This window comes from Enoplosus armatus, chromosome 13 (assembly GCF_043641665.1).
Source record: "Enoplosus armatus isolate fEnoArm2 chromosome 13, fEnoArm2.hap1, whole genome shotgun sequence".
Taxonomy (NCBI): Eukaryota; Metazoa; Chordata; class Actinopteri; order Centrarchiformes; family Enoplosidae; genus Enoplosus; species Enoplosus armatus.
In genome coordinates, this window is record NC_092192.1 from 12,292,667 (window position 1) to 12,430,041 (window position 137,375).

General features: G+C 41.5%; 9 protein-coding genes across 9 annotated transcripts; 5 read left to right on the top strand and 4 right to left on the bottom strand.

The window, feature by feature from the left end:
* Positions 1–15,199: 15,199 nt before the first annotated feature.
* Positions 15,200–22,391, bottom strand: LOC139295203 (lysosomal proton-coupled steroid conjugate and bile acid symporter SLC46A3). The gene is made up of 6 exons (XM_070917338.1): positions 22,309–22,391; positions 21,536–21,749; positions 19,635–20,517; positions 18,672–18,755; positions 18,281–18,437; positions 15,200–17,037 (listed from the first exon to the last, which is right to left on the bottom strand). The coding sequence occupies exons 2-6, from the start codon at positions 21,725–21,727 to the stop codon at positions 16,920–16,922; spliced, it is 1,434 nt and encodes a 477-aa protein (XP_070773439.1). The 5' UTR covers positions 21,728–21,749; positions 22,309–22,391; the 3' UTR covers positions 15,200–16,919.
* A 1,423-nt stretch (positions 22,392–23,814) lies between these two features.
* Positions 23,815–46,053, top strand: synj1 (synaptojanin 1). Its single transcript, XM_070917328.1, has 28 exons — positions 23,815–23,938; positions 24,170–24,256; positions 24,708–24,975; positions 25,240–25,465; positions 26,988–27,071; positions 29,683–29,744; positions 31,923–32,019; positions 32,182–32,357; positions 32,448–32,529; positions 32,624–32,776; positions 34,027–34,192; positions 34,579–34,602; positions 35,083–35,274; positions 35,804–35,888; positions 36,210–36,350; positions 36,441–36,633; positions 36,719–36,877; positions 37,007–37,163; positions 37,410–37,536; positions 37,746–37,958; positions 38,041–38,119; positions 38,260–38,425; positions 38,590–38,772; positions 39,357–39,485; positions 42,469–42,521; positions 42,607–42,796; positions 42,905–43,209; positions 44,815–46,053. The coding sequence occupies exons 1-28, from the start codon at positions 23,815–23,817 to the stop codon at positions 45,820–45,822; spliced, it is 4,929 nt and encodes a 1,642-aa protein (XP_070773429.1). The 3' UTR covers positions 45,823–46,053.
* Positions 46,054–49,021: 2,968 nt separating this feature from the next.
* cfap298 (cilia and flagella associated protein 298) lies at positions 49,022–51,653 on the top strand. The gene is made up of 8 exons (XM_070917471.1): positions 49,022–49,123; positions 49,380–49,538; positions 49,922–50,089; positions 50,251–50,318; positions 50,401–50,559; positions 50,745–50,876; positions 51,017–51,112; positions 51,193–51,653. Exons 2-8 carry the CDS (start codon positions 49,400–49,402, stop codon positions 51,301–51,303), a joined length of 873 nt encoding a protein of 290 aa, XP_070773572.1. The 5' UTR covers positions 49,022–49,123; positions 49,380–49,399; the 3' UTR covers positions 51,304–51,653.
* An 801-nt stretch (positions 51,654–52,454) lies between these two features.
* On the bottom strand, positions 52,455–58,334 carry eva1c (eva-1 homolog C (C. elegans)). The gene is made up of 8 exons (XM_070917705.1): positions 58,200–58,334; positions 57,175–57,368; positions 56,713–56,836; positions 56,382–56,534; positions 54,854–54,997; positions 54,119–54,196; positions 53,935–54,039; positions 52,455–53,847 (listed from the first exon to the last, which is right to left on the bottom strand). Exons 1-8 carry the CDS (start codon positions 58,312–58,314, stop codon positions 53,474–53,476), a joined length of 1,287 nt encoding a protein of 428 aa, XP_070773806.1. The 5' UTR covers positions 58,315–58,334; the 3' UTR covers positions 52,455–53,473.
* A 2,488-nt stretch (positions 58,335–60,822) lies between these two features.
* Positions 60,823–63,372, bottom strand: haus1 (HAUS augmin-like complex, subunit 1). Its single transcript, XM_070917972.1, has 9 exons — positions 63,352–63,372; positions 63,088–63,262; positions 62,730–62,865; positions 62,507–62,641; positions 62,245–62,368; positions 61,408–61,473; positions 61,233–61,304; positions 61,000–61,047; positions 60,823–60,911 (listed from the first exon to the last, which is right to left on the bottom strand). The coding sequence occupies exons 1-9, from the start codon at positions 63,370–63,372 to the stop codon at positions 60,867–60,869; spliced, it is 822 nt and encodes a 273-aa protein (XP_070774073.1). The 3' UTR covers positions 60,823–60,866.
* Positions 63,373–64,770: 1,398 nt separating this feature from the next.
* On the top strand, positions 64,771–70,656 carry mis18a (MIS18 kinetochore protein A). The gene is made up of 5 exons (XM_070917976.1): positions 64,771–65,005; positions 65,248–65,314; positions 66,247–66,369; positions 67,095–67,197; positions 69,857–70,656. Exons 1-5 carry the CDS (start codon positions 64,771–64,773, stop codon positions 69,920–69,922), a joined length of 594 nt encoding a protein of 197 aa, XP_070774077.1. The 3' UTR covers positions 69,923–70,656.
* A 6,496-nt stretch (positions 70,657–77,152) lies between these two features.
* hunk (hormonally up-regulated Neu-associated kinase) lies at positions 77,153–86,007 on the bottom strand. Its single transcript, XM_070918000.1, has 9 exons — positions 85,768–86,007; positions 82,753–83,045; positions 81,851–81,906; positions 81,303–81,438; positions 81,063–81,190; positions 79,469–79,595; positions 79,181–79,349; positions 78,767–78,929; positions 77,153–77,901 (listed from the first exon to the last, which is right to left on the bottom strand). The coding sequence occupies exons 1-9, from the start codon at positions 86,005–86,007 to the stop codon at positions 77,153–77,155; spliced, it is 2,061 nt and encodes a 686-aa protein (XP_070774101.1).
* A 2,194-nt stretch (positions 86,008–88,201) lies between these two features.
* On the top strand, positions 88,202–96,794 carry LOC139295230 (SR-related and CTD-associated factor 4-like). The gene is given in 20 exon segments (XM_070917372.1): positions 88,202–88,317; positions 89,814–89,897; positions 90,056–90,100; positions 90,200–90,361; positions 90,496–90,622; positions 90,815–90,951; positions 91,064–91,240; positions 91,364–91,449; positions 91,574–91,658; positions 91,905–92,081; positions 92,317–92,390; positions 92,544–92,734; positions 92,943–93,043; positions 93,233–93,346; positions 93,474–93,630; positions 93,793–93,920; positions 94,290–94,443; positions 95,228–95,383; positions 95,737–96,494; positions 96,496–96,794. Coding segments are annotated over 20 exon segments (3,141 nt in total). The 5' UTR covers positions 88,202–88,287; the 3' UTR covers positions 96,694–96,794.
* A 3,451-nt stretch (positions 96,795–100,245) lies between these two features.
* Positions 100,246–104,074, top strand: sod1 (superoxide dismutase 1, soluble). The gene is made up of 5 exons (XM_070918054.1): positions 100,246–100,375; positions 102,377–102,473; positions 102,648–102,717; positions 103,324–103,441; positions 103,676–104,074. Exons 1-5 carry the CDS (start codon positions 100,304–100,306, stop codon positions 103,781–103,783), a joined length of 465 nt encoding a protein of 154 aa, XP_070774155.1. The 5' UTR covers positions 100,246–100,303; the 3' UTR covers positions 103,784–104,074.
* The last annotated feature ends 33,301 nt before the right edge of the window (positions 104,075–137,375 follow it).

Consider the following 137,375-nt stretch of genomic DNA (forward strand, 5'->3'; position numbering starts at 1 on the left):
ATTTCTGAGCTCTGTAATCACCGTACGCAGGACTATTTTAGTGCAATCTGACTATGGATTAGACAGCAAATTGCCAGGGATAGTGAGCGTTTCCATAGAGAGGGTGGAAGTTGCTTGTAAGGAATAATAAACAGAGTTAGATTAAGATTAGACGTGACGGTCTGAAAGCGGTGGCAGCTGGAGGAGTGCGTGTTTTGTGTGTGAATCTATGATGTCCAAGCGTTTATTTAAAAGGAGAACAAGGAGGTTTTTATAGGGCACAGAAAGTTAGAAAGCTGAGAAAAAGACAAAACCTTTTTTTTTATTTCATCCTCACACTTAATTATCTCCATTTGTGCATGTCTAACTGATGACTTCTTCCTCATCCACTATTAATCAGCTGGGTGTAATGACAAGCTGACATAGCCATAAATGTTTATACTCCGTCAAGCTCACACATATGTGTTGGAGACCCACAAGCTTGTCCCAAGCCTTCCCAAAGTTGAATTCATTACAGAGATTGTGGTTACAACTGTCATGAAAGTCAGCTCAACCCAACAATTAGCTCCTTTAATGAATAAAAATATGAAAACCCTGTCAGACTCCCTCCAGTCTTAAACGCTCCATCATGTATTTATTAAATGTGACTCTCGTCGACTGGTTGACTGCTGAGAGATTGGCGTACATGTACAGTACGCTTCAGCCACATATGCACACACACACCACAAAAATATATAGATAGCACGTGGGCCATCTTTCAGAGAATCAGGAAAATAAACTATGAAAACATGCTTACACATACAAACAAAAAAACTCAGTGATGATTTGAACTGGAAACCTCTACATGCATTCCTCGACATTGCCACATCTTCTGTCAGTTGCTTCCTATCCACCACAGCAAAAAAATACAACCCTTCTTCCAACTTTAGCACAATATTTCAACGATAACAATTGAAGAAGACACACATCTTTTACTATTTTTGCATGGAATGTTTTCTTAAATTGGGATGAAATTCTTCTGCATGATGGATATATTAACTACGCTATTTTGCCCTCAACTTTATGTCAGAGCTCATTTATAAGACAAGGGATCCAGGGTGCTGTATGCAGATGGTATGTAAACCATGCCAAAGAGAAGGAATCTGCTCTGGCTCTATCATTGATAGCGGCGTAAATTATTGGAGGAATAGCATCACCGTGCAATGAATCATCTCAACAGCAACTGGGTCAGTGTTGAAAGATTAAGTTGCTCTCATGAGGTCATCCACAGAGTTGTTTTTATTACTGATCAGTTTCCAGAAAAAATCTAATACCAGGATTCACAAAAGAAACCTTTTTTTATGACATCAAATACAAAGTTCAGGTCTCTTTTAGTAACTTTTGGAATCAAAAATGGGACCTTTGACCTTTGAAAGCACCATTCACTGAAGACTAAACCCAAACTCTCCCTTTCCTCCTTCTGATTGGTCGTCAAATTCAAAACGTTATGTGTGTATTTTCACCACATACTATTGCTGAGCTATTAGCTTTATCACATTTCCCAGCAACCAGCTTGGCCTCTAATCACCTCTGAAATTTCCTGAACATCAGAGAGAGCTGGGGTGGGTTCAACAACAAAGACAGGAAGGAGTTTGAAAAATGGGGGAGGGGGGCTTTGATAGTTATGAGATTATTGTGCTATGCTAAGCACTCTCTCTATGAGTGTGTGTGAAGGAAAATATGGGTGCCATGTGAGGTTCTAGGTGTTAGAGGAAGCCCAACAGGCCTTCTCATTTGTGCACCATTACATCCACTGCTATAGGCGCACACTGAAACCACTTTGATGATTGTTCGGGCACCTCAAAGTACACGCAGGTGTTCAGTGACCATAAAAAAAAACTCTTGACACTGCACACAGGAGTTCTTGTTCATACTAATAGAATAATGCAATAATACTTCACTTTGAATTATATCAATGGGTTTGAACAATATGAAACACTTTCCAGAATGCTACAGATTCTCAAAGATTTACCAGGGATTCATGCTTTTTATTCAGTCACCGTGATGATTGCGGCCCAATAAAGATGGCAGGGGGCTGCGATTTTAACGAGACCCTTCATATGGCTTGTGGCTCCTCTTGTTCTCTCTTTCATTCTGTCCATCTGTCACACCGCTGAACATGCCAGCATTGTTCATTTCTGGCTAATGCTAAAGGTCTGTCGCCCTCTGATGTGGTGGTTCTCTGAGGGAGATTTTAACTGCGGTGCAGCGGGAGATTGAAGGGGGGGCAAGCAAGAAGATTTCAGATTGTACTTGATAGGAGGCAAGTGAACAGTGAGTCCAGAAATCCTTTAGGGATATTATCAAAAATGTATCAAAAAACAAAGTGTACTTTGTGTTTTCCTGCCTGTGCGCCTGAATTTTGTGTGTGCGTGTCAATGTTAATACATGGCAGTTTTTTTTGTATTTGGATACAGATTCTCATTTCTGCTGTATATCTATCTGTTATTGTGAGAGAGTCTAATTTGGAGCTGATTCTGTAGAGCAAATAACTCCCACCCCGAGGACACTGTGATCAGTCCCAGGCTACAGGGAAGATTCGGGTTGCCTCTGTGATTTTAATTTGCAGGTGGTTTTCATTTTAGTGACAGTATCATCTTCGGATTCTTGTCCTCTTTAGCTGTCTGGCCCCTGCACTCGGACCCACCCTCTTTTTCTATGTTACCTAACACTTGTGTCCCCACTTACCCTCTCCAAACTCCTGTTTTTTCTCTTCACTTTTCTCTCCCTAAGTCTCTGAGGCTGCACTAAAAGTGTTTAGCAGGCAGTCATGAGTCATTTCAAATAGAAATATTCAAGAGCTTTGTCATCCAATTAATGCCAAATGCAGCATTTTAACAAATCATTGTGAGGTTAATTTTTAAATGTTTTTATAATTACTGTAGACAGTCCTAGTGCAGCTGATACCAGTCTCCAGAGTTCATTTCAAATGTTGTGCCTTCAGGTCAAAATTCACTAGACCCCCTGGATTAGTTTAAGATTCATATCAAGAAAAGGGCTCAGCTCTCCCAGTGCAAACTGAGCAATAGTTTCTTACAGTGGCAGATGGGAAGATTTTAAAAGACCCTCAGCAAAATCTCTATGTTTGTCCAGTGTGTTTATCTTCTTCAGTAAAGCAAAGACGAAAACTGTCAACCACAAGAAATAAAGATGCACTTTGCGAAAGGAAGCAGTTTATGGAAAATGTGGTCATAATTTTAAGAGACACTTACAGTAAATGGCCACTGCTGTGGGATAGAAGCTGCAAATCATCTTGACTATGGCCCCATTTTGTTCACGATAATTACACAAAAATAAAAGGGAGAGAATGATGTTGACAATGATATATCTGTGTTTAAAAGTGCTATATGTGTCACCTGTAAGGCAGCCTTTCCAAGTGAGTTGGCCTGACATACTGAAACATGGGATTTAAAAGGAACAGTTCTGCAGCCCAACCCCAAAACACACGGACAAAGTCTTCTCATCCTTAGTCATTGATAAATCTGAGTTTAGCTTGCTTACCCTCAGCCTATTGTTGCGACATGGTGCTGTTTCATGTCTCCAAAAATGAACTCAAAAAAATATGAAGATTTAAAAGCAATGCTTCAAATTTGCATGATAACGTCTTTGGTAAATTGACACATGGAGAAATGAGTGTTGCATGTGGACAGACCCTCTCGTTTCTTCTCTCTCATATCATTTCCTTATTTTGTGCAGGGCCAAAAGGGGTCTGGAAAGGCTCATCCTCTGGATTCAAATTACAATCACTATATGGAGATAGCAGGACAATTGAATAAATATGATCAGAGAAAGCACAAGGTTTTGGTTTTGTTCCAACATATTGGAGTAAGCAAGAGAATTATTGGAGGATAGTCAAGGTGTGTTTGTCAGTGGATCAAGAACTTCTTATCTAAACAAAATCTCCACTTTCTGGTATCAAGGAGCATTTTCAGGCTGTGCTCTGCTTTTGCTTCTCAACTGATTAGAGACACATTTTATCTCCATCAAAACAGCAGAGAGAACCTTGAGGACATCTGACATTTAATAACACTGTCTCTTTTCTCATTTGTGTGTCACTGATACAAAGTTCAGAGTTTTCATTCAACTGTAATATTTAAGGCATGACACTGGCGGGACGTTTGTGAGCTGAAACGTTTGTGTTGCCAGGGGTTTCCAGCAAACACATCAGGATCAAAGTGGAACACTTAGCGGCTCCAGCTGCGTCCTCCCTCCTTTAACACCATCCTCATCCTTGGAGTGACATCAACAGGACATCCTATACCAACACTGCTGACTTCAGTAGACTTCAGCCTGCTGCACATACATATAATGTATGTGTGTGTTGTGGTCTGCTTTCCATTAAACTGCATCAAAGAAAGTGTTAGCTTTTTAAAGAGCTCTAAGCGCAGGCTGTAATTTACTAAATCTGTGTTTAGGATGTGTGCTTGGAGCCGGTGCAGTGCATGTGCTGGTTGGGTGCTTGGCACAAGCTTTTTTTTTTCTTAAAATACAGAGGGCAGTAGCAGACCTCATCAAAGCAGGACTACTGTTTAAAACTCTGCTTGCTAAACTTACTCTCCTGAGTATTTCAAAGGTCAAGTCCACTCACGAAACCTCCTCTATAAACACACCCAGTGATCCATACACACACAGCATGAACCAATGCACAGGGAAAATTTAAGCTAAAGACTGTAACAAATAGTAATTGGTTGAGGCATGTTTCAAATGGGTATGACAGAATAAAAACTCAAGTCAAAACAGCTCTGGAAAGTGGTTTTTTTTTTTGACAGATATTTTATTTACTCTGTAGTATTAAAGTTTTAAGATTTTGGGAAATTCGTTTGAAGAGAAGATCGATACCACTGTCATATATGTCCATTCAATATGAAATTAGAGCCAGGAGACGTTAGTTTAGCTTAGCTTAGCATAAGAGAAACAGGGAGAAACAATCAAACAAGATATAACATGTTAATCAGTGAGCTTTAGAGGTGCTGGTAGGCAGAGTTTTTCACCTTTGGACAGAGCTAAGCTAGCTGTTTCTTTTATGCTAAGCTAGCTAGCTAAATATGAGTGTGGTATCTCCTCGTCTAACTTTAGGCAAGAAAGCGAATAAGCACATCCACAATATGTGGAACAATGTGTTATATGTTAAAAAAAAACATTACTACATTACTGCATTACGACAGACGTTTAGCATTGATTAGTCAACGTTTGCTGAGCCCACTAAGAGAGGTTACCCAAGCACAGTCACTAAGTGGAAGGAAATATTTCAGCAGGGCTGTCGATGACATATTGCCCATAAATCACAGAGAACAATAGCATTGTGGCTCCTCTGTAGCTCTGGCTTGGAGACCAGAAGGTACTTGGCTCCAAAACTTTCATGGGTTTTCTTTTGTAAAGATTGTAAATGCTGATTTTAGGAAACTGTAACCATTGTGGAGCAGAGGGAATGGAAAAACCAATGGCATGAAATGCTTTTCTTTTCTATCCTGGTTTAACTGACCTTCCCTTCCCTTATGGAGAGTTTGGCACGATAAGGAGATCTAATGATTAAAAGTGCTGGTCAGTGTTTCACATGGAATGTGATAGAGCAGAAGTCATTTTTCTCTCTCTCTGTTTTCTCTTAAATGTACTGTAGGGCATTTCACTTCCCATCTCTATTTCCTGTTTTACTACAAAGCAACACTAGATATAAGGAGACCAGGCTGATAAAGGGATAATCAATAAGGTCAAATGAGGGTTAACCACTCCTCTCTGCATTACTGCTATAAATCGCAGTCAGCATCAGGTAAGCTGTATCACAAAAACTGCATCTGGTAGTGGTGAGATGATGGAGTCCACTGCCAGATAATTTGGGTCACATAAGTTCACTTTTTAAAATGGCAACACATGTAAAGTCTAAAACTGACAAGTAGCCAGCTTCTTTTCAGGCAAAACATTTCTCTGTAATTGGAGGAAACACCAAAGGATTTTTTTCAAACAATGACATTTAGTGCAAAATGTTAGATCCCATGCATTTATTAGGTTTTTTTTTTTAAGTTTAGTTTATGATTAAGGTCTCTTGGCTTTATCCACAGAGGTCATTTCCATTTTATCAGTGAGTACGGTGGAAGAAAAGGATTAAATTATCCTGCTTAAAGCATCTGGTTTCACCCCCTAGTGTGGCAGTTAGCATATAACAGCTGAAATCCAGGAAAAAAGTCTTGGCAGAGTTTGTACATTTCCAGGTGCAGGGAAGTTAAAAGCGCCCACAACTCTAATTTATTTTTCTCAAGTTGAGAAAGAAAAAAAAGATATTGTCTAAAATACAACTTTAAAGGCTATGAGAATGAGTGAGGGCCACTGCATAAAAAAAGAGTGTAAATGTGTTTGCATGCAAGCTTACATGCTTGTGTGAGTGTGTCCATGTTGGTTTGTGTGTGAGGCTGCATGTGTGTGTGTGTGTGTGTGTGTGTGTGTGTGTGTGTGTGTGTGTGTGTTTCTGTGGTCTTACAGAGTATTCTTGAAACCGTTGTCTGACCATACTTGGGTTGATTGGTATTTGACCAGTGGTTTCCTCTCAGTGAAACACTAGCTGTCATCTGTTTAGCTTGGCATCATCTAGACAAAACACTATATATACATCAAGCTGGAGCACCATTACAGCCTGAATGAAGTAGCGACTATGTGACTATGTATATCAGAGGAAGGAATAGCCAACATTATGGTGAATTGTTATGGCTGCAAATGATGTTTCAGGTTATCACAGGTTATTTTTAGCTTTACAACTACTTGGCCACATGTGAAAGGCTGTTGTTTGCAAAATCACAACTTTTCATATGTTCTGTTGTCATGTTGTCATGTCATCATTCCAACAGTGAAAGACAGACCTTCACCCGACACTTTTATACCTCCAAAAGGACTCACAATCCAAAGGACAAGGATGAATTTCATTGATTTTAAACATGGCCACACTCATTTTTGTCCTTCTCAGTAATGATATTTACTTCCAAGCTGACCATTTCCATGTTTGTTAATTAGTTAGTTAGTTTTCACATTTCTATTTGGAAAAAAAAACAAGATTTGGGATTTTATGAATAGCACACTTCTAACATGATCTTTGAATTTCATGAAATGAGCATACCCCATATGGCATTGAAGACTGAGAATAGTTACAGCAGTAATGTGTGAAGGGGCTGTGAAGGGTTAACTTATGATTACATTTCAGCAAGTAGAAAAACTTCGAGGCAGATTTTGATTAGGCAACTTTATTTAAGGTTAGGGTTAGGGTTACAGCTTTGTTTGGGCAAGTTAAACAATAAAAATAATTTGAAACAATTAGAAATTTGAGAGCCTTGGCTTTTGTTTTGGGTTAAATGATAAAACAGCTAGCTAAAATTGGCAAATGTATAATACATTCCCACGTCACTAACAACTTTGTACTTTTCACTGGACTTGTACAGTATTATCATTATTAGACAAAAACCCGTTATCTTGTCTTTCTTCCTTTATGTAACATTTTTACTCACTTATATTACATTTTAGTCATCACATTACATACAAATACAGAAGGTACACACATTCCCAGAAAATCAGGCTGCAAAGATTTCAAATATGCCAAAATAAGAGCTTGAACTGTGGAGCTGACAACCAATAAAGCTATCATGTCCACGTTTCTGGTTGTCTGCATATGCAGTCATGTATATGGGCACATGTGTTCTCTGTACTTCAAATGCATGTGTTCATGTTCATATGTGTTTGTGATACTGCTGATATCACTCACACGGCTGACATCAATCACTGGCAGACATGGGACAGATGTTCAGCAGTGTTCCACTAGACTCAAATAAGTCTTAACAGCTGGAAGAAGAGACCTCTGAAAAGAAGATAAGGGCAAATCAGCCCTCAGGATACAGTCTGTGTCCTGAGAGTTTCCCTGCTGGTAGGTAGAGTATCTCCCTCTGCAAATGCCTCTGCTACAAGGCTTTACACACTCCAGGAGGTTTCTGTCCTAGTCCCTCCCTACTGGAGATGACAGTGAGAACAAAGAAAGGCTCAAGGACGTTGCAGTAGTCTTACTCTGGCTGCAAGTTTTCCCTCCAAGAAATCTCTTGTTGTTGGAGAGGAGGAGAGGAGCGAGGGAAGAAGCCCATGGGACTGCATGGACAATAAATTTACCATAATATCCCTGTATCCCCTTCATCCCGACCCCGACCCTGAGTATAATCTACTGCTGTACCAAATGTGATGGAGACTTCCTCTGTCATGTTTGGGTTCAGGGCACTGGCTTGATAGACAAAATACAACCTATCTCAAATAACTGCCTTCATTAAAACTTGGTCCAGATGTATCATTTGACTACATTGTTGAGCATCGAGGGATTTGCTAATTCAGACAAATGAAAGCAAAACAATAATATTTAAAGGGTCAGTGACAGGGGGTTTCCAGGAACTTTCAACACAAAACTGAGCTTTTATGGTGGATACAGCACCCAGAAATGCTCTTAACATGCCTCTTATGAATTGCAAGGGGGGGGGGGGGGTGACTTAAGTTGTTTTCTTACTGTCAATAAATCCCATGAACAAAAAAACAAAATCAATAACTTGATACTGTACAACAAGTACTGTCTGTGTCGCCTCATTTGTTGTCCAAACACACATCGATGAGCCACAAGTTGTGTTCCCTCATTAGCATAAACATTTTTTACACCATTTTAGCTGATTTTGAGTCAGTCCCACACCGTCCTGCTGCAGGAAATACTCACTAGAGCACCAAATATATATTAATCCACCACTAAAAATAGTTCCTAACCAATGCACTATTCACTCCTGTTTGAGTAACATTTGCTAAAAACAACAATGCCCATCTGTTTTAGGAAATTTAAAAAATGAAAATAAGTATCTGTGACCACTTTAAAGTCTTCAGTAGCAACCAATGGGCTTGGGGCCGCAGACAGGGTAGGGAAGTCAGAATGTATTGAGAAACAGGCTTCACATTGATAGTTTAGACTTATCCTTTAATATAGGACCTTGCCATTTTTGATTTTAGATACTTATAATATGTGTTCAGAGACTGAATGTAGTGGGCAAATGTATTTCTGGATATCTGTAAGATAATAGTTTGATATATCCTTTGCTGCTTATACTGATTTTGAACTTTTTTGCAAGTAATTTCCAATCTAAGGCCATATTCAGAAACCTGAAGCTTGTGAGCGCTGTGGAAACCGTGCTAATGCAAAGTGAAATGAAAATGCCTATTAATAGACCAGTGAAAACCAGACGTAGCCAAGTGCAGGCTGTAAAAATGAGCTCATTGCAAAGAACAGAGGCATGGGTTGGGTCAGAGAAAATCTGATAAATACAGATGTGACTGTGTGCTCACACATCACTCCACAGCATGCCGGCTTACTGTTTTCCAGTGTGGCTAAACAGAAGGTTTACTGGCTCTGTGGTTCCTGTAATGTTAGAGGGAAACTGGAGAGCTTCTGATTTGACCAGAGATACCTCTCTTTATCAGTGTGTGTGCTTGTGTCTGTGTGTGATTAAGAGCACGCCCCAACCAAATGCAATTAGTGTGAAACCACTTAAGACACACGTTGCTGGTAATATACCCAAAGAGACAATAAAACCTTCACAAGGAAAATTGAGACCAGAGAAAAGAGACTGAAGACCAAAAGAAATAATAATGATGACGATTGCAAAGAAATCATGAGCATAATGATGACAATAACAGTGCCAGAAGGATCAGTGGTGCTCACTGTAATCCCTTCAAAGTACAGACACTGTATGTGGCCCATATATCACTGTTAGTCAAGCCTTCTTCATTCCATTCCTCTCTGATTATCAGGTCCTGACGTCTCCTCCAATCCGGGCGGCAAGCTGATTAGTCTGACGCACTGAAGCAGAACCAGGCGAACGGAGAGCAGTGTATTGATTGTCACAGTGACCTTTCCATTGCCACTGTTCTGGAGATGTGGGGGGTTGCCATTCTTTAAGCATGGCTGAAGACAGGAATGCCGCTCTGCACAAATGACACTCACTGCTTTCACACACTAAATTGTAATCATTGTGGTCTCAGAGGGGTGGCACCACCATACGACAACCTTCAGCTCAGTCCTCCTGAGTAGGGGTGGGATGATTATCAATATGAGTCACCATGTTCATAGAAAATAACTACCTGGTCATGAAAGAGAGCATGTCTTAATCCAGTAACACAAGCTTTAAAAATAGGTGTGTTGTGTTATTTCAGCAATGTAGTTAGTTTAATATTTATTTCATACCACCCCTAAAAGCTAGCCACTATGCTTTGATTTTATCTATTCCTGGCAATCAAACAAGCTGCAATAGAGTGAGCTCATCAATCAATAGTGGTTGTGCGTTGGGTTTAGCTGTATTTTATCCAAACCTAATTCAGCATTGAATCCACTTATCGAATCTGAATCATGTCAGATCCTTTACAATATCTATTTAGGTGTACTGGAGCTTTCAGTAATTTAAAGTTACAATTGTTATCAGTAATATTTATTTGAAAGCAAACATTCAAAGACATTACAAAATATTATGCTTATGCTGATAAAAAAGAGAAAAAAAGACAATATTTGATAAGAAATGTATGACACCGAGAGCTCAACAAATCCAAGTATTTTACCAACTTGGAAATGGGTATAAAATGAAGCCAGTGTGTGTGTGTGTGTGTGTGTGTGTGTGTGTGTGTGTGTGTGTGTGTGCGTGTGTAGTGTGATAGCACTTCAGAAGGCAATGAAGCAGCTGAATGAAGATACTGGCATTTGGCTGAGGCTGTGTTTGGGTGTCTGAGTGTACGTGGACGGGGGCAGGAGACACATACGGTAGATATGCAGGGTGGGGGAGGTGAAGATTTGTCTGTAAAACCACTTCTGGGTTAGGGTTAGGGAGTCTGAACCATGGTTGGTAGGATGTTTGAGATGGCAAAGGAGAAGGAGAGAAGAGGGTCTGCGGTAGAGGTGTGTGCCAACAGATCTATATTTGAAACAGATCATAAAATAAGCCAGTCAATTCTCTCAGTGAAGTAGTGGAGAGAAAATAAGGAGGATGTGGAGGACGGAGGTAGTAGGGCCAACAGGGGAATCGACATTATTGGCAGTTAAGACAGGGGAAAGACATCTGTGGAAGGAGCGGGTAACCGCATGAAGCCATGTGATCCAGATGGGACTGAAACAGGCAGGAAAATGTGTTGGAGAAGAGGAACAATGCAAAGGGATTGAGGGGAAAGTTGAAAATCCCAAAAGTGATGTGAAGATTGTCTCATGTACGACAAGTGAGTATAATAATAATAATAATAATAATAACAACCCCTTCATAGAAAAAGCACAGCAGGGAATTGCAGTAATTATGGGTCAAGGACAGAGCTCCTGGACCTCTGACAAAACATCCAGCTAAGTGCACACACAACACAAACACAAACATGCACGCAGACAGCATGTGGGGAGCATCGGATGATCAGAGGATCCGAAAAACACACTTAACCAACACACATCATGCATTGCATCCGCAGTGCATGGCAGGCCTGCCAGCAGGACAAAACCAACACAGCAGTGTGACCTTTGGGGTGGAAGAGAAATGAAAAGATGAACGACCTCCAGCTGATGGTTTAGATGACAATAGGGGAACTGACTCTCCTGGCTAAATGTCTTCTTCCAGTCCTGCAACTTTACATCCACAATCAAACGATGTACCTCAATTGAAACTGCTAACACCTCTGCTTTGTAGCTTTGTTAATCTATGATGCATACACACTTGCTTTACATACTTTGAAAGAGATGGTACAGTCTTAGTTGTGGTATTCCAAACATCAAACCAGCTTATTAAGAGCGCAGAGAAGCAGACATGCAACCATAAAGTTCATAACCTGCCTGGGAAAATGCAGTAAGTGTGGCAATAATACTCTGCACTTCCTCAGCTGTCAGGGAAGTGTTAAAGCTGCATGTGCTCCATTGAAGCTTCTCACTTGAAAACTCTGAGACAATGTATCTTGTGTTTCTGCTGCGTGTAAATACAACTGACGTCAAGAAAACAGGTCAGAAACAGCGTTTGTGATCAGCAAAATCTCTCTGGGGTTAATAAAGAGCAAGAAAGGAGATGATCTGCTTGCATATCAAAATCAGGAACCCACATTCATATTAACTGTCAGTCTCATAGTGAAGTTAATTCACTGTGCTATTGAGCCTGCATACTGTATGAAAACTGAGGATGAAGTGGATCCTGGTGTGATCAAATGATCCTCAAATGATGAAATCACTCCAGAGTGGGAAGCCCCTCTATTCCCCCCTCAGCTTCAGTCATGCAAACCACCTCAAATGGGTTTTTATATTACAGCGAATTATCTCCTCCCTGGGAGCAGAAGTTTAAGATAAAGAGAGGTCTGTTAGCAACTTACTGGATCAACATCAGAGATGGAGCTGTTGGTGATGTGATGTGGTGTGGTGCAGATGATCGTACTGCTGATTCAGCTAGTTTGGAAACCAGAAACCCAAGACCCTCGATCCCCTGCCTCCATGCTCAACCAAACTTCCCTTTAATCCTCAACGACCCCATGCACACCAGACACACACAAGCCACCACCACGACAGTTTCCCCCCTGAGCTCCTCACCCCTGGGAAAACCAACCCCTCGCTTGCAAACTCTCGTCACTGCTCACCACACCTCCATCTCTAATTTAACCTAAAACCTCACGTTTGGTGCCAAGCAAGCCCTGCCTCAGATGATCCCTCATGTGACCTCCAGCGCTGAGAAAGCTTGACTCAAACAGTGTCAACATTACCTTACAATCAAGCTGCAGTCACGGCTCTCAATATTTGAGGGTGGAAATCAAATAACTGCACATTATGATCAGACGTCATTTGGGTTTCCGTGAATGAAGCCAATTCAAACTGACTGCTTTTTCAAAAAGGGAAAAAAAGGAAATTGCACACACTTTCACTGGCATGTTTTTACTTCAGTAATGTTCAAAAGCAACAAGATTTTATTTCTCTGAAGTGCGAGGAGGTCTGCTTGATGTTTTCACACTGAACCAGCTTGGCTGAACCAGCTTAGTCCTCATCTTAAATGCCTTTTTACCTTTTTCACAGCTAGTGTCTGTCTGTCCCATTCTCATGGAGGTTTCCCATGCTCCTGTGTAAGTCACATCTCTCAACACAGTTAGGTTGGATAAAATCAATGTGCAGACGAAACATCCCAACAACAAACAGACCTAATTTAAAGCTGAGCTGATAATATACCCGTGATGCATCATGTGTGAGTCTAATCTGATTTTATGTGGCATATTATTGTGAGGGTATTGCATTACATCGCCGCCATCTCATTTATCTTTTGTGGTGGCAGACATTGGTTACATGCTTCTCTGTTTCCACACTAACCCAGTGGTCCAGTAACTAAGCATGCAATCTGATAGGATCCTTGCCAGGATTTCTGATATCCATTCATTATCCATAAGACACACACCGTTGGCATGCATACACACTTTCCTTGAATCTCACATCTCTCCCAGAGACAGGGCGAGTCTAAGAAAAATAGGTTTTACATGCATGCATGTACGCACAATCACGACCCTTCTCCGTAGAGGACAAAGACAGGAGGTGGGAAGTTCTGTACAGGAAAATCAAATACGATAACTTTTAGGTGTGAGACGACTGAGGAACAGTGTTAAGGAGCATGCATTGGTGGAAAAAAGGGCTGACCTTTTCTCCAGATTCCCTTTAATCAACAGGAATCATAATTTCATCAGCAACATAATTTCAGATATATTAATTGCACTTGGCAACTTATATTCTGCTCAAAAATGACATTTTTCTTGTATGAGAGACCATGACATTGTGTGGAGACAACTCTTAACTAGATATCAGACCATTAAATTAAACCATGGCTGCGCTGACAACATAATCAAGTTTGTTATGGTTAAACCAAGAGTCGTCAATAGTCCCTTTGTAGCGTTTAAAAAAACAGATGATCTAGAGAAGAATATATTTAATCATGTGCAATGAAAAGGAGTGTGTATAGAAGATTCAGTTACATTTGTTAGACAGCATAAAGGATAAAAAAAGACAGATCTTAACATCTTTCCTTTATTTCCACGTCTACAACAGCTGGTATTTTACGTAGGGCTTTATATGTCTATGTTGTTGGCTGATGATGTTGTAGGTGTAGCATGTCAGTGTGCCTGTCAGCCTGGACCAAGAGCGACACCTAGTGGTCAATATGCCACATGAACAAGTCTATTCCTAGCCTGCATGGGAATTTTAACCAGTTTACTCCTTCCCTTGGACACAGACTTATTAAAGCATGCTACTACTGTGACGCAGCACACAGACTTAAATCAGAGTTGAGCACTAAACACCCACAACTTCACAGAAAACCTAAGAAAATTAGCACAAATTGGTGTCCAATGGTTTCAGAATCAGAATCAGAATCAGAAATACTTTATTGATCCCCGGGGGGAAATTGTACAGTACCGGTGCTCCCATTCAAGAGTAGAAAGTGGCATATTTTAGAGCTAAAGGTATGTACAAAATAGAAAAATAAGAAATAGAAAATAAAAAATATACACATTTACATTATTTAAGTGAAAAATAAAGTAAAAATATATACAATAACAATGTATATGTATGTGTATATATATATGTATGTATTGCACTGTTGTGTATGACTTTATATGTATTGCACTGAAACATTTAAGAATAAATAATGAGGTAGTATATGAACAGGTGAAGTAGGTCCAGATTTCCAGTCTCTTCCTGAGTGTCTGACACTCAGAGGGAGGAGTTGAACAGTTTGATGGCCACAGGAACATATCTTGGAACATATAACAAAGCAGGATTTCCTTCACTGCATGAAAGCAATATATTTTGTCACTGCTGACAGGTGAATCTGTAGACAAAAATTAACCTTGCAACAGAATGGCCATGAAAACTGTAGTCTGATCATTAGACTGAACTGCCATTTTGTTTGAACCACTGAACAAATCAGATGTGGATGCAATGCAGAGGTCTAGAACCTGACTGAGAACACTTTTGTCTCACGACTGTGAACTTGATTGTGTCCCTGAATCCTCAAAGTCTGACTTGATGGATTTTACGCTCATTTGGATGGTTGACAAGTATTTAAGATTTATGTTGAACCTTAATAATAAAATTTGTTTTATTTGCTTAATTCAATTTCCAGATGGTGTTTATTTTTCTAAATGTGTACATTCCAAACCCAACATTAGACATGATAACAACATCCTTATTCACAGGATATCTAATTAGTAAGAAGGCTAAGGCAAGATAAAGGTCTCTCTGCAAAAACACCTGATTCTTGCAAGGGAGCGGCCAATACTTCATCACACTATCGCTGTTTGAGACACAGCACATGAATCTCCATTAGTGGTGGTTTTAGCAAGCGACAGGAAGACTTGTCCATACAAACATAAATGGAAGAGAGTCTTTCTCTGCTGTTCTTTAGGACAGTGTTAGAGGACCTCATTGGATTCTCATAGAAAACCATTTCATTTCTTTTATTTATTTTTCAATTGTGCTTACACAAAGACATAAACACACATATGAAGGAACAGGATAATAGATAAGAAAACAAACTGGCGAAAAACAAACAAATGACAAATCTAAACATTTGTCATTTTAATTGTTTGAGTATTTGCACTTTTGAGATAAACTCCAAAAGAAAAACAAAAAACAAAACACTAACTACATACCAGGGCTTCTATGATCTAACATTTGGAATTGAGTCACACAACAAAATTACACTCAGGAGTTTATCATCTGTGTGGTTACTAAAGTCGAAAATAAATCCATAACCCGCCCAAAAAAACAAAACCTTATGGTAAGGGTCAAATTCCCAGTGGTCGCTCCACCAAAATCCATACCATAAGTGTCATCCTGTATTAATTTAACAGTTGTGGCACAGTAAAAGGTACATACATAAAAATAACATATACCAGTCCCATTTGATAAACCACCCACAATTTCTTCATCAAAAAACTTTTGAATCCTTTAATGTTTAATTGTTGTTTTTGTCATTTTAACTTGATATGCTTTCCCTATCATACGGATATTGCTTAGGTCTCTTTCTTCTTTATCAAACATTAGATCACCAAACATTAAAGTTAGGGGACAACCATAAAAATGTATGTATGTGTGTTCAAAAGCACTGATCGGTTCCTTTTAAAAACCCCTTCCTCCCTCTGGGGGTCACTTGCTTCACGGTTTTGATTAGTTTGACATTCTTTATACTTTCACACGTATGCTACAATACTTGCTTATTGTTACATCACTTTATGTGGATTATAGTGAATAAAATGCATCTAAATTGTAGATTGGTTATGAAAGATACAAGCAACCTTATATAGTAAACAAGATTGTTTAATAGTTTTATATTGCATAAATTCATGTGTTGCATGAAATTTCCTCTTAGAAACAAGTGCTAGTGGAGGTCTTAACTAACATTGCACTAAAAAGGAGAGATAAAAGCTGGAACTCTAACTGTAAATATTGTTAAAATTGCAAATCATATCACAATGTAAAACACATTAATTCCTTTTGAATGTGTAAGTAATGTCACAGTCTGGCCAAGGTATAAATAATGTCTAAGAATGCTAACACACCTTTCTTAACTGAAGACCTGATGCACGTCACTTAACGTCCCTTCACTGAAATACTTTATATCCTATTTATGCTATGATTTTGACATGTATCTAATCCAACAATGTGCTTGTAAAAAAATGTCACTGTTTCAGAACATGTTTTCCTACAACTCCCTGTTGTAGGTTCAGTAGCATGAAACACCAAAGCAAAAGAGATGAATCTGTAACCTTAAGAGTCATTGAGGTACTTTTGGAAAAAGTATCTTGGAATTAAGTTTTAAAGGATTTAGGTTTTTTTAAAGTGCTGGTGAGGTTTTGGCAGTCTATGTGGCTCAGCTAAGAAGAGGGTTGTTTTCGTTCTGATCTTCAACAGGGTCGTCCTCCCCTGAGACGAAAGGCTCTGGCTTTTTGACCTCTTTGGCAACATCCACTCCTATCAGACCCACAACCCTGAAATGTGGAAAAACAGGCATAAGAGAGGCAGGAAACACGGGATACGTTACTGTGCAACTAAACTGTGCAACTAAACTGGGCAACTGTCTTCTCAGTTTCAACATAGCTTGTCTCTACACAGAGTTAGAGACATTTCCAACACATATTTTCACCTGTCAAAGTCACTGATGTTTCCAATGTTACAAATAGTCATAAACCCCAATTGGAACATGTAAACAAGAAATTACAACGTTCATTGTTTATTAAATGGGAAAGCGATCTTAAAAATGGCTGCAACACACAGGTCTCAATTGAGATTGCTGAACCAGTGGCTTTGTTTTTCTTTAACTACCCACTATGTAACAGAAGAAGCAGTGCATGTGACAGAGGTGGATTCACTCAAGGAGTTTTATGTTTCACACTGCACCTCCCCGACTGACTCAGCAGCCCTACTTTGTCAACTCAGTGTAACAAAACAAATGTAAGAACATGGTGTACCACAGGTAAGTATCCTTATATGGCCTTTCTTCAATTTCTATATAGCATCAATGTTGGTGGTGTATTAGTCAAATTACAAAGGAAAAAACATAACACATGTCAGAGATTTATATTATTATATGAGGAGGGAAACAGTTTGGTGAGGGAAGTTGGATGTTTTGAATGCAGGAATGAGGAACTGAATCTTCTTGTTTTCTGAGGGCCCAAATAAAGCAAAGCATTTCTAGCGAACAGTGACTCAGCAGAAAAAAGGCTTTTGTAATGCAACTCTATCCACAGAGTACAGCTCTTCACATGAAACATATCTACACAGCATGAAGTGCTCTGTCTTTATTGTAGACAGAACGAATAACTTTGGGTAGAATACTCTGTGAACACCTCATCAATGTTATATAACAAATTCTGGTTAAGTGAAAAAGTTCTGTCTCTACATGTCAGCTTGCACAGCACCAAGACAAACAGCAGGTTTCACTGACATCATAGATCATTAATGCAATCCTTTTAGCAGGACACTATTATTTTGTGAATGTCGGAGGGCCCTTTAATGCACGAGGAGAGTTTAAAGCTGTTATACGTTGATTTTTATGGCATACTAAAATGAATGGAGACCAATAGTACATGGAAAGTACAATAGGAAATGAGTTTGGAAATGTATGATTGTATGCTTCAATAATACTAGTTTCACTTTATAGTAAATCATGCAAAAGCGCTGGTTTGGTCCTTTAATGTTGTGTTATTTACATTGGCAACATGATGAACTTACCCTAGGACAAACAAAGGGATGACACAGAGTCCTGCAGACAACAGGAAGATGAAGCCGGGGTACCATGCCACTGTAGCAGCGTAGACACTGCTGAAGACGGCGCTCGATACATTGTTAGTTAAACTCTCCAGAAAGGAAAGACAGGCAAACAGGGCTCCTGCAAAAACACACAGCGGAGAGAAGAATAACAATTTTAAAGAAGTGACAGAGTGACTAACAGGACACAGCTCAGTTCCAAGACTGTTGTTTAGTCTAAGGAACAGAAAGCTCCAGCGTTTTGTTTTCAAGTGCATCATGAAGTTGCTGAGACAGGCAACTCCTCAATGGACTCTGACTCTACAAACACACAGACACGGTTCTGTGGCTCCTGTAAAGCCCTAAACCCACTCACCCTGCTCAGACTTTGAGATGATCTTTGACATCATGGAGCGCAGAACAGGGAAAGGCATGATAGACAGAAGCATTGGCACCCTCACTGTGGTAAACATATAAAAACAGACAGACATTATATTATCATCATCAGAATGCAGGAAATATCTTGTAACCACATCATAATAATTCATAATTAAAGCAACTTCATATTTCACAGTTGTTTAAGGTTAGAAAAATATGCAAAATATTTTACAACTGGCTTGGATTATGGCTATATGACAATTTAAATAAACAAAGCAGTGACAACATACCATAATTATATTGTTTTATCAGCTTACAATAATTCAATAACATACACAAGATACTGTAACTCTAGTAACTCTCTTTGTACACCTTGTAAAGGTAATAGGGAAGGTACTTTCTGTCAATCAGTAACCTCTGCAACTTGCCTGTAATGTGTATTGATGTTATTTTCAGTATTTTATTACTCTTCAGTGTGTTCTTTATATTTTTTATCTGCAGCTGAAATGTGTCTTATTTTTAATATGATGTGTCTTGTCTTTTGACATTTAGTTTAAATAAAACACTTTGAGCTGCATGTAATATATTAGAAAAGGGCTACATAAACAGAGATATTAACATTTTCTTACATATGTGATGGTTAGCAACACAGGCTTATTAGTTATTAAACAAGGCTACAAGGCTACAAATCCTGTGCATAATTTCACAACACAATTTACAATATCTGATATACAGTAGAAGGTGAAACTAATTGATAATTCTCAATCATCCTCATCAAACTATTCAATATGATTGAGCTTCTCTGAAAATAAGTGCAGGTTTGAATTCAGTTTCTGCATATACTTGACCTTGTAAACAGCTGATAGACAAGAATTTGGTGATTTTTTTCTCCACTAAACAAGACACTCAAAACACATACTGGTACATTAGTGGTTTAAGCAACTATGCAAGTTTTTCTCACCTATAAACATCAGGAAAGTAGTCTTAGTGAATGCCAGCAGGACCATGCCTGATATGACGGACAGGATCCCCATCAGGACAATGAGCAGCTGTGGCACACCACAGTACGTGAACGCTGACACTCCCACAAAACTGACCAGGAACACAGTGGTGGATAGTGCTGAGCCATAACCAATCAAAATCTCAGTCCAGCACAGTGGCTCATTGAGTTCATAGAGTGTCATCAAGGAGATCCCACCCACATAGGCAAAGGAGAAGCTGGTGAAAATGAGTATCAGGAGGACCAAGACAGTTTTACACCTGCGGCTGGCCCCTGTAAACATCTGGTAGACCCCATAGATCATCTGTTTCAAGGCTGAGCGCTGAGGAGACCCATCTAGACTAATGGCATCAGTGGGGGCCTTCTTCACAGTCTCTTCTAGGATGAAAACTGCATAGAGTAGGATCAAACACTGACACAACGCAGAGGTAACAAAAGGCCAGTTAAAGCCTGCAGCTCTCAGAAAGTAGCCTGTTGATATTGAAGCCACCCCAGACAACAGGCCAATCATCATGTCCACTCCGGCCATGCGCAGCGTCTTCTGGTGACCATCCTCACACAAGTCTGCTATGTAGGCGAAACACCCACCAAGAAATGTGCCCAAGCCACCAAACAGAGAACTGAGAAGAGAGGAGCCAATAAGCAAGTAAATATTGAGCTCAAAATAGGACACCGTCAGGAAGGTCAAAGTGTAGATCAACGTGCCAATCAGAGGCATGATGATTGTGATCTTGCGTCCTCCCCGGTCACTATAGGCCACAAGCATGAGAGTGACAACCAAAGAGGGGATTGTGGAGAAAAGCTCTGTGTAAAGGGAGAAGAGAGATGCCTGCCTCTGTACCTCCTGGAAACACAGAAAGAGAGACCATAGTTAAGTCTAAAGATCATGCATGGACTGACACTGGACTGTCTGCAGTCAACTGTAATAGCAGGCCTCAGAAGGCAAAATAACTACATTTGAGCTGGCAAGTATCCTACAACAACACAAGTTAACAGAGATAGTGTCTATCTAATGGCATGAAATCAACACAGAATGAAAGCACTTCGATTAGTACATTTTGCAAACATTTCATGCGAGGTTTTCTCATTCAGGGCCAAAAGGAACCAAGCTTTCAACAATGCAACAGGTGCAGGAGGGGCTATTTACAGACAAAAACAGGCTTTTCCAGATCAGTGCATTTGTTCTCACTTCCCTGATGTGTTTCATTCTTCCACTATAAATACATGATAAAAATAAAATGTTACTCATACTTTTTGCAGAAGAATATTTCCCCTAAATCCTTCTTATAATGCAGTATGTCTTGGTGTACCGCACTGTGAATTAACAAGTGATTATGTGAGTGATTTAATAAGATGATCACTCTTTGGTAAAAGTGTTGCTACTACAGTATGTCAGTCAGTATCTGTATCTTGCATATCACCTTATGGCACAGTAGCTGAATCAGATCTTTTTACCTGAGCTGTGTTGCAACAAAGGATTTAAAGGGGTTATAGGACAATTAATTGTGTCAGGTTGAACACACACACACAGAATGGACTGTACCTATGCATAGAGCTTTACTGTTTGTTGAGCTGCAGGCTACTTTAAACTGACTTTTTGCTGTCAGTCAGACATTTCTTTGCATCAACACACAGTAACCATGACACAAAACTTATTGAGTCAGTGTCACATGCATAACAATGTAGGAGGCAGAAATCACAAAGTGTGTGTAAAAATAGTTCTCGAATAATACTGACAGTATCAATGCTGTTACAAAATGTCAGTACTTGTTACACTGGAAATCTTACATGGCTGGATACTGGAAAAGTAAATAGAAGTACATTCAGTCTTACACAACTTACAAACCAAATTAGTGACTAACCTCATGGTAGTTTGAATGGTTGCTGCTGCTGTTTGCTGCACATCTGGAGGTGTTGTCGGAGATAGGATAGGTGGTGTTTGTCAGCTGCTGCCAGAGCCTCCGGTACACATACTGCTGAACAAGCGGATAGATGAGAAAACTGGAGAAAGCATACAGGGCAACCACCGGCTCCACCAGGAAAAGACCCTTCATTTTTAAGGGGCTGCAAGACTCGCTGAAAATGAGATGAAGAGGATACATTTAGAGATTAACATGGACACAGAGAATAGGGTAAAAAAGACAGGTTAACTGTACATATCTGAACCAATGTGTTGTGGGTCTTTAAAGCACATGACAGTGTATAATGTAATACACTAAACATTTTAACTATTCTGTTGTAGCAAGTTACAACCTTCAACACTTCAGTGTGCAGGGTAAACACATGACATTCCACAGTATTCCTCCTTAAATAGCACAAAACTGTCTGATTATCATAAGGCAGGGTCTACGTGGAAGTAACGTCATAGATAATATTTGTTTGGTTGTTTTTGCCTTTTGGGGATCATCAAGGAGAGAGTCTGCACTACATTATCGATCCAACATATTCAGTTTGAAACATAAAGTGAAATATAAGATAATAACCATGCAATGTTTGTTTGTTGCTGTGAATACAGCATGCTGCAGGATAAGCTGTGCTAGGTCAATATTAGATAACACACAATGGACGATAACAGCTCAGCCTTAGCCGTATTTTCTTACAGGACGTTAACAAGAACACAAAGTACAACACCTACCTTTTAGATAGTCGCTAGGGTCATGTTTTAATTAAGTTCGTCAATTAACCTAGGAAAAGCATTCTGTTTACGTTGTAGGTCGGAGCTCTCATTTTATACAGACGCGCAGGGCGTTATTGAGAAACGCCGAGGCCCCGCCCCTCACCATGTACGATTGGACAGCAATCTTTCAAGGCTGCGTTTATTCGACAGAGGAACTGCCAGTCATGAGTTAAAGCGGGCAGAACAGTTTGTGACTTTCTGTAACAGGCTCTTTATTGCATATTAACATGCATTTGCAGTACCTCTTATGGAAGTTCATTGGAGCGATGTTTATTTAACTTGCAAAATATTTTATTTACGTTGTCTAAATGCTTCCGTTGCCCTTGTGCAAAAGCGAACGCTACCATTTCACTAAGCACTACGGTAACGCGAGGTAGGCGTGCTTTGCGTCGGAATGTACCATTTTCGCCAACACACCGGGAAGGATTGTGTTGTGACAGCGGAGTACAACCCGGCGGGGGGAAGACGGTAAGGCGAAATCTGTTGCCCTTCCTCTGTGTAATTTAAATCTAACCTACAATTGTGAGATAAAGCCGATATGTAACTGTTTTCAAAGGTTTATATGTTTTACGTGGCCGAGTCGCTCAAATTCGAATGCATTAGTAACTGTCAGCTTATCCCGGACGTGCAGGTAGTACCACCATCAAAATATCGTCAGCTAGCGAATCATAGCTTCCCCTGTGATTAATTTAGCTAACTCAGCTAACGTTACCAGCTAGCGTTAGATAGGTGAAAGACAACAAGCTGCTTTCTATCTATCATTGTATCCCTCTCGTCTTCTTTCTTGTTTCCCTAATCTAGCGTTAAAGCTAGCTCGCGGGTAAACGTTAGCGTTAGCTTCGCCTGCTGCACTACAAAGTCGTGACTGTCCGTGTCAGGATGGATGATAATCAGTCCCCCGGCCTAACGTTATCGCTCACAGTGCTCCTGCTGCTCATAATCTCCAGCTTCCTGCGATATTCAGTTTAAAATGAGATTAGTTTGTCAAAGGTATGAGCCTTAGTTATGTTCGTAATTGATAGTTTCAAGCCTAAGGATTTCGTAATGAAAGTTTTCTCGTCAATTTGAGTCACGCAATTTGTAACGCTATTGCCAAATAATATGACAGATTCCCCTAATTAGTAGTGAATTACTTCACCCAAATACTGCATTACCCGCAGTGGAGTAACTACAATTATCTGCATTTAGTTTTTGTAACGTCTTGATATTTGGTTCAGTCACAACGTTAGCTATTCAAAATGTACTCAAGTTTTGACCCAAACATCCTTAAAAGCAAGCGTTGTGTAGTCAGATCATATGTCACTTCCATCAATGATATATAGAGCATCCTAGTAGCTCTAATTTTAGTAGCCTTCAAGTTACATATGGTGAGTCTGATTTGGGAATGTCTCTTATCTGATCTGCTGTCTTTCTTTCTTTTTGGTTTCCAGGTCATAACATAGGTTTTTTCATCTTGGATCAACAATGGCCTTCAGCAAAGGATATCGCATCTACCACAAGCTGGACCCACCCCCCTACAGTGTCATAGTGGAAACTAGGACCAGGGAAGAATGCCTCATGTTTGAATCGGGGGCTGTTGCCGTTTTGTGTAAGGCATCTTGTTTGATTTCATTGTAATGAGAGATTATTTAAATACTCTTTAAACTCTTGCCCCATAAAAGGATGCTACAAGGGAAATACAACTATAAGAGACATATCATTGACTATCAAGTGATGGACATGATTCTGTGCTGTGATTAAGTCACAGGCTACATTTAACTTAAGGTTTAAGGGAGAGTACTATAGATATTTTCTTTACATTGCTTTTGTTTGTCTCTAGCGGCAGCAGAGAAGGACGCCATTAAAAACACATACACCAAGATTGTTGATGCCTATGGAATCCTCGGCGTCCTTCGCCTAAACCTGGGTAAGCTATAAAAACATCTTCTCTGTTCATTGCTCCTTGTTGCAGAAATTTCCTGGGTCCAGTCCAGAGTCTGACCCCCAGGTTCTTGTGTGACTGCAAAGGCCCTCTGGTTCGTAGACCTGGTGCTGCTTACTTATAAGCTGCTCTCTCCTGTCCTCTACAAGACCTTGAAGGACCTTGTTATCACAACAAGGAAAAAGCTCCGTAAAAGATGAAAGCTCAGTCTTGTAGATGGTTGAGATTTGACTTGGCTGGTGATTTCCTGTAACGGAGTGGCACCAAAGTTGTATTAACCGTTTATTGTGCAGCCTCTTAATCCTTAATGTTTTATTGTATCTTTTTTAATGCAATGCTTCATGTGTACATACTTTTTTCTTTACAATCCCCCATAAATAATGTTTTCCTACTCATGTCCCTTTCTTTTTCGCCATATTCCGCTTTAATTCTGCAGGTGACTCCATGCTCCACAGTCTGGTGGTTGTGACAGGATGCAGCTCTGTGGGGAAGGTGCAGGATTCTGAGGTTTTCAGGGTCACACAGACAGATTTTATATCCCTGAAGAATGATCCAGGAGATGAGGACCGTATCTCTGAGGTGCGAAAGGTCCTGAACTCAGGACACTTCTACTTTGCCTGGTCTTCCACTGGAGTCAGCATGGACTTGAGTCTCAATGCGCATCGCAGGATCCTAGAAGACACTACAGATAATCGCTTCTTTTGGTAAGTGCATGAAATGATTACTGTTCAAAGGTTATAAGGAGACTAGTAGGCAGGTATTTGGCCTAAAAAAATCTCTGAATTAGTAGATATGAACTAAGTACATGTTCTGCATGTTCTGCAATCTGTACAGTCTTTTGTGGTGAAACAGTTTCTTCTGAATGCGTGATATGGGGGTTGTGTGATTTACAACTAAGGTGTGAAAATTCTGTTCACACTGAATTTGTCTGTGTGTTTACTGTTGTGTCTGTCATTATGAACCAATAGGAACCAATCTCTGCACCTGCACCTAAAACACTACGGAGTAAACTGTGATGACTGGTTGTTGAGGCTGATGTGTGGTGGTGTGGAGATCAGGACCATCTATGCAGGGCATAAACAGGCCAAGGCCTGCATCTTCTCCCGCCTCAGCTCAGAGCGGGCCGGCACACGATTCAACGTCCGAGGAACAAATGACGATGGACAGGTGGCCAACTTTGTGGAGACTGAACAGGTGACTCTGATCTTTGACAGTTTTACTCTCTTCTAGTTTGAGAGGTGTAATGACATAAGCTGGTGATGAAAAATGTGTTTGAAGCTGTAGTTTCTATATGCTCTGTGCATGGCAGTACTGTTGTCAGATGCCAGTCAGAGCAGGACAAACAGTGACAAACATATTCTACCACACACTGAAATGTGGGTATGCCGTTTTCAATCCAAGAGGGAAAGAGGAGGATTTTTTGTTAAGTAGAAAATCAGGGTTATTCCAGACGGAAGTGAGAATTGATGGTGAAAGTCTCCAGTTTGTGGTCTTGTGGGATTTCCACCAGGTTGTCAGAACTGTCGCTATTGTACAAGTTTTAAAACAAGGATAATTTTTGATGGATTGGCTGAAGAATGGTAAGTCTGTAATTTGAATGTTATTGCACAAGGTTTCCTATCCAAAAATAATGAAAAAAGGGTGGCACTTCTAGTTCTAGTCATGCGACAAATGGCTGCTGCTTGCGGTTCAGTGAAAGTGTTGAACAGAGATGGTGAGAGTGGGCATCCTTGTCTGGTGCCCCTGTGCAGTTTGAAGCTTTGTGATGTTGTTCTGTAGCCATAGGTGATGTGTTTGGAATATTGACCCAGTTAATAAATAATAGGCAGAATAGAAAAGTGGTGCTGGTTTCATGTTTCATAGACACATTTGTCTATGGAGTCACATGACCTTGATTGATGCAGTCTATTTAAACACTGGTTATCTATTGACTGTTCAGGAGCAGCCTGGTGTAGCCTTGTAGTGAAACATTATTGCTCCAGCATTTTGTGCTTTGTCACTGTCAAATGAAATTCTTAAAAATTGTAGGAAACTTTTAGGAAAAGCAGCAGGATGGTGGTGATGGTAATAATAATATGTCAGCACACTGATTCATTGGTCAAGCTCCAGTCTGATGCCTTTAACTTCGCAGTAGTTTTAAGTTCCTTATTGAGTGAACTTCAGTCCAGTCAATATTTCACTTTTATTGCTGAGTCAGCACAATGTCAGAAGTCGTGTATTTGCAAGTTTATATTTTTCAGCTCTATGTTGTGGAAAATGACTCATCTTGTGTTTTCCTTTTTTATAGTTCCCATTTCAGAAAACAAACAAGAAGCTGTAGGTTGGACAGAATAACTGGAACTACTACAATTACAATACAATGTAATGCAGTACAACCACATCAATATTTGCTGCCTCAAAAATGACCATAGAGATCATTCAACGTCTCTCTGTCAAAGTCTGATTAGAAATTGAACATTAAAAGCTTCAGATGTGTAGAGATAATTGCAAGATTTTTGTGTTTGGATTATATTATATTGTCAGGTGTTCTGGTTATTTTGGCCAGCCCCTGCAGTGTTGACAGCTTTTGCACATGACGTATGACACACTGCCTGTTGTGATTTATCCTTAACATGCCCTGTTTTTTTTTGTCTTGAAATTTGTGTTTTTATGACTACATCTGTGTTTTATCACACTGCAAACAAACTTAATCAAACTTTCCTCTTGTTTGGTACAGGTTATCTTCCTGGATGACAAAGTCTCATCCTTCATACAGATCCGTGGGTCCATTCCTCTTTTCTGGGAACAGCCAGGAATCCAGGTAATGGAAACTAAACCTTTTCTATGAATGGTGACTGTGAGGTTTTCATATATTAAGCCACATTATATGAAAATCATAAAACAGTAGGGATGCACCGATCCAATCTCATCCCTACAAAACAGCCCTCATGTTTGTGTAAAAGTCATGACCATTTTGTAATGCTGCAGTTGTAGATAAGGCTCACTCTGTCTCAGTTGGTTGCACAGTGTATGTGTAAACACTGAACTCCAATGATGCCTACGTGGAGCTTCTTCAAAACAAGAAAAACTTTCATTTGGCATTTGTGTCTGTTAAGACATGAAGGGGAATGAAAAGTCTCCTTGTAATTACACCGGATATCTTTATCCTAGTTTTAACACCTTTTGTCCATGCTGTGTTCAGAAAAAGTCCATTAAGGGTGTTTTGTTGCACCTGAATGAGAATCGGCACCCTAAAGAGCTGGATGAGAACCCCCACCTGGTATAACCTTTTCTTTTTTTGGCCCTTGCTGGTGCTGGCGCTTTCATACTGCAGACAGGGGTTTCTCTGTGCAATGCCAAAGGCCAGGGGTGAAAACCAAGGCAATCCCATTATGGATTTTTATCAAGGTCCCATACATAGTACCTGTCCAGGGAATGCTATTTTGGCGATTTAAAGCAGGAACTAGAATCACCCATTAAATTCACACCATAAACAACATCATTGGGATTGTCCTGCCCTTGTCCTGACATTGCACAGACTGGTGGATTAGATCAGTCGTGGGGGAGGTTAATGATAGATATAGTGGTTGGTAAAGGGCATTTTTCTGTTTTCCTCAGCTCCCAGACTTCTTTGGTCAGGTGAGAGCCTGGTCTGAAAACATCCCCAAACCACTTCCCTTTCACTTAGTTTGCTGATATTCTCCAGGCAACTGGATAGGTGTTAATTAATAATATGGAAGAATGAGCTGTTAAATCTCTTAGAGGGCCAAGAGAAGCCAAGACCATATTAGTCACCTATTCAGTCCACAAGGTCTATGGTTTGGTCAAAACACAGGGTAGTGGGCTCGGGGTTGTTTTCAGACAGAACTGTAGTCCTCCTGCTTATAAAGCACTGTTTTAGATCTTAGTCCCCTCGACCGATTGTGGCTTTGTAGGCTTCCTTTCTCCTCCCCATACTCTCTTAATTCATTCCCTGAGCAGGATGGATAGTTTCGGTTTTATCCAGGTTAAGAGTTGTTGATCTTTCTACAGTTAGTTTACATTAGAAATAGTTTCTGAATCATACAATGATACTATAGTATCATAAAACCCTGCTGGGTGGTAGGGCTGCCCCCTCTTAGTCGATAAGTTGGAGTCCCAGTTGATGACAAAACCTTAGTTAATCATTTTTTATAGTTGTTTTGGGAAAAGAGCCATTAGTGGATTTAGTGATTAGATATGCTTTATATGCTAGATTTCAAGAAATCCTTCTGAATGACTGCATTCTAATCAATCAGTTGAGGAATTAATAGTTAACTAACAGTTTCTTTACTCAATAACAAACCTACTAAGTAGCATGAGATATGTAACATTGAAATATGTTGTGGACATTAAATGCTTTTAGTGGTATAGAACAATCAAAGTGAGTTAAAAAGGAGGATTTGAGCAACTACACTCCAGGTGTAGTAAAATGTTGGCCTGAGGTGTACAGCTGTAACCTGAGTCCTTTCAAATACCCTCTCAGGAAGTTATTAAATATGCATAGCATAGACCTGCACAACAGTAGAGAGAGGAAGGAGTGACAAAATGGCAGCATGGAGCAAAATGTCTAGCACTGCCAAATACAGGCCAAGCCAAAATAGGCACATACAAACATTCAAGCAGAGGGAAGGATCAGCAGCTGGTGCCAAAGAAAGGGAGAAACTGGAGTTGTAGGGAAGGAAAAATCCCACAAGGACACAGTGAACGTCAAAGTGCACTCAAGAGATCCCAATACTGTCACCAAAGAAAATGCACTGGTAATAATGATTCACTGGTTTGGATCCAGAATGTGAGTGACAAGCTATTAGAGACAGGAAGAGAAGAGATTTGAAAAGCAAGAGGAGATAAATATAAGTAGGGAATATTTGGGCACAGAAGAGTAGGGAACAACAAGTAAGGACCTGCAGTGCAGAGTGAGTAGATTTCCGTGTTACAGCCACTGTGCAAGGGCCTTGCTAAGCCTGTCAAGGTGTGGTCATGCCTGACTTTACTTCCCTGTAAGGATCTTTGGTGTTTCTCGTGATTCAGCCAGAGAGAGTGTGTATGAGAATTTGTGAGACAGAGGAAAACTTCTATTAAAAGTACTAATAAAGGTGTTTGAGAGATAACAGGCAACAAGATTTTCTGCTGCTCAGTGTCTTTGTTTCCGTATGAAAAAATTTCCCTATGCTGCCCTTGTGTTGCTGTTGTCCTATGTCATTCATTTTTTTGCCACTATAAAGGTCTTGTTTCCAATGTTATAAATGTTATCCAGAATTTCTGTCCCAACTTCATTCTTCACCTCCAGGTTCTATGGTCATCTGCAACATGTGTCTTTGTTCAACTTTTCTTTTAAACGATTTGATTTTAAGCAAAGAAGGACATTGTGACTTCTGTCTTTTTTGTCTTTTCTTGCTGTGTCTGCCCTGCAGGTTGGTTCTCATCGCGTCAAACTCTCAAGGGGATTTGAAGCAAATGCGCCAGCATTTGAAAGGTAATTAAAATGTCCTGTGTAGTGTGTGTGCACAAGTGTATGTGTGTGGAGCTGTTTTCAGCTGCTTTATCTGGCCTCCAACAGATTACCACTCCTCTGAGGAGCAGGGGAGACACCATAATACTATGTCTCCTGCAGTCACTGCCCCAGCCACAATAGAGGAGAGCTCTCCAGACTCTTGAAGGGGAAGATGTTAATTGAAGTGTGTCCTCAGAGGCTGGTTTATTGCAGGGAACAGAAAGGACACATTAGTAGCCCTTGATTAGCTGTCGACCCTAATAACCTGTATTTTATATTTATTGCAGACTGTTTCTTTGCAAAAGTCCTTCCTTGACTTTTTAGACATCTCTTTTGGAAGAGAAAGTATTTTACAGTGCATTTAATTAAGTGTGTGTGTGTGTGTGTGTGTGTGTGTGTGTGTGTGCGTGCATTAAAGCTTTTTATAAATCATCATTAAACAATAGAATATAAAATGTATTGTAATTCTTCACTTATGCTTGACATTCAGATCCAGAGACTATTCTATCATTTTATGCAATTTGTGTATCTTCTCAGTAGTTGTATCCGTACTTGGAAAAACAGTAACAATATGCTGGAGCTATGGATTGGATCTTTGATTACTCATCTTGTCTTTACTGGCAGTAAATTGTGGAGACCAGGTGGGCAGTGACAAAAATTAGCCTCCTAAAGAGGAATCATTCACATTTTTATCTAAAACTGATCTCAACTTTTGTCTTGTTTCTTTACAGAAAGTAGCTTAATGTTTGCAAGTACCACATCATTTTAAGTGTAAACGCTCACGAAGCTGTCAGTCTGATACTAAAATGGATTTACATCCACACACATTTCTGGCATCATAAACATGAAGTCTTTGAATATTTTATCCTTAAACTTAAATATGAGGACAAATTGATTTAAATCATCATTTTGCAGCCTTGAAGGACAAATTTGTCCTTTGCTTTTCCTGTCTACAGACACATTACAGATGCAGGGTCAGCAACAGAGCAGCATCTTTTAGAGTTGCTAGTTTGCTTAAGGACACTTAAGACAGATGGATTGTCTCTGGGACTAAACCCAGGCCCTCTAGAGGAAGACTGATCACCGTAATCACTACAGCACACCTTGATAGCTCTGTCTTTATCAACTTTCTGTAGCTAAACTGTCAATCTCAGAGAAGCCATGCTGTTCACTCAGTTCAAGGCTTCATGTTGATGGAAAGCTATGAAGACCACCAGTGGTTCTTTAATTTCTAGACATCTTGGACTTTAGAGGCTGGACTCAACAGGGCTGAGCTCAGTGTTAATGTCTGTTTCCCTTTGCTTATTAGTATCTTGAGCATGTCAAGACAAGCTTGTCAGATGGTACACCATTTGTATTTTCCAAGAAATTAGTCATTTATTTCACACTGAGTATTTGGCAGTGCAACTAGTCTTTCTCAGTATCTGTCCAGATCAGAACTTAGTCATCCTTTGCAATATCTAGTCAGTTTTCTGAAATGACAGCCTAATATGTCTCTGTTGAAATTCCTTAGATAGTACAAGGCCAACAATAACATCTTTTTATAAACACGGTAGCAGAGTGTAGCCTAGGTCTGCTTTTCTCTCTCCGCTGGATGGTGCTGCCTTTCCATCTACAATAAACCAATTTGATACAGAGGCTCGAGGTTATTTAAGTGTCTCTTCTTGGCACTGTCCCTTCCTTTGTCCCTCCAGTCACTACAACTTTGCAAAAACACATACCTACCTAAGAAACTGTCTTAATAAGTACACTCCAGGATTAATCCCGATAATTTACATAATGTATTCCGTCAGCTGTTTAGGTGCAAGTGTCTCAGTTGAAGAAAGATGCATTGAAATACAAATAAGCAATAAGACTTCTACAGCTTTTGAATTCATTGCACATTTATATTTCACTGTTGACTCAAAAGTGATTGATTTGCATTTCTTAAAGGACTCTGTACAGTAGAGATGTGGGCCCAGCAGGTGTTGAGATGTCATGTTGCTGTGCTGCTGCTGATTTATTAATCTGAGAGATGTCGTTTGTACTTATTAAGCTTAAGCATCGGTACCAATCATGAATATGTTATGATAAGGACTGGTATTGGTGCACCATTAGCCTATGATGTCGTTTTAGACCTTTGCAATTCTTGTTATGTGTTTGTGTATATGTGTTTTCCAGACACTTCACTGCACTGCGGAGGTTGTATGGTAAACAGGTGATCATCAACCTGCTTGGGAGTAAGGAAGGGGAACACATGCTCAGCAAAGCGTTTCAGGTGAGAGGAACCTTTCTCTGTCCGTTAACACTGACATGTATTGTAAGACAATTATCTAATGTTGCTTTGTAGGCACAGGCAACGCACCTTGAATTTGCAACATGTTTGCATTCAGTTTGAATTTCTGGGAATAATTCCTCTTCCTTTCCCTGTCACTCTCAGAGTCACCTGAAGGCATCAGAGCATGCATCAGCAGTGAAAATGGTGAACTTTGACTACCATCAAAATGTGAAGGGGGGCAAGGCAGACAAACTCCACAGTGTCCTCAAACCCTACCTCAGCAAGTTCATAGAGGAGTGTGGGTTCTTCTACTACTCGGGAGAGACGGGCATAGCAAGGTGCGGAATAAATACAAACATGTATAAAGTAGTATTAAATTATATAAAATACGAATTATTGCTTCTTAACATTTTAACATCTTTTTTTAGGACTCAGGGTGGGACCATTAGGACCAACTGCCTGGACTGTCTGGACAGAACCAACAGTGTCCAGGCCTTTTTTGCCCTTGAGGTAGGAGTGCTCTTGTTGTTATAAAATAGCATTTGCATTTCTTCTGTCAAACTCCATTGTTTTTTAGTCTAAACCCTTGATCCCACCACACCAGATGCTGCCAAAGCAGCTGGAGGAAATGGGTCTGACAGAGAAACCCCAGCTGGTGGCCAGGTTCCAGGAGGTTTTTAGGACCATGTGGTCTGCCAACGGAGACTCCGTCAGTAAGATCTACGCAGGCACTGGTGCCCTGGATGGCAAGGCCAAGGTACACCCTAAATACACAAATTAATCACAATCACAATTTAGCCATTGAGGCAAAAATGTAATACTCAGGAGGTTATCAGAGCTGCATTTGATGTAGGATTTCCATGATTTTGTCCGATTTTTAGCACCTGATACTGTTCTAAAGGTTACTTATGGTATAGCTCAGCCCGTTGTAACAACATCCTCCCAATTGTTGATACTGGCTGGGGACAAAAGTGAATTTGATTGAAGAAAATTCAGCAAACTTCAGTATTGAATATGAATGTAAAATAAAGCTTGAGCTAAGGCAAGATGTCAAAAAATAATTAAATATTAAATATACAAAACATGTTTGCAAATTCAGTTATTTTCATATGAACTTCTTATATTTTGGTACACTAAACCTTATAGAGTCTCATACTAACCTACTGTCACCTACCATGTTTATCCCAGATCAAACATGCTCACAGCAGCCTAATATATGAAGTCAAGGAAGGGGAAACATTAATAGCCACAAACAGAACTGTACAATACAGGTTGATATTTGACCATAGGTGCAGTGACTTCTGCATGAACAGTTGATCGATCCTTTGTGTGTAGAACTGTGTGCTTCTGTTTCTTAACTCTTGTGTGCTATCTCTTTCTGCTGTCCTCTGGACCTCTCTACCTGTGTGGTAAGTTAATAAGCCAATTGTTCTCGGTCTATTTCCGGTGCATTACTGATTTCAGTTTCTGTGGGTTAAATGATGATGATGCAGGATGGGGTAGATGGGACCTCTTTTTGTATAAAACATGATTTCATTCCCCTTGAGGTATTCTGGTGATGCTTGACCTGGCAGCTCTCGAAAGCTCAATGGAGATATCTACTGATCTACAGAAATCTAGTCAAAAAACAAAGGGATAATAGCCATTGCTTGTTGAGTGATCTTTTTCTAAACACAGTATCATTCCCAATTGTTGCCTAAAATATCTGGCAACATCTGCTGTTTTGATTGGGTGAACCTGGAGGAATGAAAATTATTATCGCTATTAAATCAAACTATGTTGCACATCACTCAGTGAAATTTTGAAAGTTGCACCTTGTCCAGCAGTTTTGATTCTTCCCGGTTAGTTCAAAAATCAGTATTACTTGGATCTCTCTGATGTGTTCCTCCTTTTCTTCTCTTCCATGGTTGGATTGTGACTTTTTTCTCACCAAGTGAGAGTATAGCTAATAATTCAGGTGGTTTTATCTAATTGTTTTAAATTTTTGTGTGTGTGTCTGTTTTGTAGGCGGGGAAGCTGAAAGATGGAGCTCGTTCTGTGACAAGGACCATCCAGAACAACTTCTTTGACAGTTCTAAGCAGGAGGCTATAGACATCCTGAGGCTGGGGTCTACGCTCAACAGTGATTTGGCAGACAAAGCTCGGGCATTGCTCACCACATCCAGTCTTTACGGTAATTCTTTAGAACATGGTTAATATGATGTATTTTTTTTATTGGGTCAACAGATCACATCTTAAGTTTGCTCCATATTACATGTTGCATATATTTTGTAATCGTAATTGTAACAATGTCATTTCCTTTCTGCTCTACCAGGGGGGAAATTGTTTGAATATTTTGGCGAGTTTTTACCCGTATCTGTTGTAGCCCTGTTAGCCAGAAACTACTCCGCACAATGGAGCGGTTTGTCTGCTCTGTGTCAAGTGGGAGGTGTAATCTCCATGTGTCAGCTCTCTGTCCCAGTTAGATTAACGACTGCTCTGCTAGCATTATCTGTTAAAGCACTGGTTAACCCGCCCTTCTCTCCCTTTTCTCCCCACTGCTCTTACGCACAATCTTAGTCACTGAGCCCGTCTTACAATCAGGTATAGTAACTGACAAACTGCCCCCAGTGGATGGATCTTTTCCATCACATAGTTCTACTGTCATTTGTGTTTGCTACTCATTATTGTTCAATCATTTATAATCTGATGTTGGTAGTGGTTTAACCCTTTGTCTGGTGCATGTCATTAGGCTTTTGCAATAGTGATTTAAAAGAAAGAGGAATTTGACATCACTTTGAGTGGAAATTTACAGACAGAGATTAACCATTACCAAGGTTGATTATTTGAATGTTTTCTGTATTTCAGAAAGACATCCGGTTTGAATCCTTTCTCCCATGCCTCATGTTTTAAAACATTGTGTCAGTCTTCCTCTGTTGTATTGGATGTTTTCTCATTGGTTTTGTTGGTTTTGATTAGCTTTTTCCCATTTTTATTTTGTTTCCTTGTATGCCACCCTTCCTGCAGACACACACACTTACTCAACCATTTTACACTCTAATCCTCCTCTCCTCCCCTCAACAGCCTCCCCAAGAGTATTGCTGGGAATGTGTCAGAACTACCATAAATACACGAGGCCCAAGCAGATCCGGGTGTGTGTCGGCACCTGGAATGTCAACGGGGGTAAACAGTTTCGCAGCATTGCTTATCGCAACCAGACACTCAACGACTGGTTGTTGGATGCTCCAAAGAAGGCAGGACATTCTGAGTTCCAAGGTATGTCACTGTGTATTTATCTGCACTCACTGTGAGGGTAAATGTCAACCCTGGAAATGATGTTTCATAGGGCCGCTCTTGTTTATTAGGTCGAAGGAATAGTTTGATGTTTTGGTAAATAGCTTATTCGCTTTCTTAGTTAATGGTAAGTAGTTAATTAGATGAGAAGATCGATACCACTCTCATGTCTGTACGCTAAATATAAAGCTACAGCCAGCAGCCAGGTAGCTTAGCATAAAAACTAGAAACGGAGCGAAACGGCTAGCCTGGCTCTGTCAAAAGGTAACAGAATCTGCCTACCAGCACCTCAAAAGCTCATTATTTAACACTTTTTCACACATTGTATTTGTTTAATGCAAAGAAAGATAGTTTGATAGCTAATAGTTTATTAGCGTAAAACTAAAACAAAACCCAGGTGGTAAAAAATACTTCTTTTAAATTAAATCACTATACCACTCACAAAATCTTATGCTGTTAATATATCATAATCTTTTTTGATCAGGCAATTTTGTTGTTTTTCTCTTTATAGACAGCAAAGCCAACCCCATAGATATCTTTGCCATCGGTTTTGAGGAAATGGTTGAACTGAATGCTGGCAACATTGTCAGTGCCAGGTATGTGTGCTGGAAACAACTGACCTGTCTTTGTTATCCACGAGAAAATTGATTTCAAAGGTGGCCATGAATTATTTCAGATCCTGAATTTGATAAGGATTATGTGATAATAAAATCATTAAGATCAGGAGCTGGACTGCTTAGGCCTGATCCTGACTTACCCAGATGTGAATGGTTTTGGTTATTTATCTATAAGAAGGACAAAGCAGATTTTGTAACATCTTAAAATGTATCATAATGAAATGTTTATATTTCCTCTGACTCACTTTTTGTTTTTGGCTTTTTTTTCTTTTTCTGCACATCTTTCTGTTCTTGTCTCAGCACCACTAACCAGAAACTTTGGGCAGCTGAGCTACAGAAAAACATATCGCGGGACCACAAATATGTGCTGCTTGCTTCAGAGCAGCTGGTGGGAGTGTGTCTGTTTGTTTTCATCCGCCCACAGCATGCACCCTTCATCAGGTATGAACCGTACACATTCTCATTAGACCCTTTATCTAATTATAGCGTAAATCACAGGTATAGTAACAGATTAATCTTTTCTTTTTCCAGGGATGTTGCTGTAGATACTGTAAAAACTGGAATGGGTGGGGCTACAGGCAATAAAGGAGGTGTGGCCATCCGCCTGCTGTTCCACACCACCAGCATGTGCTTTGTCTGCTCCCACTTTGCTGCTGGCCAATCACAGGTCAAGGAGAGGAACGACGACTACAATGAGATCACACGCAGACTCACCTTCCCCATGGTAATAACCATGACGTTAACACGTGGATTTTAAAACGCATGTTTGCATAATGTAAACATAACTGCATCCATCTTGTCCTTACCAGGGTCGTCTGCTGTACTCGCATGACTACGTTTTCTGGTGTGGAGACTTTAACTATCGAATCAGCCAGCCCAATGAGGAAGTAAAAGATCTCATCAAACAGCAGAACTGGGATGCCTTGACAGCTGGGGACCAGTTGTTGGATCAGAAGAATGCTGGTTTGGTATGACCTACAGCACGCTTGCATGTTTACAGCACTGATAACTTCCACTTCCTCTCAACAGAATACAGTGCACCATAACAGTGAGTCTGGGTTTTATAGCCCACACTAACGCAGAAATATCTTTAACAGATTTTCCGAGGTTTTATCGAAGGGAAGTTAGATTTTGCCCCCACCTATAAGTATGACCTCTTCTCAGAAGACTATGACACCAGTGAGAAGTGCCGCACTCCAGCCTGGACTGACCGCATACTCTGGAAGAGGAGGAAGTGGAACTTTGACAAAACGGGTAAGATGCAGAGCCACTGCAGATAAGTGCAGCCAACCCAAATAATCTCCTTCCCTTCTATCTCAAACCTCTTCACTGAAGACAACATAAAATTACTGGCAAAAATGTGTATTAGGCTTATTTGTCCTGTTGTCCTGCCTGCCTTCTTTCATTCTGTACTTACATATGACAGAATAAAAAATCTAAACTTCCGGAACATAAGGACACTTTATTTGTATTTTTTTATACATATATGCATTTGTGCAGCTGAGGATATGAATGTAGTGGGAGCAGCTTCTGCATCTGGGGAGAATGAGGATGATCCAGACAACCCCTGGAGCCCTGGGAGTCTGAAGTACTATGGCAGGGCTGAGCTTAAGACCTCAGACCACAGGCAAGTAACAACATATATCTGTAAGATTGGAGTGAAATAATGATATTTAAGTGTCACCACAGCAGTATAATTTGCTGCATTTCCTTCTTCTGTCACATCTGTGTTGTGTTGTCGAGTGGAATCGACTGATCATATAGACTCTGGAATATAACAATTGTGCTAACAAATATATAGCATCACTATCCTCAAGGTCTCCTGTCTTTCTCTAGGCCTGTGGTGTCGATAATAGACGTGGACATCCTGGAAGTGGACCCGGAGGCTCGGCACCAGGTCTACAAAGATGTCATTGCCCTGCAGGGGCCTCCGGACGGCACCATCCTGGTGTCGCTCTGCTCCTCCGGCCCTGACGACTACTTTGACGATGCACTCATAGACGAGCTGCTGGACAAGTTTGCTCTATTTGGAGAGGTCATCCTCATCAGGTGAGCCTGACATCCCGGCACAGACAGACGTGTATCACCTTCAGACAGTTGGACTGCATTGACAGTGTCCTTGTTTATGCAGGTTTGTTGAGGAGAAGATGTGGGTTACCTTCCTGGAAGGTTACTCTGCTCTTGCTGCTCTGTCTCTCAGTGCTTCCACTGTAAGCCATCACTGATTATATTAACTACCCATAATTTTAATCACCCCTGTGCTACATTCTAAGATGTGTCGCAAACGCTCACAGAAAACTTTTTTGTTTTGTCTATGTCTACTTCTCTCTTGCCTGTGGTTACATTGTAGGTCCTTGGCAAGGTGATTGACATCCGTCTGAAGAGTCCAGGCTGGATCAAGAGTCTGGAGGAGGAGATGAGCGTGGAGAGAATCTGTGGAAGCATCCCCACCTCGGCCAGCTCCACCCTGCTTGCTGAGGACACGGACATGGGCGATGATGATTATGATATGGAAGGTGAGGAGGGATGGCCAAGCAATCCCCATCCTTATCCTCAAAAATGTGACTGTTTATGAATGCCAATTTATGCCCATGTTTTTCGCCACCACTAATATAAAGAAGGTTGTAGGGATTACCAGTTTCAAGGACATGAATTCCTGCTCTCTTGGCTTCTGTAACAGGTGATGTGGACGATGAGGTGGAGGAGATCCTTCCCCAGCACCTGCAGCCTGGAGCAGGCTCTGGCCCTGGATCTTCCCCTCTCCCCTCCCCCCGCAGTAGTCCCTGTCCCTCCCCCACCCACGGAGAACCTGCAGCACCCAGCAGGCCTAGTCGTGCACCACACCCCTCCCGACCATCACAAGGTAAATACACCATATGCAGCATGACACATACCTGGAATCAGGTCGGTAAAAGTACAGTCCAATCATCTGCTCAGGCTCCAGCCTCTGCCTGCTGGAATATAAACATTAATTTTGTTCTGTTTGTAATACATGGAAGCAGAGTTAAGTCCATCATCATTGAGGAGGGAATTTCCAGGTAAAATTCAATGTGTGAATTAATCTATGTTTAGTGTTAGAAGGCTTGTGGTGTGCCTTACAGTTAACATGTTTTATGGTGTAGTATTAAAATGTGTGCAGTGTTTGCTTCTCTGAGTGGTCTGAGTACAAGGAACAAGTACAATGTTTAGAGATGTTTGTCTGTTTGACTTTAAGGAATAGGGCTCATGACTTGATAAATGTTTGAAGTGTGATTTGTCAAAGAAAATAACCTGTTTTGTTTTTTTAACATTCAAGGCATTAAGCCATGCTCTTTTCCAGAGAAATTAAAATTTAGGGGATACAGTTCAAAGGTTTTTCTGGAAATAATTGCAAATGGTGAAAAGTTGTTCCTCAGTTAAGTCTTTTTCGTGTATAAATGTGTACCTCTATTTTTTTTTTCCTTCTAGGGCCTCCTGTTGACTTCCAGCCCGGTGCCCCCACATCTCAAGGCGTGGAGCCCAAACGCCCGCCTCCCCCTCGTCCTAACGCCCCCCCAGCCAGACCAGCACCCCCTCAACGGCCACCACCACCTTCAGGTAAAATATCATCCTCAACCTTCTTGTTGATTAAAGCCTAATTTTCATCAAGAATCACAGAATCCCAGAAATATATCCTGCAACCTTAGTCTGAGAAACTAAATGACATCCTACACTGGAAGTGTGGATATTTAATTCTTCATTATGGTACAGCAGATAGATACTTTAGGCAGATGTTAACATTTTCACCTTTATCCCACTGCTTCGCCTCTTTCCTGAAGGAGGCATGAGCCCTCTGCCAGTTAGAAAGGACTCTGGAGGTAAAGTGATTTCTGTGGAACTGTGTTTATGTGCTTACATCGTTGAAGCATTTAAAGTAGTGGCTGCTATTTTCCATCTGACCTTACACACAATGAACCACGATGCATTAGTGCTGACTCAGGGTTTTGTGATTGGAGTAAATGCTCAATGTTTGTCAGAGCTCCAAAAAGTATATATGGTGTGATGTTATTAAACATATTGCAAGAAAACTTAATCCAGTGAAATGCATAGCTCATAGCACATGTAAAAGCTGACGTTTTGCTTCATATATGACTACTGACAATTTACTGCAGTATTTCAGAACATGCTTTACAGTCTTTGCTCGTCCTTTTGACTTAGCATTTCACAGCCTGCTTACAGCATTTTATTTTGCTCATTGAGGTCCATTTTTTCCAATAGGCATTTGCTTTGGACAGTAGCATTGTCACTGAGCATAATACAAAGTTAGTTTGCAGATGATTGTGTGATAAACAGTGTATTTATTCACTGAAACATTGACGTGACATGAATGTGATTAAAATTGAAGTCATGCTTGATTTTAGATGAACAGCTCCTAGATTAGGTACGTCTTCATGAGGTTTTCAAGTTAAGAGGTGGTGAATGACCACTTAGGTCAAGTTCAAAATACAGTGCAACATCTATTCACTCCCCATAATATGTGATTCTAGTGAATGTAAAATGTGGCAATAATATTTACAGCTATCCCTCCTCTGTGGTATATCTGTGAGTACTGTAAAAGTGTGTTTTATTAACTGTCCTAGACATTACCCTTACTTGAATTTATTTAATCTGGGAGTAGCTGGTCAGTCATGATGTATTTTTTCATATTGTGAAAAACACTGCAGCTAAAATCTTATTTTTAATTTATTGTTTTTTGTTATGTTCCCTACTGTACTTTATTTTGAAAATACTGTTTTCCCTCTTTGACTTTAAGACTGTGGCATTTGTCCCAGCCCACTGCTTGGTAGGAGAGGCAGTGAAGGTAACTGGCGGTGTGTCTTTAAATGTCATCTGACCCCTGTAGTCTTACACCCAGCCATCAATGTTATTGATGCTTTTTTGACATTGATGGATCACCATTGACCAATTCTGCATCATTGTGGGCCCTCTTAGTCTTGTGTGTGTGTGTGTGTGTGTGGGAGAGATGTGTTTGGTAGCCTGTTGTAAGAATTCAAGCTTATTTGAATGCAAAATAAGCAGGAAGTTAAAGGGCTACAGGGACCAAAAACACACTCACAATTATTTTGCCACTGGAGGCAAATTCAGACTTTTCTACCCAGAAGACAACATTTCTTCCTCCCCATTTAATATTCAGTGGATTTTATAAGGGTAATACATCCCTATTAATAAAGATTCATAAAAACAACAAAAACAGGAAGGGCAGACATTTTTCCTAATATGACTTTTTTTTTTTTTTTTTTTTACTGTAAACATTTGTGTTGGGGTCTGAAAGTAAATATCACAACTTGTGGATTCATGAGGGTACACACATTGCAGAAGAACATCTGACTCAAATCATTGCACATAGTGAGATACAGGATACTTCAATCCTGAGTGTACTCTCAATCAGTATGAACTAAACAAGTATTGATTTGGTGATTCTTTTTGTCTTTTCATAACTGGGGAGATATCGTGAGTTAATGGAAAAATCCTTTTTGTCCAGACTTAAAATGGTCTTTAAGTCAGCTCTGCTACACTAATCCACTATGATTAGTGGGGAAATCCTCCTCAGACTCACAGCATCTCAGGCTTCACTGCTGCATTATTACCACCATACGCTATTCGTAGTGCTTCTCGTAAAGTGTTGTCATTGGGAATACTTGCCTCCTCTGACCAGTATTCCACTATTGTGTATAACAGTAATGTGGTTTGGTTTCCTTTGTGCTGCAAAGGACCAAAAAGCCCTGCTCTTCCTCGGCCAGATGCTGCTGCAGGTGAGTGCCACAAAGCATGACGTAGCCTCACTTAGCATTAATGTACCGATGAAGACAAATATTGTTACCCAGTTATTTAGGTTGGTGTTTGTCCCATGAAAGCCCATCTTTGTGTGAAGTTTCCTTGTGCTTGCTGAGAGTGATACAGGGCTGAGATTATCCCTGTCTGCCTACTATAATCCTGTGTTATGTGTTTATGCCCTGACACAAATTAAGCCTGTCCCAGGGTGGAGGATAGGGTTTTGGTTACTTAGCCCATCGGTGACTTGGCCTGTCTTCACCTGACCCATTTATATGGTCTGTGTGTGTGTGGTTAGCTGAATCCCTCTGTCGCAGTGAGGGTGTGTGTGGCGTGCAGGGTTGACTTACGTTTGGTGACCGTACAGTGAAGTATTACACAGAAGCAGACATCTAAGTCGCGTGGGAACATGTTTGCAGGCTCTGAAAGGGGTTCAGCAAGAGAGCAGTGAAAGAAGAGGTGTGTACTTGCAAACTGTGTGGTGCGCTGTTGGCTCACAGAACAAGGCCTGCCTCTCCTCCAGACCTCCTGCAGCTCACGAACGACTGAGTCATCATTAATAATGAAGTCAGCCACAGGCAATTTGGTCTGTCATAGGTTGAGGATGAGTTTGCAGTTTATCGTTTTCATTTCAACCTTCCATCTCCCTAAACGCTCCTGCTATTCCTTACATCTCTCTAGAGGGCACAGCCCACATGATAAATAGGGAATATTAAGACATTTATTTTTGTTGCTAATATAGCTGGTTTGTCTGTCTTAACTCCTTCAGGTCGAGGCCAGGCAGCAGTGGGAGCTCCTGGACCTGGAGGTGCTCCCAGACCGGTGAGTTTACAACTCTGATTATTCATAACAAAATCAGTTTGATTGATATTTGTTAATTTCTCTCTATTCCCTCTTTGTCTTCCAGAATATCCCTCCTCGAGCTGGGGTAATCAGTATGCCCCCTCAGTCTCGTCAACCACCTCCCTCTCACCCTGGAGCACCCAGACCCATCCCAGAGGTGCATCCCGGAGCCCCTCGGCCCATCCCAGACACCCACCCCGGAGCCCCAAGACCGGTGCCCAGTGGACTGGCCAAACCGACTGACCTGCCCCTAGGTAAGGAAATGTGATTTCGCAGAGGGGAATATACTAGATTATCAACTCTAGAAACTTAATGTGATACAGTGAATTTAAGCCTTAACTCTGTCCTGTTCCCTCCCTCAGGACTGCCTCCTACAGAGCCCCCTGCAGTGAGACCCCAGGTCCCATCACCCATGCAGCACCCCATGCAGCCCCAACCAGCTGCCCCTTCAGCTCAGTCCCAACTCCCTCCACCGATGCAGCCCTCGCTTCCAGCTCCACTCCAGCCACAGCAAGCTGCTAAAGCAGGGCCCCCTCCTGCTGCTGCTGCTGCCGCCCCCGCTGGGCCTCCACAGGGTCTATCCTCTCCTAAACCCCCACCACGCTCCCGCTCCTCTCATGCTCTGCCACCTGATGCTGCCAAGTCTGAGACAGCCCCAGCTGCCCAGGTTGGTGCCAACTTCCTTTTCATTAAATTATTGGAATGTCAGCATCTGAACAAAGAACACTAACATAATTATCTATTGAGTACACTGAGATGTTTCTGCTTGCATGTTGTTAAAATCATATACCACAGATTCTTGCTCAAATTCTGCTCTTTATACAAGATTATTTATGCTAAATTATGACGAGCGTAGGAGGTGGAGACTGCGACAATAGGAAACTAGCCTCTTCTCCTTTGTCTCAGGTGAGCTTAGTTGTCTGTGTCATTCTTCCTGCTTTTGTCTCTGATACATTTGTCTCTCTCTCACAAGCTGGAGAAGCCCTCAGGGTGACAGGTACTTTATATTAAACCACCTCTTTGTCTCATCCTCCATAGCACAACAGTCCTCTGCTCTGATGTTATTACCTCTCATACATTACGCCCAGTAACCTCCTCTTCTGTCATTTCGTAATTGATTTTCCTTCCTTTTCTCCTATTTTAACCTTTTGTCCACTACAAGGCCATGCATTGTTTTGTGTCAGGCTCACAAAATGGAGCATTATTTGTTTTCTTTTTGTCAGTCAACACATCAAACCATAAATTACATGAAAAAAACAGATGAAAATGTGATGTTTGTTGTTGGCCATATTTCCCTCATTAGTCCTTTCATATTTGCTCACCGTGGTTCAGCAGTTGAGCATGAGCACATATGCAATGACCTCACAATTCTCATTTGACATTTTGTTTAGTTTGTATTATTTAATTTATTACTATTAGATTTAGTGATTGTATGTGGACTACATATATCAGTTGTCGGTGTAGTAAATTAAACACAATACATGTTTGTAAATGTTGGCCAGATTAAAGGTACCCTGTGGAGTTTTTGACCACTCGTGGCGTTATGGATCAATGTTTTGATTTGTCACACTAAGGCGGCTTATGTGTACACACAAGCAAGTTACTCTATACACATTACTGCCAACTGCAGAGGGCGATAATGCAGATGTGTACTGCATGCAAGCCATAAAATATTAAGAAGGAGACGACATAACATTTGAAATAGCTGAATAAATAGTTGTCAAACACATCTAATCAGCTGCATGTCGTATCGCCCATTGTGATAGTAAATTAAACTGGCATTTACATCAAATATTGGTCATGTTTATCAAAATTAAAGAGGAAATCATATGGGGAATATGATTTCCCCATATTCCACTGATTGACAGCTAGTGGTGGTAATTCATCAAGAAATATAGCAATGTGCCATCAAAGGGCAGGGAAGAAGATGACTGCTTACTGATTAAACATGGATGTAAACAATACAGGTTTCAAAATAGTCAAAAATTGGCTTTGCAAATACTTTGAGGAAGGAAATGCATTCAGTAGGTTTGTTAAGGTTACACACATTGCACTTAAGTAAGAAACACTGAATGTATATATATAACTTTTTGTTTACAAGAAAGCTCCAAAGGGTATCTTTAAACTGTTGTAAAAAGAAAGAATATTATAATAAAAACGTATAATCCATTAGTTGGAAAACACTCCAGTAATATTATCTCATGGTTCATATTTTCACACAGCGTTTGTTGTGACAGCTAAATGGCATTTTCTTTGTTTTGTTCCTCCTTAGACCAATGGACTGAATGGAATCCAAAGAGAAGCACAATGGAAGCCCGACCCCTTCGACACACTTGCATCTGACTTCCTCTCCTCTTCCTCATCCCCCTGGCACACCACCCAGTCCCTGACCAGAGGCTCCTCTCTGCGTACTCCCCCCTCCATTCCTGCGTCGACGTTGTCCTCCAGCACTCTCCCTTCATCCTTCTCCCTCCAGTCCTCCGCTCTGTCAGACCTGCAGGCACTTGATTCGTCCTCCTCTTCCTCACTCTCCACCCCGTCGCCGTTCGCCTCCTCCCTGCTCCCGCCTCCCCCAGTCCCGTCTCGTAGCCGCTCGCAGGAGACTCTGCGTGCCTCCCCAGGGCCCTTCCCGACTGACCCGCTTCCTGCCCGACCCAGCAGCACCAATCCCTTCACAGGCCCACTGGCGCAGCAGCATCACCGCTCGCTCACTCCGGACTTCAGCGTCCTGCGTCCGGCCCCAACGCTAAACTTTCAGAGAACCATGTCTGCTCTTACTCAGCCACTCGTCCCCACCTCTGCTCCAACAGCGGCTGCTGCACCCAGCTCCCAGCTCCAAAGGACAACGTCCCTGTTTGGATCCACTCTTAATCCTACACCTGGTCCTCTGCTCCCCTTCGCCCCTGACCCGTCTCCTGCCCCCACGTTGCCTCTGGCACCACCCTCCTCCATTCCACCAGCCCTTGTACCTCGTCGCCAGCCACCTCCCCCAGGAGGGAAATCAACCAAGCAGTGGGTCACTTTTGATGATGATTTGGCTTTTCCACCTTCAACCAAGACACAGGCCCCCATCTTCCCTTCCAGTTCCCTAGTGTCCCAAACTCAGACTCTGCCTCCCCGCTCTCTGTTTGACTCAGAGCCCGACTGGTTATCCTCGGCCCCTTCAGTATTCCCAACCCTCCCTCCTCCCATCCCAACTAGAACTGCAACCAGTAACGCAAAGCTCCCAGAGGGACCCAGTAACGACTGCTTCTTCTCCAGGGAGTCGACAGAAAGATAGGATCTTAATATGTAAAGGGCATATCCAGATATGTATAGATCTATGATAAATGTGTATATGTCTGTGTGTATGTACAAAAGAGACAGTATAGACCCATGCCCCTCTGAATCACAGCAAAGGATTTATATCTCGAGCAGTAACATGGGAAGTGTATGAGCCTAAGCCTGTGTTCCAACTTCACCACAGAGATGTTTGCTTGTTCCCTGATATTAACATTTATTTTAATATGAATTGTCCTAATGTTTATTTTTATTTATGGCAGCAAACACGTGCCTGTGTCTGCAGTATATAGTTATATAAAGTACATCTATACGCACACAAATCATGTGTGAAACCACCTGTGCAATATCAAGACATGTCTGTGTGGCCGTACAGCTCTCACCTAAATCAGTGTTACCTTTGCAGTTGCTACATTGGCTGACACACTGCGGCTCATATCCATCATTTTGACTGATCTGTACATTAGAGAGGGATTCTCAGAGTTGAGGGTGATCTTCTACTCTCTCACTTTACATGTAGTAGAAGGCTATGCACGGCATGTTTTACATTTGCCCTCAAAGTTGCTGCAGTCTGCAGCAATCAAAGATTGCTTTGACTTGCACAGAGTTTTTTTTCTATTCTTTTTTGTTCGAGGGGTGCAGATGTAAAAGTCATATTGTGCGCTCGCTCCTATCATGAATGTACTTTATGTTGCACTGGGTTTTGTCATTGCCTCTTTGCTGACACCATAGTGTGAACAAGAACAGCACAGGTCAGTGTCATAGTCAGTCATACTGTTCACTGCCGCAGGACTGATGCTCTGTAAAATCATCTCATCCTCTTGATAGTAAGACATGTTGTTCTCTCTCTACTCAGTCATCCCTCTTTGTCTATATGGGCTGTTAAGCTTAGCTGAATATATTTTGTAGCTCTATATCAAAACCTATACATAATTATTATGTATAAATATATGTTTTCCATATGGAAACTACTCGCTAAATGTGCGTATGTGTGTTTGTGATGACCGTATCAGTGGTTTGCACAATGTAACTGATATGCACTGAGATGCTGTGCGTGCTCTCTTGGTTGTATTCTTGGTGAACATATGAGAGGGCTTTTTGACCGTTCCACCTCTGTAGTGTTTTGATCCTTCTTGATTTATCCAAAGCATTTAACCATACTATTGTAAATTCAGAGAATGTGGCATATGCGTGTGTATACTTCTTTTACTCTCCGTACGAAGATGATGTGATTTGGGTCTGTGGACATGGCAGCAAGGACATGCCATACATAATAATAAGAGGGCACATTTTTTTTACTTGAACTTTTGTTTATTGCAAAAGTCATGCTTTTAATTTCTAAGAACATTTACTCTAAATAATCTATTGTTGATACTGTGGTGAGAAGTAATGTGTTGTGTTTGAGGTGCATATTGTCTGTTGTGTTTACGTTTGGATGTGAGTGTGTGTACTGAGTTAAGAGTGGAATACCAGAGCTTTTCCCCCAGGAAGTCTTCTCTACACACAGTGTATTTGCTTACAGGTTCTGAACTAACAGCCACTGTATTCACTCGCTGTATTTGTGTATGTCCACTCTCCACACTGCAAAGGGCTGTGGGGTGACGACGTTGTGTGTGAAATTGTTAACGACACAAGACAAAGGACTTTTTTTTCACAAAGCACCCACCCACCTGAGTGAGAATAAACAGACTCGACTACACTGTATTCTCAGACCCAAATGCATCACCAGATAAACATTTCCAGTTGTTTGTTGTGTCCCTCCCTGGCACAGTGTGGCCCACATTCCAGACAGTAGTGTGATTTGAGTGTTGGGTGTCAAAACTCTTCTCAGCGTTTGCTGATCCACCTGTGATATTTAAACCCATATCTGTTTCCTCCAGTAGAGAGTAATTGTTACTGAGCCTCGCTGATTTCGTAACCATCCATGAGGTGTGTGTGTGATGTTGTCAGAGGTGATGTGTCAGTATTTTTTCCCTGTACTTATGGCTTCACTCTTTCACTTCTGTTGAGTTGTATAAGTCAGCGACAGAGTTGACAAAGATGACAAGCAATAGTTTTGCAAAAGGATCAGTGAGAGTACAATCCTCCCTAACACGACACATGCCAGCTGTGTTAGTCTACTTTAGATGTTGCCCCCCCCCCCCCCCCCCAACCTTCAGAAGTCATGTAACCAGTTGAAATGTCTTAAAAGCATTTTGATAGTTCATAGAGGATAAAACATCTGACCCAAGAAAGTACCAGCTAACTAACGCTTCTGCGCTTTGTTTGAACGCCATGTAAAATACCTAAAAATAGTCTTCATTCACTGCACTGAAAGCAGTAGCTATCTATGTAAGCAAGTGTATCGGGTTGCCTTTGCTTACATGTCGATGTCATCTCTAAAATGCATTTATTGTGTTATCCAAATGTGTGCAGTAGATACTAGTAGGTGACTAGCCAGCGCTTTGTGTCATGTTATGTTCAAGATGAGATTTTATAGGAAACAAATTGCTCCTTTTGTGAGGTTGGTGTCCCTTTTTATGGCTATAATCCATAGTAAATAAGAGTCTGTGTTGTTGAGCATATTCTGTACGTATTAAAGACATGAAGCTGCGATTCGTGTTAATATCCAACGTTCCATATTTTCAGTGCACAGCTGATTGCACATTTATGTATGAAGCAGTTTATGTTGTATGTATGCAAAAATAAATGTATCTTTACCTGAATGTTGATGTTTGTCTTCTTTGACTGCAGTTCACAACATAAATATGTCTAACTGATCTTTCTTTTTTTTATGGTCAGTGTCATCTGATTGTTGCTCTGTTTATCTTGTGTCTCTTCTTTTCTTTTAGTTGTATTTGTATTTATGTGTATAGCACGTGGATGAGTTGTCCTCTTGTCTGCTGGTGTCGCGGGGCAGCCTAGTGGATAAACATGTTTCAATAAGATGACATAGGTTCAGTTAAATCATCTGCCCTGCTGGGACGCCTTTGAGCAAGGCACACCATCCCTATGGAGTGTATAAACATTATCACTTCAGTTACAATATTAGGACTTCATTCTACTGAGTTGCACTGGCCACAGTGGAGGACTAAAAACACTAAGGACCTTATCCCCTCATTGAACAAAACAGTGTTACCACCACTTACCAGTAGAGGGCAGTGATACTACTTGGATTAATCTAACCTGCCGTCAAGCTTTCACAAGAAGAAGTATCTGGCCTGATGAATGCTCATGGAGTCTTTAGCTGGTAATGTCAACGGTTGTAAACAAAGTGTGTCCAGTCTGAAGGGCCGTCTTGTGCTTGTCGTTACATTGCACAAGTAAGTGTTACCATTTGTAGTCACTGTAAAGAAATTACTCTTTAAAAGATTGAGCCAGTGAATGTAAACAGCTAACTATATCAGCTAGCTAGTTTAAAGCTAGCTTTGTGTTTTCTGGAAGCTTCCGCACACGACCTGTTGCTATGGTTACACTGTACACCGAGCGCTGCTTTTACTCGGACAAATCTTCGTGTTGTTGCGGCTTTATTCAAGAGCAGAGTCGCATTAAACGTCTAACCGTAAACGTCTCTTTTAGCAGGGAAACTACTTTGAAAGATGGTGCAGCTGCACGTGAAGCGTGGAGATGAGAGCCAGTTTCTCTTCAACACCACCGTGGACGCGACTCTGGAGACCGTGATACAGCAAATTACAACCATCTACAACGGGAGACTCAAAGTGGACAGAATATGTTCAGGTGAAAATGACATAAAAAGTGCCCCGGTGCTTTCAGTATACACTGTGTAGGATTGAGAAGCTTCAGTTATCCAGGTTAAATAGTTTACTGCTATTTAACCTGGATAACAAAATACTACTCACCAAGTTAAAAGCAGAGACAAAGAAATAACTTTATAGTAACCAGAACGTGTCTTTGTTCTTTAATAAGTGTATATAAGTATAAGTAATATAAGTATTGGTATGGGTGTATTTTCTGTTGAACAACTCTGTTTCAACTACATTTTAGCACTAACTCTCTCAAGTATTTGACCTGTGACGTGTCGCTGAGCTCCAGTAAATAAGATCTTTCAGTCTAGAAGGATGCACTGACATAGATTTGCTTGTTAATTTATGTACCCTCAGAGATCCCAGAGCTGGCAGACCATGGCATCACACTGCCACCCAACATGCAGGGCCTGACAGGGGAGCAGATTGTGGAGCTGAAACTGACGGATGAATGGGAAGACAAGTGCGTGCCCAGCGGCGGGCCAATATTGAAGACGGATGAGATTGGGAGGAGGAACGGACATGGTGAGACTGTGACTCTTGACTATGTAGTTTAACAACAAAAATAAAATATATAAATACATGCCTAACGTTGTCTGGAAGACCATGGCACTTGATATTCCTTTTAGAGCCGGAAAATAGATTTCACTCGCAATAAAGACACCCTTCTCTTTACCTTCTACCAGCTCCAAATGATAAAATGAAAGAGGTGTTGATGAGAACAGTGGAGGAGGCAAAGGCACTGATCTCCAAAGTGAGTACACTAAATCTTTGATTGTCTTGTTCACCAAGAGTCAGTACTTTTCATTCAATCTGTCTGTCTCATCATCTTTCAGCAACAAGTTCAAGCGAATGTTTGTGTCACCATGGAGATGGTAAAAGAAGCCCTGAGTCAGCTAAGGGGTGCGGTCACGATCGTATACCCCATGGGGCTGCCTCCTCATGACCCTATCAGGATGGAGTTTGAGGACCGGGAAGACCTTTCAGGAACACAGGTAAAGAGCTGAATCTGTTTAATCAGAGTTTCCTAGCAGCTATTGGCTGATGACCACATGAAATTAGTTTTCAGTCAACAACAAGGGCTTAAGTTAGTATGGTTTGGTGCATTTGGAAGTGAAGCTGTCTCCTTGATAATCTCCTCACCTTTCTCTTTGTCTCTCCATCTGTCTCTGTACCTCAGGCATCTCTGCAGGTGATCACAGAGGATGAGTGCCACCTCTGGTGGGCCGCCAAAGAGATGCAGAGGGGGAAAAAGCTGCAGGACTACATTGGCAAAAATGAAAAGACGAAGCTTATGGTCAAAATCCAAAAGGTGAGCGCCATTTCAGCCAATCTCAAGCAAGTATTTTTGTGGTATATGACAGGCAGTGTATTTGCTGTTTTATGTTTTTGTTGGCTTTGATCATTGATCATCATCATAACCGTGATCCATTTTGCTGCCATTCCCTTCAGAAAGGGCAGGGGGCACCAGCGAGAGAGCCTCTGATCACTGATGAGCAGCAGAAACAGATGATGATGCATTACCACAGAAGGCAGGAGGAGCTCAAGGTGAGGAAAGGCTGAGCTACATTGTTTTTCCTGTTTGTACTGAATGTGCCTTTATGACCCCCTCCTGGTGACGTTTTCAGAAACTGGAGGAGGCAGATGATGATAGCTACCTGGACTCAAAGTGGTCAGACAGACAGGCCCTGAAAAAACAGTTTCAAGGCCTCTCCAACATCAAATGGGGGCCGAGATAAAGACCACCACCACTCAGATTCCCACCTGCTGCTATGACCTGGTCCTGGTCCAGCTCTATATGCAACTGACTAAGATGCCTTATCACAATCCTGAAATCAGTTTACTGTCTGTGGTATTTGAGGTCTTCAGAGAATATCATATGCAGCAGATGTGTTCGTATGTCTTGGAGTAGAAATGTGAAGAAGACATTTGGACACATCGAATGAATGAACAGATAGTGATGTCACATGGAGGCCGATGTCGTTATAAACCTGATTTAATTGAACTTTGAACTGTTTTTAACCCTGTTGTAAAGTTACATTTTTATTGGAGCTGTGTAAAACAAAATAAAATTTAAGTTTTATCTAAATTTACTGTACATTTTTCTTGTGAAATGTTTAATCGAATAGAATGTTTTCCTTTGTAGCCTGTGTATTACACACAGTTCTTACATTTTGTATTAATGACGTGTTAATATTCAACAAAGTCTCAGCGGTAGTGATTCAACTAGAACACTGTTTTACATCCCTTGGAGTGCAGGGACAAGGATGCTACACCTTTCCTCTCTTTGTCTCCGGCCAGTGGCACACACACACACACACACACACACACACACACACACACACACACACACACACACACACACACACACACACACACACACACCTCTGAAAGTCCGTGCTGCTCTGAGGCAGGAAGTTGCCACATAGCAGATGGTTGTTCCAGCTCTGGATGAGGAAGCCGTAGAGTCCAGAGCGGTGCAGATGCAGTGATTCAGAGAGTTGTGGCGGTTTCAAGAAATATTAATTAAAAAAACATCCTGGACGTATGACATTCAATTCAGATGGCTCTGTAAAGAGATGGTGATCACTTGTGAAATTTGAACACATACTTCGGGTCTATGGTATGAACAACTGCCAAATTTAACTTCCACTAATGTAGTTCTACTGTAGGGAATATTCTTGAATGTCACTGTACCTTAGATTACCTTACATATTAAAACAAAATATCCAAGGTAATCAAAACAAACATCACTGCATGTGCAGGCCACCAACATTTTCTATTAACAATATAAGGTATGTTGTTCCAAATAATACATACTTCAGGTAGCTCTACATATCTGCCTATTACTGAAAACTACAGTGGTACACTGGTTTTATTAAATCTTGGTCTACCAAATCCTTACTGATAAATGATTTGATTCTTCAGCATAGTCTGGATGTGATTGGTTTATGAGAAACATAAAATAAATCAAAACTGGAAGTTTTCTACCTCATGGCACGACTGTATTGAATTACAAGTGTTCTCTGTCCGCTGCCAAATCAGCATATTTCTCTTGTTTAATCAGTAACAACAAACAGTCCTAGATTTCTTTTTGACACTGTAGCCAAACTTACTCAAAAGCAGCCGTCCTACCTGCCTCTTCGACCTCCTTCCAGCTAAACTTTTTCAGGTTCTCTGGCCATTTCTTGGACCTAAAATACTGAATATTGTTCATTTATTACTTATGACTGGCATTGTCCCCACTGGCTTTAAGACTCCTGAGGTTAAACCACTACTTTAAGAAATCACACCTTATTCCAGGGTCTCTAAATAATTATGGACCAGTCTCCCTTCCATTTTTTTTTTTCAAAAGTACATGAAAGAGTTGTGTCTCAGCAACTTTAGGCCCTGGCATTCCCAAATTATTTATTTTTTCCTCATTCAAAGGGACAGAGGGTGTCGTACTCTGTACAGATTGTAAAGCCCCTTGAGGCAAATTTGTGATTTGTGATATCTGTGATATGCAAATAAAATTCACTTGACTTGAATGAACGTGTGACTCTTGTCAAGACAAATGATTTAACCCTTTTTGTAGCAGTAAACGGTATTTCAACCTGAAATCCTAGCTTCATTTGGTGGTGAATGTGAACGAATGCAACATTAAAACAATTACACATTTTATGTGACCACCATGTTACAGCATTAAACCCTGTTAATCCTTTAAAAATGGCTAGTACTGCAGTTTCACCCAAACATTACATTCCTCGCAAACTGAGCGCTTCTGCAAAAATGGCAAAACACACTAAAGACTGCATAACAATGTAAAAAAAACACAAAAAGTAAGAGTCAAAGGCTGAGAGCTGCTGCCGAGAATCCTGAAAAAAAAATCCTGAAGGTGCTGAACAGCATCCCGGGGTCACAGTTCAGTCAACATGAGCTGCCATTCAGATAGGCATTCATCCATATCTCCTGTATGACCATCTCTCTGCGCTCAATCCTCTCCGCCCGTTCAGCTGCCTCGCTCACATAAGTCACTTCCTCCCAGCTGTATATCGCCTTCCTTTCTGCGGCCGAGATTAAAGAGCTCTCTGTTCCCTCTTCATCATCATCATCTTCTTCAGTGTCATCATCCTCATCATCATCATCGTCGTCCTCCTCCTGGCTACGAGACTTGGGTGCAAGTCTGTGGTCTCTGAGCGGGCGTCCTCTGCAGGTCACTCGGACTGACACAGCCAGCAGCGTGAGCAGAAGGCCGACACACACACTGGAGGTGAACAGCAGCGCTGCCATTTCTGGATGCTCTGTGTAGGAAATGAAGGGAGGAGGTATGGTATAAAACATGGATTAGATGTGCATTCATGAGTGCATGAGAATCATTTTTAGTTTGCCTTTGATGTAGGCGTAAGTCAGGAGAGAGTTGCTCATCATAGCTCCTGAGTTGTCTGGCCTTCTGGACCCTTTGGAGAGAGGCTCCTCCAGATCTGGCGGAGGAGCTGTGGAGAAAATTAGAGTTATGTGAGATAAGATGCCACAGAGGACCTGGGATAGCAACAGATGGCATGAGGCGGTTACCTTTTTCTGTGCTCGCAGTAGGAGATGAGGTGGGGTTGAATATGTAAGGATCTGCCTCCCTCAGTAAAGTCTGTGGTACTATTGGACAGAAGACAGGAGAGACAGTCTTTAAATAACTGTGGCCAAATTGATAAAGACTAAGTGACTCTACAGTGAACATATTCAGACACTTTCATCCACACAACACTTCCCACATCCAAAACCTCTGCACGAACTGGACCCATAATGGAATGACACTCTCAAATTATGAATGCTTTTTGTCCAATTGTGCTGATAACCGGTATACAAGGTTAACACAAATTGTTTTGTGCTAGCTAGAGCCGTCACAGCCAGTCAGAAGAACTCTATCAACACTGACCAAGCTGAAGTCAAATCTCAAAACTTTGATGCATGAACAATGTTGCTGCATGACCTCACTGGCATTTTATGCCAATCGTAGGAAGTTTACCAGGATGTCAGCCTCAACCCGCAAATCTGAGCTCGCAGTCTATTATTCCCCACTACTGTGTTGTTGGGTGTGATGTGATAAGAACATCTGATGGCTGAGATCAGCAGATACGAATCTGCAGCAGGAAACTACAAATGTTCACTGAAGGAACTGTAACATAATGAATAAACAGCAACAACAGGCATGACGTTAGATATCCATCCCTGTTCCTATTTTGAAAACTCTCTCTAATTCATCACCAGGCTTGTAATTGTATCGTGCAAATGAGGAAGCAGAAAGAGGCCTACCACAAGAATAGACCACACTGAGGTACTTCCTGGTTCCTGGAAAGCAGGGGTCCCTAAAGGTCTGGTTGCTGACAGCAACAACACACTTCTGCTTGCTGTAGCAGGACTTGGACACCAAGTGTACAGCCTTGTGGTTCAGACAGTCTGTAGGGAACAGCAGAGAGAAGCTCAGAGATTCAGTCATTGAATAAGAAACACTGAGTTTGTGTGTGTGTGTGTGTGTGTGTGTGTTTCATGCTCACTAAACTCTGGGACAAAGCTCACTGATATGCACCTCAGGTGCAACAGCTGAACCACTGGTGCAATGTTCTGCAGATGTTTGGGTGTTGTTTAACTACAGTGACATCACCTTTTTTTGGCAGCCATCTGATGTTTGCTTTCCATCAAAGCAAATAGTTAACTCAGTGAATCCAAGTTAGTTTTATCAGTCATCTCCACGTTTTTGCTAATTTAAAGCATTCAGAGGGCAGATACGTTTAAAGCATTGTGTCACATCGTTGTAAAACTAGTATAATTTGGTAGAATTACTAACAAATGACAATGAAGTCCGGCTTTATCTCACACCATTCATATAGGCCTTTTTCACAGCAGACATTTTGGCTTGTCATGCCAGGAAAAGCACAGCTGTACTCAATAACATTAACGATAGCAGAGGCACATCCAAATGGAATGCATCCATTTTTGATGTTAGAAGTTACACCTGTGCTTTTTTCTGGTATGACAAGTCAAATACATGCTTTCGTAATGTATTTTTCAAAGCACATTTCTGGTTTTAGTGAACAGATTAGAGCTGATATTTCCATAAGACTTTTACTCATGTAACCATCTGCCATGGGCCTTTTTCACAGACGTGTCTCACAGACTATGATAATCCTACCAAGGATTTCACTACTCCCTATATGATAGACACTCGATAGTTTGCTCTATAGTAAATTGAGATTTTGGATGTTTACTTTACTTGTGGGACTGTTAGCAGAAATCCCACAGTACTTGTTTTGTTCCATTGTGGAGTTTTATAGGGCACTGTTTTAGTGGATATATTTACACACTAGAATCACACTCAAATAAAATGGCGAACAGTAAATATATATATATAGCGCACTATATAGTAAATAGGAAGCGATTTGGACACAGCCCTCTTCCCGTTTTGTGCCACAAAGCAATCCAGCAAGTTTTCAGCATAATCTGACTTAATGAATCATAATTGAAACTGCAAAAAAGACGCCAATAGATGCTGCTAATTAAAGTAGGGGTGATCTTTGTTTACAGTATTTATACTAAGGTTTCAAAACGAATGTGAAAATTATTGAACCATATTAAAATGCTCTATATTTCCCGTTTAAACTGTCAGAGTAGTGAAGCCTATAACTCACGGCTGATTACCTGTTGGGCATGCTAAAACTCTCCTCTTTCACTATGTAAAGTAGTTTCTCAAGACATTACATTCCTGGCTTCATTGTTCGCCTTGTAAAAGGAAACATTTGTTAGTTACCACCATATAAGAATACAGAATATCCCGTTGACTCACCAAACGGGGGTGGTCTTGTCAGGTGTGAGGGGCAGGTGTCAGTCTGGCCCAGACTTCTCCCATAGACAGCTGCATAGATGTTAAGAACCTTGGGGGGCTTACAGCGCAGGATCATCGACTCTCCCTCACACACCACATGTCTTTTGTGTTCAGCTGAGCGAGGGGAAAAAAACAATAAGGATGAAGACGTGAGGGGGATGATGGCAGCGGGAAACTGAGGGGTTAGGACTGGTTCGGACTGCGCAGCTATTCCATTCTCATCTACCAGTAAATGTGTGCGAGAAACTGATGCTGAAAGGTTGTGAATAGGTAGGGACAAATGGGAACTCACTTGGTTTACACTTGTAGTCCACATGGAGGTATTTGGCAGTGCCAGGACAGGGGTCCTTCCCAAACAGCAGGTGGTTGACAAGCAGCTGGCAATCTCTGTGGCTCTGACACTCTGACAGCAGCTTCTGCACAGCAAACCCCACGGACAGTCAGTATTTACTCGTACACAGGACGTGATGTTACACACAGTGAGTGTCCACGGTGAGCACAATGTAAATCAGATGCAAAAAGAACGATGCACTAACTGCCTGCAAATGGAAGGCAGTGGGCTGTGCCTTCATGAATCTACATTACCATTAAACCAGCCAGCTCATCTAAAGGTGGTGTGTTCACGACAAAACTAAAACACATATGGGGTGAAAAAGTTCTCCAATAAATCAGCTATAACTGGTGAACACCCACCTATACACAAGTGACCCAGCGAGAGTGAAAAGTGCCGTATATCCCCACACATAAACTGCACCTGTAGAGCAGTAAAAGCTGAGCAGCTGTGGTTGTGGGCTCCGAGCGGAGGGTCTGCTCTGCACAGACGGGCTTCGCCACTCCCGTAGAAGGCAGACTGGACGGAGATGGTGGAGTGACGTGGACAGTGGAGTCGCAGAGGCTGTCCGTCGCACGCGTGAGCAGAGTGACTGGTGATGATCCTGGACAGGTAGTCTGTTACACAAAAGGCACTGGTTAAGCTGTCATGCACATGGAAGCATACAGGTGCATCAATAAAAGGACACTCCATCGATTTTACACATGAAGTTCAGTTGTATGCGTTATGAATTAGAGGTGGCAGGGAGGATCTAATGAAAGATGCTATTGAGTTGCATTATGGGAAATGTAGGATCCCAAACGTCTGGACCTTGGCCCAGAGACTAAAAGTCAGGCCTCTGTCACAGTTGCTGTGTCTATTTCCACCCCTGTAAGTAATAGTGGACTCAGTGGGCAGGAGTGGAAATAGACACAACAACTAAAAAAAACGTAAAGAAAAAGGATTTTAACTTTGAAGCAACTTTTCAATCCACTGCATCTGTGGTTTCCAGACCAGTTGGTTTGGCCTCTTCAGAGCTCTGTTCGTTGTCTCATGTTGCTTTGAAAACTCACCCCTCACAGTGCTGACTGAGAGACCTCTTCCCTGGCAAACTCCGCCAACTGGCATTCAACCTAATATGGCGTGCCCTTTGTTGCATGGTGTGTAGGTGTGATTAAGTTACTTCTGATGTCTTTTATCTTGAGGTGTTTGCATTATTTGTCTTGTAGATGCAGGACTCAGAAGTGATTGAAATAGATTAGATGGAAACCATTTTCCACATAGATGGCAATGTGAAAATGTCTAGAACCACCTTCATTATTACACCATACATCAACATGCTTCACTGTAGTTATTATTACACCACTTATAACAGCCCCATGCCAACCCAAAGTAACAACAACACTTTCTGTTATCCTCCTCCTCCCACTGCATCATCATCATCATCATCATCTTCTTCTTCTTCTTACTTGAAAAGTCAGCCAGTCCGTTCATGCGTCTGGTCCACAGGAGTAAAGTCAGGTAGAAGAGGCTGTGGCTCCAGTCTAGTCCCTGGAAAGGACGCGTCCGGCTCATGACTCGCATCCCCTGTCTCTGAGATCATATTAAAAGAGACTCGACAATTCACTGTAGGCTACAGGACTTCTTTAAAAAAACAACAACAACACACACATAAAAAAAAGATTAAACGATCCCACGAGTCGGCGAGAGAAAATCCCCGCTTCATCCATCTGTCTTCCTTCATAGAAAATATCACCCTGCCGTGGACCACATGGGAGGTTAGAAATAGCAGCTGCGCAACAAGTTGCTCAAAACTGACAGACGAGGTGCTTCATCGGACGCGCGGTGTGCTGATACTCCAACCTCCCAGTCCGACCGTCCTCCCGTTCAGCTCCGCAGCTTTGTGAGTAGATGCATGTGGAAACTGAAAGCGTCCGAAAGTAACAGCTGAGTGGGAATTATGGCGTGGGCGTGGCAGATCAAACTATTTTAAAGGGAAGAGGGGCGACACACTCACTGGCATGAAGGCACTGGCAGGAGCTTTTATTTTTTCCCCTCCACCATGTTTACTTTTTGGATTATGGCAAAATGCTTTCATTCCATGAAGCTTCTCCTGTGCTTTTCTGCCTCCCCCTCCCTTCTTTCCCACTACTATAAACTCTCAGGTGCAAATTTGAATGTTTTTATGTCATAACAATAATTTATTTCATATCATTTAGGTAGAGGTCGTCAATAATGCAATTTGTTTGATTTTAATATGCAAATCAACAAAAAACATTTTCTTTAGTGTTGCTGTATTTTCTGAGTTCTAGCCTCAATATATATATTTGGCACATTGTGTAATATCTGTCCCACACAAAATAGAGTCAATGTGAGTTTAAGTATAAACAGGAAGAGATGGAGGGATACTTAACATACACCTGGAAGACAAAGAAAAATACAGGCACAGCACAAAACTTTTGTCCAAGAAAGAAACCCTTGAATTATAAGGCAAAGATAAAAGTGCCAGTGACCAAAAAATAGACAAAACCTTTGTTTAGTGTTGCTCTGTGTGGGACCCCAAGTTGCCTTCTGTGCTTTTTGTTTTTTCGATCTAAACGTTTCAAGTGAATGAGATTTTGATTCTGTTTCTTTTCATAAACTGTCGATGCCCCAACCATGGGGCCTTTGAATGAAGCGGGGGGCCTACTGGGTAAACTGCTCCCCAGCCCACATCCATGACCCACTCCATGGTAACCGGTCAATCTACATGTCAGACCGCAGCGCAGACCTGAACCAGTCAAACCGACAGAGACGCTGGGGTCTCCACGCTCGAGAACTGGCAGGGGGACGAACTGAGAGGTGATATTTTGCATACAAACTGGACAACAGGCCCCCTAGTTGGTTCCATTATCTGTACTTTAGCTTTAGGCACCCAGGGAGTGGCTCCAAAACCCCTTTCATGTGCTGTTATCCCTCCAAAGCCTGTGGAATTTTGTTGTCAAACTCAAAATGTTTCCTGTTTTTAAGACAAGATTCAGCCATGAAGGTCAAAAAGGAAAGTTAGAGTTGCACTCGAGTAAATGTACTCACAACATGATTAGATTCATATTTTGAGGTATGGTGAAAAAAGTTCTGAAGTATGTAGATGTGTAAGCAGGGGATATTAAGGTTCTAGTTCTGTAAGCTAGAAATAACCCACTAGAGAATTAGAACAGCTGTCTTTACACTTAATAAGGTAGAAATGACATGTATGTTATATAATACAACTATTAGTGCTCATTTATAAATACTCTTATAAATAATAAGTTGCCATCATTTAAATGTAAAGTGTTTGTTACTCTTGAAAGGATCTTTCCAAAGTTGACATAAATACAATCTAAAACATACTGAAGTTAATTCCTTAAAAAAAACATTTTCAACACACAGAAGCCATTCAAATAAAACCACCTCTCTCCGTGTGTTCGATCAGACAGATGGATAACACTGGGGAACAATTTGAAAAAAAAATTCTGTTGAGTTAGATTTTTATGCTGATTAAAACTAAAATTGGCATGTTGATTCCAAAATTGCAGTCAGTTTTTTTCTAGCACGTCAAGTTTTTTCTCCACAGCTTACCCTCCAGACACTTATTAGATTAAAGAACACGACATGTTGTTGAAACTTGGTCAAATTGGGAACACAAGCCCTCGATTAGAGCAGAGACTAGAAAAAGAGACAAAACACTTGATTAGCGTTAATGGTGTTTTGTAACAAACAGGAAGAGGAGGAGATAAACTGAATGGGTCCAACCAAAGGAAAGAAACATCATTATTTACATGTTCTCCTCGACTGCGGCTTGAATTGCTCATAAATCTAACTAGCTGTGATGGAACACACATTTCCATCGACCTGTCAACAGTTTCAGTGCATGCAACAGTCTTTTAACGGTGGCCCCAATACAGATTTTAGTTTGCAGAGAATGAGCCTTAGTTTGCACAGTAAAAGGAGATAAAGTTGTTTTTAAGTTGGATAGCACAATGCACAGATTTGATGAGTTGCATAAGAAGTGCAGCTGCAACACACGACAGTCACCAAGTCATGGAAACGATTACTTTATTATTTTTCAAAACACCGAAAATGTACAGCTCAAAACTATTTTAACATTATAACTATCGTCACTTGAAATCCATATTCATCTCAAGTTGGGAATCAATTGCGGCCTGTAATTGAGGAAACAAAATGGTGTTAAAATAAAAAAGTACACAACCACACCTCATCCATCACTGAACAAACTATTAAGATACTCACCAGTTCTCTTTTTGCTTCTTCTATTTTCACTTGAGCAAGAGATGGGCTCTGTTGTGGTTTAGAAGGTAAAAATATTTCATGAAGCCAAATACAGAAACATAAAGTTGTTTCAAATTTACACACAAGAACATCAATTTAATTTCTCAAAAAATGGCATCACAAAAATATTTAGGATAGTGTGAACGCCCTTTTGGTTGTTGGACCGTCATGAGACAAACTGAAAACAAACGTACGGGGCTTAAGTCCATGTAAGGCTCCAGTTTCTTTTTCAAGGGGATTATTTCTTGTTTCAGCGCGGTGACTTCCTACAGAGAGAAAAATAAGAGGACACAGTTCAAACCCTGAAAGCAGACAGTTTTCATTACCATGGTGCTCGACTGTGTTGCATGTGTCAACAGCTGAAATTACCTCAGAGAGCTGCACAATAGCCTGGTGGGTGATGGACTTGTCCATGTTCCTGGATACAAGTTGAGCCTGCAGGATTGATAGAAGAGACTGAAACAGCCAACCAAGCTCCATTAAAAGACAATGATCCGAAGGGCGTTAACTGTTGGACCTGTCTGCAGCATCATCTCTGTGCTCTGAACCAGAGGCAGTAACTTGATGCCCACATGATACCCGGGTCAAACTACAGTCTGTCTTTCTTAACAAAATAAAACGGGTAACTCCACAGAGGAAAGAACTGTGGCACGCCAGGAGGTTATTTTTTAGAGAGCAATTCCTGCACCTTTGGTAATATTTTGGTCTTGTTTTTCTGTGGCGACATTATTGAACTCTGAATGAATACATCTGCAAAGCATATTAGTGATCACTAATTAACACTATAACTATCTCAGTCAATTTTTAGCACCCTAAAATTGGTCTTCTTTCCCATTGCTAGATACTGGCAGAGGGTTTTCTTACACAATCTCCTCTTCCTCTCCACCTTTCACCACCATCTAATTGAGTTTTTTTTATGCCATTGGTTGTTTGATTTGTGCTGTCATTTTCTTTTACTGCTGGCTGAGGACACCAATAATTTATGGCTCTTCAGGCTGCATAGCAAGTTGTCATTAGTGTCCTCTCAGCCAGAGCACACCTCCCACTAAGATATGAATATTTGAAACCAAACAGGGCGAAATGTAAAAGGGGCACGCTTAAATATCTGGGCCCTTTCCATCTCACCACTTTCAATAGCAGCATATTGTACCATGTAACAGCACCTTAATGCACAACTTACCTATTACAGATACAGGTATAACCTACCTCTGCCCTCTCCAGTCTGTTGCTGAGCTCTTTAGCCTTTGCCGTCACAAAATCCATGTTGAGCAGTCTCTCCTCCGCTTTAGCGCTCTCCACTGCCTGAGATTTGACCGTTTTGTTGATATCCCTGAACACAATTAAGAACACTGATTACAGATGAAGTACAGTATATAGACAATATACACAGTATGTGATAGCCCAGGACTGTGTGTTTGTTTTTACTTTAACAATGGTACAAAGCAGTAGTAATCTACCATGTTCTTACTCTTGCAAGTTGCTCCGCAGCACCAGAGTAGTACCAAGTCTCTTCCTGAGGGCCCTGTGCTCCCTCTCAAGTCTCCTGTTTGACTTCTCTGCTTCCAGAAGTTCGTTGGTGAGGTTGTTCACCGCTGGCATAAAGCTGATGAGACATAAAAATCCAATCCTTACTACTACTGACAAAAACCATAGTAACAGAAAATAGATTCAACATCACTACGACGTTGTACCTGCCCAGAGACGTGTCTCTGACTCCAAGCACCATGGCAGTGTCCACCAAAGCAGACAAGTAGTCAGCAGCAAGCTTTGACAAGCTGGCACACGACAGGCCAACACCTTGTAGAAGAACATCCCGGAGATGAGCACCTAAATGGAGGAAACACAGTTGAGTACTTTATGGCGTGAATTAATGGACAAGAGTGTTGTCTTACACTTGACTTAACTGTATACAGTAAAGTGACGCATGTAAAGACACTGAATCAGCCTAGTAAAGCTTTGTAACTACTTAGGTCTAACTTTCGTAGTTTTGGCCATCTTCCTAATAACATTGTACGCTGCATTTAACTCTGCTATCTGTCAGTCACTCACCATCAGCCTGATACTCTGATGCTTTCTGTTTGAGGTCCTCAATGAGGAGAGCTGTGTCACTGCACCGGGCTTCACTGGACTGTGCCAGCTGGTACAGTATGTCCACTGTCCTTGTGTTGACCTCAAAGTGTGGCACCGGCTGGTCTCCAAACACTGTGCTGAGCCAGCTGTTCACCTGAGGAGCGACATGAAACAGGGTGATAAACAAAATCCAACGGCAGTCACTGACTTATAAAGTCATGTTAGCAAGACACTGAACATTACCTTCGTGATCTTTTCACACATGGCCGATGAAAAGGCAACAGAAACCACAACAACTAGCTTCTTAAAACGTTTAGGTGGTCCAGCAGAAAAAAAGACAACAATTTTCGCTTTCTGGTTTCGCGCCCCGCAATTAATCAAAACACTTCCTGGTTACCGGCCAATGGGAAGACGGAGCAAATGCCCTCGCTACATTTGGTGAGAGCAACGATTTACATTTTTAAGTAAAATAAAAATAGACTAAAATTGGTGATGAATTAAATAAATACAAGCAAAACAGGCGATAAATTACGTAAATATAATACAATAAAGTTAAAGTTTTTCCGGTTCACGTTTCTTCTAGGTTCCCAAAGAGGAAGCTCGAATCAAGATAGTTCCCGTCGGTTCCCCTGAACCATTACCTTTTTCCACTTAACTGGAAAAGCTTCTGACTTATGAGAAATTTATGGAATAACAACTAAATTAACATGTGAATTAATAAATAATCAGTGGGATTTTTTGTGATAAATATTTTATTTGACACAGCAGAGAAAGGGAGGAAAACATCTGCTCATAGATGCAAGATCAATATTTATATACACTTATGAAACATATATCATTGGAAAATATAAAATGCATACAACACATTTCCCTCAGAATTCACGGCTCACTGGTCCATTAAGCGAATAAATAACAAATAAAGAAGGAGAAAAATTCAGGATACAGAAAAACCATAACAACAGCAACATTAAATAGATGTACAAATTCAAATTGAATAAACCAGTAGACTTCTTACTAATACTCCAGGTCAGTTGGGTAAAATCTATCAAGACTTTTATCAAGCACATTACATAGGCCTACGTATGTAATTATACAATTCATGTATATATAAATAGGCCTACATAATAATGTAGTCTATGTTTCTAATTATTCATATAAGGTTCTGAAGATGTATTTATAAAAACAACACGTATTAGAGATGGTCACAAAAAGATGGGGTTGGGAATATCCTTTTATTGGTCTTTATTTTATAAGTATAAAGCCACATAGTTTACTTGCCATTCACTAGTGTTATCAAGCATCCAACAACAAATATGATATAACCGTAGTTCTCTTCTTCACGAGGTTGGCTAAGATTTGCAATTGCGCGTTTAAAGACTCTTTACAACTACTCTTGAAAAAATATCTCAAATCATCCCGAGTATAAACAAAGTATTAAATTATATGCACATACATTAATTCACTCCAAAGTCTTAAAGTATTATATTAAACCAAAAAAGGAAACACAAAAAGCATCAGGATTGTCTTTTTCTAGCCTCTTAACAGACGAAAGCGGAAGTACAAATTGCTGAATATCTCGCGTCGTCTGGAGGCAGAGGGATCTGCAATTCACTGTCAACCACCCGCGTAAGTTCGAAACTTGTTTGGGAGAAGCTAGTAGAAATGGCGGCGAGAGAAAAGTCGCTGAAACACCGACAGAAAAGTGTAAATACCACGTTTGAAGCGTCCAGTATAGACTCCACCGCCGTCGAAGAAAAGTTGTTTGGCCATGCAGAGGAGGACGAGGACAGTGACGACGGACCTGTGGTCTTCATCTGCGGGAAGTGCAAGTTGCCTGTTGGGGATTCAATGTCCTGGGATGGAAGTGAAGACGGGCAAAACCAAATAAGACTGAAGCGTGAGTGTGGGGTTTTAGGTTGCTTGATTTTCTTCGGAACAAGCGGAAAAAGCATTTTCAAGAAGCTTTGCGATCTGTAACGTATACCGTGACAGATCAGGTAGCTAAAGCTGATTGACTGAAAGGTCTGATAGAATGGTGCATTCAAATGCAGTTGTAAGTTAGAGGTTGGGAATTTACAAATTTGGAAGTTACCTTATGTGTACTATGCTGCTGACATGTTTGTGATGTTTTGGTCGAAGGGGTCACCGACAACGTCTTGGTTGGAAAGGACAATCGCCTGTATGAAGTGAGCAAACGATCTCTCTGGTAAGAAAGTGCTGCCCAGTAGTGAATGAAGTATTCAGATCCTTTACTCAAGTAAAAGTACCAATACCACAATGTAAAAATACTCCAAAAGGCTTGTGTGCTCATTATGTATACAGGAATGCCCCTGTCAGAGTTATAATATGTATTATATTGTTGGATTATTATAACGGATGCATCATTTTATAGAATAGGATGGTCTAATTTTACATGATTTATATGTTGTTGGGTAGATTAATGTATAGCAATGCACAATATTTTATCTGTCTATCTATCTATCTATCTATGTATCTATCTATCTATATATATTTATTATCTGCAACGTAAAGACTGACTATAGCTGTCAGATAACTGTAATGGAATAAAAAGTACAAGTACCCTAATTGTATTTAAGTACAGCCCTTGAATATGTAACCTTAGTCACATTCCTGGGCTTCAGGTAACCAAAAGGCAATGCTTAATTTTGCCAACCCTCCTTGTTTTCCACTCATTAAATTAAGTTAGACTTCCCAGAACAATGATAGCATTGGTCATTTGCTTCAGTAACTTAAAATTGTCCATATGTGCATCCCGTGCCAAAGCAAAGTGTAGTGTGATATTTTTTGGAGGATGATAAAAAGTTAGATGTTCTGGGAGACCAGAGTTAACATCCCATCTCCGATCAACAGTCGACAACGTTTTTTTTTACTCATTACTGTTCCCTTTCTCCAACCGTGACCACAATATTCCAACCAAATAGCTTTAGTTGTCCAAATCTACCCATACCTTTTTATTATGGGGTTGGTAGATGGATAGGAAAATCTGCGTATGTGTTGTTGACAAACAATCTGTCATTTGTCATTTATGTATGAGTACTTTTAGGATTGTATCTGTATCTGTATCTTGTCTGATTTGGGACAAACTGTTGTCTCTTTTGTGTAATTTCCCCCCCGCAGTCTGATCGTGGATTTATTCTGTCAAGGCTGCCACTCTGTGCTTGGCATGGTTTATGCATCTACGCCTAAGAACCTGGACCACAAGAGATTTACATTCTGTTTCAATGTCGCGGACATTGACAGGTATGTTTAGGGCTTGAGTTATTAGCAGGAAAACTTAAAGACACATACATAAGTTTACATTTGTTGAATTAATGTGATTTTGATCAATTTCTGAAGAAAGTGTAATGATCAAAACATGACTGTATGCCATGAAAAATGTTGTACACCTTATGAAGTGATTTTAAAAGATAAAGAACATGCAGGTTCACCTTCATTAGAATAAGATCTGTAGATTATCTGAGATAATCTCCATTGAAATCGTCCCCCTGAGTATTTGTTTTGTCTTGAAACTTGAAATCATGGCCCGTCACTTAAAAGTGATGAAGGGTTATTAACAACTTAATCTTAATGACATCAGCATATTCTTATGATCAAGTAGAATAACATAGAAATAAAAAAAATACTTTGGTGTGGAAAATTTTGTAGCTATACAGGAAGTGAATTTACTGCTGGTTGTGTTTGTTGGAATACACACCATCAATTGAAGCCACAAGGAATTAAAAGATCTGTTTCCAAATAAGTTGAAAATAAGATGAGATATGTTGTGAATTGCTTTCCAAAATTGAAAACCAGCAGTCCACTACCACTCCAGAAAATATGTAAAAAACTGAATGTAATAAGCTTTTCACAGTTAGTGTTTATGGTTGGAGTATTGTATTTAGTATAGTTGTACAGGTGTTAATGGTACGTATCCCCCCTGTATCTGCATTTAGCACCCTAATATTCTACTGTGAATCTTCTCCCAGCTATGTGCTTGGCTCTGCAAGCCAGATGTTGGCAGCAGAGGGCCCCAAAGAGCAGCCAGTCACACTGGAGTACAGAGGCATTGTTGAACAACAGCTGACAGAGGTAAATTACTGCTGCTGCTTTTCTTTGTCTGTTTTCTCTTATATTGCTATGAGATGAAATGCTTCAGCTGCTGAGCAGAATATCTGCCCTAAAGCTCATTGCAATGTGTAACAAGGACTATTTCTCCAAACACAGGTAAAGTTTAGTCCTTTGAAATTGTATTGTTGATGTGGAAAACAAAAATGATGAAAAACTACAGATCTGACATTGCCAGTTATGGCAGGAGCCTCTGCTCTGTTGTCTTGCTGACGGTGATCTCACATGGCTTTAGAGCCGCTCTCTCATTGATTATCAATGCACAGGTTGTACTAATGATGACATCAGCTTTGTTCTGGGAAGCCCTCGCTCCTATGACGGGCAGACGTTTAGATCAGACATTACCTCATCTCTCCATGTCATCCCCTGCAAAGTGATTTATTTTTCACACCATTTTAGATTCAAATAAAGTAAGTATAAAAGTATGTTTTAAAGTTTCAGTCTTCAACATCTAAAAATATATCTGTTTATACTTTTCTGTATATTTCAACTTTGAATTCCTCTCCTGTTTGTCACATTAGTATTATTATTTTTATTATTATGAATATTTATAGGGTTCATTTTTCACTGGAATAGTGTCGTGATTCCCAAAGTTATTCTAAATCATCCTTTGTTTAAAAAATGATCCATGAAAGCACAGGTTGCCCAGTAGGTGGTGATAGTGCGCAGGACTGCCTGCCAGCCCTCCCACACTCTTGCACCAAGGACAATAGATGTGATGGGGAGCATGTTGAGGAATCTTTGTTAGTGGAAAACATGTTTTGATCATGAAGCGTCTTTGTCACTGTAGCTGGATGTATGTATGGTATTTTGTTTTACTCAGCAGTGGAATTCTCCACAGGTGACAGCTGATTCATTGTATTACTAGATGTTATTCATGCAACAGTATATTTTTAATTGGTTAAACTGCTTTTAAAGCAAGAAGAACAACATTGCACGTGAGTGACAGATCATTAGAAGTCTTTATGGAGTCTTCGTGTCTGTGGGCTTATTAGCACACAAAGTACCATGTCATTATTCTGTCTGTGACTCAGATAGTTTCCCTGTATAATTATCTTTACGCTTCTGTTCAACGTTTGTGACCCACCAAAACAAATACATTTCAGAATGAAGCAACCCTTCAGTTCATCTCACGCAATGAAGCCCATGTCACTGCAGTAATAATGTTGTTGCACCATGTGTCTCTCAAACAACGGGGTGCATAAGGGTGCCGTATAATCGAATGAACAGGCTTACCTCATATTCTCTATGGTTAATATGTAGGTTACCACTTAAATCCAACTCGTCATTGACTGTGTTCAGTCCCTGTGTGAGTAGGCTGAAGATTAATATGACTGGGGTTACACACTGATTGTATTAATTTTAGAGAGTTTTATAGCCATCATTCATCGTTAGCCATTGGCGCATTGTAACGAGATTATAAAGGCCTTTGACAAGGTCAGGGATTTAAGTCAGTGTTTTCTTTCATCACGTCTGTCAAAATAAATCAAAAAGGCTTTTTCACTGACAAGTTCTACTTTAATTTCTTTCCATCAGCAGTTTGAGTTTGAGCCCAAACTTGTTTTGCCAGCTTATAACGTTCATTTTCTCAACAAAAATAAAAAAAACATTTTCGCTAAAATAAGTAACAGCTTTTCCGTCCTCAACTCATGTAAGTATTGAAATTCAATACTTTTAGGTGCTCACTACAGTTTCTAATTAAAAAAAGTTTTTTTTTTTAAATTTAGACAAAGTTCTTGTAGTACTGCTTTATGTTTAGACAAGTTTTAGCATACAGATATTCAACATTTGAGAAGTAGGGCTTCTTTTAAATGCTATGATAATTAATAAACAACAATTTTGGCAATTATTAAGAAAAAATGCCTTTGTGATTTGAATATTTTAGGATGGTTGTCAGACTAAACAAGCAATTTGAAAACATCACCTTAAGCTGTGGGAACTTGTGACAGGCACTTTTCACTTTTTACTCACATTTTATAGATTAATCAGAAAACATATTTGACAGATTATGAAAATAATTATAGCTGCAGCTCTACTTCTTTAGTTAAATGAAAAAGAGAGTTTTGTAGAAAAACATTTCTTTTTCTTACAAAAGGTTGTTTGGGTTTCAGTAGTTACAACTGGGGTAACGTCACTTGTATTAAAATTTCAAACGATACCCAGCCAGTTCTTTGTCCTCAGCTTTACTGTGTCTGATGAAGGTGCTTGTCGCTCCTGCCGCCATAGTTAATGTATTCTGTCTGTCTGTCTCACAGACACTTGTTTGGGTTTTTTATCTTGTACACTCACTGACCTGTCTCCCCCACCCCTCCCACTCTCTTCTCCCCCTTCCTACCCATCCATCCCTGACCACTTCCCCTCTGGTTTTCGTCATTCTCCCTCGCTGTCCCCCTTTTCCAATTATCTGTACTCCTCCCTTCTTTCTTCCTCACTGCTTCCTGCTGCTCCCTCCATTTCCCACCTGTCCATTTTCTCCTTTGTTTCATCCCTGTTCTCACTCCTTTCCCTTTCCATCCTCACTCTTTACTCATTTTCCTGCCCTCACTGCTCATCTTCACATCTCTAACCCTGCACCTTTCAAAACCTTCCTCCTTCAATCCTGCCTGACCCCCATCCTTCCCAGATGAAAATGCTGGTCATGTCTATGGCACATAGGCTGGAAGAGATCGAAGTTGGCCTTCAGGAGTGATGTGATGATGACAGAGATGGACGTCAACTTGTCCGGGTGGGTGCTTTGTCCAGGTGTTGAACGTGAGGATTTAATGTCCTTGCTCCTCGCAGCTACCTTTACATTAAAGTTTCATCTCAACCACATTCCTTCAGTAACACGTTTTGTCCTAGCCTCACCTTGTGCACAAAAACGCACACACACACAGCTTCCACTCCGCTTTGTCCTGATTACCGGTGGCGAAACAAAGACTGCCTGCACATGTAATCAATCATGTTGTCAGCTCGGCTCCTGTGGCTCACGGCACCATCTCCTCTGTCTCAGTGCAGAGCGAATGTACGCTGCGAGCAGAATGTTTATTTGTGCAGGATTTCATCAGGCAGGCTGCACACTCAGCACTATGCCATATTGATCTGGCCACCCAAGGCCACACACTTTTTCTTTGTTCTCTTCCTCAAGCATGGAGCCTGGAAGGATTGCTGGACATATGCTTTTCATTTCCTTGTTGTAAGGTGAACGACGTTTGAGGAATTTGTGTTGAAACAAGGTTTTCACCATTAAAATAAGACGCACACTCTTTGATATTGTCAGCGTCACAGTAAGGCACATTATTGGATAATTATATAAAAAGAAATTATCGAAATGATCTTTTGTCCCTTTTTCTCAAATATTGCCAGAATTTTCCAAAATGTAATGATTAATTGGTTAATTGTGAAAATAATCAGCAGATTAATTGATAATGGCAATAATTGTTAGTTGCAGCCCTAATTATATTGACTCATTATTGGTTGGTTTATTTTTGTTTTGTTTGTTCACAGTTGTATACGCTTGTTTTGTCTCAAGTATTTTTGTGTAATAAAGTATTCAACTTGTTTCCAAAAATCCGAACATTTCAATATTGTCAGTTTCGCGTAAAGGATTAAACCAAGACAACTTTAAACTGTCAGGATAATCTTTTTCAGTGTTTCCTTTTCTTTGGCTTTGTGCAGTAAGATTGTTGGGGATCAGTGGCTCATCCCACTTTGTCTCTAATTAGAAGTATTTCTTGGATTTAAGAGTTAAACATCAAGTTTTAGGTCTTTGGTGGTGGTTACATATTACAGGCTGAGTGTTTGTTTACCAACTGACCTCTAATGTGCCTAGCAACACTTTCTACCAAGGCGGGAAAGCAGCTACATGCTGTACCTCTTGCCCTCCCTCATCCACGAGGTTTCATCAGCCTCACAGAACAACAACAGTTAGAAACGGCCAACCAGCACGCTGTATCCAAGGGCAGGTTGCGATGGCAACTGAGAGCACGTGCTATGCGGAGTGTCTGTTGCCATCTCGTCATAGTGTTCACTGCCAGAGGAACAGCCAGCCAGCTCGCTGCCTGGCACGCCTGTCAACAGACGTTATCCCCCGCTCATGCTCAGACACATACACGGGGGAGGAGCCTTCAATGAACCCCCCCACCCTAATCTCTGTGTGATGTTTTTCTCTCTGCTAACCCCACCCTTGCCCCTCTTTCTCCCTCCCCCTCCCTCAACTGCTGGGAAAAAAAGTCAACAACAACAAACAAGCCGCGTGGTTTTTGTTGTTTCTGGTGGTGGTGTTGTCTTGATTCAGTTCTCGCTTAAGGATGAGGTGCCTGCATGCATCCAGCACAGAGAATGGATGATGCAAGCCGGCTGGCCCGTCCACTGTCCAGTTTTGTGCTGTTACGCCCTGTAACAGATTCATTTTCCGAGAAGATGTCCTTTTGTTTGTCGTTCCATTCAGAGCAATAAAGCTTAAAGGCCAGTGGCTATGTTTGAAGTCTCTGTTAATGGCTCACTGAATGGCCTCTGAACTCATTTAGCTGTTTTATATATAGACACAGTGTTGCTGGATGCATTGCACTGCTGAGTGCAATTATTGCACCGGTTTCACCCCATTCACCCCTTAAGTCTCAACCAATCACTACCACCCAAACCAAGACCAACATAGAAACACACACAAACACACAAACGCATCAGTCAGTACATCTACACACATTCTACAAGCACTCGGGGACAAAGGATGAATAATGCAGAGGTAGTGTCTGAGTGAAAGTCGCCTCCCCTCTTTCCCTCCTTTTCACCTTCCCCAAGCAATAAGGAAGCAATGTTGCCATGGAGGCAATGAAGCCTCGGCACGCCATCAGCCAATTACAGCCTTCCCTGTGTGAAACATCGGGCCAATGGCTGCTCGAACTGATGCTGCTGTTGCCACAGACACTGAAATCCTATTGGCTGAGCTCTGCTCTTTGATTGAATTTCTGATCTTGTTTTTGAGAGAAAAAATATCTCAAGGAGTGCCACCTGTGTGCCAACTTACAAAATATGTTTGTGTTTTTTACCAGAAACGAAAAGGATTACTTTGTTAGAAGGAAAATGTTTCTGTTTTTGGGGTTTAAGAGACTTAAATTCAGTCCCATTTTTGGTTCTGTAATAAATTGAGCAATGAGGAAAGTGTTTTTTTTCTGGCACTTGATACATTGTGAGGTGTATGTGTCTGGGGTTTTTGTCAATTAAAAGATTAAAAAACAACCTCATTTCAATAATGACAATTATAATCAGCACTTGTTTCTTTCGTTTATTTGCAATTTTCTGCCTTCCCATCATAATATTTGGTTTTCCCCTGACAAAAGAACCACACCCCACCAGTTGCTCATAGCTGCTTTATGACCAATTCTGGTTTAACTCTTGATTTCCCACAGCACAGTCCTCTGTGCTCCATAACAGTCTCATTTAGTTATATTGTATCTGTGCTGTGCGTGTCAAATTTCAGCAACAGTTAATTCAAATATTATTATTAGTTAATATAAATGTATTTACATGGTGCCTTCATCTAAATACTATCCAAATATATTGTATTTAATAGATTTTGTCAAGTACATATGTTTAACTTGCCTCATTTCTGTTTGAAAATATGACAAATATCTTCTTTTAACAAGAGAACCCAGCTGAACTTTTGACTTTGTTGATTGCCTCTACTTTTCCTCACATGGTGGTTGCTTGACATATGCTTCACCAAAATCTCCTTTCATTAAGACAGTCTGGTCTCATCTCTGTCTTTGTGTCGCACAGACTAGACGGCAGGTCATTTAGTAAACCCCTTCGTCTGGGTGGTTACATTTCCCAAATTAATCTCAGGAATCAGTGGGTGTAAGATGATCTTGGTGTCAAGAGTATTTGGGAAACTTAGCCCAGTTTTGTTTTGCTGACCGTCACCTCGAGGGCGAAAGCGTACAATCTCTGATAAGCCACAGCCCTCTCGTTTCATTAATCACCCTCATCTGTGTCTGTGGTCGAACTGGATAGTCGACCCGTCTGACGGAATAACCCAAATCCCCTCTGAGTACTCAAAGCCTCCTACTTCATTAGAAACATCTGCTTGTTTGTTTCCACACACACCTTTGTGTTCGCTGGTGTCTGCCAGGTCGTCTGGTTGTCTCTCACTCTCTCCTCCTCGTCCTCTGCATGTGTGAGAGCTGCTGAGGAAGACAGTGCTGGTCTGTGAGGTTGAATCAGGATGCTCAGGTTGTGTGTGTGTGTGTGTGTGTGTGTGCGTGCGTGTGTGTGTGTGTGGTGGGCATGGCCATCCATCAATGTGCAGCAGGTTAATCGTCTGTTTTTCTCAGACACAAAGGCTCGTCCCGTTGCCAGTGACACCCCGGTGTGAGTGTGTGTGTGCGTATATGTGACGAGAAGGGGGCTGAAAACAGGATTAGTGTCATCAGGATCTAAGCCTGAACAGATTGACAGAAATAAAGTCCTGCTGTACAGTAAGTGGTCAGTTTGGCCTCACATTAAAAGCAATTTGAATATTAAAACAGGATTTCTGTGTGGTCAAAGACAGGTAATAAAGAGTATCTGATGAAGATTTATGAATGCCATCACTCAGGTCATCAGTTCTTGAATGCAACAAAGAGATTTGCTGTTTAACGTCAAAATTTGGAAGGAAAGCCTACATGTCTCCAGGGTGTGGCATATATCTGCTCTCTGGTCAAATTCTTCCTCTTGTTGCTTCAATCTCAATTTAAAGGTGTGTGTATATTCCTGGATAAATCTGACGTACTAACAGCTTTACATAATAGGTTGTCACGATTCACAGTATTAAAATTCCCCCAATACAGTTAAGAACATCAATTTATTGCCCACCCCTGCTGAGACGGAGGGGTGGATGTTTGTTTATCACAGTCTCACCATTGCAACTTGACCTGTTTACACACAGATTAACGCTGAAATAATCTGTGTGTCAAGGAAAATAATGTTTTTGTCTTTATATCTCATCAGTATGCATTTCTTCCTTTAATGCTTCCTGAGATTATTCAAAGATTAACAACCTTCGCACTCACAGTCCTTCCAAAAGGCAGTCTAATACTGCAACCAACGTCTTCATTATTTATGAATCTGTCTGTTACTTTTCCCATAATAGTTTAATCTGTAAAATGTGCAAACGTAGTGAAAATGTCAATTTATATGATATCAAACAGAGAAAAGCAGCAAATCCTCAGATTCCAGAAGCTGTTTTGCTTTGCCTTTTTGTTTGATAAATAATTAATTATAAAAATTGTCATTGATTAATTTTCTGCTCCATGGCAGTCTGGTTGAATAGTCACAAAATCTGGTGTTCCCCATCACTATCCCTCACCTGACTGTTTTTTTTTAAACACAATCATCCATATAGGGACTAGTCGAAAGAGGTGGCTTTCTGTGAGCTCCACACTGTCAGGAGTTCATACAGTGTGTGTGTGTGTGTGTGTACACCTACTACATGTGTCACCAGAGCCATGAACACTTACACACAGGTAATACCTGCACATGCCCTGTGGTGCACACTATCCTTTCGCTCAGCGCTGTGGTTAAGCCACAGTATTCATGGCCGCAGCCTGACCGCCCGGGGATTTTGACTAACTGTCCGCTTGTCTTCGATAAACAAAAGGCTCCGGCTCTAATGCATTTCAGAGCCACTCTTGCCTCTCGGCTTTTATCAGCTTAGCCACGCCGCTTTAATCGGACGGCCCTGTTTGTGTTGTCCTGTGTGTGTTTGTCTCAGAGCTCTGGTGATCCCCCTTCTTTGTCTCGTCAGGCCAGTGTCACCCAAAGAGGTTTATGATGGGGACGCGGGAGCCACAGCTGAGTAGATTAGTGTCTACAGTATGTGTGTGTGTGTGTGTGTGTGTGTGTGTGTGTGTGTGTGTGAGAGGGAAGAGGGAGGGGTCGTAATGTGTGTGTGTGTGTGTGCAACAGTCCTAAGGATCCTTCAGCTGTTGCAAGGGTGCATTTTTCTTTTTTTACCCACCACAGGTGTCCCATGGGAAATGTTTATGGTATGTGAGACAAGTGGCACATTGAGGTTGTAAAGCAACATAGATCCTTCCATAGCAGAGAGGCCAATTTTCATTAAGTCCCCCGGAGCTGAGAGCTTTAGGAATAAATCATACACCCCAGGCTCTGTGTAAATTACACATAAATGAACAAGAATGTTGGATTCTGTGGATTATTGTGGAATTATTTATCTAATTATAGTAATTTCAGTGTATTAATTCGGCTTTTCCAGCTAAGAAAAAGTTGTATATTGGCATGTATGCACAAATGAAACCAGACAGTAAGCAGGCGCATTTGAAAGACCAGACAGACACATAATGGATTCAGTATAAATATTTAAAATACTTTATACAGCATAGAAATCTCTTGACACTCAAACAAAACCATCCGTTACAAAATCTTACAAAAGACCCCCCTCCCCCCGAGTCTGTATCAATCTCAGTATCAACCCGAAAAAAAGGTACAAAGACGTCAATTTCAAATGTTGACAGTACAGTTCGACTCGTGAAACATTGCATGCAACTTTTCATTTGGACAGGAAGAGATTCTACAGTATCTTAACAGTGAGAAGCCTCGTGTGCCTGTGGAAGCCTTTTTCTGTAGAGTCACATAGTTTCATGGAGCAACTAACGTGTGTGAAAAATGTCGGTTTCATCAAACATTTTGGAATCCCTTCGTACAGAAGTGACAGGAACACAGGAGTCGCACTGTTATTTACAAGCACAATTTTCACATCACTCTCAGAGAGCTCTTGGCAAATACTCGTCATTTCGGTTAACACTTAAGACTATTGCACAAACTACAGCATTAAGACAAAAGGAAGTGAATAATTTTCATGGATGTTACGTGATTTTAGTAGCAGTTATCCCCCCACCTTCATACCCTCAGCCTTTGGGGAGGTTGATCAGTTTCATAAGGCTTTTTATGCTCTATTTTTTTTAATCTTTTCTTTTTTGTTTTTTGTTTTTCTTCAAAACTGACTCTGAACAGGCATATCCTGCTGTGAGAAAGCCACAACTAAGACTTTTACAGTTTCCCTGTGGGTTGCAGAGGTGATGTAACATTTGTATAGAAAAAGTTATAGCTGTGAATTATTATCAGTGTTGAGTGATGGTTCATGAGAACGCTATAAAAAGTGAGAGTATGACTCTGCTCTACTTCTATTTCAGTGTGTTGATTCTAATGCCGTTAACGCTCAGACACTGCAACGCTGTGGCAAAATCCACACAAGCATGTCCCGACCGACCTGCTGTTATACATTAACGTATGAATAATGCAGTGAGGTAAAAGATGGTAAACACCGTTGTTACTACAGGTTTTGGTTTTTTTAAGAATAGTGCAGTGCGCTTCTTCGTCCAGCCAGCATTGAGGATACAGTGTCAGCTGGCTGGAAGTCAGTGGGTGTCTTAGAGAGTTTTCAAAGAGACATAACATTTACACATGTAGTCAGGGTTAGGGTCGGGGTCTGTTAGCTGGTGTGAATCAGTGCGGCTCAATTAGTAACCAGTTACAGCAATATTACATAAGAGAGTATCTCAGCTCAGTCTATAATACAGTGTTTTGTGTGTATGCGTCTGCGTGCGTGTACACCTTGTTGGCAAGGCCCATATTACATGATGTCCCATGTCCACTCTGTATCTAGGACACAGCGAGGTTTAGTCATTGCTCAGGGATCCGTTTCAAATCTCATCTTCTCAGCGTCACCACCTCTTATTACATAATGAGAGCGGTGACGAGGGATAAAATATTTTGAAGCCTCTTTAATTTTCTTCTTTTTTTAAATGATCAAGTCTGTCATGAAAAGTGGCTCAGTCGCAATAAAGGGACAGTTCACAGTTCAAAAGGCCGCTCTGGAAGACCTCTCCAACAACAGTGAGTTCAGTTCGTCTTTCTTTCATTTTCTCTTGTCTGGTATCCCTCAGCAGAGGGTCTTGAGTGCACCTGAAGCACAGAGGAGAGTCTGCATGGGGTAGGGAGGCGGGGACACCACTTCCTCAACGACCTGTTCTGGCCGGAAGGAGAACGGCTGCAGCTGGACCTTCTTCTTTAGGATCTGTCCGATTCCCATAGAGGGGAACTTGCTGCGGTGCGTCGGACTGTCGGGGTCACTGCTGCTGCTGTTGGATGGAGGACTGAATGCCGAGGTGGGGTTGAGGGGACTAAAGGCGGACTTCGGAGGGCTGAAAGCCGAGCTGCCTGGGGGGCTTCCTACAGTGCTGGGGGGGCTGCCGCTGGTGTCAGAAGAACCGCACCAATCTGATGAGATGCTTTTCTTGGGCTGCGGGTTGACAATGAGGACGGGAGGGCTGGGGATTGTGGCCTTCTTCAAGTAAGAGGAGTCGGGTTGGAAGGCAGAGACGTGGCGGGGCGGGGACAGAGTCCCGTTGGTCAGCTTGTACCAGGGTGAAGCTGGGGTGTCTTCAATTTGCTCGGCTTTGGAGAGGGAGCCGAAGGAATGCATGCCGATCGGTGACGGTGCCGGTGGAGCGGGAATGTTGTGTTCTGGGCTTGTATTGACTTGTGGGAGGGTGGCCAAGCGCCTCCGTTGCTGAGGGGTGTTGTGAAAGAGAGGATGGATCTCTAGATATTCCATGGAGGAAGAAGCGACGGTGCCGGGTGGTGCCAGAGGCGAATTACGATGGCCGCCAGTTATGGCACGCAATAGACCTGAGGAGGAAATGAGAGGCATCTCAACATTTCTGAAATACTGTACTTTGATGTTTGTCAAGCAAACATTTGTAATATTCGTTTTTGCTCAACTCACTTCAACTGTATGAAAGGTTGCAGCCTCTCTGAATACTTTTGGCTGAGTGCCCTACGTGTCTAGCTTCTAAATGTCATGTCAGCGAAGACATACAATACCTCTCAGACATAATCATCAACAAGTAGGTGAAAAGGTATGAGAACAATCTGCTATGATTTTAACCTTGGTAAGACCAGCTTGTCCTGACATGCTGGCTCTGGAACAGCCTACAGCCTTTCTCTATACAGCTTATAGGCAAATGAGGAGAGGGAAAGGAGGTTAGGCCTCAGCTTTTCCCCCTGGGTCCTTGTTTGTAATGTGTAACCACCTATTACTCTTGGTTCAAATTCAGTTTAACTCCAAATTATATACTTACTTCTCTATTATACTCTCCCAGTCATTTCACTGTCACTGTCACCAGGTATATTAAATAAAATATTAAATATATTAAATTAAAACAGTGTTTTTCAGTTAATTCCCTACGATTGACTGGCAACTTGTCCAGGACGTTTCCTCTCAGATGGGTGGATGGATGGACGGACGGACAAACAATGGATGGATGGATGGATGGATGGATGGATGGAAGGATGGATGGAAGGAGGGGTGGATGGATGGGCGGATGACTGGGGAACTACGTGTGTGTCGTTGCTGTACAAGAACATGCATGCTCAGTCAACCTACCCTGTATGAATAAAGGTACATAAAATAAGTAATGTGGCACTTTTCATAACAGATGTACTGTATCTTATTATCTTTTGTGTTTTTGCACTGCACCACATGATTCCTCACCTGTTCTGTGTTTCTTCTCCTTGCTGGGCCCCTTGCTAACAGCCAGGTAGACGGGCGTCTGTTTGGGAGGGATGGTGAGCTTGTCGACGTGCTTCCTCCACTGGGTCTGGAAGTATTCACTTTTCTGCTTTTCTCCTTTCTTTTTCTCCTGGAACTGCATCTCCTAAACACACAAACACAGCAAACCACTCATTACTGCAGCACTTGGCATTTGAAAAACCTGTTGTTGCTCAACCAGATTTATCACCTCATAATTCTTGCACTCATGTAACCCTTTTCTATGCACACTAACTAAATCCAGGTGTCATTAAGATACACTTTGGAATTCCAGGTAGAGTATTTCTGCAAGAGTTCACATTGTTTCCTCAGTTTTTGAGAACGGCATGGGAGAGGTGTTAGCTACGATCCCCTTACCCTGTACTCTTTAGAGAGTCTCTTCATTTTCTTGTTGAGGAGGAAGTAGACAGCCAGAGTGTGGCAGGCGCGGTTGGTGAGGACGGCGCTCAGCACCTCGCTGTGCTTGTAGCCCATCTTCTCCGTCATATGCAGCAACACCGTGTGGTTTATTTCCTCGATGTGGATCCTCAACACAGAAAGGGAACGCAGAGCGGGAAAGTTAATATTTTGTGATGCTTTAAATTGAATAAACATTCAGAAAACAAAAATGTGCTACAATAGCGTTTCAAATGTGAGTGAGTCTACCTGTTGAGGTACGGTGCCCCTGTGTTCTTGTTGGCCAGCTGTAGCCAGGAATCCGCCATCACCTGATGGATATTGGGACGCTTGTTGGGATCTGGCTCAAGAAGCTTCTTCAGCAGACAGATGGCAGCTGAAACAGAGAGAGGGAGATTACATATTCATACGCTGCCACCGACACTCAACTCACTGCACAAAGAGGAACGTTTTCAAATAACTGAAATCTGTTGTTACATTGCATATTTTCCTTCAGAAATGTGACTACTCTTCTGATTTCTAACATTAAATATTGCCTCATAGCACACCACTGAAAGTCATTTGCTGCAGAGAAACAAGTTCCCTTTGTCTTGACAAACAGTGCACATACCCATGGCCCTTATCCGCTTTCATTCTGTTGTTACATAACACAGAGGAGATAACACATCTGTCATTAGCTTGATTAGTTAGATAAGTGGGTTAAACCATCCCTTACTTTGCATATTAGAGTGACGCTGTTGTGACACGCTGAGAAGCATCTGCCATATGAGCGTCACTATTTCCAGCTAAGTGCTTACACACCTGTGGCCCCAAGCTTATTTTTTCCCTCCTCATTTCCTCATCTTGCTTCACGCAACAGCATTGTCCCACTACATGTATGTATGTATGTACAATGTGCACATGTTATAACTCAGTACGATGAATTAGCTTTAAATATGCAAATATATTGTAATTCTACTGAACTGACTACAATGAAAGAATAAGAAGTCTATTATTTATTTTTTCAAAACCAAAAAAAAAGTGGGCGGCCACTTTTCAGGAACTCTGACAAGTGCTTCAAGGGTAGTAACATCATTTTCGTTTTGATGCAGTGCCAGCGACTTAATGCTTGTTATTTTTGGCAGGCTTGTTAGTACTCTGTCAATATGTTTCCTGTACACATTTTGACTCCTTACATGTTGTTGCTTACACTGTGTTTTTTTTCCCTCTTCTTGACTACTAATGGTGTTGAATTTGCACTCTAAAGAAATTTTACCGTTTAGATTTCATAGAGTGTTATTTGAGCATGCACTTAATATCTCAAAGGTAAGTGCGGTGGTGACTGACGATGATTGTATTGTGGTAAGTCAGCCAAGTTCTTATATAATATAAATGCTTTGTTCGTTGCATGTGTGCATGTACGCAACACTGATCAACTGTTTCTATTTCATTTCTGTAAACTCACTGCTGTTTACGTTTAAGTAGGCAAGATGTCTGACGGCATCGTTCCTTCTTAGATTTAAAAGAGCAGTTATAAATTCAAGGAGTCTAATTTCTTGTTTTGATGGTGCTACCATTTTTCCAAGGTCTTCAGCCATTTTCTTTCCTTTTTAGTTGGGTTAGCTTTTCGTGTGTCTCTTTCATTGAATTTGTAAATGTCAATATTCTTTCAGTCTCTCATGTCCAATCATGACCTGAAATTGTCTTGTTTACATGACACTATAAAATCACTCCCCGCTCTGATCAGTTCTACCCTGAGGGGTGATCACTGTGATTTGTGGGTATCTGAGTGGGCACAAAGGAACACCTTGTCATCTATGATTTATCTGCACATGGGTGCGCATTTGAGCGTTCAGTGTTTTACCTGTGGAGAGTGAGGGAGGTAGAGGGTTCATCTCCTTGTCCACCATCTTCTGGTGCAGGGCTCGGAGACTGAAGGGCTCCACGGTGAACGGGAGAGTCCCAGTCAACATTGCGTACATGTTCACACCGCTGGAAGATCAAAATACACACTTCAGCTCTATGCGCAAATAAACAAATATATTTAAACAAGTTCATATTTGACAGCAACTGGTTACATTTCAATAAAGGAGAATACACTCACATGGACCACACATCCACCTTCGGCCCATACTTCTTCCTGGAGAGCAGCTCTGGCGCAGCATAAGCCGGGCTTCCACACTGGGTGCTGAATGGGTCTGAGTATCCTAAGATGCCTGCGCAGTTACTGAGGCCAAAATCTGAGGGACAGAAGAGGTGGGGTGAGTGTTGTTTCTGGGTTTATTACTGTCTTTTCTGCTCACCCGATAAACGAGTCGCCTCATCACAGTGTTACACACACAAACAGAAGCAGATTAGCACTATGGTGAGAGCTCGTAAGGGTTTTAACAGGATATTTAATTGCTTTTAACCCTTCACCACATGTGGGAGACTGACACTCTGCATGTCCCACTCCAACTGAGAAAATCCTTTTATTTCTACTGTAAACTAACGGGCATCAAAGGCCTTTTATTATTAGCTTGCTGTGGAAAACTTTGTGCTTATGAATTAATTAATGGAATTTCTGTATGAGGTTTTATTCAGAGAAATTGAAGAAGAAGCAGAAACAGAGATTTGAGGCTAGATATTTAAATGTAAGAGGTCTTGCGTTACCTATGAGCTTTATGTTGTCCTGCTCATCCAACAGGAGGTTTTCTATCTTCAGATCCCTGTGAGACGGAGAGAGAAAAAGTAGATGTCAAAGCCTGCACAGCGTCAGTGATTACATTAGATAACTTATCTCAGCCACCATCATCATACAGTGCACAAGCAGGAGAGGTCACCCCCCCCCCCACTCCCAACATATACACACATACCCCTCCCAATGTGGGTCACGCTGGCTGATTTTCAGGGTCTATTGTGTGCCTCTTAGAAATCCTGTTATACAGTTATCTACATAGGCCATCTCACCAGGATAGAAATTTAGTTCCCAGGCTCTGAGCGACAAAGAATTCAATATTCCCGGGAAGAGCTTTGTAAAATTTATATTTGGAATTTGATTTAAAGATGCAGTTTCTGTGTTTGTTTTCTCTAAATCAAATCAAACATTTTATCTGCAGATGTAACAGTATTTGTAGGAGAAATGCACTGGAATGATTCACATGGAAATCCAGCTGTTGTGTAAATCTTTCTTTTAATCATATTTATTTTTTGAAGAAATTCTTAGCCGCTCTCTTCTGGAAACCTCTTAAAGCTTGGCAGTGCAGTTTATTGAGCTGACAAATATGGTTATTTGTGGATTAACAGTAATGTGCACAATAAAGACTTAACCCACGCTTTGAGAAAGAGGATCATGTCTGACCACCGAGATCTTTATGTCAGCTTTAAGCCATTAACAGCACGAAGCTATGGATGGCGAACTGTCAATATATTTTGAGGCATTTATACAAACTCTGCTCTAACATTGAAGACCAATGTGTGTGTGTGTGTGTGTGTGTGTGTGTGTGTGTGTGTGTGTGTGTGTTTTTTCCTCTATCTGCATATGTTTGCCTTATTTTAAGTGGGTTTTTTTTTACCTGTGCACCACACCCGCCCTGTGCAGGTGTTCAACGGCCAGCACCAACTGCCGGATGTATTTCTGAGTCTCCCTCTCATCCAGGCGTTTCTTGTCGTAGATGCGGTTCATGAGGTTCCCGCCGGGACACAGCTCCATCACCAGGTAGTAGCTGTTCTCTGTCTCCAGGATGTCCAGCAGCTGCGTGATGTTGGGGTGGCGGATCATCTGCTGGATGTGGCCCTCCCTCCGCAGGTTCTTGGTAACATACGAGTCCTTCTTGGCCTTCCGCTTGTCAATCACCTTCACCGCCACCTGGAGAAACAAGTGAGGATGTTATTTTCTTAAAGCTTGCACCATATGATATTGTGAATAATACCCATGGAGAATAGAGTGCACTGCTGTGTCTTGGAGAGAGGTTTTTAGAGAGCTGTAGTGTAACAGGTGATGAGCTACTGGCAGGGTATATAACTCGACACTGACCTCTCCCTCACAGCTGCTCCCAATGTGGGGCAACCCAGGCGCGATAGGGCCCTGAGGCTGCAGGAGGGGGAAGTGTGCGTGTGTGTTGGAGGGGTTACTGAACCATCATAAACTGGGGGGAAAGCAAATGTTACCCTATCTGTTGAGAAGGCGCCAAGGCCAAATGGAAAGTTAATATTCCCCCATTTGGCGCGGAGTTTAGTTACAGCTAAACACACGTGAGGAGCGGCGACAAATGTAGAGACAAGACTGAGGAAGGATTACGAAGTATTACGGGCCTGCTCCTTTTCTCACGCCAATTCAAGAGACTGAGGAGAACACAGTCCCAGTCAGAAGTTTTATCTTCTTCCTATAATTATTCATCCCAGCATCTTCTGTCTGTGTTCCTCTGCCCTTGTTGTCTCATTGGAGAAGAAACCTGCAGAATCTCATCATAAAACGTGTCCTTTACCTTTATGACAAACACTTTGCTTCCTCGCTAATTACATTCAATAACGTACCCATCTACTCTATTCCATCCTTTTGCCCGTTTCTCCTTCTCTCCCGTCTAGACTGAGTTCAAGAGCATGGCTACCATACACAGCAAATCATCTCAAGGAGAGCCCACAGACATGGAAAGGCACGACCACTGAAACTAATCACCATATCCATTAATGAAATGGTGAGGGCCAAAGTGGTTGTGTGTGTGTGTGTCCTCTTTCTTCTGTCCTTCAGCTTGTCTTTCTTTTTTACTTTCGTCCTTTCATCTCTGATAATTGATTCACCTCTGAAAACCTTTTTACAGCTGCTAATTAAACCTGGCTGTGAGTGTGTGTGTGTGTGTGTGTGTGTGTGTGTGTGTGTGTGTTGAGCCGTCACAATACAGTAATAGATGGCCCGTGTTTACGCCAGGCAGCGTGGATAAGAGAAGGGGTGCAGGGTATGTATGGGGGGATGGGGCACTGTATTTACAGTAGTCTATATGAGGAGAGGAGGGGGGGTGGGGATGTAGAGGGGGAGGGGTGTGCCCAGCCAGGGGGCTTCTGGGGGATTCAGTTGTTTATCAGGCGCCCCTCAGACAGAAAAGGGGGGAGGTGGGGGGAGTATGGAGGGGAAAGTGGGTTACAGACATCAAAAACACATGCATATGACCTCCCCAGCCCTCTGACCATGACAGCACCATCCCTCACCTCTCCTCACTTTCATACCCCCTGCCTTTAAACACACACAAACACACCCAGTCTCTCATCCCTGCATCCACACTGACTTTCTAGTGATGCTAAAAAAAGGATCTCGGAGTCCTCCTGTACCCCCCCCCAATGATACCCTTTTACTTGAATAAACTCACTGCCCTCCACTCCCTCCCAGCGCCTGCAGGACCCTGTATCCCACTGAATGAGAGAGAGAGAGTAAAGAGAGGGAGAGAGCATGTGATGTGCTTGGTTGTGTGATTGCCAGTGTTTGCATCATCCTCAACAAAGAGAGTGAGGGGAGAGGAGAGGAGCGCTTTCTTTTCTCCTCATAGGCAACAGAAGGGAGGGGGTCGGCACAGGATGAGCTAATCTTTAATATACTTTAATATGCTAATTGCTCATTTCAGTGGCACATATTCTGTTTTACACATGCACAAACAGACATGAGTCTACACAGGAACACCTAAGGAAAGTATTGTGTTCCAATATGCAAATTCCCTGGCTGCTCCTCAAAAAAAGCCTGGAGAGACAAAGGCAACCAGTGGCCAATGGTAGCCCATATCAAAGCCCTGCGCTGGCAGAATCATAATGAGGCTGAAGCCCATTTATCAACGACATGATTTCATATGCAAGTAGCTGCTCTCTTCTCTCATAGGCCGGGCAATTTCCCTCTCCGTCCCTATCACCGGCGTGCGCGCCCTCAGCGGTGAGATCACCAGCAGCAGCAAACAAAGCAAGACGTTCAGAAACCCCAAGAAGCGAACAACTAGTTGCCCAACACATGTTAGGAAAAAGACAGGCAGCTCTCTCTGTCTCTCTCTCACACACAAAAAGTAAATATTGTCGCAAGAGGTTGGCTAGAAAACAAGCCCTGCTGTGCATATAGCGGAGTTCAACAGCTGCTGGTGCCGCATGAGCTCATTACCAAAGCCCTCCATCGCAAACAAGGCTGATTACTTTCTCCGAGAAAGCCAAAGAGACTGATTAGATTGGCACGTTGCAAAATCGTAATGTATGGATAAAGTGTCAATATAAATGGGCGATGAGGTTTTCTTGGTTGACATGCAGGCATGAGCCAAGTGACAGCTGACACTGTCCACTGAAATGAAATTTAAAACCATATCAGACCCCTTGCTGCATGCCACTCGTTGTTGTTAAATGTTAATAGGCAGTTACAGTCAGAGCAAACTCAGCTGGTTCCCCAAAAGGAAAAACATTTATTTCCTTAGAAGTTGTTTTTTTGATTTACACGTTTAAGTGCATTCATTATTATACATTCATAAGGTGCATTTAAATTATGCTAAGATATACAAAATATATTAACCTACACACATTTTTAACTAACTGCATTGCCACTTTGTGACCCCCCGCAGTCCGCTTACCTTCTCCCCAGTCAACGCGTGGAGACCTTCTCTAACTTTGGCGAACGATCCTTCTCCCAGCTTCCTCCCGATCAGATAGTTCCCGACCCGTTTGGTGTGGTAAAAGTTCTTGAGGATATCCGCTGCGGGACTGCATAGGGAGGCCGGGAGGATGCTCTCGTTCCCGGCGCTATTTGGGGTTTTACCCTCATATAACCCGTGGCTGTTGTCCACTACCATGTCGCTGTCTGCAACTGGCATAACAGCTCCCTTGTCAAATCGCCTCCTTTTAACAAGGGAGAGAACTACGCAGCTCGTCTCTCGCCCAGCTTAAAGCCAGGTGTTAAATGCTTAACGTCCGGTGAAGTGCGTGAACTCCGGTCGGCCTGCGTCTCGCCCCTAATAGCAAATTAAGGGAAGCGGAGCTCGCGCCACCTGTTCACCCAAAGCATCCAGGGAGCGCACTCAGCAGGTTCCGAGACAAGTCTTGATGAGTGTCTCAGCTTAGATTTAAATGACACAGAAAAAATGCCAGACTCAATCATGGGAAGTTATTAACTGACGCACCTGCCTTAATACTTGTGAGAGGGTTTTAAAAATCTGAGGCTCAGTCGGAGGCTATCACTCTGCGTCCCTTCTCCGTGCGCGAGCGTCTCCTGAATAGTCTGCGTGCAGGCAGCGTGTTATTCAGTTTGAACTGACTTTACCGGTCCTCTAGGTGGGCGTTTCTTAGTGTGAAACACACACACATAGGCTACACAAACACACAGCCCCTCACACCGTGGTGGTAGCCGGGGTGATTTTCAATCCAATCAGCTCAGGCGGGCGGAGCACGTGTGAGAACAAGGGGGACAACCCCACCCGGTACCGCTGCCCCGCCGTTTCACATGGTGCGCTCAGACTGTACACGGCTATGAACAAAGAATATGTTTGTAGCATGAAGAGAGAGAAGCGACACTGTCATTACATATAGGCTATGTGTTATTAAATAAGTTCCTGTAACATGGTCTCTGGGTGTGTATCTCATAACTGTAATGTTCATTTAGGTAATTGTGCGTAAATTATCCAAATGTTCTATTCTATATTATATATATACGGATATTCTTATATCCGTTACACATGCAGCCACACCAATCCATATTTACACTGGCATAGAAATGTACATTTCTAGTGGCAATACATAATCATAAATACATGTTGTCTGTGAGAAATTGCCAGTTTCATATAAGGCGCATCATCAGCCAACGATCATTGCGTTATTGGTTGTTGCTGAACTTGGAGTTCTGCCAGGAATAGAAAGTTGTACTCCAGTACACCAGCGGCAAGACAAAGAAGCATTTCCCCCCTCGGTCATTGAGGTGTTCACTGGCCTAATTAACATGGTGCTCATCACTCAAAAGAGGACACCTGCAGGGAGGGGCAACAGTGTGAGACATATTTTTCTTCATGTATTTGACTTCAGCTCGGGTTAATCTGGCATCATGTGCTTACATTAGTTTTCCTATACAACGAACCTGCAGGGGCTGAAAAAAATTACAGATACGCCTGACATTATAATGAAATCCTATAGAATAGTTCTGCAAATAAATACTATAAATGTGAAGCTTATGTAATTGTTTTGATTCTGTGTCGAGAGGTGTTGATTCAACTCTGTGGTGTTTTTATGAGGCTGTAGTTTGTGGTGTCACTGTATCATATTTAATAATAAATACTAAAGTGTGCTCTGTTTTGTTCACTCCTTGTACGGATTCCTAGAGGGAGTGCGAAAAATACATCTGCACATGTACAGTTTGGCTTGCCTGCTGGACCATGCTTTCTAGACACCAGACACCCAAACATGGAACCAAAAAAGTACAGCACCATCTATTGGATTTATTTTGTACTGCAAGAACATACAGTCAGTCCTATAAATTAAGACATGCCTGCAGTCTTGCTTGACTTGAACCGATGGCCATTTTCCAGTGTCCAGGCATTTATTGCTTTAGTGAAATTCTGACTTAAAGCAGGTAGTTTGTGGATTAGTCCTAGGAGTTTACCAGTAGCCTCTAAAATAAAGATAACGGGGGGCAGAGGGGTCCTGTGAGGGAGTTATTAAATGATTACTTTGGAAAGAGTGGATTGGAAATGTGGCACACATCATTTAATGTATTAAATTTGAGAACCGAGGCGGAAGCAACACTTCAACTTTTGTTGGTTTCATGGTCTAATCTGGGGTCATGTAGTACTCCAGCATCTTAATACAGGTTGGTGTCAGGGAAAAGGCTGAATACAAGATTGCAGTGCAGTCTTATGTGTGTGTGTACTGTACCTCATAGACACCTCAATCCCTGCAGCACTCCGCCACCCAGTGGACAAAACCAAGAACAACAAAATTGAATCCCATCATGCTTTGCCGTGCCCGCCGACCCAAGAGCTACTGATGCTAGGCTAACTGTCGTTAGCTACCGGGAGCGGACATGTTGTACCGACCCTTCCTTGAATAAACATCACTGTAAGCGGGGAATCGGGAGTTAGGGGTAAGGCTCGCAGCTTTGGGCAATAATGGATGCCGTCAACGCCTTTAACCATGAGGTAAGCTGCATTCAGGGCTCGCTGAGACCCTGAAGTCACCGAGTCTGGCGATGCTGATCATGGTGCTGTGATGCACTGAAGCTAGTAAGACAGGACCCACCAGAGGGCCTAGCTAGCTGGACCTGTCCATCTTACATGGCTTAGGGCTAACCGAGTTAGCGTGTGTGCTATAGCTACACCTGCAGCGCAAGTAATGTTGTTATTGAAGCAAATGACAGAGTTTTCTGCCAACTAGCAAGCTAACACAGCGGTAGCTAGTCCACGTTGGCCCCAGTAACCTTGCACAAAGTTCGCATAACGTTAGTAACGTTGATGTTAGCTTGTTGGAGCATGGCCACTTACATTGGTGTTGGTAACAATGCTAATAGAAACCACACAACGAGCAAACACCCTTTCCTGTTGTTATTGTCACACAATAACAAGCTTACAAACAAAAGTTCGTAAAAGCTTCCGTGATATGCACAGCCTCGGTTTGTTTGGAAGATGTCAGACTGAGTTACTGTAAGGCCCGAGGGCTGATGGTTGAGACTCTTAGAAGTCCAGTCTAAAGACAGGTCAAGTCATCTGTTGGTGTTTCTGCTGATACCTCTTTTAACACCTGAATGTAACAGTTACCAGGGCTGGGGCCTGCTAAAATTTGGTGGTAAACGCAAAGCTGTAATTATGTCATAAGTAGCTACTACTGATACATGTTTATTGCACCAAATCATTAACCCCCAGGGCTATGAGCAGTTCCTGATGGTTCTTGAGAAACCACTTGGACTTTCAATAGTAGTTTCTGTCTGGCACAGAAACAGAGAAAGTCGTTGTTTGTGGATTAAAATCACAGCCAGTGTGTACTTCAACATGCTGTCAATAGATACCAATAGAGATTAAAAGACCAAGCGTGCACGTTAGTGATGTCTAAATGAGTTTCAGACACTGGACCATCTAGTTCAGATCAGGATAAGCAAAACAATGGGCTAAGACTCTTTAACTTCCTCTGAAGCAGACATCAGTCAACTCTATGTGGTTTATTTCTAATCCTGTTTGATGTGAGCTATGCTGCTGTGTGTTGACCTCTTGGATCCTCACTTTAGAGCAGTCAAAATGTGGGTAGGTCCCCATAGACCCGAGGAAATTCTATGTGACAAAATCAGATGCCAGTTTGTGTCTGCACTGCATGTTTCGAGGTGTTTTTAGCAAATAGAAAATGAAAGTAGTGAAGTAGGGAAGGTTTCATGCATGCACTGTTTTTGCGGCACAATACACTGTACTACCAAAGTCAAAGAGGGAGTCAAAAAGTCCACTTAACGTATCACAGTGCCATATTTCAGATCATCAGTAGTGGCAACCAAAAGAGCATGTCCTGTAAATGTGTCTCTTCAAAAGCAATGTGATAGAAGTGATTGCCATCACCTCTAAAACTCATGTCTTCTCTGTCTTTTTATTTGTTATTTTACTTCATTCTCATGACTCTCCCCATCTCACTCATCTGTTATCTATTCTGTTAATAGTTATTCTCATTGATGGACTCCAAGCCCCCAATCTCTCGGGCAAAGATGATCTCCATCACCAAATCGGCCATCAAAGCTATGAAAGTAAGAATGAGTTCAGCATTCCTTCGTTTTGAGAGTCACTTGTGTATCTATTTGAGCGATATTCTCTGTATTTCTAAAATTACATCCCTTAGTTTTTCAACCTATATCTAGATAATAACATGCTCGCTTGCTTCTCTCTCTGTCTCTCTCTTTCTCAGCTCTACAAACATGTGGTCCAGATTGTGGAAAAGTTTATCAAAAAGGTGAGACAAACCCTAAACTCTAAATTCAGTCACCACCTAGTTTCTCCTCACCCAAACATGAATAAACTCAAATCTGATTTCTCCCTCTGCTCTCTTTAGTGTAAGCCTGAGTACAAGGTAGCAGGCCTGTATGTGGTGGATTCCATTGTTAGGCAGTCCAGACACCAGTTTGGATCAGACAAGGACGTGTTTGGCCCAAGGTTCACCAAAAACATTACAGGAACGTTTGAGAACCTCTGCCTTTGCCCAGTAGAGGACAGGGTAAGAACAGGAAGAGGTGGTGAAAATTTCACTGCGTTGTAGTCATAAATTGTACCAAATAGCAGTTAAAGGATCAGCCTCCTGTTATATCTTCTCCTTCACCTATTTCCTTGCTTTCTTATTTTCCTCTGTAGAGTAAGATCGTGCGGGTGTTGAACCTGTGGCAGAAGAATGGCGTGTTCAAGATTGAGGTTATTCAGCCCCTCCTGGACATGGCAGCTGGCTCTAGCAGTGTACCCTACACAGGCACAGATGAGCCAGGTAATTTGTGTTTGTTTGTACACGTGAGGAAGTAGTGATAACTGTAAGTCCATGATATTGTTTTTTCATTTTAAGTGTGCTTTTTTAATATACATATATATTGATATGCTAAAGTATCAGTGCGTGATGCTGGCGTTTGAAGGTATCTGTGTGCTGCTCACACACAAGTTGATGCTTTGCCTCTTCCCACAGGTTCTTCTCCACCTCCAGCCAAAGAGCCAGTTACTGCGGTAACGGCAAACTCCACCACGACATCTGCTGCACAGCTGCAAACCTCTGATGCCTTTGCTGCTGTGGCACAGCTCTTCCAGTCCTCCCAGGGTCAGCAGGTGTGTATGTGTACTAGACTGGCATTTGCTTTGACCACAGTCATTTTGCTTGAACATCTCTTTGACCCTCACTAATAACTCTTTGTTCACTCTCGGTCACTGGCATTTTTAGCTTCAACAGATGCTCCAGAACTTTCAGCAGCAGCCAGTGAAGCCGGACACCAACTCTCAGCCTCCTGTCCATACCGTTCAAACAAAGGCTCAAAATGTCAGCGCTGGCCTGGGCATGGTCGCCCTGCAACCTCCCCTGCCCACCCAATCCAACCAGCAGAAGACAGCCTTTGACAAGGTGGCTGTGCGTTTTTGTAATTTCATATCCCATCAACAGCTCAGAGGTCTTTTAAAGCTCTTCCATGTTAAAAAAAAGTCATAATTTGTGTACTTTTACATTCATTACTTGTCTCTCTCTTAGACATTGCTAGACCGTTTTGACTATGATGATGAACCTGAAGTTGGAGAAGAAACAAAGAAGGATGAAATGTCATCACAGCCCTCCTTGTAAGCCCTTGATTTATTACATATACTACAGCAGCTCTGTAATGCCAAGAAGTGGGAAGCTGTGATTGATTTTTTTTAAATGAACTGAAAGCTGTGAAGCTGATGGGGTATTTTGTTGTCACAGTATGCAGCAGCCTCCAGCCTTCCTACAACACATGGATCACTTTAAACCGTCGATGATTAACATGTCACAAGACCTCTCACAACAGGTAATGAGTACAAACATTTTTAATTGTAAAATGCTTCTGCAGGGATTACTTTAAACTGTGGTTTTAAATGCTATCAAATTTCATATTACAACTATTACTACTACCCCTTTATAAAAATAAGTAATGCATATAAAAATATGAAAATAAAATGAAGGTAGAGACAAATCTTTTTTCAGTCAAATGAATTATATATTTGGGGAAACCCTGTTGTACGTGCACAATATTTATTCCAGTTGTCTTTCTCAGGTTCCTCTCCCTCCTAATGGCCAGCTCCAGGCCTATGGTTTACCACCAGGACAAAGCTTCCCAGTTATGATGCCTCCTATGGGGCATGCTTTGCCAGGGCAGCCCCTCCCTGGTTCTGCTGGGCCTCCAGGCTTCCCAGGGCTATACCCTCCCCACAGTGCAGCCCAGCAACAACAGGTAAACTTAACAATAGTACAGAGGACATGAAAAATCTAACAAGCCATTTTAGGGTAAATTCAGTTGGTAAAGTAAATTTGTATATGTGCATTAAAATTGAAATCTTATGCCTGAAATGTGGAAAATGGAAAAAAAATTCATGTTTATGCTTAGCCGAGGTGGAGACTACTGAGATAATTTGAAAGTATAATAGTTTGTATCAAATCATAATCATGTCTTGTCCATACCATATCAGGATTTGTCTATGGATATGGACCGTTCATCTATGAGGGATGGCAGACATGGTCGACGGTCACACTCAGGCTCTAGGTAAGCATCTGAAATGGGATGTGATGTGTTCCGTCTCAGCGCTGCTTTTTGTTCTTAAACATTTTATTGGGTTTTATGCGGGTAAGCTGCTCAGTGCTTACTTATGGTGAATATATCACAAGTTTCAATTTGTTTTCTGTTTTTCTTCTCCAGGTCTCCAAAGCGGAGGAGGTCACGGTCGAATTCCCGTACACGGCGTTCCAGGCACAGGCGATCCCGCTCGCGCTCCAGAGACAGACGTCACCATTCCCCACGCTCTCGCTCGCAGGAGCGCAGGGATAGGGAGAAAGACAGGGAGCGACGGCAGAAAGGCCTTCCGCCACCCAAGAGCGAGACGCTAAGCAGTGAGTCATAATCTATTTATGGTCATATTTATTTAAGTAGATAGACATGGACCTGAAATGATCTGTTAGGTGTGCGCAGTATGGTTTTTAGTAGTTTCACAAAATGTTTGTCTTTGGACGACGTCACTGAGTTTTTCAAATAATTTTCCTCCCTTGATTCCAAGTATTGCATATATTTTGGCATTTCTAAGTTCTTTCTCCTTTTCAGTTTGCAGTACAACTCTCTGGGTGGGCCAGTTGGACAAGAGGACACAACAGCAAGATGTTGCCTGTTTACTTGAGGAGTTTGGGCAGATAGAGTCCATCAATGTAAGTGGACTTGTATAGATCAGTTCCATTGATCAAACTGTGACCACGTCCTGTGTTTGTAACAGTGACATTTGCAAAAACGAAAATTACTGCTATTTGTGTCTTTTGATCACCATATAGTTTATTTATCCTTGTAAAATTGTCCCTGTTTATTCCTCACCTTTCTGTTTGTCCTCCTCTCTTATTAAGATGATCCCTCCACGTGGCTGTGCCTATATTGTCATGATACATAGGCAAGATGCCTTCAGGGCTCTACAAAAGCTTAGTAGAGGAACTCACAAAGTTAACCAGAAAGCCATCAAGGTGAGTGAGCAACAGATAGCTGCTCTGTAAAGCACTGCTAAACGAAAAAAAAAAAAAAGCAAATCAAAGTGAAAACTGAGAATTTTCTAACTGAATCAAGAGTTTTTTTTTCTTAATTTCTTGCCAGATTGCTTGGGCTTTGAACAAGGGCATAAAGGCTGAGTTTAAACAGTACTGGGACGTGGAGCTGGGTGTCACCTACATACCATGGTCTAAAATCAGAGAGGCTCAGTTGGAGGAGTTAAAAGAAGGAGGAATACTGGATATAGACACCTTATCACCAGGTAAAAACTCTGACAGACACATTAGGAAATCATACGAACAAATTATCATTTTGAAATGTGCTTTTATTCAAATGTGCTTCGGAAACAAATTGCATTATTGTGTATTATAGTGTGTTGACCAGTCTGCTTTTTAATGAGTAAATTGTGCCTTCTCTTTTTCAGAGTGGAGTGGAGTGAGGAAGTCTCTTGACCTTTCGGAGGAGCTCACCCACAACGGCCGTTCAGAACCACAGCAGCCTGAAGAGACACAAGTTCTACCTTTGGCTGCTGCAGCTGCTCCTCCCGTACAGGTAAACAAGAGCGATGTCACCATTATTTTAAACTCTCAGCATTAGAGATGTGTTGATCTAACGTTTTTATAAAAGAAAATGTAGGGGGAGAAATATCATTCTGAAAGTTGTTTTGATTAAGAGTATGAGCCTGCTGTTCAATACATCTGTTAATGGTTAGTATGGAGGCACCATTTAAAATGATATGACATGCTGGTGTGACACCTGGTCCATACCTACAGTAAGATAGATGAGGAAGCTTAGATAAGATGTTTTTTATTGTAATTGTTTGATGAAGCTTCTTAACTCCTGTGTGTGAGTGTCACTGGGGGGTATAACAAATAACTTTCTCATTTGACATCTCCAATAAATCCCTGTAAATGTTCTCAGATCCCTCCAATGCAGCAGCCAATGGTTGGTGTGGGTTCTCTCCAGCCTCCCGTCTTCCCTGGTCCCATAGGCATGCCTCCGCCTTCCTTCCCCCCAGGCGTCCCCCCTCCTCCTTTCATCAGACCTGGCTTCAACCCCATGCAGATGCCTCCAGGTAGCACCTCCTACAGCTGCCATCAAACCATTTCTCACTGGCTTTCATTCAGTTTCCCACTCTCGAATGATGGTCAATTTAGCACCTATAGTTCACTTCATTTGGTCCAAATGATTGTTGCCGTTTAGTTTGTATTCACACTGGCTTATGACAAACAGACCCAAGAGCTGTGAAAGGCGTCATCATTCATTGGGCAGATATAGTGACTGTCCACTTGTGGAAATCAAATTCCTGTGACAAGTGCAAGACATGCAGTACTTTACTGCTCCATATTGTGTTTATTTATGTTCTCTGGTGTCACAAAGAGCTCATGAAGAAATAATCGTCAAGAGAAACGATGAAAAGGTTGAAACAGGACAAAATAGAGGCGTCTAATATTAAAGGGGATAGTTAGTGTGGTCGCTAAGTTTTGCACACTTTTTAATAAGAACCTGCAAAAATACATAGACTACAACACAAGCACAACACGCCGCTGTTTTATCTCCTTTTCACTCTGATTGATAATGGAAAATCCCCTCGCTCATGTGCTAACATGCATATGCATTACTATAGTTACCAAGCGATCTTGCATAAATCTAAATGACGCTTATAAGATTGCCTCCTTGAGCGGATTGATTTAATAATTTAATGTTTGATATATGCTAAAATCATACATCTCTCATGAAGTCCTGTGGTTGGTCCTTTTTGTTGTCAACAAACTGAACCAAACAGGCAAATGCGTTCGCTTGAACCGAATCATCTGCTGTGAAAGCACCTCTAACTCCTCTCACCCCTCTTCTCCCAGGTTTTCCTCCTCCAGGTGCCATGCCTCTAGGTCTACCACCTCCTTCCAAGGGTGGAGTTGAAGACCCACATCTGGACCCAGCAGGTCTGGGCAACAGGAAAAATGACGAGGTCCTGGAGGGGCCCAACATCTTCAACAACCAGATGGGGCCTATGGGTGAGTTTGTCTTTGGACTTTTCACCAAAGTGGTTTGCTGTTTGTCATTGTGCTCTACCCATTGTACCCATTGTACCCATTAAAACTGGGGGGATCTAATCTCTTAAAAAATGTGTGAGGGGTTCTGGACAAGATTTTATCATTAGATACAGTATAGTGCTTTAACAGTCTCTCGATTGGTTGATAGGCAGAAATTTAAATGATGACAAGTTTGACTGTGATTCATTTGTATTTATCAAGTGAAAATACAGTACCAGCATTTGTGGGTTAGTGCTTCTCAACTTGGTGCTTTTGGACAGTTAGAAAAGTTGAGTTAAAATTAAAGCTGCATTTTGTATTTGTTTTCCCATCAGGTAACCAGGTAGGTGGACCTCCAGGTTCTCTCCCAGGTGGTCCTCCAGGAAACATCCAACCCCCTTCTGGTGGTCTGCTTGGCGCCCGGCCCGGTATAATCCCACTCCAGCGTCCTCCTGTTCCCCCACCACCACACATGCAGCGTTTCCCTCCACCCCACGGGCCACGTCCCCCTCACCCTAACATGCCACCTATGCCCCCACAGATGATGCCCAGAGGGCCACACCCTCAAATGATGCACCATGATCCCCCTCCACCTAAAGGAGGCTTTGGGATGCTCCCTCCCCACAATATGAGGGCTCCTTTCCCTCCACATGGGCATGGCCCGCCTCCTCAAGGTCTTCCTCCTCCTTTTATCAGACCAGGGGGTCCTCGTGGCCTGGAGGGGCCGGAAGAAATGGATGGCAGATCATTCAGGGGAGACAGGCCTGGATTCAGGGACCGAGAGCCAGAGAGAGACAGAGACTGGGATCGAGACAGGGAGAGAGAGAGGGACAGAGGTTTTGGAGGTGGAAGGCGTCCATTTGGTGATGGAGGGAGGGGAGGAGGTGGTGATAGAATGGATGGGAGGGACAGGCTCGGAGGCTGGCAGGAAGACGGGGCCGATCACCGGGGAGGAGGATGGGAGAGAGACCGTGATCGGGATAGAGACCGCGATCGGGATCGAGACAGACGGGACTGGAGGGAGAGGAGAAGTAGCCAGGATAGCGACAGAGAACGAGGGAGGGGTGACGATGGGGAGAGGGAGCGAGGAAGGGGGGAGGGAGGAGAAAGAGGAAGGGGAGAAGGAGGGAGTCGAGAAAGAGGGAGAGGAGCTGAAGGAAAAGAAGGGGACAGGCCAAGGCGGTCAGAACGCCGAGAGAGGACCACGCGGTGGGACAGGGATGATCGATTGGCCGAACTGGAAAACATGGACAAACTTCGGACCTCTAACAGCACAGAGCAACCTTGTTTGACTCCTGTGGTCACCATGGAAACCAGTAAAGAACCAAGCGAGGAAGCTTCTGAAAAGAAGGCAGAATCTGAACTTTTAGCTCCGCCCCCAGAGGTAACTACTGCCGCAGAAGAGCTGATGCCCTCTGAGCCTTTACCTTTAGCTCAAAGTGAGCCCACAGAAACAAAACAGGAAGCAGCATCATAGACTGGCTCACTGCTCCTTCAGCCATAGACTGCTGTGAACCACTGAAAGATAAAAATTGTGTTTTTCACTATGATAACCAGCCTCAACTCCTGGCAGATCAGTTCTAACTAGTCACAGTTTGTCAGTTGGTAAGTGACAGTTTCTGGGCCGTAACACATTTCTTGAAAACAAAAATCTCACACACGTGTTGTCAAACGTATGAAAATGGTTGTTGTCAGACTTAATGGCAAATTTGGCTCTGCAACTGTGTCTCCAAACACATGACCACTTGAAAATCAGTTTGGAAAAATGGCTGCAGTTAAGTATTGGCTCCCTGCTGTAAGTTGTAAGAATGAACGGAGTGCTTGCATGTTAACTTTTAATATGAGCTCTGTCCATCTGAGGTTGATTTGAGCTTAGCTTTTATGTTTTTACTGAAGTTGGTGTGCAGACGGAGGAAACTAATTATTTCTATGACACACATTTTGTTTTACTTCATAGCCTTATATGTGTGATAGCAGGCACTCCTCAACAAGGTAAATATGTTCATTATAAAATATTTTTTAAAATTTGCCAAAATGTCATGTCAAACACTGAATATCTTCTCAAACAACTATATAATGATAGAGGCGCCATTTATTTTTCTTTGTTGTTTTCATCTCATATCTTGTGTTTCAGCTCCTCATTGCAATATCACAGCCAGTAAGGCACAGCTTTGAAAGGACTATGGTGGCCTTAAAATCCAATCAAGTTACTTGTAGGTGTTTGAATGGAGAAGGGCATGTCATTAAAAAAAAGTACAAAGTAGGGAAATTACACTGAGAATCTGGCCTGGTACTTTACTCCCACAAATAGTGTGAACCATACTTAAAGAGGAGTATTGTCTTCATTCTGCCAAACACTTGGTGCAGTAACTAATGAATCAGTACATATGCACATTTACTGGCCAATACCCAATGTCCTTAAAAGATTCCACTCTCAATACATAATACAATACAATACAAAAGTATGTATTCCACTAGTACTGACACTCTTACAAACATAGGACTGATTAGAAGCTGAGCTTATTCTCTGAATCTAACTTGGTAGTCATATTTTACTGATTACAGGAATTACACCTAATTCCTTGTGAAAAAACACTCCTGTCATTCTAATATTATTTAGGGAATCAATACCTCACATTCTTTGATCATACTCTACTTATCCAGATGTCACTTTATAGCAAAGTTGTTATGGAAATATTTTAATTCTTTGTGTGTGTGTGTATAATCATTTTGTTTGGTTACAAAAATATTGGATAAACACAAACCATTGTAGGGGCTCAAAACCAACGACTTAAACTTTAACAGTGGCAAACAAATTTCTTTTGCTTAACAGATGGGGGCTGTTGGGCCGAAAGGCATTTTAGATAAGACATTTCAACTTAACATGCACAGCAATTAAGATTGCGGTATATCTCCCTTGGAATATTTAGGAAGTAAAGAAATTTGATGATACATAATTGTTTTGTTTCAGATGTTTTGAGTGATCTAGACATAGAGGTATGGGTATGCATAGACTAGGTCCATTTGCAAAAACATTTGACTTATACCAAGCTCAGCAACAGCTGTTCAAAAACTGCTGGGGAAAAACCCCTCATGATATTTCAATTCTCCATTGGAAATTTTAGGACTTTGCATTTTTTTCTGCCATCTAAATTTCTCACCCATGCCTAAATGTGTATATATATTTTTTTTCAGTTAGATAAATAAAGTAGAACATTTGATAGATTCAACCGAGGAGTATCCAACACCAGTTTATTTTAAAAGTATTGTACTCGGCAAAAAAATGTGCAACAATTCAGGTGCCAGCTTGGATTTTTGACCATTGTGTATAAACACCAGTTAGCAGGCAGACTCCATAAGCTTTGTTTATGGCAGTCTTTTCTTTTTCCTGTGTGTATGGAAGGAAGGGTGCAATCTCTTGGATCAGACAAAAGTTTATTTTTTATTTTTATTTTTTTTAAATTTTATCTCCTGCACGTCAGTCAAACTGGGATATGAGTATGTTTTGGCCACATGAAAATACAAAATGTATCCCTGTACCGGAATTATTTTTTTGTCTTCAGTGAACACAGCTTTCACTGTCTGATATTGATTAAGTTGTTAACATTTGAAGCCCAGATTCTGCAAGCCAACCTCTCAGTTCTTGAAGATTCTTAACACAGAGGCACTAAGGGCAAAACTAAAGTGATGAAATGAAGAGTGTTGCTTGGGACACACTGCTGTAAATATGCTTGTATCACTGACGATTCAAATGTGTAATGGTAATTGTTGTTTATGATCTGTGATTCGTTTATCCGAGAGAAACAAATGGACTTTGAAGGAGCAACAGAGGCCCTTTGCTTTAACGTTTTTTAACTCCTACTGGTTTGAAAGTTGACAGATGTTTCTATGATTTGTTAAAAATACAAAAAGACATGGACATAAAATCTTCAATATTTCAGCCATAGGAAATTGTTTTTAATAAACTATTTTTGTACCAAAACATTTTCCTTTTTTCTTATCATGTTCTGTGCTTAACAAACGGTTAGTCAGATGTTGAAAGATAAAGATAGTCAAAATTATCTTCCACATATGTGATATAATTGTCTGTTTTAACGCCTAATGCTTACGGGCTGACCCTTTACTACCCACAGTGAAGAATAAAACAGGTAAGATGTTTTTATTATTTGTTAAGTTTAGGTCTCACCAACAGACTATTTGCAGCCCACACAATTCTTCCTCCTCAAATGTTCATCTTCATGTAAAAGACCAGTCATAAGGGCTTCAAATTAGCTTTGTATAAATGCTGTACTGATCAGCATATAGTTTAGTCATGCAAAATTCAGTCATGTTTACCGGCTATAGGTGGCTTAAACTCTGACTGTATGAGGCTGATTGATAGAATTGCCACCCAGCTTAGTTACTTTATATGCAACATGGATGAATATTGAATAAACCATGGGTTTGCAGGAACATCTAATATGTGATATTTGTTTTTTGTGTGGCATAACTACCAGCAATATAGCCTGACAGTGTAGAAAAGATGGAAATACTAGGCTATTGATTGATACTACTGACATAAATTAAGATGGAAGCGATACATTTTGTAATAATTTTAACTACAATGTAATGCCTTCTTACAAATTAATATTTCTAATTTCTATAAATATTTTAACATTGTTGGGTAAAAACTTGTGATGGTTGTGGACAATGCTTCTTTTTTTGACATACTAATTGACAGTTGAGGATTTGTTCACCTTCTTAATGGACTGCTCATCACCTTTGTGACCAATCAAATCTGTCTTTATGATTGTTTTTTACTCTGATTGGCTACCTGTATAATAGGCCCGCCCATCAAGCACTTGTGTCGGTTGGTTGTCTCTAGCAAGAACGACAGAAACTTCCCTTGAAACTACTGCGAAGATGGTGATTAAAGCTGTGTGTGTGTTGAAAGGAGCTGGGGAGACCACCGGGACCGTTTATTTTGATCAGGAGGTAAGGCGTGCTACATTGCTTTCAGGGGAATAATAATATCTTGTTAGTTATTTTAATGAAACTACCCGGAGATTTGACCTGCCTCTTCCAGGGAGCGTTAGCGCCCGAATGCTAGGCTAGCCAAGTTCTCCATTCACTAGCCAGTAGCCCGGTTAGACCGCTTTTCAGGAGAGACCTAGCTAACGTTTGTTAGCTAACTACATGTTACGTATGAATGACAAGGCATCGAACATGGTCAGATTTAGCAAGCCCGCGCTGATTTGCATAAATTGCCTAACGCTATATCTAACGATGTGCGTATTTATTCAATGCAAATTAACGTTATCTTGCACGTTGCAAAACATCAATTAACGTTAGTGTTAAGTGCGCATACAGCCAATAACTGCTATTTGGCACTTTTTATTCAAAGTCGGCTGCTTATGTGAACCTCATCGTGATTACCTAGTAAATGTAACAGCCCAAAACATCGGCTTGTCATGAAACCCACAACCTTTGAACGTTTAAGGCCTGCGATTTGTTAATGATCAACAACACGTGTAGTATAAACGTCTGTTGCATAAATTCAACGTTTGCAATGTCAGTCTGATGTGTTCAGCTGAACCACACCAAGTCAGAGAACACTTCTGTTTGTAGCTGCTTTGCAGAAAACCTAGTTGCAGTCAAAAGCTGCATTATTAATGGTAGACAAAACAAGAGTAAACGCTGGCCCACTAATTACATTTTTGCTGAGTCACTGCCTGCGCTCGTTCTGGTTGCCTTTACTCCGAGTATTTGGCCTTGTTGATAAGGGTGTAGTGCACTGGGCAAGGATGTGTCATCGAGGATACGCAGCATTGACTACCAAAGACAACGGCAGCTGATTGCATTGACAGTTTAAGGTCCCATACCATCCATGATGATCTGACCACTGGGCTAAATATAGTTTTGGACTGAATATCATGAAGCATCCCATAAAAGCAGACACATTGTACATTATCTTACTATTGCAAAGCTATGAACTCAAAACCTTATTTCAGAGTTCAAGTCCAACAGAAATTAAATTAAATTTTGTCTGCTACAGCATATACATATCTGCTCTTTGAATCACGTATCTTGTGTTTTCCTTCAAGGAAAAAATCTTAAACCAAAAGTGAGAAATGTATATGAGCTCTCTAGTTTTGCATTAATTCAACAGAATACCGTCCAATTACCAGTCTACGTAGAGGGATTTCTTTCGATACAGCCAGTCAAATTTTGCATATAGCAGTAAGGTAAGCGTTCTATCATAGGCAGAGCAGACTGATGCATTGGACCAGACAGCAGCCTGCTACACAACACAGTAGCCAGACTTTGAACAACTGCACCATTAGCTTTCCTGTCAAAGCCTCGTTATCTAACTTGCAAATCATGAACACATATCTTGTCCTGCATCTTAGCTTGTTGAACAAGCAACCAAACAAACGTACTGGGAAAAGGTGCACTGCTAACATTAGTTTGCAGGTTAGATAGATAATTAGCTGCTCAGCTGCAGCATATTGAACAGCATGTAAATGTACCTGCAAATGTCACTTAGATCTGTTTAGATGATGGTGTGGTCCTTACCCTTCAATACCATAACAACAGTGCCTGCTGTCCATCAAACGTGGACAGGAACAATCAAGTAGATGAAGTCAAAATATTAAGACCCAAATGTCTAAATGTAAAATGTCTGTTATAGAAATATTAGTTTTTTTAATAGTTATTTGAGTATTTTTTTGTATTAGAAATTATGACTGGCTTTTTGTTGATTGATGTCTATTGTGTTCATCAATGAAATACAAGTTGTACAACTTTCTTTCACATTTTCCTTTTTATATTTGCTGTTGGGTTATTAACAGAATGACTGCCTGGGGAATGCAAATGAGAGAAAAAAAAATCATTGTTTTGTTTACTTCAGCTTCAAGTCCTCCTAGCCACCTGGCTTTGACAGCTCTATTGTGTCTTTGTATTCCCCTGGTAAATTGTGTTATTCTGATCTGTTAGAGTGATTCAGCCCCTGTGAAGCTGACAGGAGAAATCAAAGGCCTTACCCCTGGTGAGCATGGTTTCCATGTCCATGCTTTTGGAGACAATACAAACGGTGAGCATCAGACAATACTTGTTAATCTATCAGGTTTCTGAAATTGCAGGACTTTTATTTAATTTTACTGCATTACCTGGTTTTAGCTTTCCTACACTTGGACTGATTCTGAAGTGTTTCAGGATAAAGATGATTTTTTTTTTTTTTTGCTTTGTTTTTATTTCTCTTCCCCAGGGTGCATCAGTGCAGGCCCACACTTCAATCCCCACGGCAAGAATCATGCTGGTCCTAATGATGCAGATAGGTGAGTCCAGTCTGAGGGAAAAGTAGTTGTGAGCCATTACAACGTTTGGCAAATCATTGTGCCTGGTAATGGCCATTGTAATAACAGTTGATGCAAATACTTAAGTTATCAGAATCCATAGATGCATAGATTTAGTAATAGATTTAAAGCTCCCTCACATTAAATTTAAAATTGATCTTTAAATCATGATTGTATAATTTTTTTGAAAGGTTCATATTTGATCAATAACTGAATGAAAAAAGACCTGTTCTTGTATAGGTGTTTTTATAGTAGGATAACTTTGCATTCATTGTGCTGGAAGTTGCAATGATTTATGTTTGATTGAACAGATCAGGCAGAACTAGCATTGATTTGCCTTTTTGTTTGTTAGATGGCAACTGTTGAGGTACAGGAGTAATCATGGGGAAAGTGTTTTTTTTTTGGTAGGGTGTTCTGGTCCAATACTTTCTTTAGTAAAAGCTGTCAGTTGAGATTATTCATACAAGTGTGTGTTAAAATATCAGCTTTGCTTTTTGTGACCAACTTTATGATTAGAGTAGCAAGTCCCAAGTATGCTGTCTGTGTTGAGATGGGTTTAATGCAAGTAAATGTTTTTAATGGAAATAGGCATGTTGGAGACCTGGGGAATGTGACTGCAGGAGCAGATAATGTCGCCAAGATATATATCACGGACAAGATGCTCACCCTCACTGGCCCCTACTCAATCATTGGCAGAACTATGGTGGTAAGGAAAAGTGCCTGTCATTTTTCATTTCACTTCCAGTCAACAATGTTTGTGAGACTAGTACGTTTTTGCCTTAAGTTGTTCATCTTGGCTTTATGAGACAGACCCCAGGTGTGGCTCATATGGTGTGTGGGAAGAACAAAAACCTGCAGTATATTGTACCTTACTGACTGGAATTGAGCTTTTCGGCTATAAACTTCTAATGAAAACCCTTCTTTCTGTCCTGCGTTTTAGGTCCACGAGAAGGCCGATGACCTGGGAAAAGGAGGCAATGATGAGAGTCTAAAGACGGGCAATGCCGGTGGACGTCTGGCCTGTGGAGTCATTGGCATCGCCCAGTAAATGATCTGCTAGACATGGAGCACTGGAAACAACTTTTCCCCACAGCACTTAATAAGACCAACCTAGCTACTTGATGTGACAGTTTGTCCTTTTCAATACTCTGGCTTTTTATTGTCTAGGCAAGTGAGTAGATGAGCCATGCTTTGCCCTGTTCGTTCTTCATGACAATTGTATGAATGGGTTTATATGTCTGCTGACTAGTTTTTGGTCCCAAAGAATTGATAACGCACAAGTAATAAGCAGATGTATGCAATTTACAGAGTTAATCAATAAATTGTCCGTTCATCTGAATCGTGTGTGTGTGTAACTGGAATTTGTTTTTGACAAAAGTCTAGCATTTGAGCTTGAATAATAGACCTTTTGTCACAGTGGACATTTTGTCTCTATAAACACAGGTGTAACTAGTAACACTAATGATGGCCCCACCAGTTGACTTGTCAGTAAGTTTATTGTTAAATGCAATGAAGCTGCCAGCTATAGTGAGCTGTGTGCATTGTAACTGATGGGAACTTTGAGGCATCGAATTTTTGCCCAGGTCCCCCAAACGGGTTAATCCGGCCATCGTTAAAGCAACCCACCTGTCAGTACTTGCTAAAGGATCTCGGGTCACAGAATCTGACGGGTCACAGAATTTTTTGTAACACCGGTTCCGGACACGTTAGCTGGAGGCGGGGATAGCATCCGCCGAAACGGGAGGAATGCTATTTCAGGTAAGTCATAATTCGGCTAAATGTACATGTTGTATATCCTGAGCTGCTAGCTTGTCACCGGTATATTCTGATATCACCTGGAGTTGAGAGGCCGGTCCTGTGTGTGCGGTCACCAAAGCTAACGTCGTCAATGGTCAATAAATACCTCCGTGTGTCGGCTGATTGCTAGTTAAACTATGCCTGTTTGGTTTCTATAGCTACATTTAGTAAAGATACGCGTGTGTGTGTGTGTGGCTCATTTAAGTAACACATACGATGGAGAGCAACACATTTGAAGTTCTAGATAAATTAATTGAACACAGGTGATTAACAAAAACAATGTAAAACTTATGTGCCACAAACAATGTAAATGTTTCTGTTGTACTTGCTTAATGTACAATTTTACAACGGATATTTATCAAGTATGGCAGATATCTGGGTTCATGTGTGGTCACCTGAGGCTTCAACTGACAGACATGCCAGGCCACAAAGAAATGGTTAATGTGTTGAAAGAGGCACATTCTTTTAAATTAAGATCTCAGAGGAATAGTACATTTTATATATATACGAACATGAACAAGTAAGTTTTAGAGGTCAGGGTAAGCCCTGGATTCTCAGGATTTTCCTGACAGCAAAACTTTGATTTTTTTTATCGGCTTTTATCTGGTTTGTGTATTATGCTGAGTCATCCTCTAGAGGGCGTTGCTACTCTTCATAACTCAAATTGAAACAAATACAGGTCTGATACTCCATCACAGATGGATTTGATCATCATCAGGCTCATCACGTTTAAAAAAAAAAAAATGCTCTCTTGGCTGTTTGCACATTTTTACATTGTGGGAGTGTAGCTGTGCATACCAGTAGCTGGAAATGTCCACAAATTGTTTCTCATCATAGACACGCAACCGTTATTATGCTGCACTGGAAAAAAAAATTTTCCTTTAAATTCTTAATTGTTGTTGCACATACATAAAAACATTAAATTTCATGAACATCTCAGGCAGGCCTACTAAAATATAGATACCAGTTTGTGATTGGAAATACATTTTTCATTCAATTCTTCATCCATAATATGAAACTGAACAGCTGTGCCCTGCACTGGTCAACACACACAGTTACACACATGGACACACTCTCATACACATCCCTGCCTACAGAAAGTCGGCACATGGCTGCTGAAATTGCATGCTCTAAAAGCCTTTCCCTTTTCATGGGAATGGCGGATGCTCCCATGTGAAGTGACTTGGCACTCTCTGCTCTTCTCCTGGTGTAATGAGATATTGGAGGCCCTTCAATGGAGTTAATACCCCAGGGAGCAATCCAGAGGCAAGCTGCAGAGTGTGCATGGTTTAAATTCATACATGACATGTTTAGCTCTGAAAATGTGCGGTGGAATAATCATATAGCCTACGTAGCAAGATGTGGAAATCTATTGGCATATGAGAAGTGTCTCTTGCCCAGTAGATAATCTACTGCTCTTAGATTTCAGCTTTGAAGGCAGTCAGGCAGCAGAATTGGTGGCAGGGCTAAATAAAAATTAGGGAACCATAAGCATTTATTTCATTAGTGAAATTACCATCTGCAGTTGTTTTTTTTAGTAAAATCCACCAGTGGTTTTACAGTTTTCATCAGGGTCATTAGTGGTGGCAAGGGTAATTGCAATATCATCAGTATCATTATAGAGGAAAGTGTAGCCTTTTACAATAGAGCAATTCAGTTTCAGGCCAAGGACTCATAGGCAGCCCAAAACTGCATATACAGGTTGAAATATCTGTATTAGTGTAGACAGATGCAGCCAGCAGAGCGGAAAGACAGACTGACTGTAAAAGCTGGTATAAATAGCCAGGGAGTGGAGGTAATGAATAATAGAGACTACCAATGCTCCTGACAGTGAGGGAGAGAGGCCGTGACAGCAGGAGAGTCCGACAAAGCTTAGTATAAAAGCATAGAAAAGAATAGAGTAGAATGAGAAGGATCATGTGAAAAGTCGTATGTCAATATATTATTGGACTTTTATGAATAATCAGCATATCCCTATTTTCTCTCTCAGATATGATGTATATGATGGACTTTGTTGGATTGTTGGAGTTTTAATTTGTACTTGGTCCACATGGTCACATATGAAAACTGTTAAGCTGAGATTCCACACAAGATTTAAAAAAGTAACTCTGGTAATGGTGCCTCATATCCAAGAAAACACTTTTTAAATGTTAACAGAATCATACCAACAAAAATGTCTTCGCCTTCATCTTCAAATTCAGTTGAACCCTAGAATGAGCTAACCCAAAACAGACAAGTTATGTAAGGCTTGGAGCTTAACTGTCGCTGCATGTCAACAAGACACTTTCAGGTGAAAGGTAATGCTTAAGGTGTAATCTTCCTTTAATAGCCATTGCTTCAGGGTTTTGACGCAGTAGCTGTGCATGTTCCTTCCAATAGTACCGGTAAACCAGTCTTACAGGGTTCAGTCCTTTTGTTGCTTAGTCGCAGTGAGTGCATATGCGTGCATCATATTAAAAAGAATAGGGAAAATGTCCTGCTATTAACTGATATCCAACACCCACATATACACAGTCACACTATGAGGTGGTAGGACTGTCCCTCTGGTGTTCACTGAAAGATGACTCAGAGGTGGAGGTTCTTCTTTTCAACCAAGTTACATAAGTGGAGAAAAGAGCACTTTACTGGCGTGTGTGTGTGTGTGTGTGTGTGTGCTGCTGTTAGTAGTTGTGCTTTGTCTGTGAGCATTTACAGGGTTGCGTTCCATTTTTTTCCATGTGCATTCAGCTTTCAGCCCGAAGCACTGCTGACAATAACCAGTGTGGTCACACTGGAGGTGGCCTCCTGTCGTCCCCCCCCAGGGCTGCAGGAGTAGATGTATGGCCCAGCACTCCAGCTGAACACTCTCGGCAGGCTTTTACTTGTTTAACAGCTGCACGCTATACATACTACGTTCCCACCCAGCTTCAACCTGTGTAGGGGATTTATCTGAGGTGGAATATTTCCCCACTTTCCTGGGTATCAATCATTTTGAAAAGTTTGTGATTGAGGCAAAATAGCTGTCAGTTCAGGTTTGGAATTAAATTGTAACCATTGAGCTTTTGGTCTCAGCCAGGAGGATTGTACTTAGGGCTGCAACTAACAATTATTTTTTAGAATGGATTCATCTGCAGATTTCTTCAATTAATCATTTGGACTGTAGAGTGTCCCTTCAAATTTCCAAAGCCCAAAGCTCCAAATCACTTTTTTTTTGAGCAGCAACAACTAGTGAATTTAGTATTTTTGGGGCACTCCAGAGATTTTACACACCAGTTTACTCTTCATAAGGAATACTGCTCAGCCAGTGAAAGCAGCATAATGTTCTCTCTGGAGCTCCCTGCAGAGCTCTCCAAAGCTTGAGATAACTGATAATGTCATCTGGGTCATCTCAACCCAGGCTTGGAGATGACACATCAATGACAGAAAGCTTGCGTTACAAACTGCATTATGGGAAATGCAGGATCCAGTGTTTTTGGAGCTTGACCCATGCTAGGGGCTAAACGTCAGGATATTTCGGCCACATGCACACATTTTTGCCATCCGCGTATTGAGTCCCTCAACTTACAGTCCCTCAAAAATACAATCATAAATTACTGGAGTATCCCTTGAAACAATTAACTGATTACAAATAGTTGCTGATTAAATTACTGTTGATCAACTAATCAATGAAATGACTAATCATTTCAGTTGTAATTGTATTAGCAGAGGTTTGTGTGATTTAGGGTACAGTTGTTACTCTCTTGAGAGCCACAGAAACATGTTTTGAAACAAACACAGGAACCGTTTCTGCACTCTAGCCTGAATGATCCCATTGAAGTACATTGGTGCTCACTCTCCTGTGACCGTCCTCTATTCTCTGGGGTGAGAGTTCAGTTTCCGGTACACTGTCTACCACTGACATTATGGGGATATTTTAGAGACTAGGAGCCATAGGTCAGGGGTGAGATGCCATAAATGGTGCCTATCCTATGAGACATGGTTGGTTGGTAGACAGACTAATTACAAGGCCCCTGTGACCTAACCTCTGCCCCCTGAGCTCTGTGTCATGTGATCATGAGAGTGAAACCCCTCAGCACCCCATTGCTCTTCAATTTGACAGCTAATTTCTCTTTTCTGCTGTTCACTTTATCCTCTGTTAAATTTATACTACTAACGTCATTTTACGCTCTTAATCTCTTAATGGGCATAGTTTGGGCAAGAAAGTGGAAAGGAGAAATGTTCAAGCGTTCTGCATTATGTGTATGAAAATGGTTTGGTAGCCTTTCAGCTCAGTAGACCAGCCTCAGACTATGTAGAGATGACTCCAGAGGGATTCAAATGTCTATTTAACATATTACAAACCCCATCTCATCCATGGTCAAACAGCAGTCTAGGGGTCTGACCTTTGACTAGCTAACCCTGCACGACCATAATTCTCGCTTTTACTCAAAAAGGTGCTTATTATTCTTTTTGGGATGAATGGCGGTAGGATTTTCAGCACTGTTTAGTAGATGCATGAAGGAGGACAGGGAGACGGACATGATTGGATATTTGGCAGCTGAGTAGCTTGCCAGACGTTGACCTTGTGTGACATTCCAGAGATGCCTCTGCGTCTAACTCCTGAATGGTCAATGGCAGGAATATCACATATGTTGATCACAAACAAGTGACAGCATAGTATCCCATGTGAACAAAAAACTCTTACGTGTTTCAAAATGTATGTATTTTTCATATGAGTAAACTATATTTTGTCTGTTTGCGATTAGTTGACTAAGCGATCAGTCGATCGGGAAAAAAAAACAATTTGCTGTTCTCAGCTCCTAAAATGTGATGGTTTGTTGCTTTTCTCTGTTTTATTAAATTGTAGCTAAATTGAATATTTTTGGGTTTTAGACATTTGGTCTGACAAGCAATTTTGTCGCTTTGGGAAATAGTGATCCATTAAGTGATCAATCGATTAATTGAAACAAGATTGTTAAGCAAGGCTAGTGGTTCTGTGAGGCTGTACTTGAGCTAAATGCTAACTTCAGCATGCTAAGATAATCACTGAGAGTGCTTACAGGCTGATGTGATCACATGCAGGTGTAATGTTTACCAATCTTAGTTTAGCGTGTTAGCATGCTAACATTTGATAATTAGCACAAAACACAAAGTACTGCTGAGGCTGATGGGAATGTCATTACTTAGAAAATCAGACCTGACGGTGGTGCTAGATGAAAAGTCAGTGGATCAACAAAGCTACAATTACAATTCATCCTGAAGGGGACATGAATGTGTGTACCGAATTTTAAGGCAATCCATCCAATAGTTGTTGAGACATTTCACTCAAAACCACACCTCATGGTGGCGCCACAGGAAAAGTCACTGAGATCAATAAAGTCATTGGGATTCATCCATAGGAACTATGAATGTCTGTTAAAAAATTCTGCCAATCTATCTAGTAGATGTTGAGATATTTCACAGGATAAAGTGAAAACCTTCAGTCTGTATGAAAGTGGCCATAATCATGTGAGAAATAATACACAGATATTGGTGTTCATCTGCATATATTTACATGTATAAATTGCACATTTTATAACATATATGATTCTTACAGATTGTTTACAGAAGTGATCTGTGTTTTGAATTGCCCCCTCTCTCCTCTTTGTTCCCCAGAGGCCGTTCATGCAGATTTTTTTCCCTGCAGACAAACTCTGGATTCCATTATGTAAATTCATTCCCCACTCAAATGTTATCAAAGCAAATATTTAGTGAGTTACAGAAAGAGGAAGTGGGGAACAAGCTGAAGAGAAGAAACCAGTTTGCCAAACGTTGTCAGCTTAAATTGTAGGGGGGACAGCGCATAGGGAAAGGGTGTGTCCTAGCCCATAGATACTGTACATTGTCTTCAGGGCTCTGATCATTGAACCAGAAGGATAGATCAGTCTTTACTCACACGAACCTACTGTAAGTATGTTTACCCATATTTGTATCTGCAAGGTGACCTCTCTGTATAGGCACACCATGCAGATTTCATGCTTTTGTGATTATTGTCTCTCTCAAGAGCTGATCCTTATGTGCGTGTGTTTGTGAGTTTTCAATTTAAGACTCTTGTATGTATGTGTGAGATGTGCTGCTCAGGTGTGAAGTGTTCTACGGTTCCCAGCAGAATGAAGACCACTACACACCCTCTCTTGTCAGGGAGGGAGGGATGGCTGGGGGGAAGGGAGAAAACAAGGAGAACAGGAAGAAGGAGGTAATGAAGGAGGGACAGAGGGTCACTGATGATCCCTCAGAGAATAGATATTCTACACTGTCCACGGCCATACTGGCTGGAATATCAAAGATTGTCCTTTTTCTCACTCTTTAATCCACTTTTCTGATTTTTTTTCTTTTTCTTCTTTCGTTCTCCTTTCTGTCCATTACAGATAATGGAGAGAGTCTGGGCTCTGACCCCCACGCTCTTCGAGATGAAGGAGGAAATTAGTGTGCTAATATGCGCATATTTTGCATTCTTTTGAATTACCCAGCCCGAAATTATACACTTCACCCCACATTTTGCTTAATTATTCATCTACTTGTGAAAAGATTTTGGTAAGTAATATGTTCAGGGTATCTGAACTGTAAGAAGAAGACTGCATCTGCTGACAATATCTCAATTAATCAATAGGTCTGTAAAATCTCAGAAAACAGAACACAAGTTGTTCAAACAACAGTTCAAAACCCAAAGGTAATTTGTAAATAGTAATAATAATAGTTTTTTTTATTCTTCCAAATACTTCTTCTTACCAGATTTCCTCCCCTTTTCTATTTCTGAACCAGAACAGTAACCTTGTCATCTATGTGCTGATGGCGGCCAATACTGTCTCAGGGCTCTTGACCTCTTCTGTGTACCAAGCTTTATTCAAGGACAAGTAATGTAAACCGTCGTGCATTAGCCAAAGGCACCCCACTTTGGGTACATCCCAAGCAGTTGCATGCGTATATATTCTTCTTACATCCCCTTGTGGAAGTGTAAAATACTTATGTTTAATACTATAATTGTGTAATTATCTTCAATATGTACGCTGAATAATGGATACTATTGAAAACCTCCTCTTTGTTCTTCCATAGATGTTGGTGACTATTATTCACAGTTGGTCCTATATGTACGTGAGTGTGTATGTGCATGTGATGGAAAATGTGCTCTTACTGGTGTTTAAAGTTATCGTATTAATTTCTTGTGGTGCCCTCAGTCTTGTTAGTCCTGGACAGCAATTAACCTGTTATAATTAGAGTGGTGTTGCCGGAGGAGGTGAGACAACAACACCTGCATTTACAGAGAGAAGGTTGGAGTGAGAATTATATAGCAGTTATATAGCAGTTACAGCTTATCGACTCCTCAGACGCTCTTGTTGGGTCATCATATGTAGGTACTATTTTTATTACAGCTATTTAGTGACTACTAATATGTGATTTAGAATAGAGTTTTTCTAACCAAGCTGTTTGACTAGCTGTCTGGAGCTAATGTGTTGTTGATGCAACATTTTAAGTAGCTGATGAATTACTGTGGGCAAGCTGTTATATATTTTACTTTTTTACTTTTACTCTTGTGGACTGGGTATGTGTACTAGATGAATTTCTGTGCTGTAGTTCCTATGGGGACTTAATGTTGATATTTCACTAGTGATGCTTCCTGGCAGGAGGCACAATGCAGCTAATTTGACAGCTAGTCTGTACTTTTGTGGATCCAGTTTCCTTGTTACTGTAACTTTAGTATTTCATTTTTACAACAACTTTGGTCTAACTCTTGTTTGTATTCGTCCAATACTGTTTTCACAGTTTTTACAATTTTTTCCACTAAAAACTTCAAAGTCATTCCTCTTGCTTCAACCTTTGTTGGAAGTGCACCTACACATAGTGATGACAGGAGGGTGATGATGAAATGAAAGTGACAATGACAATGAAAGTGTGTGTGACCCAAAGTCTTCCCTAAAATGAGGAAAATCCTCCAAAGTGAGGATATTTTTCCAGTCCTCACTTAAAAGAACTAGTTTAGTGACAGGTCTTGGTTTAAGATTGAAATTAGGGTAACATTAGGGAAAAGGTTACTTGAATCTATTGTTAGAGAGGTCACTGGTGCTTGCACATAGGTTTTATTTAGTCTTGAACCTTCTATCACATATCGATCCCCTTGACTAGGATCAATAGCTGCTCATTAACTGTGACCGTGAAGCCAGTTTGATGTTTCGGTTGTAGCTGAAATCATTAATTGAACCAATCAGTCGAAAACAACAAGAAGGGAAGAGGTCACCGGGAGGGCAGTTTGTCACTCATTCAGGAAACCTACCTGAACATTATAACTGAACATCATCATCTAAAGAGGAACAAACAGTTAGTGTTTAATGAGATGGAGAACAGCTTTCTTCTGCTTCACCTCACCCACCTAAAGGTCACGTCTGTTCTTCTCATATGACCCAGAGCTATGGATACCTGTGTGTGTGTGTCTGTGTGTGTGTGTGTGTGTGTGAGACCAGTGTTCTCCATTTAAATCTACTAATTGAAAATCAATTCAAGATAAGATTGAAAAAGATACTCATTTACCTCACGAAAACTTATAATGTAGGACAATAATAATGATGGCAGCACAAAATGAAACAATAGAGTGATACTTTAAACATGTCATTAACAAAGCAACCAACAATTTAATTGATCTAAGAGAGTGCTAGTGAACCAGTGTTTTATTGAGTAATCCTACACGAAAACATTGAGAACGTATTTGGGATCTGGGTACTTTTCAGTATTGGTTGACAAAATTATGGCTTATTCAGGATCAAATAGCGCCATAGTATTTCTTTTCTGTGTAACTCTAATGTCAAATGGCCAGATGAAGTATGGGTTGTCTTGAGGCTCACTGAACTAAAACCCTTCACTAGCTTGGCAGCATCTCACAGCTCCACCAAAACCCCATCCTTCTCTGCCTCCTGTTGTCTGCCTCTTTCTGGCTGTTTGTGCTTCTAATTATTTGAGCTTGCCAGCTAACACAGCATAAACCTAGCAAAGCACTGATGTGTTAGCAGGGTCATGCCAGTCCAAATCTGCCACAGACACGGGAGAACAACAACACACAAACATCCTTGGTTTTGCTGATGTACATAGAAAGCTTCAGAGTTGGAGGGCGCAGTGCGGCGCACCCCACTGCACAATATCTTCCACTTCTGCAGTCTGAAGGATTTTACCATGCAGTGGGTGTTTGGATAAATTTATTTTAGACATTTTTTTGTATTTTAGTGTAGACCAGTGTCGAGTGTAGACATGTTCTTTTATTCTCAAGGACTTCACTGAAATGAAACATTTCACTGCAAGTTATTAGCTCATGCATTTTCCATCTGGCGTTTTCACCTGTAGTAATATTTGTAGTCCCTGTGTTCACTAACAAAATGTCTGTGCGTGTGTACAATATGTGACGTGCAAGCATGCACACGTCTTTTGTAATTAATATTTTTGGGCTATATTGTTGCACAAGTAACTGTTTATCTGTGTGTGTGTGTGTGTGTGTGAGTGCGTCTCCTCTCTTTCTCTGTGCATCTCTCTCAGTGGGTGGTAACTGTTAAACTCCTCCATTTGGGGGGATTACTCCTCCAGTCAGTCCTGTGGGAGCAGCCATCAGCCCGTCATCTTTCAGAGGAACACTATACCTTCTGATGCTTTAATCCCTTCTTCTCTCTCCTCCCCTCCTTTTCCCACACTCAACCTCTTAACCTCATCTCCCGTTTTCTCCTCCCTCCCTCCCTTTTTTGCTTGCGCTGTCAACTTTCAGCTGAAGTGGCTGAAACTCTGAAAAGCTGTGATGTTACAGCTCCGTCTGACGAGTTCAATACCAAGATGCTGCTGTTATATTCTTATGGGAGGAAACTGTCAGCTTTATGTTACTTAGATGTTTAAAAAAAAAAAAACTGATGAAAAAAAGTATTTAATAATGTTTTTTTTTATAGCATTTATTGTTTATCACAATAGGTGTCACACAGTGTGAAATAAGATTCATATTATACAACATTATCCTACGTTTTGAAAATATAAAAAAAATATTGGATAGTTTTTAAACTAGCTGAGCTTCATTGTAACATGGATCAATAAGACTCAAAGAGATTATTTACTTTTACTCATTATTTATGCCTTTAATACTGTATCTAGTTCTGTATGTGGAAACCCGAGAGCTACTGAATGGGATTAGATGACGTAAATTTGAAATGGCTGTGTGTTACAGACAGTGAATGATGTAATGAGACAAGCACAACTGGCGGACAAGAAAAGGTCTAATTCTGTCTCTGCTGCTTGACCTGGAAACAACCCGTATACGAAGATTTCTTAAATGAGCAGGAAGTGCATGAGAATACGTGTGTGTGTGTGTGTGTGTGTGTGTGTGTGTGTGTGTGTGTGTGTGTGTGTGTGTGTGTGCCTTTGTGTGTCCGGAGAGGCCGGGTTACTGGGCTGTGTGAGTAATGAAATGGGCTGTGCAGTTTGCGCTCATGAGTTTGCGACAAGGTCAGGATGTTGTGTGTGTGTGCAGCCGTCTGAGCACTGCCACAGCCTTATCTGTCTCTCACTCTTCCTCCCTCAGACGACTCCTTCACATCCTACGCTGTCCTCCACTCACACAAGCATGCACATTTTATTACTTTGCTGCCATTCCTTGTTGATTTCTTTCCAAATGAGAGTCAGAGTGTAAGAGAGCTGCATGAAAGCAATAGAGACATATACACTGTTCCCACCCCTCCCATGTGTCCCAGATAATCATCTTTGAATGCAGCACCCTAATTCATGCTGCTCCCTGTTTACATTGATGGGGATTATGATTTGTGAGTATGATACAGTACATTTACTCCTCTGATCTGGAGGTTACCAACATGTATGGAGGAAAGATACGTCTTTATATCTTTGTCTTGCGGATTATATCTGATTTTCTGTGATGCTGGTTATGCTTGCCAAACATGCTGAGTGCCAATTGATGACTCTTTGACAGCCCATATCCTTCATGCTCTTGGTAAAATTGCGTGTGTATATTACTCTAAGCAGGGCTGCAGGCTAAAGTTTATCCAGCCTTAACAGTTTTAAAGACATATTTTGTATTCACCTTTTACTACATATAATTATTTTCTTCCCAGAACTACGGACGTTTTAAGAGATTAGCATGTGGATACATTTTACTTCTCATCTGTAATTAGTCAAATTCCTCAGCTAGGTGCTTGTTGAAGGGTTTAGTACAAAGCCCCTACAGATAGATCCACATCTCTGCTGACTCTAGCGAGATGCTTTAAGTATTATGTTTTTGCCTTTCGAAATGCACGCGCATTGTTTATTGCCTATTTTGAGCTTAATCTCAACCCACATTAGACACCATCTTAAAACCAGCTGATCCTAAAATAACGTAGTGCTGACTGCGACGCTGCTTCTTGGCTTATTCATCTTTCTGTTTATCTCAGCATAAGTTAGAAAAAGATATATACAGTACACGAGCTGGGTAGTATTAACTGTGTAGTGTCTCCAGGGGAAGAAGTTCTGGTTTCTGTGTTGTGTTTGAGGGACCAACTGATTATTGGCTGAACATTGTTGCTAATGTGTTTGCCTGCTAATGTGTCTCTGTGAGTGCCTTATTAGTATGGCTTGAAGTAGCTGTGTGAGCATCAGTCCATCAGGTTTAGGGATAAGTGTAGCTGGCTGTAATACAGCCCATTAATTTACTAAGGGAATGGGGGATTTACATACTGATTCTATCATTTACGAATGACAGGACATTTGTTTGTATGATTCTGATTCTGATTCTGTATGTGTATATTTGTCTTGAATTGATAATAAAGCTGTTTCCAGAATGTAAAATAGTTAAAAATAGCCGGGCTCATTCTTAAAATCTCTGAAAACCCTCTTCTCCGAGCTGTGAGCGCGTGTGGAGTTCATTTGATTGACATCTCCATGACGCTCCTCCTGGGTCTCTTGCTCCTGCTAGGTTGGGGCAAATTTCACCTTTATCATTCTTATCAGTACAAAGAGTCAAGCGAGCTCTTGTCATTCTCAGCATAGCTCTGCTCACCATCAACCTGAGCAGAGGTCTAATCAGCCAGAATTAAGGACCCACCTGTGTGGGTGTGCACAGCATGTAGGAGAAAAACTAAAACATTTGTCGGTCAGGCCCATTGTCTTATCTTGTGATAAACAACCATTGGCCTGGTGTTTAACAGTTTAAACAGAGTTTGAGTAAGTGCTGCTCTCTTCTTATAGCAGCATTACTGAAGGTTTTGTAAGACTGCCTGGTAAAATGACTTGTGCATTATCTGTACCCTGTCAGTTCGAGATCAGTCACTTCCTCTCTAATGACAAGGCTCAGATACTCTCAGTTCTCTCCACTGTGTCCATCTGATTTCCCTTCTCTGTGACAATGCATAATCTGTGGTGATCAGACAGCAAAGCTCAGAACCAGACACATTTATGATGTAAATGACCAACTCAGATCTTTTTCTTCTGAGACAACATGCGATGGACTGAAGGTCATGTTTCTTAAACTGCGTCAGTGTAGCAGTAGTTTAAGAGCAACAATGTAAGAATAACCAAAGTAAACAATACATTATACAATGTTCCTTTTTGATAACCACAGGTAATGAGCAAACGTTCCCCACATGAATATTAATTAGACTCATAGCTTTAGGCTAATGTTGCACAGATGTGACCTTGCAGTCTAAGGACAAGAATATACTGGCTCATTAGCAAATGACAACATTAACTTGACTGTTGACTTGCTCATTTTCATCTTCTCCGCTGAAATACAACTGTGCAGTTTTACATGCATCACGTCCAACACTCTGTACACCTGTTTTCTGACACACGACTGAAAAATGAAAGTGAACATCTAATATTGGCTGAGACAAATCCAAGACAAAGCACTGCAACCCTGTGCGCATATGTGATTGTGTGTTTTTCTGTGTGTATGTGAGGGCGAGGGGCCATAGAGGCTGGGTCTATCTGATCCGTTACACCTGACGATTGAAGTAATTGACGTCTCACCTATCGCGCCGAACCCCTAGCTGTCCATCACAGCGTTACATCCCATGGATGGCACCGTTTCTTTGTGTTGATCATGAAGGGATGCAGTCTAACACCTGATGCCCGCTTATTCTCCAGTTTGAAGGTCTGTCAGTCACATCTGTCGTCACTATTAATGAGTGCACTTGTGTCTGTCTATATACCTGTCCAATTTATTTTTCTGTCTGAAGTGTGCCCGTGTGTCTGTTTGTGTGCATACCACTGTGCATGTGCATACATAGTGGTGTCCCATGCTAATGGAAATTGTAATAGTGCTAGACAGGGATTAGCTGATATGACCCTAAGCAGTGGAAATAGCAACCAGTAGCTACTATGACTCTAAGAGAAAGGTAGCAGGCCAGAAGGGATGTACTATTGTGGCCCAGCAGCCCATACATTATTCATTAGTTGTACTCGCATGGCTGGTGATAATGATTTTATCAAATCTGGCAAGGTGGGTGGTTGGGTGGGGGAAACGGGCATCCTGAATGTGTATATGTGCATATCTTTTTTGTCCCTTTTCCAATACAGTATGTTCATGAATTTCAATATGATATGTTTAGCAAGAGAGACAGCAGGAGGCACGAAATGGGAAACCAATCTCATCCCTTCAGCTCTTATCTGATATTACCACCCCCACCCACACATACACACTGCGATAACATCTGATAAGGATTGAAAGGTGGAGTCTATTGTGCTGGAGGGCCAGCTCAGGTGTGCAGGAAGACAGGAGAACAAAACCAGCTACACTCACAGCGCTGCTACCAAATAGTCTGTTTATTCTCAACAGAAAAGGCGACTGGTGAATGGTCTTTATTAATTTACTCCTTGCCATCCTAACTGCCGGCTGTACAGCTGAGAACAAACAATGAGGGTGTTCACATTACAAAAGCAGCATGCCAAATGATGAGTGCAGACAGAGCAAAACAAGCAAACAAAAAGAAACCCCCGCCATCCTGATGTTGCTCCAGCCCTCCTCTTTGCTTACATAACATCCTCCACCTGCTGTTGTTATTACCTCCTCTCTATTCTACTTGTGCCAACATGCCATCACATTGCTCCGAGTTGTCCTTAAACTACTAACCAATTCCTCCCCGCTTCTTGGATAATTGCATTACAGCCCAATAACGCTATGTTTGGGTAGGAGTGTGGGAACTGGTTGTCTAAGTCGCTGTTCATCCTCTTGAATTGGTTATTTCCTGTTTCAGCTGGCTCCTAGCAGGACACGACCTTCTCCATGTTAGATAACACAGCTAGAAACATACGGGGAGACAGAAAGGAAGGGGAAAGACTGTGATAGAGAATGAGGTCTGATGAGCAGACAGGTGCTAGGAGACAGTCAGCCAGACAGCATATGAGCACATACATACACACATGCTTTACACAAAAGAATTGTAATAGGCAGGAAGCGCTGCAGTGGTATTGTCTGAGTTAGGTGCAGAAATGCCAACATGTGCCTGGGGGTAAAAAGCTCTGAAAGTGTGTGTGTTGTGCGTGCACCAGTGTGCATTTATGTTAGCGACGTTGTGCTTGTGACTGTCTCCTCTCTCTCCCTCTCCCCTGTGGAGGCTGTGTCAGGCCCTTTTGTTGGGTGGATGTGTTACCTTCCCTGCCCTTTGTCCCGACATGTTTGCCTCTATAAATGTTCAATACTCCCAAACCAGCCAGTTATTTCAGGAGCTTCGCAGCGCAGCAGACAGAGACAATGGGAAGTCATCAGCCTATTATGTAATCATCCCTGTTTTTCTCATGAAATCCCGCATCCTCAAGCCAAACATTTTGGTAAATGATTTGATGATCCTGCAAAATTGGAGAATCGATTTGTCAGATGATACAGAACAAGTTATAAATTATATAAATAAATATAAATTTACAGATATACTCTTATGCAGCATTTTCACATTTTAAGATGGAAACATTTTAATACATTTGGGTGAAACTCACTACTGAATCATATTGTAAGACCTCCTCAACTGACAAGTTTCTTTAAAACAAATGCCAGTAGGATATTTCTTCATTTCTTGGATCCTAACATTTTCTGGAGTGCTGAAGCTGTTTTCTGGCAAAGTGAAGCCCAAATGAGAATTTCTCCACACTTCCTGTCTTTGGAACTAGATCATGTGCACAAGCTATACAGATCAGTTTGAAAGACCCACACACATTAAAAGAAATTATGTAGAGTAAATTTTACTATGTTTACAATTTTACAATGTGTGTGTGTGTTATAATGTACACACTTTCCATCAATAACAAAAAAGAAAATACTTAGAGGTTTCAATCACCAAAACATGGTGAGAAACGTCTCAAAAGTGAAATCCTGGCTAGCAAAAACATAAGAAAATGTACTTTTTGATAAATTTCACCGTAACATGATTGTCCTAGTCTTGGTACAAAGACACTTCCAAATTGTGTCAAACGTGACTCGTTGTATTTACCTTTGTCACATGCACCTATGTTTGCTTGTCTTGATGTCAAAGGCATATAGCTAACCACACAAGCTGAACATGTACCAATATTCTGGCACATCTTGGCAAAGATGTGTGTCTGGGACATACTGAGCATAGGAAAAGACAGTGGAGTAGTGGATTATGCTGCAGGAGTGGTTTGAGAAAGTTTCTATGGATATCTTGATGTGTTTTTTGCCATAAAACTGGGTCACTTTTGGAATCCGTTGGAATTGTTGTGAATCCAAGCTGACTACAACTGCTGTCAGTGAAGGAGCAGGCTACACACTTTTCAGAGCGGTGTTTCAAGCCTACAGGTGGTGATATCTTGATACTCAAAACATGGTGGAAACAGTAAAAAAAAAAAAAAATTGCAAAAACTACCACTTGAGAGTTCATTCTTTTTATTCTGCGCCTCCATTACAAAAAGCCTGGTGCGTTGGAAGATAGTAAAGGAAAAATGGGTGGAAAAAAGAAGCAGCATAACACGAGCTACAGCTGCTCTCATGGAAGGTTTCCAAGGAATGAGATGAATTCTTCTTGTACTCCGCTGCACCTCACTGGGCACCTTTCTCACCTTTATACTTAAACCACATCTCTGTTCTGGTGCATTAAATCTTACAAGTTACTCATTTTAAGGTGACATTTCCTACCTACTGTGTTGTATATGTATATTTGTATATGTACAAATGTATTTGTGTCAGTTCCATGTATCCTTATCTGTTTTTGCATGCCTGTGCTTGTCCACTGTATCTGCATGTCTATTTGTTTTCGTGTAGAACTTGAGGCCAGGGAGCCAGCAATTAAAAAGAGGACTGGGACATCTAAAGGCTTAGAGGCACAGACCCAGCACACATGCTGGCAGTCAATTGGCAAGCCGGGGGAGGTGAAATTGGAGAGAAAAGGGAGCGAGAGAAAGAGAGAGGGTAAGAAGGAGGAGGGCAGGGTGAGTGCATGTGGGAGAGAAGGGGAGAACCAGAGAAAAGAGGGCGGGCTCAGACTCAGGCAGCGGCACACACACACCCACTCCTCAGCCTTCAGTCTGGTCTAGGCGTGCAAGAGGCAGCATGTGTTGAGTATGTGCTGTAATGTGTGTGTGTGTGTGTGTGTGTGTGTATAGAGTCGAACGCTGCTGCGCTGGAGTCCGGGAGACGTCTCACTGATGCAAGGATTCCCCTGTTTGCTCCCGGAGAGGACTCATGCTGACTGTGTTTTAACCACCACAGGGAATTAACTGTTAACACACACAGGAAACACTGGGAGCTTAAGTAAAGGTAAAGAGATCCATTTCTTGTTTTGAGGATGTTTTGGGAGCTTTGTGAGTGACAGAAAGAGAGAGAGGGAGAGATAGAATTGCCTGTTTAACATGTTTTGTGTGTGTTTAGACTATTTGTTAGAAATTTGGATGAATTTTAATGCTTGTGTGAGAAAGACAAAAGGAGGTGAAGTTACAGTTAGCAGTCTAAATTTGTGCATCTGACTTCTTATAAGAGTGAAAGCTTTTTGTTGCACATGGTCCATAAATGTGTTTGTGTGTGTCTGTTAATGTCTGTAGACCAAGGTATTTGTAAGATGGCTTTCTTACACAATGTGTCCCTGTGTGTGAGTGGGACTTCTCCTCTTTGCTTGTACAGTATACTACTGTTTGATGGTGGCTCTTTTCCCCTTGATGGCTCTCTCTCTCTCTCTCTCTCTCTCTCTCTCTCTCTCTCTCTCTCTCTCTCTCTCTCTCTCTCTCTCTCTCACACACACACACTCATTTTGTTCAAATAGCCATCCTGCATGGGCCAGTGTGTGTGTGTGTGTGTGTGTGTGTTGATGGAAGGAGTTTATCAATCATTAATGTTCTCACTGGGACATTGCCTAGTTTCCTACACGAGGTAATTTGGCGATAACAAAATACCTTAACAGCCCTCTGGACTGGCAGCACCTGACATTTCCCCCGCCATTGAACAAACGGCATAGCTCAAAGGGCAAACATAGTAATGCATGCTGGAGCGGTGTGTACATTTGATTGGGTGCTTTTATGTAAGAAGTACAAGAGAGATGAAATTACTTTAGATAAAGTGAGATATCAAGAACTCAAGCGGTGCTCACATAGTCCTCTAAGAATTGAAAAAAGAGCAGGTCAGTGACCAACATTTCTGGTTATGCCATCAAAGGTACACAATGCAAAATGAAGAACGGATTTGGATCTGATAAAGACATTAGCCTACTTTGTGTGTGTGTGTGGAAATATTAATAGAGGATAGGAAACAGCTAAAGAGGAGAATAGACAGGGACTAGACAAAGAGGGAAACCTCCTGTAAGAGCTACTGAAAGTCTTACAGCAGTTGAAGGGGCTGTGGTACTAAAGACTCGGCAGAGAGAGACAGTAGCCAACAAGACAGAATAAAAGAGAGAGAGAGTGTAAGGGACGAGTTGAAAGTTAAAGGAGATACAAAAACAATGGAGGAGAGTTTGCAAATGTTCATTTTTACCCCCTACTGAACACTGTATTTACCATCTGTCACTCAAATGTGTGCGTGTGTGATAGTGGAGGTATTAGGTCTCAGCTGGGCAGAGGGTCATCCTTAGGCATCCAGACAGCTAAAGAATTATGAGGGGTCAAAGGGCACAGAGTCTCGGCTGTCCTTTCTCCTCCCTGACTTTCAGGCTTCTTCCCTAGAGAAAAAAACCCCACCATCCTTGAGTGTTTAGCGTGGTCCATTAAGAAGAGTCAGTACAGATCAAATGAAATATAGTAAAAATACATAATAGATAACGGGATAAATAATTTAGTTTTGTGGGTCTAAAAAATGATTGTGTCTAGATTATTGTGTCTTATTTAGTTTTTTATATCAGGACTCGACAAGACAAGATATTTACCACTCATCTTTAGTATTTATTTTAGTATTTAGTATTTTATTTCGTAACTGTGTCGTCGATTGAACATTATAAGAAGTCAAAATACCTGTCATTTGGTAAATGGCTGCATTTATATCGCTCTGTTATCCAAAGCTTTACAATTTGCCTCTTTTTCGACTATTCACACACATAGTTACACACAGATGGCAGCGGACTACTATGCAAGGGGCTGGCTTGACCGTCGGGAGCAATTTGAGGTTCACTGTCCTGCCGAAGGACAGAAGGAGCTGGGGATCGAACCACCAACCCAGTGATCCTCCTCAACCCTATCACTAAGATTTAAAACACTGCTCATTGTGTTATTAACCTTTACTGTTGGTGTTTGTTTTGATTTTGAGAAGAATAACGATTATAAACGAGTCATTTCTCTTGCTCTCGCTCTTTCTTGTTATCTTTTCTTCATGTTATCTTTCTTGCTACAACTCACTGCTTCAGTTGCTGCCATGAGGAAGTTGAATATTGTCAGGGCGTTTTGGGGAAGTGATCCGTGAAGGGATTTATAGTGGCAGATAAAAACTGGTGCGTGTGTGTATGTGTGTACGCGCGCGCACTTTTTTTTCAAAATTGACAAAGACTTTGCGAAAGCCAGGGGCTGTGAAATGGGGGGGGGGGACATTATCTCGTATACTGTTACACACTGCTCGTCCAGGTTTATGTGAATGTGTGTGTTCGGGACAAATATGTGTGTGTGCATCTACACAACCATGTGCGCCGTCTGTGTACAGTAAGCTAATGTAGTGTGTGAGTGTGGGGGGGGTGGCGCTCCGTTAAGTGAGCCCCTGTGGGTGTGTGTGTGTTTGTATTGTGTGTATATATGTGTGTGTGTGTGTGTGTGTGTGTGTGTGTGTGTGTGTGTGTGTGTGTACATACTGACCCAGATTGATACATTTCTCCCATGCTAAGTCAGCTCACCTATAGGGCAGATATAGGTAGGCGTATCCTCCTTTACACACATCCAGCCTCGCGTAAAAACACCCACACTCAAGCACTTGTGTTGTCTAGTAGGAGGACATTCACTTACATTCATGCCTCTGACTGAAACCACTACACGAGTACTGTAACTTCAACCTTTACCTTAACCTTAATCAACACACAGACACAGGGTAACACACTAGTGGATATTCTGCAGCCTTTTTAGTATAATCTATACTATAAATACAAATACTAAATTCAGACTTATCCTTTGATCTGCTCATTTGAGCGCTCCATGCGTCCATGGAAATAATAATAATGATAATAATCAACAACATGGAACTCAAGCTTACTGCAAATACTCTCACGTCTCTACAGTGAATAAGACTCTTGTGACCTTGTGGCAGAGCAGACGAACGTCCTTTATGATTACAGATACTGTACATAAGTTGCAGTTTGATGAGCATGTGGCGGGCATGATAAAGGGATGATGCAATTAACATGAAAGGGATGATCTCTCCTCTCTCTCTCTCTCTCTCTCTCTCTCTCTCATCTTTGTCCGCCTGCCTCTCTCATTCTCTAACCGTTGTCAGAAACCGCTTCATCCCTCTTCCTCAGTGGTCCACTTATTTCTGCTGTTGAGCAAATATAGGGCTTATGCAGCCCCCAGTGCCCATCTCCCCACATGCAATCAAGCTGTTTAAATGTTTGTGTTTGACTGTGTGCTTGTGGGTTCTCTGTGTGTCTGTCTCTCACTCTCCCAATTCGCTGCTGTTGTCACTTGCAGCCCAGTGACAGACAGATATTGTTGAAGTCTGTTTTGGGAAAACCAAGACAAAACTGACAGCTGAGGGTGGAGAGACACTGAAATGTTTTTTCCTTGTCTCTGGTTTCACAGAGTGTGTCTAATTAAGGTGCCGGTTCTGTCATGGTTGCATTCAAGAGTTAGGGGGAATCCCTTTGCAGTGTGGAACAAGGCAATGGTTCCCAAGCTGTGACAACATAAATCTGAGGCGTTGTGAGATGATTTACAGAACAGGAAAGCAGGAAAAAGGCATATATGCTTCACATAATTACTTTTTTTTTCTGATGGTCATTTAACCTCTTTAGGTCTCTAGAGTACTGACCTGGTCATAAAGCATGCTACAGGTGATGATGGGTCACAAGTAGACATTGATTGTTTTAAGGGCACACAAGTCAAAGAGGCTGGTATTTTACATATATACGCATTCATGTGTGTGTTTGTGTGTCTGTAGTCCATGGTCCTTTTGGCATGAGCTTTTGAAAATATTCGATGGCCCACGTTCCTCAGGGAACACAAAGGCCTAGGTATGTAAGTGAGTTTTGAGAATATGAGAAATTCCGCAAGACAATAGAGGCTGTATGAGTCAGTGTGAACATTATGTCACACTGATGTGTTTGCTTATGTGTGTCCATTTGTAATGTCACTCGTCTGGTTGAGCAGGACTACACGAGTTGTACATCAACCCCCTGATGAGAAGAAGAAGAAGAAGACGTAAAGGGAGTAGGAGAAGCAGAAGGGGATGCTTGTAATTTGTGAAGGGGTCCAGACGGGGGAGGGGTGTCTCAGAGCTGACATGAGCTGGCATGTGCCCTCTTTCATTTCCTATCTTTTGTCTGTTCTGTGTCTGCTGATGAATTGGGAGTTTCTTCCTTCCTTCCTTCCTTCCTTCACTCCCTCCCTGTTTCTCTCTTTCTTTCTTTCTTGCTCTCTTTTTGTCTTTGTCTCTCTCTTTCTGCCTTTTGCTCCATCATCCCTCCTTCCTTCCTCTCTTGGTGTGACAGCATTGCCATCCCTGTCATGTCTGCCCATTATCTCTGATCAGTGTTGCGTTCCAGCCCACACATCGGCTCAGGCTGCCAAATGACGATGTGTAAATGCATGTATGTATGTGTGCATGTGAATGCAACTACATCTTATTTGATATGTAGACGGTTAGATCTTCATGTTGACCTCAATTCAGAAGTAAAGCAGAAGAAAATAGCAGAGAAAGGTCAATATGTAATATTTTGTTTACTGAGTGATTAACAAACAAAGGATGTGTGCTGTGCAAACAAGCTGTATGTGTATGTGTCATTCCAAAGACTTACAATTTGAAAAGGTGCTGGAAGCTGAGTTAATGTGGAAGTGTGGTTTAGTGGAAAAAGGAAGCATGCTTTAAGACGAGGAGAAGGAACATGATACCTGAAGCTGGTGTAAAAGACTTGAGAGTGAGAGAGTGGAAATACATTTGTGTGTGAAGTGCTGAGTAGGGATTTAAGGGATGAATTACTGTGGGAAGAGAGTCTTCAAAGATTGTCTTTATGCTTTGTTTGCGCTGGGGAGATTTGGCCATCCTGGGATCTCCTTTTTTTTATTTTTTTTATCTGTGCTTGGAAATCTTTACACCCCCTACTTTGTGTGAGAGTTTATGTGTCTTGAGTGTGTTTTTCTGTCCAAGTTTACATCCACGTGACTGTGTAATTAAAGCAGAGGAAACAGGCCACTTTGCCATTGTCTGTCCTCTCCTCTCCTCTCCTCCTCCTTTCCTTCAACCCCCACATTACATTAGTTACATAAAGAGAATGCTGACCTGCGACTCAGTGCTCATCACATAGTCACACTTCACGTTCCTGCTTGTTGACCTGGAAGTGATGCAGTGGGCTCGTACAAGGCGGTCTCAAAAGCCTGTGTGTGCATTTGTAAGTGTGTGCATGTGCAAATATGTATGTGAATATGTCTGAATATAAGTGTGTGTGTGTGTGTGTGTGTGTGTGTGTGTGTGTGGAGAAGAGAATGGAGGCTTACGGGCAGAGCTGCATGGATTGTTTTGTTCTTTGGAATTAGTTTCTTTTGGGGATAAAATCCCTGTGGTTAGTGCTGTATCAGGTCTCTATCAGACTGTGTGTTTTTGTTATTGTTCTTTGGTGCGTTAGCTTTTAGACACGTGAATGTGTGTGCATATGTGTGGTCAGATTGCCTTTGTCCTCTCCCCTCAGGCCTGCACTCAGATGTCAGTGAGTCGTGTGGAGCTTATACAGGTCACTAATGCACTGAGAGAAGAGGCTCTATTCACCGTAGCCACTCAGAGCCCAAACAATAACCCCACAGCTCGAGTCGGCACAAGAGCTCAACTACCAGGAAATGGACCCATTGACCTAGATCCAACCCCATCTACTGAAGAGACGCCACATTGCTGACATGTAGTTGACATCCTTGTCTCAATGATAGTGTTTTTTTTTGCTCCAAGACATCTTTTAAACATTGGCTGAAATCCTGCAGGATAGTAACGTGAGGGGAAGTAGCCAGTGATTTAATGATGCGTTACCAACCTTTATAACCTTTTATAGTGACTAGAGTTTACTATTACACATACAATATGCGTAGGGGCAGCGTCTCTACTAGTTCTGAAGCTTTGGACAAAACATGCTATTGGAAGATATCACGTTGGGCTCTGGGGAAATGATTGATAAATTCATCAACAAACAATCAATAATTAGTTTCAACCCTAACATCCTCTGAGTTTTGTTTTAGTCTAGACCCAAGTTTGATCTCTGTGTGTTCAACCGACTGAGTGTGTGCAAAGATTACTGAAGCAGTTTGTTGTCGTTCAAATTTGCATAACATTGATGAAACTTTCTGGGCAATGGTCTACGCCCATTCTCTGAATCTGTCACACCTTACTGTGTGCAAGGATGTGTGTGTGTGTGTGTGAGTGATATGCACAAATGAAGAAGTAGGTGGCTAGAGGGAGGGTTGCTTTTTCTTGGTAAAGAGCAGACAAAAAATATGATCATGTGAAAAGTACAGTATGCAATGCAAATTTGTACCTTATCTTATATAACCCCCCAGTATTGTATAATAGGTAAGGTTTGTGTACCCCAGACCCATACTGTATTGTTTTGGTGGCCTGTCCTCTGTTGGCCTGAGAGGTAGAGACACAGTGAGCTGTTTGTCTGTCACCTTCTTGCTGAACATTTCTTACCCCCATCCCTCACTGCAGCACATTGTCTCCGGTTTCTTCTTCAAGGAGGTGTTTTGTTTGCAAGTGCTGCTGTTGACTCAGGTGCAGGGTTGCACTAAGATAACTTCCCCTTCCGCCTCCCGCTGTCCCCCTTCCCCCCTCTCTCTGCAGTCCACCTTTCTGTTGCCCATTCCTCTGCCACTAACTCTTTACTTTACACTACCTGCTTGCTCACCTCTGTCAGGTTTATACTGTCATGGTTTGTTTTGCCCCAGTGTCTCCTCTACTCATCCTCCACCCTTAATCTCTCATTTACTCTCTCTTCCTCTTCTTTCCTCTCCCATGGCACCCTTTCCACTCCCCCCCCCCCCCCTTACCTGTCCTTGTGCATTCATGCCAAAAATCTCTCTCTTGCTCCCTGGTAGTGATTAGGGTAGTACTACAAAGGTTTTGCAGAGCCTCAGCAAAAGTCTTAATTAATAAAGTGATAACAGTGCTGCTTTGTGTTTTATTAACCGTCTCTGCATTACTCTAACAATTTGATTAAAACCAGAGGAAGCTAATACCTGCATATTGCATTGTTGCAGTATTTAAACTTTAATCAAGCTATCTTTGTCACACCGAGTTTGGAATCAGAATTAACATATAACTCCATTAACACATCCGGGTTATTATTATTCACTTTACTCTTGGTAAATTTGCAGCATGGTCTGTTTGGTCATAAAGGAGTATGTTTGAACAGTCCCTCCATTTTCCCATTATATTTATATTTCCTATCACACATCCACATCCGTGTTAACTCAACTATTAAACAGCACATTGATTTTTGTGGAAGACACGTTACTATAAATCATGTGTAAACAACTCAATTAAACTATTACATTTATCTGGATAATCGTAGTAATTACGTTATGTGTGTGCAAATATTCGTTATACAAAAATATAGCATGAATCTCAATCATTTTGTTTTACGTGAGGACAACTATTTTTATTAGTGCATAATACATATTTTAGTTTCATTATCAAAACAGTCGCAAACAACCATTTCTCCTCAAAAAATGATCTTTCTTACAGACAATCTGGTCACCCGTAAACACACTAACACGGACAATAACCTCTTTCCGGATAGTCTTACTGCAGTCATATCGTTACTGACAACAAATCGGACCTGTTCACATCTGCCCTACTTTGAACTGACACAACATCTATCTCTATCAGCCCCTCAGGACCTATCAGCACCACTCCACCTCTTTACCTCTCATGTCTCCTTCCACCTCAGCACACATCATTCATCTTTCTACCTGTGGCCCAACACTCGATTCCACCAGCTCCCCACAGCTCTAACAGCCTCTCATCCCCCTTTCAACACCATTATTTTTTTTTCAGACCCTCTTGCCCCTTTCATCCCATCCCCCTGTCTCAACCTCCCACCTCAATCAGTCTACCTTTGCCTAAAACCCTCTTATCCCTCTCTCTTGCTCACTCATCCACCCTGTTATTTTGCCGTCCCTTCAGCCTGCACTGAGCAGAATAGGAGGTATTACCCGCCAATTTGGCACCATTCACACCTGTCTGTGTTGTGTCGATACATGTCAGTGTCTGGCAATATTTGGTGCCAAAATTAAGTATGTTTAAACTTGGCCAATTTTTACCCCAAATATTTTATTTTGGGTATTTCTTTACAGGATGGAATGGAAACACAGGAGCAGATTTTCACCAATACACTACTAAAAGATGAAATCAATCATCAATCAATTTTATAACACTACACATTATTAGACCCTTAATGTGGACAAGAAAAAAACTGCCCACAATAGCTCAGTTAAGAGAAAAAGGGGGGAAATAATGGGAAGGAATCCTCTTTTCAAGATGGCACAACGAGCCATAGTACTACTCAATTATTTCAGGCTTAACAGCTCTTTACACAAGTGTGTCCAATCCCACTTCATTACTTTATTGCCATGTCAACCAAGTTGAGAGGAATTTGTCTGAGTGCAACTCAGATAAAACAGAAAAAAGAGGACAACTTGCACACAACACAATACAATCACAGCAAAAACATTCAGTAACACAAACAGCTCAGGATTCCAGTGAGTGCTGCAGTGCAACAGAGATAAAACAGACTACAGAAGAAACACAACAGTTTGATAAAGAGTCGGAGTGTTGAATTAATTCATACATTACTCGTAAGTTAGCTGTGTTTTTTGCCTTCCTTGTTCCAGTTTGTAGTTTTTCGCTGATAAAATACCAAGAAAATATCTATAAAGTATTGATGCTTTTTAAATAAAGAACCCCACTAATATTGGCTAGTGATGACACTAACTTGCTGCTATCTGCTGCTTAATAAAATATACAGATCTAAAAATGCATATGCAAGTACGCTTGAGTTTCTTTTTCCCTCCGCGTGTCCCTAGTTGCATGTCATTGCTCATGAGTCATTTCAAGAAATACAAATACGCTGCCACGTCCGCACTGCACTTCTTCTTTTTCAACGTCTTTCTCTATCTTAATTCTGCATTCCCAGCCGCTCCTCCCCCAGGCTGCATCTTGGCCCGCAGGGTTTCTACGGTTACCAGCCGAATCTAGAGCACAGTCAACGTCTCGTCCCACTCCTCCTGGATAATTAAACAACACTTCTTTTACTGCCTCTCACATATTTGGAGCAGCAAATCACCACATGAATATTCAGTTGATTGGTTTTGATGACTGGGAGGCGATTGTCTGCGCAATCACTATTTCATCAGGAAGAATGAGCGAGCGTTGATTGAGGAATGGCAAAAAAGAGGGAGATGATTTATTTGCATTTAATAAAAAGTAAACAACATTTTTCCATTTGTCATGCAACCTGCTGCACTGTATGGCTACACTCTATAAACAAGAGTATTTCAAGTGGCATAGTAACCTGCAACAGAAGTCCAAGATGGATTTAATTTAGGCTTACATGCCTTGATCTCCTCCTTCATCTCAGAACAAGCGGGAGAAGAGAGCACTCTGATCATCCAGTGTAAAAGCCGACATTAAAATATACATCTTGAAAGATCATAATGGGAGGTTTCAAATGTATGGGGTTTCCTGCCTTTGAATTCATACAGGGACTCACTGATCGCTGAGTTTGCACTCAGCAGCAGCAGCAGCAGCAGCTACAGAGTGGAGCGTCAAAAGCTACACACACTCATTGACTCTCTCGGGCCTCTCACTCAATGGAGGACTTGTGGTGGAAGGATTTTCTTTAAAATATGGTAATCCCTGGCTGCACCGTGCTGCAGAGACAGTCAGCTGAAATCTGAGTTAAGGAGCGTACAGTGTAAGCTCCTAGAAAGACGGAGGAGCGTATTTAATGAAGTTAGTGACACTTGAGGAGTAAAGTGGAGTGAATTGGCTGACACTGAATCCCACTGCCCTTTATCTTTTCCACTTGATCCTCAGATGCCACACAGACACTGACCCAATATCTAAAATCTATCATATGTGTCATTTTGCAGATGATATGCTGCGCTACATAATTATTTCTTTCCCCCCGTTTTATTTAGTTTAGCTTCACTCTCTGGCAGCAAATTTGCTTTGCTCCATCTATCAATAAAATCCTAAATCTTGACTCTTTTTTTTTTCTCCACTTCTCTGTTAGGAGATGACAAATAGAGGGGGACCATAGTAATGAATAACAATCATCTCATTTCCTCCCACTCCACTTTGTACTGTCATTTTTATGTTCTGCCCTCCTCTGCGGCCTCAAAATGAAAGCGCTCTTCAGGAAGGAATTATGATTTGTCTCTCACCAGTTAAAAGAAATTAGTGTTTGACTTAAGCAGCAGACGGGACTCATGCTTGCAGGCATGCTGTTTGTGTATGTGCATGTGTGTGTTTAAGCTGAGAGAAGGAGGGGGGGGGGGGGGGGGGGGGTGGCGCGTGTCTTGTCAGATCCCGAAAGGATGAATAAGAAGCTAATCTCCCTCTCCCAGGGAATTCTACCAGTGATGTCTCAGACAGTCCCGTCTCAGAGGGACTGTGGAAGTGCAGTGGAGTGTGCACTCCCATCTCTACAATAGGATGTTTTCAGAGCACATCCGACTGTTATCTCGACATTGGATAGATATAGTTCCTCCTCAAATGTGAGCAGTGCACACACACCTAGGCGTGCACACACAGACGTGCACTTACGAATAACTCCCTGATCCTCATTTGTTTGGACCATTGAGCCTCCCTGCACCTAGTCCTGCGTTATTCACGGTGTGTTTGTTATCTTTCAAAGCAGGTTTGCTTTGCGTAAACAACAACAAGGACACCCCGGTATACATGCATGCATGTTTGCAGGTGTGTTTGTGTGTATTCCTGTAGGTGCGTGCAGGTGTGTATGCAAAAGAGCATGGAGACGCACTGATAAAACCTTCTCCCAGATGCCCAGATTTTGACTTGCTTAGAGTGAAGTTTGCCCCATTGAGAAATTCCCTTGTTTACCCCCCAGAGAGACCGTTAACCTCAGTGACTTCATTCCCTGCCCTGAAGGAGGGGGTACGGTCACCAATTGAGGAATGTGAAAGGTATGGGAAAAGGCCTAAGGGAAGGGTGAGTCCAGCGACTGCGTCATGTGTTTTGAGGCTCGATGGGGGGCTGGTCATGGTTCGAGGGTGAGAGGAAGGTCAGAGAGATCAGTCAAGCTGAGAGCTTCTCTGGTTACAGCGGTGTCTAGACTGGTCACTACTCTTACTACCTTTAATGTCTCTTTTAGGGTTGGACTATTTTCTTTAGGTCATCAGGAATAACAGAGAAAACTATTAAAGTAATAATGATAAAACAAGTCCCCAAAATGTTTGAGATCAAGAGTGTCAAGAGACAAGACCACGGGTTTTACATTAGCACTATATTGTTAACTTGTCTTTTGGGAATGAAGGGCATGTAATAAAGGTGCTTGACGATTTCATAATTTGAAGTCGCTGTCTGGCATGCGGTCTAGACTATGACAGGCTTAAAACAGCAATGAAACAGGTTTTGTTTGGCTTCATTCACAGTACAGTGCTGTACAGTAGTGCGCATCCACGTCATGGGTGGGTTTGATTCTGGAGAGCTGAGCTGTGTGTCATGTTGGGCGGAGCTGTGAGACAGGTGCAGAGATGAAAAGATTGGCGGGGGGAACTAGGGTGTGCCTGCTCCGTGGCTGTTCTGACAGGCCTTTGGTATTTTTCCAAAGAGTGTGAGAGCGTGTGTGTGTATGTGTGAGTGGGAAAACCTGCTCACACATTTCTCTTGGGATTCTGCAGGTGTGTGTGACTGGAAGCATGTCTGCCTTTGTACTATTGTAGTCTATTGTATGCCCCAGAAAACTACCTGCGTGTGTGTCATGTGTTAGGAGATAGACGTGAGAGCCCATAGGTGTTGAGCGTCTTTCTAACGCAAGCCGTGGCAATGTGGCAATATGAGTTTGACAGCTCCAGTGCTGAGCTGTTTCTGCAGCTAAGTGGCACATCCAGTCCCAGTATGATGCTCAGCCCCGTCTCTGTCGCTCTCTCTGTGATTTTGTGTCCATTATACTCAGCTTTCCACTCTGTGCTCGGAAAACAGCAGATCTGCTATTTAAACATGTTGTTAGTGATAAATTCAGTAAACAAAAATCAAATATGGAGTTTAAAATGAAGTGAAGGGGCTTGATTTTTTTTTTTTTTTTTAGAGTTGTGTTTTTAGTAAAACATTTAACCAGCTTGGAATTTTATTTTTACCAACATTGGTCTTTGTCCTCTCAGTGTGTGTGTTTGTGTGTGTGTGCTCGTCTGTGAGTGGGCATGTCTGCATGGTAATGATGCTTTGGCTGCTGTTGTGTGGGCCATTGTGTTAATACACTCTCTCTTAATATACTGCGAGAACGAGAGCGAGCACGGGAGACTGAGAGAAAGAGAGCGAATAATTATGTTTCCCCTTTTGTCTCGGCTCCCTCAATTAAGCCTGAAGAGAGGCAGCCAGAGCACATGCCTACTTATCCACTTAAAGCTCAGCAACAATAGGACCCCCCAATGTCTCTCTGTCTATCTCTCCCTCTCAGTTTTCATTTCTTCCTCCCCCTGTTTTCTCACTTTTCCATTTCAAACTTCTATTCATAGCACAGCACCCCAATATGTTTTTTTTCCTCCTTTCCCTTCTGTGTCTGCACCAACCTCAGCGCCCTCCTTCCGTATGTGTTTTCCCCTCCAGCCTCACCTCACCTCACCCCCCCCCCCCCCCACACACACACACACACACACACACTCTCCTTGTTACCCTTCTCCCTCCTCTATGCTTTGCTGCAGGGCACGGGGAGAAGAACAACGAAGAGACTAAACATTTTAGACTGTACACTGCCAGAGGAGAGGCGGTGGTTTGATGTCCCCTGTGTTGTGTCAGACAGGATTGTTTTGTTTGTTTGGCCTGTGTGTGTTTCACCTCCTCTACACTGAACTCACACATAAAGTCATATAGATGAACTAAATGGCTTGGCCAAAGCAATGTACAGTCAATGTAGCTCTCAGTAGTAAAACACCTGCATTCATCGCAGTTTCTACAAACCAAATGCTAAAATCTGTGTTGGTAAGTGTGTGTCGTTTTTTAGGAGTGGGTTGTATTGCTTTCCATTCACCCACTATGTATGCACTATCCATCTATAAAGTCCTATACTGTTTACTGAAGCCAGATATGAAAGGGAAGCAGGACTAACTCCAAAATAAATATCCAACACCTTTGTTTTTGGGGGTAGGTGGCCAGTATGTGGGCTGGGATAAGTCTCATCAGGCTGGATGGGATGGAGGATGGATGAGAAATAGAGGGGGGAGCAAGAGACAGAGGAGACGAAGTATCAGGGTCAAGTTTAGCTTATGTAACTGCTTCTCACAGCTGGGGCAAAATGTGCTGCAGTGGCTACGTTTGAATACAGGAACACACACACCGACATGGTGTAATGTCAGAGTTGACCAGTGAAACAAAACGCTGTGTATGGTTTCCATGCATTTGGCCTTCACTTCTCTTATTGTCCTCTCTACTTCTCCTTTTCTGAACTCTCATTTCTGTGTCTTTTCCCAGAACTGTAACATGGTTGAATTGTTGAATTTCTGCCCCAGAGAATAAACAAATTGACAGCGTTATCCGAATATCATCAATGATAAAAGCAGCAGCTGTAGTCAAAGTTTAGTGAAGGTAACATCATACTCATGGCAGCACTGTAGACCTGAGAGTACAAATGCTTTTGCATTCTGAAAAAACAAAGAAATAGCTGTTAAAAATTACTCACCAGATGTGAAGGATCTAAACAGACCCTGTGCTGATTGACATCTGCTTTGCAATTGATTAAGGCTGTATTTTTTTTGACAGTGAAATGATTTCTCTTCCATTATTTTCCTGCTTATAGGCTTATGGGAACACAAACTAACCAGACAATATGTTTGAAGCATTGAGGGCAGCAGTCAGTCACCCAGCCAGGCTGCTAGGGGCCTCAGCATATCTATTCTAGCCAGCTGAAAAGGATCCTCTTTTATATCTGTTCAAACAAAACATTTATCTGGTTGTGAACTGAAAATATTTTGCAAAACTACACTCAAGCAAGCATGCTTGTACTTGCATACCTTCACACTATACATAGCACATTATGGAAATCATGGTCTTCTCTAAGCAGCTCAGGGCTGGTATTAGAGAAAATTAGGTTCTGTTGGCAGGGATCATTTAATTGAGTCTTAAGCAGAAAATCATACTCCATAGCTGCTTTCATCTTCTGTCATTTTACCAACAGTAACAGTGTGTGTGTGTGTGTGTGCGCGCATCTCTTTGTCTGCAGGGAAACAAGGGGTGTTTTCCCAAAATGTTTTGTGCACATGCCTGCACATGCCTGCATGGTTTCAGGTTGGCAATGAGTTTCAGGGTGCAGTTCAAAGAAATTGTAGTTGTTTGTGAGGGTTTTTTTATCCCCCTCAGGCTCCGACAATACCTCTGCATTTTGTTTCTGATGATCTGTGACTTTGTATATGTGTGTATTTAAATGTGTGCTTCCTGTTCCTCACTGCATTATCTTAACTCCAGGCTCGCTGACCACAGTGTCCATTATTCTCTTTCATCTCGTACGCTGCCTCTTATGCTATAGACTCCCTCTCTAGTGTGCTTCACAGCTTTCCTTTCAACTTCACTTCCGCTTTATGTGACGTACCTGGCAGATCCTCTGCAGCAGTTTCAGAAGCCCCTTCCTGGTTCTCGTCTTCCCTCTCCTCCTCCTCCTCCTCCTCCTCCTCCTGTGTGCGTTTGACAGGTCAGGTCACTTTGAAGTTGTGAGAGCGCCACCGAAACACTTCTCTCTCTTCTTGTTCCTCTCAGGGCTAACTGACACCACCGTTTGAGGATGTGTGGAGGATCATGCGGTCGGTGAAAGATGACACCGCACTGATGTGGAGAAGCTGGTGATGCGGCTGCTTAACCACAGGTAACCACAGTTTATTTGAACATTTCTACTTGTTTAAGTCACATCATATGGAAAGTAACAGTAAAGAATGCTTCTTGGAGGCTTTGATTCTCAATACTTGATTTAGATGATTTGTTAAAACAGATTTTAGACGTGTTAGAAGAGATTTTTGTCAGTCTCTCTCTGCAGCTCAGAGAACCTGATGGTGTGGGTTTGATGATGTGTGACTCACAGAGGACCAACTGATCTGACGGCAGTTGACTCAGCAGCTCCATGTGCTTATATAACAGAGAGCATGAGGTGAAGCAGGATGCTTATGATCAGTTGAGCACAGTTAGAAACATATTTCTTTGATCGTTCTAACTGTTGTGGAAATGTAGCTAATGAATGATTTTAGCACCACTAAGGGAGAGAAGTGCTGCAGAAAGGATCAGTCCATCCATCCTTGTGTCAACCATGCCAATAGCCATTCATCAATGTCTGGGGTCAGAAGTGCACACAAAAACATAAATTAATCAAAAATTTAAATTACACGACTTAGTAGGAGTATATAGGAATGAGAATGAAAATGAATTTTAGATGTCTTTGTATGTCTAAAAATATGAATGAGATTTTGATGCATTCTGAATACTTAAATGGGACAACACCAGAAAACCCTTAGGAAGCCTCTGTGAAATGTTAGCTGTGTTCATGCCCTAAATAAATTTTTGATTAACTTTATTGTCCCTGTGCTGCCCCATTTGAGTGTGTTGTCCTGAGCAGATTACCAACATCAAGGCCTAAAACTGGCAAGGGAATTTCCACCTCCACTGTGGTTACCTGGTCCCTGATCTCATTTGCCGGACAGCTCGACTCTACAAGGCATTGAAAGAGATCCTGGATACCTTTTGACGTACCACTGTTAGTTAATGGCCATCAGATGTTACTCACTCATCCAGCACAGAGATTGACCTGGTTTCCAGCAATAAATGTGAGAGAGTAAACATGCCAATGTCATTAGAGGGCAAGGCCTACAATTTGGTGATGATTTAAAAGCAAAGTGTTTATCTCTCAGTTAAAATTAAACCTGTACCTATATACAAACTTAAACAAACCCAGGCATAACAGCAATCTTGCCCAGTTAAATGGGGAACTGTGACAAAAGACATCTCGCTCTAAAAGCACAACTTACAGTAAAGCTGGGACTGGATTTTGAAAGTGTTAATAGTGCCAATACAATAT

Excerpts from the sequence above, each read along its gene's own strand:
- synj1 (XM_070917328.1), top strand. The coding sequence starts at position 23,815 with ATGGCCTTCAGCAAAGGATATCGCATCTACCACAAGCTGGACCCACCC. Across the intron at positions 25,466-26,987 it reads ACTTTGTGGAGACTGAACAG|GTTATCTTCCTGGATGACAA; the intron begins GTGACTCTGATC and ends TGTTTGGTACAG. Across the intron at positions 39,486-42,468 it reads ACGGCCACCACCACCTTCAG|GTCGAGGCCAGGCAGCAGTG; the intron begins GTAAAATATCAT and ends TAACTCCTTCAG.
- hunk (XM_070918000.1), bottom strand. The coding sequence starts at position 86,007 with ATGCCAGTTGCAGACAGCGACATGGTAGTGGACAACAGCCACGGGTTA. Across the intron at positions 83,046-85,767 it reads ACGCGTTGACTGGGGAGAAG|GTGGCGGTGAAGGTGATTGA; the intron begins GTAAGCGGACTG and ends TTGTTTCTCCAG. Across the intron at positions 77,902-78,766 it reads GGAGAAGAAACACAGAACAG|GTCTATTGCGTGCCATAACT; the intron begins GTGAGGAATCAT and ends TTTCCTCCTCAG.
- eva1c (XM_070917705.1), bottom strand. The coding sequence starts at position 58,314 with ATGCGAGTCATGAGCCGGACGCGTCCTTTCCAGGGACTAGACTGGAGC. Across the intron at positions 56,535-56,712 it reads GGACTACAAGTGTAAACCAA|CTGAACACAAAAGACATGTG; the intron begins GTGAGTTCCCAT and ends CCCCTCGCTCAG. Across the intron at positions 54,040-54,118 it reads TACTGCGAGCACAGAAAAAG|CTCCTCCGCCAGATCTGGAG; the intron begins GTAACCGCCTCA and ends TTTTCTCCACAG.
- LOC139295203 (XM_070917338.1), bottom strand. The coding sequence starts at position 21,727 with ATGAAGGGTCTTTTCCTGGTGGAGCCGGTGGTTGCCCTGTATGCTTTC. Across the intron at positions 20,518-21,535 it reads ACCATTCAAACTACCATGAG|GAGGTACAGAGGCAGGCATC; the intron begins GTTAGTCACTAA and ends CTGTGTTTCCAG. Across the intron at positions 18,756-19,634 it reads TACTTTCCTGATGTTTATAG|TGAGGGTGCCAATGCTTCTG; the intron begins GTGAGAAAAACT and ends TGTTTACCACAG.
- haus1 (XM_070917972.1), bottom strand. The coding sequence starts at position 63,372 with ATGTGTGAAAAGATCACGAAG. Across the intron at positions 62,642-62,729 it reads AGAGACACGTCTCTGGGCAG|CTTTATGCCAGCGGTGAACA; the intron begins GTACAACGTCGT and ends ATGTCTCATCAG. Across the intron at positions 61,474-62,244 it reads ACAGACTGGAGAGGGCAGAG|GCTCAACTTGTATCCAGGAA; the intron begins GTAGGTTATACC and ends TCAATCCTGCAG.
- cfap298 (XM_070917471.1), top strand. The coding sequence starts at position 49,400 with ATGGTGCAGCTGCACGTGAAGCGTGGAGATGAGAGCCAGTTTCTCTTC. Across the intron at positions 49,539-49,921 it reads AGTGGACAGAATATGTTCAG|AGATCCCAGAGCTGGCAGAC; the intron begins GTGAAAATGACA and ends ATGTACCCTCAG. Across the intron at positions 51,113-51,192 it reads GAAGGCAGGAGGAGCTCAAG|AAACTGGAGGAGGCAGATGA; the intron begins GTGAGGAAAGGC and ends TGACGTTTTCAG.
- sod1 (XM_070918054.1), top strand. The coding sequence starts at position 100,304 with ATGGTGATTAAAGCTGTGTGTGTGTTGAAAGGAGCTGGGGAGACCACC. Across the intron at positions 100,376-102,376 it reads CCGTTTATTTTGATCAGGAG|AGTGATTCAGCCCCTGTGAA; the intron begins GTAAGGCGTGCT and ends CTGATCTGTTAG. Across the intron at positions 102,718-103,323 it reads GGTCCTAATGATGCAGATAG|GCATGTTGGAGACCTGGGGA; the intron begins GTGAGTCCAGTC and ends TAATGGAAATAG.
- mis18a (XM_070917976.1), top strand. The coding sequence starts at position 64,771 with ATGGCGGCGAGAGAAAAGTCGCTGAAACACCGACAGAAAAGTGTAAAT. Across the intron at positions 66,370-67,094 it reads AATGTCGCGGACATTGACAG|CTATGTGCTTGGCTCTGCAA; the intron begins GTATGTTTAGGG and ends ATCTTCTCCCAG. Across the intron at positions 67,198-69,856 it reads TTGAACAACAGCTGACAGAG|ATGAAAATGCTGGTCATGTC; the intron begins GTAAATTACTGC and ends CATCCTTCCCAG.